This window comes from Siniperca chuatsi, linkage group LG10, assembly GCF_020085105.1.
Source record: "Siniperca chuatsi isolate FFG_IHB_CAS linkage group LG10, ASM2008510v1, whole genome shotgun sequence".
Classification (NCBI taxonomy): domain Eukaryota; kingdom Metazoa; phylum Chordata; class Actinopteri; order Centrarchiformes; family Sinipercidae; genus Siniperca; species Siniperca chuatsi.
In genome coordinates this window covers 4,490,009-4,622,815 of record NC_058051.1, presented here as the reverse complement: position 1 = coordinate 4,622,815, position 132,807 = coordinate 4,490,009, and the positions used below count along the sequence as shown (strand labels likewise).

Genomic DNA, 132,807 nt, shown 5'->3' with positions numbered 1-132,807 from the left:
GCCTCATTTTTTTCTCATTTATGTATGGAAAATGCTTGCAGCCAGAATGCACAAAGATAAAGGTCTTGCAGCTAGTCAATTAGCAAATCGAGCTTGATTTAATGTTCTCTCCACCATCTAATCATGCAAAACACTGAAGCGCTGTGGTGATTTATCACGTGCCAATCTTTCCCACTTCCAGCGAGGACCACACAGTGTGTGAAATGGACCGAGTCACTTTGTTGTTTCGTTTCTTCGCTTATCCAGGCATATGTCTGTGGCCATCCATAGATGCCAAATGAAAAAACCTCAGTCTGTTCACTTTGGAAAACGTATGCTAGTGGCTCAGACAAAAATTGTTCATCATTGTATACTCAATTTCACAGTCTCCTCAATCGCAGCTTTTCTCTTTCCCTGATTTGTCTTTTTTTTTTTTGCACTCATTAAAAAGCTGAATTCCATCTGAAAAGCCACCTTGCTAAAAATTTTGTTTGCAGCATCAAAGTTGCAACTCAAAGATTGACATGTGAAAGATTTGTGTGACTTCACTACAGCTATGTGAAAGCAGACAAGAGAGTTGAAAGTAGTGTATAAGGTTGTTACAGACAGACAGAGCAGGCAAATAGGTAGCTCCTCCTTCTACATTCTTCTTCAAGCTATGTCAAGACATAAACTGCCATTACTCTTCCAGGTGAATGGGAGTTGAAACTTCATTGAAAAAAATCTGTTACTTGTCATTGAACTGAGAGTATATGACATTTCCCTGAAAATAGTGAAGCGGCCCTGGCCAATGGCTCAGTTTGCTGACAGGGAGCCTTTGTCTATTTCTGTGTGTGTGCGTGGGCCTGTATTTAATAAGAGACAGAATAAGTGCATGTCCAGCTTGACGCCAAAGTCTTGCTGGGGGAGTGTCGAGTATCACAGCCCTGGATAGCAAGCGATCAATGGAGGTGGCTCATCCACACACTCTAACAGCCGCCCTGCTCACACTTGTTCATACTTTGATCTCCTCACTCACAGACCCAGTAAGCAAATAATGTCACAGAAATAATGTCAAGTAAATCATAATAAGCCTAAACAAAGACAGACACCTGAGAAAATTTTGTGAGGTAGAAGCATAAAATAACATTTTTTGATAAAAGTTAAGTGAGCAATTTTCATTGGAATGAATGTTAGAACACATCCAGTTCTCTTAATACATTCATGCTTTTGTTAGCCCATTCATGCCTGGTAAAATCCCACATCCTTCAAACTCTACGACCCAGTTTGAAAAGGATACTTTCTGCTAAAAACTCTCCAATAATCATCAACGTTTAATGATGAAGCCTATATCTTCTCCCTGTGCCCATTCTTCTGCTTCTCCATCTCTCTTTTCTTCACGTGTGTTTTACTGTATGTTTTCCAGACCCTGCTGTACCACACCTGTCCACTACAGATTCACCTGACTGCATAACTCCCTGCACAGCTGTTCCTCATTTGCTTGTTAGCTCCTCAGTAGCTCCAGAGGCAGCATCCCACCTTGTCTGATTGTGTATGTTGAGTAACTAATGTAGTGTTTCAGCTATTCCTGTTTATCACATCAGCCTTACTGCTCGCTAATCATCCTGCACCTTGTTTGCCCTATTGACTCGCCATTATGACCCATGTTAGACCAGTGAGTAAAGAGCCTTTTACATAACTTGACCTGCTCAGTCTGTTTTTGATCCAAACATTGTCCACCAGCACTAAATAATGTCCATTATTTAATGAAACAAAAGAAGTTAAGAAGATAATGCTGTCAGTATCTCTGTGCAGCTCAGGTGCAGCTAACTGGGTTCACAAATATGGAAGATGTAAAATTCCTTAACTAATCAAGCCAAACACAGAAATAAAGTGTAAAGTTTTAATTGAAAGGCTGTCTGTCATGGCTGACATGAGCTCATGTCTGAGATGATAAACTTTGCCATTGGTTCCGCCCCCAAGCTGTGATTGGACAGTTTTTCATTTTGGCATCAATGATGCATCTCCATTTCAAAAAAGAAAAAGCTCTCTGGCACCTCTTCATGAAAACGTATGACCGTGCTTTGCCTTTAGTATTGACAAGTTTATGCTGCTCTCTGGTGAACACTGAAATGCAAAACACCTGTTTACTTTTTTTCTGTGTCATGATTTAATTTTAATTTGGCATGGAAAATTCATGTCAACGAAAAACATTTAATTCAGTTATTAAAGACAAAAGACTAAATAATTGTCATTTGTCATATGTCACTTTATTTCTTTGTTTGCTTTGTTTTAATTAAGGTATTTTAAATCTTCCATACACAAAGAGTCACACTGATTAGTAATACTGTGGCTCCTGTGTAGAGAAGGCCAGAGCAGTTGTAGTTTTAGGTGTATTTGATTTGGTGGTGATTACCAAGAGGGAGCTGCCTCTTGATTTGTATTCTGACAGGACTGTCGAAACAAATTAAAATATATAAATGAATAGGAGCCAAAAGGCATTGCTTGGAGGGAGTATAGGAAGAAAAATATTCAACATGAACTAGTCTCCCTGACTAGACTGTCAGTAAGCTTCATTTAGTCTCTCTTACAGAACAGTGAGTGGGCAGTAGATGATGCAGGTAATGCCTCCTGTTGTTTGATGTAAAGGTGGAAGTCCTACCTTCATGTTTAAGCACTTGAAAGATGCTTTCATGTTAAATATCTGTATATACCAATTAGCTGTTTTATGCTTATTGGATGAAAAATTGGAGTGGACAGATCCCTTGAGTTAGTGCTGTTCCAGTTGAATTCCCTCAGTCATGGCTAAGAGCCAACCCTGATTCCCAGAGGGCTCAAGCTTTCCACTTTGCAGGACTCAACCCCCCATTAATACCAAAGAGATAAAGACCCACAGGACAATATGATTGCCTCTATAAAAACCTCAATCATCTACCTGATTTAATATGTATATTTTATATATATATATATATATATATATATATATATATATATATAGTATATTCAATTTCTTCCATTGTTTCTACTGAAACATGGCTTGTCTGTACACATTTCATGTGTTGAAAAAAACCCAGTGATCCTAGAAAGTTAGAATGTTCATCCCAGCTGCCACTGAAATGTTCATTCAAATGATGTTTCCATAGTAACACATCAGCTTTCTCAGTCTCACGCTCCACATTTTTTGGCGCATGAGATATAGTGATTATGTCAGATTTCCATGACATGCTGAATGGTTGCCATGGTAAATGACTGTATCAAGAGTGTAGATGTGGGTATATATTACCAGTCAGTCAGTTAAGGACTCTTTTATCTGAACATGTAAACTATGGCTGCAGCCCTGCTTATCCTCCCCCTTAAACACTGGAGGTGTGCAACTCAACACAAATCAATAGGTGGCCATTATTCAGTGTGACACCTCCTTCAAAATAATATAGTAAATCAAAATTGGAAACCTAGAAAGGTCATCTATTACACTTTCACCAACTTTTTTTCTAGATGTATTTGTTTTGATCAGCACTTTGGAGAAATCGATGGTGAGCATACATTTCTAAGTATTATACAAGCCAACCTCCATTAGAAAAAATAACACACAATAGAACCACAATAAACTTTTAAGCTCACCTGTTTCTACAAGTACAGTAGCTGTAGAATACATCCTTACACAGAATACATTTACCAACAAAAGCAATGCCTTTTGTGACAGGGCATTATTGTCTACCTGATTGTGGTTGTTGGCTGAATCTGAACTCCCACCCACAAAAGGAAGTTACCAACGTTACCAACCAAAAACAAGGAGCTACTATGCAAAAAGGAAATAACACATTCTTTCTCTTTCATATAAAAAGTTGAACTTGTAAGCAACAAAATGCACCCATCCTCAATTCAGTACTCTCAGGGGTTTTGCTGCTACAGCCTTACCAGCATATGGTGGCTAATGTTAGCTAACTTTAGGTAGATATCACAATGTAACTGACATTAATGAGTCATTTTGCTGAATTTTCTTATGACTGTTCTCCATTTGTGTGACTGTTACACTATGTTTGTAGCATTTATCCCATCATTGACAACTGTGGGCATAGTGGTCCACAACGCTAAATGAAATTCTACTGTTGTAAACATTCACTCTATAATGCAACTTTGACCATAGGAAACGTTTTTAGGAAAGTAACAGTAACTCTACCTGAATGGGATATTTTTGGCTTTCAACCCCAGATAAGTAAAATGTTTTTGTGACGAAAATCATTGCTTGCAGAAATGCAGAGACTCCCATGATAATAACTATTTTCCTCTCATTATTCCTCACATTATTTTTGGGCTTAAGGGAGACATGTTTGCCAGCCTATTCTGATTGACACTACTTTACCCACTAGTAGCATGAAGCAGAAACTAACAATTTTTTCCTAATTTTTCACTTGTTTTTTCTTGTAAACTACCCAATAGTTTTCAGCCTGCTGATAATTAATCTAATAACAGAATGTAAAACATGAAAGTCCCACTTCTCTAATCTGTGACTGAAATACGGAGCTGCTTCTGTCAACATTTTAGTGCAACTGCTTTAGATTTCATATCCAATTATATTTTGTTGTAATGTTCCATCACTACACTTTTAAATCTAATTTATTTAAAAACATATATAATAACATGGGCCGTATTGCGTTGAGAAAGAGTTAAATGTTCAGAAATACAGACTAACGTGTCCATAAGAAGATGTGCATTTCCTCTTTAAAGCATGAGCACTGTACAGAGATAATTTAAATGTCTAACTAAACCATATATTAATGGCTGGTTAAATGGGTCTTTGCATATGTAGATAGCTCCTGTGTAATCAAGCAAAGGCAAAACTGAAAAGCTGCCAAAACACTGGATTAAGTGATTTTTATAATGGAAGCATATGGACAGACCTGTACGGAAGCCCTGAGAGGCAAGTGAGAAGAAAATGTATTCTGGTGATCCATTTTCTGATCTAAATTGTTTTCTGTTTATTTAAGATTCGGCCATAATTTTATTTTAAAACATTCAAAATATGAACTAACCAGAATTTGAAGAAATAACAGTTCTGATGTTATGTCAATGACGTCAGTGTACTGTGTTGCAGAGATATCTACCGAAATTAGCATGCTAACCTGCTAGCCCTGGGCTCGTTCTGCCCCGTCCTGTGTTGTTTCACTTGTGCCTCAAGGGGCGATAACTAGTCCGATAGTATAGCTCAGGTTATTCCAGCTGGGAGATGTGTGCCGGCGGCGAGTTCGCTACATTACACAAGCTCTCTTAGCTTTTTTGGTCTAATAAATAAACAAAATAAACTCAAAGGAAATATTCTTACACCTATTTTCCTTATAATACCGAAAAATACAACCGTACACCTTCGGAATTCACGTTTCCCTCTTTCATTGAACTATTACATCGTAAAACACACTTCATTCAAACTCCGACAGAAACAAAATAAAACTCACTAAAACTGTCTTGGTTAGTCTGTTCCAACAGTCACCAACTCTGGTTTGGTTGAAATAAATCCTTAATCCACCGCTTGGATCTGAAAAACATTTGAGCTGCTGTAAATCACTTCAGTACTGTATTCACTGTCGTTAAACTGGCCTCCGTCGGTCTCAGAGGCTGTGTTCGGTCCCAGTCTAGCCATATTCACTGGGATGCTGCTGATCCTGGTTTCTTTGCCCGCTCACCCGGCTCTGGTTCTGGTGCTCATACAGCTAATAGAACCGCTAAATTAGCTGCACGGCTAACTGAGCTAACTAGCTAACGGCAGGTAGTGCATTATGACCTGATATGTGACATGCTGCCCCCTATTGATTTGGAGTATGAATTCGACTGGGGGAGAGCATTCTCAATTCTTACATATTGCCCCTTTTTTTGGATTTGGTTTTGGATAAGCAGATAACTGGATAATCTTTCCAAGTTCCTTATTTTTTTTCATCTGTGAAACAGGTGGCAAAAAATACATTTTGCCAGATGAAAAAAAAAAAGTTTTGCCAGGATCATTTTTGTAAGTTGGAAGTTGGAGTAAATATAAAAACCTGAACTACTGACATGATCATACAGTCGTCCTTTCTCTGCAGCCATTGTTGCTGTGTGGCACTCAGCTGTTAGTTATAGGCCGCTTTGAGATTTGTTTTCAGCAAGAAAACACTTCGACTAATCTTAGGTCAACACTACTCTAACACTAACGCTAGTTAACGTCAACTTTTACTGTAGCTGTCTGTCCAAAGTGGAGCACTGTGGGTTTCAATAGCATCCTTACTATGTACTGTACTGTACTCTTTGATTGGATTAAAATGTTAATATTTACCTAATGTCTTATAGTGTAAGGATGACTGCAATGTCATTTTACCTGAAAAAGGGTTACCTAAAGCTAACTATCCATATCCTAAGATTACCATAGATAACATTACATGAAACACCACTGAGTAACCTAAATCTATAGCTAATGTATAGTTATATGTTGCAAAATGAATTCATTACTTTATCACAGGATATGCTTTGCGATAAAAATGTGTTTTGAGAAGAGACTTAAAAGAAGACACTGACTCAGACAACCTAATTTCTTTGGGCAGGTTGTTTCAGAGCCTCGGGGCCCTGATGGCAAAAGCTCTGTCCCCCTTAGTTTTCATCCTGGAATCAGGAACAGACAGAAGACCCTTGCCTGAAGATCTCAAACTATGTGAAGGTTCATAAGGGATTAAAAGGTCTAAAATATAATCTGCAATATAATCTGCAGCCAGGCCATGAAGAGCCTTAAAAATAATCAACAGGATAAAAATTAAAATCAATCCTAAAACAAACAGGGAGCCAATGTAAAGAGGGTAAAACAGGTGTGATGTGGTCGTACTTCTTGGTCCTGGTTAAGAGCCTAGCAGCTGAGTTCTGTACAGTCTGCAGTCGTGTCAAAGTTTTTTGATTAAGACAAGTGTTGCAATAATCGAGGCGTGAGGAGATTGGTGCCGACATGTAATAAGATTTTCATGATAGTTGTCAGAAGTGCAGCCAGAAGTCCGGGGAGCTTTTCGAGGATGTCGGGGGTCGTAGCTCCGGGAAAGCAGCGTGTGACCGCATTAACGAAGCAGATATTCCTTACTATGGAATCTCCAACTATCAGTGTAGTTGGGGGGATGAGAGGAGGCAGAGTCGATGATCGTGGAGACTGCCGAGTTCCATCAGCTGTTGGCCAGCGGAAGGTCCCGATGTGAAGGTGGAGGAAGCAGGCGCTTTGCACCATGTCTGTCCTTACAGGCTACAGTCCAGTGCTCCGGTTGACGTGGAGTCAAACTCACCGGAGCCTTCTCACCACCCCCACCGACGAGTGACCGTGCATCTACTGGGGCAAGGAGTAGAAATGGCCATTGCTTTGGGCTTTGCACCCATGAGGAGCCACGGATCTTCAGGCTTAGCTGAAATGGCTTCATGCTCCGGGGCGCCAGTAATGATGGAGCCAAGCCATGGAAAAGTGGGATCATTGTCCAGTGCTGGAGTGGATCAGTCAGGGGAGTGAGAAGGGATGGTCGCATTCCAGTTGCCACAGCCACAGGAGCTGAGGACTGCAAGGTGTTTTGCCTGGGTCGAGGCAACAGTGGAGAACTCCAGGAGCTTGTCTTAAGGTGGCAAGATCCATACTCAGCCATCAGGCTTGCAGTTAGTCCATAAAGTGCTAAAGAGCTTAAAATCCTAGTAAAAGCGACCGCTTAGCCTAGCCGCCGGGCTAAAAACAAACCTAACTAAGCTAGCAGCAGTGGAGGCAGTCCGGTAAACCACGTTGAGTTGCAGTCAGCTTAAAATCACTTAAGATCCATACTTTTACCATGTTAAAACATATACAGTAGGTAAAACAATGGCCAGGAAAACAGTGTAGTGTAGAAAGTTTGGCTTAAAAACTCAATAAAATGTCAATTTATGATGGTTTAAGACGAAGCTTCTAGCGAAGCTTCTGGCAGGTACACAAAAACACCGACATATGCTATCACTTCACAAGAATTAACTCAATTACAATAAAATGTAATAAAAACGTCAGTGGAGTGACTGAAAGGGAAATTCACTTCCGGAACCGGAAGGAAAAAAAGTGGGCGGTCACTGTTGAGCTCTGTAACTGGAAGGACAGTCCCTGTGCCTTAAAGTTGCACTGATCAATATTTTTATATTAACAATGGGTTAAATGATTATGTGTAATGTGATAGAGGTCACTCATAGTGACAAACCCTCTGACAATCATCACCTGACTGAGATTCCCTCAGTTCTACAGAGCTTTTTAGCCTGTGTTTGAGTCATTGTTTTGATTTTAAGGGCCCAAAGCTCCACAGTCATAAACCTTGTTTCCAGCCGCAGCAGGCCACTGATAAACCCACTACCTGCCCGGCACCAAACACAGACAAACAACGTTAGCGACTAGTTGGTGAACATATGGAGCATTTAGCAGCAAAAAATGTTTCTTAGTAGTTAGCCAAAAAAGTGGATAAAAATTATGCACTTTAAAGCTGCCAGTGTTTCTGTCCATTTCTGCTAAAGAGCCTTTAAGACAGCAAAGCCCTATCCTCTCTGACCCATAGGTTAAAATAAGCACACTAAAATACATTTAGAAATTAAATATATAATAATATTGCAAAAAAATATTATTAGCAACCTGACATACAATTAACATAGATGAAAAGGCTTAATCTGGCACACGTACATCACATTGATGTTAATGTGTGCTGCCCCGGATAAAAAAATTAACAAAATAAAGTTATTGTTGGTATGAATAGATCTATAATAATAATAATAATAATAATAATAATAATAATAATAATGATAATAATAATTGAGAAGGTGAAAAATTAAATATATGTACGGCACAACCCACATGATAATACTAATACTGATACTAGTACAGGGATGCTCGAGTTTAACAATGCCACTCTAAATGGGCAGTTGCACAAAGCTTTCTGAGTTTCGTACTTAAGATTTCAATTCAGATTAAAGTGTCAGATAGCTGCAGCATGCATGTCCAACTGTTTCCTAAGGTAAGAAAAATGGGTTTTAAAAAAAAGGCAGGAAGGATAGTTTCATAACAACCTCTGCAGTGCAAATAACAGACTGGGTGAGAACCATGTAAAGTCAGTATATTCTCTTTCTGTAACCCCAGCAAGACCACAGCTATAAAACCCCCTCTGCAGCTTCCAATTCACCCTGCACACTTAAACTGTACCCACAACTGCTTTCAGAATGACTCATTCCAGTTTAGCAGATACACAGCAATACTCAAATCCCTCTTCCTTTTAATTTGCACTCTTGTGGTGGGGTGTTAATGGCTTACACAACAGATGTTTAGTATGCTGTGTTTAGGTCCATGTGAGCTGAAGCCACCTGCAGTCTTAGACATGCATGACAACCTGTGACTCTGTCTCTGAGGCAAAATAAGCCTGTTCACACTGTATCACACTTACGTTGCCTGAATGAACCAATAGAAAGAAGCATGTGCGAGTACATACACAAACATGCGTCACGAGAAGACAACATGCAAAACAGTGAGTGTGGGAGAGAGAGTGTGAATACGAAGGGAAAAGATGGAGGAAGTGACAGAGAGAAAGAGAGCGATGACAGCTTCCATCTGCTGGGGAGCTACTGATGGTTTCCTCAGACAGAGGTATCCACTTGGATCAGTATGAATTTGTACACACTAACACAGTAATGAGGGTATTTGACACAAGTGAGCTTTATGGCAACAATTAGTAGGGGAGGAAAGTTGCCTCATCATGTATGGAGCAGTCAAATTATATAAATAGCTGCAATTCATCTGATTGGGAAGAGAGCGACTGTGTTCATTACTACAGTATATGCTGATCAAGGCAATCCTGAAGAGTGTGCGCAAAAGCAAGACAGAGCTACAGAACCACACCTGAGGTAAAGGGAAGCTAATTTTTGCAGGTTCAAAATGAATGAATCTCTCTAGTACACATTGAGAATTTGTGTACAAAACAAGTCCAAATACAGCAAGCATAAACAATTCTGGCCTGTAATGTTTTTTTCCAGGCAAGGCTAGAGCAGCCGCAACGGCTAAAATAGGAGTGATATGTTCATTGGTTTGACACTTTGACCCAGAGGTGTACAAGAAAGGCCGCCACATTCTCTGTTTTTCTCACGCAAGAGTTGATCTTGTCATAGGTAATATTTTCACCTATCTCGCTGTGCGGTCACATCAGCATTGATTGTAATGTAATAGGATTGCCTACCGCTGACATCTTGTAGTACAGGTGTGCAAAAAGCCTCTAGGATGACAGTTTAATGCTGTATTCATGTCATATGGGAAAGATGGTAGATATAAGCCCCCCCCTCACTAGAAAGTACCTTTCGCTTCAGCATTCATCTGGTAAATATTACAAGAAAACACAGTTAACCTCAGCTTGTGGCGTTATCGCTACTCTGCAGCTCAGGGTGATGTGATGGATCCTAACGTCTAAGACTTCCTGAATTCTGACATCACTATACATCCACACACATATATACATATATATACATATATATATATGTATATACATATATATATATATATATATATATATATATATATATGTATGTGTAGAATTTGAAGATATCTGATTTTGGCTCCGCCCAGTGGTTGTATCAAAAAGACACTGTAACACCCGCCCGCCCCCATTGAGATAAATGTGCTGAAAGTAACGTATTATACTGCACCAATTTTCACAGGGATTGTCAATTTTTCTGGAAACAAAACCGAATGTCATCAGAAGAATTTAAAACATAATTGAATTACTTAAAAACATCAACTCATTGTTGCTTTAATTTACTTTCTTTCAGTAATTTTAGTTGATTCTTGTTCTGCACATTTCCAGTTATTTCTTAAAGTGGCAACCAATTTTAAATGCCTTTTTATGCTGGTTTGTTTTGTCACCTTGCTAATGCCAGCTGTATTATCTGCCAGTATCAATTATGATAATAATTACAATAATAATTTTGTTGTTTCCACTTACATTTTTAGGAGTGGGGGAGCACAGATCATGCCCAAATTGTCAGGAGCCTTGGATGACTAAAACAAAAAGTTACATCATATATTATTAGACATACTGGGTCTATCAGCTGGTCCTGATTGCCAGCTGATGTGACTATATGTATTTGACATAATGCTGTATGTTTTCCAAATTTATTTCCAGCAATTTCTATGCAGTTTTCACTCCACTCAGATGGCCATTCGTGCCTCAGTCCTACACTGCTATGCAGCTCTGTACTGTACTGGACAGTGCTGCCCCTTGTCATACTCAATCTGACACTCATGAGTGTGCACCCATATGACGTGAGACACTCCGGCACATGACATATTTGGCTTTAAAATGACGTCACGGCAACGTGGGGCTCAGCAGGCAGGTTGTTTCAGTCTGAGAGAAGAGGAGCAGCACTCCCCCTCTGTCCAACTCCTCTGAAAGAACTCTCAGCCTCCAGGATTCTCCTTCGTCGCTTCCCCTCTTCCTTTTTTCATTTGCACCTATTTTTTTTTTCCACTTTGTGTAACCCCTCCGCACCCCTCAACACCTGCAGAGATATGAGTGGATAATGAGGACCCCCTGCCAGCGGTGACTTGTTTCCTCCGTGCTTCAGAGAACCGAACATCCTCATCTTCCACCCCCAATTTTTTTGGACGTTCATCTGCCTTTCAACAATGTAGGAGAAGGTGCGCTGTCATTTCAGCGACGAAGATACGAGGACTACATGCCTTGTTTTTGCTCTCCGCAGTTTACATCTTTTTTCCCAGCCGGCGGGGATGAAAGATTTGCGTGAAGGCAAAGTTTGAGGGTACCTTTGTTGGTTTCCCGCTCACCTGTCCGCCTGCACGCGTGTACACCTCTCCGTTTAACTGATAACGAGGCACACTGTCGCCAGCAGAACAATTGAAGAGCAACTTAACAGAGACCTGACTATTGCTCTGGTATTGTAGTGGGATTTGGCAGCGCTATTGGAGGAATTTGATGTGCGCAACGTTGAAGGATATGGCTTAAATAATGGTTGCGTTACTGACAGCTGGAGTAAGGTCCGTCACTTGAGTGTTTTTTTATCAGCTATTGTCGACTTTGGTGGAAACCCATCTAAATGGGAGGATACCTGGAGGACTGAGTCGGATTCGGCAGTCGAGAAAAATGTGGATAAAACGGAGTGTTGCGCGCAGGTAAGACACGAACAATTGTATTTAATGTTACAGTAATTACATTGTGATTTGCAAATGCTTGGGGGAACCGAAAAATGTAGATGTTGTTTTATGTTGTTATTTGACGCCGCTGTTTGACAACATGTTGTCTCAGTTTTTTAATCTACGCCACTGCAAGTTATGAGTGTCTGCTGGAATTGATGATTGGATTATACCTATGTATCAGTAGGTCTGTAAAAAGACACGCAGGTTCTCTTGTACTAAAGTTCTTCAAATACACCGATTATTTTCCGTTGTTGCGTTGACACGGAGGAATGTTAAGGCGGAGGCTTTATATAGATGTGTTTTTGTGATGTTTAAAGGAGGAATATGATCGAAAATTTCACATCCTGTACGCTGGGGGTCGCCAACAGTACGGCGCAAGCAACACACATACACTCACAGACACGCGCGCGCTCAAAACACATGTGTACTGACGCACGCGCATACACTGCCTCAAGGTTAGTTCTGTCAGCTCCTCCCCACTTGTGAGAACAAACACATGCACGCCATCTTATAGAAACACGCAATTAATAAGGTAATTAGTCTCTGAAATTGTAGGTGAAATAAATGATAAATTATACATTTATAAATAAAATTGTGGGATTATGGTTCAGTTATCATTTTAGAGTTTGTGGCTTTGAAAGTCTAGCTTCCCCCCCCCAATAAATATGGAAATAGAGGGTGTACATACTGGGTAGTGCTTATCCAAGATAGAGGAGAGGATGGCATGCAGACTGTCTGAATGGAGAGTAAGCTTTACCTCATTCATCGCAACAACCTCCACTCACACTTTGCTCCTTGTCTCCTTTTGTTCTTCTGTTACAAAAAAAAAAGAATCTAGTCATAGAACAAAGTAATAAATGGAAAATGTGTTTGTTTTTATGATGAATAAAACTGTATCCCTAAACTGAAGCAGTGTGGAGACCAGTCTACTGACTTTGACTTAGGAAGTCCGCAGACAAAAGCTAAAATTGAGCTCATTCATTTGCCGTAAAATAGGTTTAAACACGCTGTGAAATGAGACCAAACCTGCCATTGGTGAGATTCTCTTGCCACCTGCTGGATCTCATTCCCACCGGTAGCTCTAATTCCTGCCCATTTGCAGCCATACATTTATTATGCATGACACACACTACATCTTAGGGCTGACCTCGCAGGGTAATGGCAATGCACGCCATAAGACAGATCAGTTGCATAAGATGATGAAATGAAATACATTTAGGTCTCGTATCTCTAGCTGGATCGGTCATAGGCACAGAGAAACCAATTTCCATCTTCAGGAATTTCCCTGTCACCTGCTGACATGATGTGGAATGTCAAAATGGGATGTGGGATAAACGGCAACTGCTGTTATAGACTAAAGTCACTTCTTATTTGTAGTAATTCACCATATTCCAGATTGTGTTTGCCATCACAGACTAAAAGCTTGTATTGTTTCTTATTGTCATTTATTATCAGACAGTGATGACAATGCTTCCTAAACATTTAGTGTGTGGGATAAAGCCTTGCTTCCCAGTACAGGTTGTTTTTAACATTATTAGTTTATTTGGAATAACCACAAGAAAAAACAGGCAGTGAGCATGTGCAGAGAAAGCTACTGTACCTGTTGGAACAGACAAAGAACAGACCACCTACAGAAACTTGATATGTGGGCGTAAATGCAACAGCACTGACTTTAGCAAACCTGGAGAAAAGGATGGACAGATAGATACCTAAATATATTAAAGCCAAGGATTTTGAAGATCACTGTAGTTAGTCTTCACTTAATCTGGGCAAAGTGTCACATTAAGACACCCTGTGGACTAGGGCTGGGTGATAATTCAGTATCTTCGTTTATAGACTTTCAGTGTAATGGTATGATTATGGCGATATGATCATATGTTATTTCACAAAATTGTGTCTTTCAAACTAACCACTCCAAGCAAGTTGTAATGAAAAAATAACTGAATGAGTTATTTAAGTTTTTGTTTTAAATATGTGAGGTTTTCTCTGATGCTAAACGGTGGAACACAGTTAATTAATAAGATCAGATCAGATTAGTGTATTTTACGAGTGATTTTTCATTCATTTGCCAAAATGTGATTTATATTGATATCGAAATATATTCCATAGTGTGATAACTATTTTACCTGTATTGCCCAGCTTTCAACTACATTGCCCTGTGCCACTGTAAAGTAAGGACAGGAGCCACTTCTGCTGTAATGGAGTTTCCAAAAATGTTTTTATAAAATTAAAATTTACCCCTCATAACTTTCCACAGCCCAAGTTGACATCTTCAGATGGTTTCTTTTGTCCGACCAACAGTCCAAACACCAAAGATATTCACTTTGCAATAATATAAAAAAGAGAAAAGGTGCAAAACCTCACATTTGTGAAGCTTGAATCAATGAATGTATTGGAGTTTTGCTTGATAAATCAGTCGTCAAAATTGTGGTTGAATAATTTTCTGTAGATTGACTGATTGATATATCAAGTTCTGGTTTCCGCACCAATTATAAAAAAGGTGAAAAATTCTCCCTATAGCAACTACCCAAGCACAACAACTATCACTCAAAAAATTGTGCAGTAGGAAGATAGAGCACACCAACATGTCCTGTTGACACAGCACATGCTGCATTGCCACTTAAATGTGACACTTTTCAGTCAAAGTAATGGGTTTCTAAAGTTATATACATGTATATGTATCTCAAAGAATTTAAATTTAGTTTCAATCCAAGATGCGAGTGCCTGTACAGAATTCTAACACGCTCGAACCAGTGTGTTATACCACTTGAGGGTTAACCAGCAGGGATCCATCTCGCCCAGGCTCGGCTTCTCCGGGCTCAATCTTTCATGGACGTCACACAGTTTTTTAGGCTCCCTATGGTGAACTCTTATACCACTGAGGCACTGGAGCTGCAAAACATTACTGGCAGAGATACCAGTTGCCTTTCAGGAGGGCTTCATTTGTCAGTTTCCACTTGCCTAAAACAGGATTGTTAAGTACAGGTGACTGTTCCTACACGTGTCTAGCTTTTTCTGGCCTGGATAAATTCTTGTAATAAATGGGGATAGGGTAACTGTGAAATGTCAAGTGATTGGAGTGTTCAAAAGGACTCTTAGAATATACAGTAAGAATAAGAGAGAAGGTGGCTTTAATGAATCTTGAGCTACACAATTTCCCTCATATTGATATCCCTGGTGATCATGTACTTGGTATTCTGTGTCTTATTCCTGTTTAAGAAAGAAAACTGTTTTGTATCTGAGTAATAGTCTAATTTTGATTAATATCACTGGCTTAATGAACCAGGGTTCCTAATATATTATACTCTACACAGAGGTGTTTTCTCTTAGGGTATTTATGACCAGTCGTCGTTGTCACAGCTAACGCTACCAAGAATTCCAGGGATAAACATGGCATTATTGTGTAAGGGGCCATCAGATATTCCTGTGATTTAGGTGCCATCTTAATAGCCTCTATGAGGGTTATTAACTGGGCCTCTCTGGAGCGTGATTAACCTAATTTGCAGTGAAATAGGCTGTGTTGCTTCTCTGAGATCCTATCCACTGGAGATTTGTGTGTGTGTGGGTGTGTGTGTGTGTGTGTGTGTGTGTGTGTGTGTGTGTGTGAGAGAGAGAGAGAGAGAGAGAGAGAGAGTGAGAGTGCGTGTCATAAATACCCTGTGCTCAGCAGTCTGTTAAATCCAGAAGGACCAGAACAGGTTGTCCCTGTGAAATAGCGTAAGAGACAAAACAGACATGGATGCTGGTTCATCTGACCATCCTGGAAACACAACCAAGAGAGAAAGACAAGAGAAGAAGAAGAGTTGAACTTACTGTTGCTAAGGACAGGGGTGAAGCGTAAATGACTCGTCATTGACCGGCATAGCAATTAGTAGAGACGAAACATAGGCAGAATTGGACCATAACTGCCTCTGTAAAGTAAATTTTCCCAACATAACACATAACTGCATAATGGATGCTTGAAATGAGAGGACTGGAGTTCAGCTCACATAACTAATAACAGTAAAATACTTGAATTTAGGCTCTGTTGGCCAGAGTTGTTTTTATAAATATTCAATAACAAGGATTCTAAGTATATTACTTTTCTTTTGGACTTGAAAACCCTTTGAAACATGATTTAGACTATCACCGGACATCTCAACTAAAAAACATACAAAACAAATTGTTGTACAGAGGTGGGCTAACACCTTCTTAAGGCAGGTTTTAGTGCAGGTTTAATTGGGTGACAGCTTACGGTGTTGGTTTAACCTTAATGATGATCATGATGAGAATTGGAAAATAAGGTTAAATTATGGCAGTGTATCTTGCTGTATTTTGCTCAGTTTACTTGAAACAGCATATTTCTGTGCACATATTTTCTATGAGCTATTTGGGCTAACAGTGACACTGCTTTCTTCCTAAACTAAAAACCACATTCAGATATCATGAATTTCTACTATAGTGTAGCCCTCAGCCTGATTGGATTTAATGACCACCTTGTCCAGTTTGGGCTACATGAGAAAGTGTGTGTTTCCATTGCACTGAAGCACAGCCATCCCACAGAGTGAAGGAACTAACAGCACGGAACTCATACTTGATTCATGTAGTGAGCTTTCGCTGGATCAATACTGCCTCTGCAAAGGATCAGATTTATCCGTCATGGCCCTTCCCACTAACTGGCCATCTCCAGGCGCGGGGGGCGTCTCTCAGCAGGCCACTTTCCGCTAAAATACTTCATAAATGAACAAAAGAAAGTCCCCATCCACCCTCTTCATTTTGTTCCCAGCTACTCAGTTGTAATTGATGTGGATTGAGGCTTATGCTGAAATAAAAACTTTGACAGTGAGGGGCTGAGTTGATTGGTGTATTGTCCGGTTCGTCTGATCCTTTTTTCCCCACCCTATTCCCATGCTCTTTACAGCCCTGCTTATCTTTCTGAGCATGTGGGTTATGTACACTGTAGTGAAGGACATTGTGCGGTGGGAGTAATTAATGGGATGATGCAACACCCTTGGCTGTTGCATCTTAGACCCTCTCAAAACCACACACAGATACACACAACACCACCACACCCCACTTCACCCTTTTTCTTTTTTATTTGTTTTCCTCCTATGAATTATGTTCCGACCTCGGCAATGCAACACTGTTTCTTGCATTACAACCATAGTAGCAGCTGCTGCAGCTCAGCCTTAAAGGCATGGATGGAGTCTGTTTGTGTGTGTGTGTGTGTGTGTGTGTGTGTGTGTTGCACACTACCAAAACATTTGGAGGATTTCATAGAATATTTGCCTCCCAGAGGCCTGCTGCACAGAAGCAATCCATAAATCTCTGTAACTCTTTGGAGAGCCAACTGTAGTATTTATCTCCCTAATACAGGAAATCTACGGAGGAGAGCTTAACTCCTAGAGCCTGTATTTTTCAAAGCTACACAACCACATGCAGCTGATATTCTAAAATACATAACAAACGCATGGAGATAATTCCAAACAGTGTATTCTGATTTATGATGAAAAGATGTTTAGAGGTAAATTTATTATAGAAGTCCAGTGGAACACAGGTACTGTACTGCAGCACACTTGCATTCTCCAAAGGAAAAGGTCAAAACAGAAGATTGTGAATCTACAAAGCTGATTGTCAGCATCCCCCACCAATGTTTCTGACCTCTGGAGAAGTAATTTAGTTTGTTTCCATGTACAAAGTATTCTGGATAATAGCTCATGTCCTAATAAAGGTTATACATGGGAAGATATGTTGCTTATGAAATAACGAATGTGACAATTTGCCTCTGTCCTGTGGATAGAAGTAAATCCTAAATCTTGAATTCTGATTTCTCAGAGTCAAAATAAGAGTTAAAATAGGTAATTCCAAATTGGATATTGTTTGTATGAGCCAGCTTAAAGTGACAATACCTGAGTTTCTTGTGTTTTGTTGTTGATCGGTGAGAGCAGGGAAGGTGAACACCTGGTCATTCTCAATGCTTATCACATTCAGTTGAAATCAGTGGCGTGTCACTTGTTTGGAGCAGAATCTAGGAGGGTTTATGCTGCGTTCCAGAGAACTCGGAACTCAAAAAATTCCGACAACCTACTAGTAAAGGTACAATGGAACGCCACTTAAAGTCAGAGTTCCTACTTGTGAACTCGGCGCAAATCCATCTACCCCGACTTCACGAAGAAACAGTCACATGACAATGGCAGCACCCATGGAGGCTCACATTAGGCTACATTTCAATCAAATAAATCCTACCCCCCCCGTAGGATGTATTTGTAGACTACAGTATTGTAGTATGTAGTACAGTATGTAGTACAGTATTGGCGAGTGAATTGAATACGAAGATACGTTTCCGAGTATAAAAGTGCCGTAAAATAATATGTAAAGTGGGACGGTGTAGTAACTAGCTATTAACAGATACTCAGGCAGATTCCCTCCTGAGGGCAGGGCTTATGTAACTCAGATTAGCTTAAATTTCCAGTTCCCGTCCAATTTTTTCACAATTGAGAATGACTTCCGGATGGGAGCCGAAACGTCTTGATTCTGAAAACAGCGTCCAGATGACTACAACTGAAACCTTTTCTACAATATGTAAAGTGGCGTGTTCATGCGTCATTGTTTCCTCCTCTGTTTCGTTTATCTATGCAAGGAGGCTGCACTGCTGAGAGTTCAATTGTGTGTACACTTGAAATTCCAACCTCCGACACTGTCTGGAATGCAGCATGTGCCACCATAATCAACAAATTAGAAACACAACGTAGTGGGAATAAGCGATTTGGTTCCTGTGTATCTTGGCAATAGAGCTTGCCACCACATAGCCATTCGCGTGTGTGTACATATGTGTGTGTGTGTGCTGGGTATTATTTGCCCTGTCGCTTAGTCTGAGAGCTTGAGCACACAGACCCCTTCAGTTCACAAAGGCATGATTGCGTATTCAACAGGATGCAAATAGAGACTTGGAGGTGTCAGAGCTCCTCCTTTTACTGGACGGAGGATGAACCTCCTCAGCCGTACTGCATGAAACGCAAATACTTCCACAACTGCAGTGCAAATACAACCAACAACTAGGGGCAAATTCTTGTTTGCTTGAGTATCCGGAGCATGCACGCGTGAGTGTCTATGATCAGAAAACATGTGGCACTTAAATATTTGTCCTAAAGTTATAAATCACCATAAGACATTATAATCACAGTTATGAAAATGTCATGAGCTCTATTTTTATTTCATTTTTCTGAGAATGACACTGTTGAAGTATTTGGTCTCAGCCTTGTACATGGGGCACCATAAGTTGATATGGCAGACTTGTTAGCGAACAGCAGTTACAGAGAAACATTATCATTCATTTGGAGTTATGTTTATGGCCACCTGGCAAATGTAAGTCCAATATTCAATATCTTTTAGCTCTGTTTTTGGTCTCTACAAACTTCTGAGGGAAATATCTGGATCTTTAGCCATTACAGTAAATGCTGCACTGTGTTCACCAGCTAGTCACTAACTATCTGTGAGCCTTTTGGTGAAGAGCAGGTAGTCTAAAGTGGGTTTTTAGAGCTTTCCTGATGAAAGCAGACAAATACTGAGCTGAAACTCACTATGAAGCTCTATAAAGCCGAGGGGAGCAGCAGATTCAGTTGATAATTCTCTGTAGGTGCATCACTACGAGCGACCCCTTTCATATTGTCACATTGTTTTCACATTGTCATGTGATACATTTCTCTTGCAATTATAGCTGCTTTAAGTAATTATGAGTGTGATGACGGGATTACGATTACCATAAAATGCATTTTGAACCCTTGTTTAAAGTGCTGCCAAAGTAACATCTGGATCTGAAAAATATGCTCACAAAACAGGTTCAGCCGTGAGGATCAAAAATCATTTCTAGTTTTCAGACATCAGGACCTTAACCCCCCCAGAATCTGCCAACCCCCTGATCTTCCCTCGGGAATAAAAAGGCTGTTGGAGCTTCATCCCTGAAAAGTGCTCTGCACAATGGGAGAAAAGAGAGTGGAAAAAAAGAGCCAAGCATAGGAATAAAATAGCAGAACTGGATTAAAATAACAATAGAGCATTTTCCTAATGGTTCATTTTGAGCTGCTGCCACAATATGATACTGTTTGTGAGAATTATGGTGGATAAGAAAGGTGCTGATGTCTTTCGAGAAGTCCTAATGCTTTGCATGTCGTACTGTGTGAGAATGTTATTTGATAGCAGAAGTATGCTGACTGCCATTCTTTCTCTCAAACATGTTACCTTATTAACACACATTAAGGCCTGCAGACAATTGTGATTAATTAAGCTTTGCTTTCCTTTAGTGAAGAATTTACCTTCAAGTCTGGAAAAATGTGAAGCACTACTTCAACAATGTGCTAAAGTTTGCCTTCAGTGTCATAACAGAATATATTGTGTCCAGCACTATGGGCCAGATGCCAGTTAAAATGAGTTTTAAATAGAATAATGGAACAAGCCATGTAGCCTCATAATTCATAAATATCCAATATGCTGCACCATTCATCAAGGTTGCAGAGAATTCCTTTCAGAATTCTGTATACCTTCTGACATTTTCAATTTGCTTTATCATTAACAGTTTATTGAGTTTATTGGACTGGAAAGGCAGCCCTGCCATATTTTTCATATGAATAACACATTTCTCCTAGAAGTTCAGCCTTTGTAATGGCCGTATAGTTTCCTAAATGACAGTTGGGTGTTTCTTTCAAACTGTACGCATGATTACACTCCCTTGTGTGGATTTTATTTCCTTGTGCAAGTGAAGATGATTCCAGTCAATTTAGACGCTATCTCTCAAGACGCACTTAGATTACGCTGTACTGTAGCTCCGATCTCCCTCTCAGGTTTCAGTGATCGATGTATTACAGTGTGGAAGGGTAATGAGGTGAGATCAGCACAACTTTATATGATACTGTAGCATCAGTAAATATTGTGATCCACTATTAATAACAGTTGTAACATAGACATTTAAGTGCTAGTGACCTTGATCCGTGCACTTTCTTTAGTGTGAAGCAATCATTAGTTATGTCCTCATAACTCATAACCCATAAGAGTTTATGAATAACAAAATAAGAGCATATTATCTCTCCACTGCAGATGTAATTCAAATGACAAAGTGCTGTTCATCTTATTGCATGCACTTGCTCCATTATTTTGTATGTAGTGTGTGGTGGGTTTGACCTACTAATAGTGTTAGATGAAAGGTCAAATGATCACCAAAGTCGACAGTATTTATCCTCTCAGAACCTTTAATGTTTGTACCAAATTTCATCAGAATCCATCCAATAGTTGTCCAGACATTTCCGTCTGGACCAAAGGCGTGGACAGAAAAGCGGTTTGAGTCTCTGAGTGATCTAAGAACATTATTAAAAAAGCAACACTAGCTTTGTAGATTATACTGTAGGTCTTGGCAGAGGATGACAGGTTATCAAACTTGCACATATCTGGTAAAAAAGTTATAGGAATACTGTTTTTATGCTATAAATAATCCATCAAGACCTCCAAATTGCATTCTTTAAATAATGCAGAGCTTTCTTGTCTACACTCATGGTTTTATTTGTTTGTTGTCCCCAGTGTGTGTAAAAGGAGGAGGAACACCTGAGAGACAGGGGTATTAAGGGGAGCAGAATGGTCTGGGAGTGTGTGTGTGTGTGTGTGTGTGTGTGTGTGTGTGTGTGTGTGTGTGTGTGTGTGTGTGTGAGTACAGTAAGTGTGTTTCTGGAGCTAGTTGAATTGAAGATCCCACATACTGCCTCACTCCCCTTGACAGTTTTGCACTGTGCAAGCACCGCGCAACATAAGAGCCTCGCTTTTGCTCTATACTCTAAATGTCCCAAAAGTCCCCAGACCCATTGTCTGCTTTACCCCACACTTACACACAAAAGATAAAGCAGCAGTACACAATTATAACATAAAATATATGGATAAATTTAGTCTCTGACAAGGAAGGAAAGAATTTATTGTCATATGCACTAAAAGGCCTCCAGTGTATTTCCCAACAATGAAAAACTTGGTGGTTCTCCAGTTAACATGTTCACAATATACACAATATACAGTCATACTATCACATATAAACAAGAACACATGAAAACAATAATATATATTATTTTAATTTTATATTGCAGTATTTTGCCTCTTTGGCACAGTTGTATGCTATAAGAGCACTCGCATTTATGATTAGATCATTGTAAAGTTGTGTTACTTATGCCTTTTCAGTTGTCTATGATGTACTGAAGTTCATAGCAGTCCTTGACATTCTGACTTAAAAAAGTTAAAGGACATGATAATCCATGTTAAACTTGTTTAACTGTTACAAGAAATGAATCCCCTGTTGCAGTTTTTTGGCTTTAGAAGTACGCCATCAATAATATAAGATTGTTGTCAACCTCAAGCCCTAAATATTTAAAGGCTGAAACTCTTTTTCATAGTTCCCCATCAATCTCAGTCAAAGGCAATACAGACTTATTGCACTTACAGTCAGTCACCACGTCCGAAGACGGGAAGGCAAGCTTCATGGTTACCTAGTAAACAATAATTAAACACTTACTAACAACATGGCAAAATGTTGAAATATTTAGCCGGAAGGAAAATTGTGTAAGATATTCCATCAGTTGTCAGCCTACAAAATCGCTCCATGTTGTTTATAGATCACCCATGACAGCAGTTGCCTCTGTTAGCGGTGCTATTATGGTGTGAAACGCTCATCTCACGCTAATCTGACTTTGCTGTTAGATTTCCATCTAGTGGCAGAAGATCATATAACCTCATACCGTGCCCACGCCGCAGATGGTATTTGAAGGTTGGGGTTAACATGTGAGTAAGGGCTAACGATTGCGGTACAACTCAGTCAGTACCCTTCTCCCTCCTGAACTACAGGTTGCAACCATACCTTTCTCTGTTGAGGTGGACACACAAGAATTGTAACCGTTGTAACAACCCTCAGTCCAACTCAGTCCTTGTGATTCCTGCTCAGTGAATTTGTCAGTCACTATTTGAAAGCTCTAAAGAAGTAAATGGTCTGGAAGAGAAACCTGTCTCAGAACGAACATCCATGTAACCTGTTCTCTTTTTCGCTCTTCACTGAGGGATTACAACCCTGCTTATTCTGTAGGGGAACCTTGATTTACAGAAACAGTACTTGGAAGTAATATGAACAAAGAAAATGTGCCATAAGATAAAACAAAATGTCCCATCCTGGTTTTACAAAACAGTTCTCTGAGTAGATGCTTTGCTTTATTTCTGTTCGTCTGTAAGCCAATGTATCACATAACCAAAAACATAGGCCAGATTGAGTATTTATAGTGTGTAGTACCTTTGCTCGTACTGCTTCTCTTTTACAAAGAGAGCAGTAGTTAAGTTCAATTGTTTCCCTACTTGAGGCTGTCTCAGCCTTACAGTACATCTCTGCTGACCTCGTCTTGAAAACAGTGATTATTCTGGGTCAGACTCTCTTAAAGCTACATGCTGGAATTAATGGAACTGGGAAGGGCAGAGAAGGACTGTTATCATGCCCTCATTTTCTCAATACGCTGCAGTTGAGGGAAAAAAACAAACTGTTTTCCCTCACTAATCCCAGAGGGGTCAGAGTCAAGATGTGAATTTTTTTTCTTTTTTCTATAAGAAAGCAAGGCAATTACCAGTATATTAAAGAGAGGGTGATGATATTATTCACTGTACGTCAGCATTGTGGTTCATGTTTTTTTAGAGGTCACTTTAGTCTTTCGGGAGATTAAGTGGCATTTTCAGTTCCCTACGGCTTCATGCACTTATGATTTTACTGTGATGCCAATATGGCATGAACCCTCCTCTGTTATTGAAAGCTTAGGTCTGTTATCATGGTGTGACAGTGCATGATGTCATTTATGTACTGTATATTTATCAGTCTCAGCTGACCAAGCAGTGATCTGTGGAGCACAAGATGGATGTGTTTCCTGGACAGTGGAGAGGTGTGCTTACTGTAGACATGGAGACTTCACGTAGACATGGATATTATTTTATGGGCTCAGCAATAATATCTTGTCAGGTTGTCAAACCTTTCTGAGCTGCTGATGCACCAAAACAATAGCACCATGAATGGTGAATTGGGCCAGAATACAATGTCACAGTGACATACACAAGTATTAATATAGGACTTGAAAATAATTCAGTGTCAACGTATATCACTTTTGGTGGAATCATAGGATCATAGGATAGGAACACAGGTCATTGCATTGAACATCCATTTGATTATATAGAGAGCCGGAGTAAAACGAGAATTTAAGGGTTGTGTTCCAAAAGTAAGACAATCTCATCGAAAATCACATTGACATTTGTAATAACTCAGATTTCACACCATTTCCCACAACCGCTAGACATTATTGGTTAACACCAACAATGTAAGAAGAGCAGTAATGTTTTGTCAGTAATGACACAGCTAAAAAAGTTTGAAAACTGACATTACAAGAGAGCATTCTTCATGGATATGAAAGAAGCCAAGTTGCAATGATGTAAGTGCACGTGCTGTTGTTCTGGTAAATGTTCATAGGACCTGTAGCTATTTTGTATGTTTTTTATGCTTTTGTGTATACTATCAAATTAATTGTTGTTAACTCTCTACAGTTCACAATGATTTCAATTTCTAACAGCAAGTGCAGCAGTGTATGTATATATATATATGTATGTATATGTATGTGTATGTATATATATATATATATGTATATGTATATATAATATATATCTGATATTATATATATACCTCTCTCTTACACTCGAGGAGCCATTGTTGTAATTTGATGAAGCAGTCAAATGCAGCTTGCTTTGCCAGTGGGGTCCAATCTGTACTCCTGTGTGCAATGCCCCCACAGTGAGTCATCTGAAAGAAAAAGTGTCCTTGTTCTATGGCCTGGATGTTATCAAAGAGTTTTTACCCCCCAGAGGGGTAAGACTGCCACACAGCTCCTTCCCTGTTCTCTCTTTTCTTTTTTCTCCATCTCTGTCACTCTCTTAGGGTAATGCAAATGCATACTCCATATCCCCCCATCACTATTTTAAGAGTCTTCTCCCCAGTGTGAACAAGCTGTGCTCAGGGCTGGCAGAATCAGGGAAGGTGGAATGAATGGAAACATTGTATGAGCTCTCACCAGCATCCCACTGTCTTTAGTGTATTCTCAATCCATAATCCTTTAAAGTTGTTCAATCTAGCAACATAGCTACTGGAGCTGCTTAATTGTATGCCTTGAAGTGTATGACTTTTAAAGGAAGACATGACCAACCCACACCCCTGGAGGCTTTTGAGGAAAGCCATGACAGTGTCATGTTCAGACAACTTGGATATAAATAACATCTAATACAATGATCCACCCAGGCCCTAAATGCCAGAACTAATGTTTCCAACTGAAAACATATCTGATTGCGCAGACACTTTCAAATAAAAGATGAACATCATATTCTTACAGATCTTCCCCCATAGTGTATATACAGTATATGGTGTTACTGTGAGAATCTGCTTGATAAATATAAAATCTTAATTCACTGACTGATACTAACCAGATGTTAATTTGTAACATTACATTTTGATAATCATCATAACAGGGTTAGGTTAACCTGTGTAAGATCATTACTAAGAAGTATGCTTTGTCCCATATGAAACATTGAACTATGTTACTGTTTTCTGATTTTCATCATGTTTTGCTCTATTAAAATAAATGCAATGCAAGTGTTCAGTGATAGAGCAGGAATCCTCTTTTAATTGGTATATTAAATGTAAAAAGGAAACCCACAGTTACCCACATCTAAACCTGAATAATAAGTGTAAACATAGCCAGTGTCTACACACTGGAGATGCTGACTAGGTAATCCTTGTTCTGAAACCAGCAGTAGAATCTGTTTTGCTCAGTTCAAGTGTTTGGTTAAGCCTAGAGGCTTCAGTATCTGAAAGTAGTTATGATACAACAGTTCAACACGAAAGCATGAATCAGAGGTGGAGAAGTTTCTTTATAGTTTTTTTCCCATGAAATGTTGTTGGAAAACCTCCCATTTCCTCAAAGAAAATTTTAACACGACCACTGGCAACTTACCAACATGTGTGTCCTAGTGATAAAGTACAGCTGGACTGACAGCTGCAACTACAAAATACTACAGTAATACAACATGCCAATACTAGAGTACAACTGCAGTATCACTATAGCACAGCCACAATTACTGAATTCCTGTCTCTATCACTGTCTGTACCAGTGGCAGGGATCTGCAGCAGTGAATAGAAATTCAACTGTATTTATGCTTCCCCAGGACATTCATTCCACCTTTGTGGGTATTTTCAATGGCTGGACTTCAGCAGAATTTTTATACAAGAGAGATAACCAGATAACATTCATACAAGTCCTCCACAACTGAGAAGTAAATGATGGTAAAAAGCATTTACTTTACCTTTTACACAGAGAGTAGTGATGGTTAAAAGCCATCTCTCAGTGGAGAGAATGTACACTGATCTCACTGAAATATTTCATTATATTTATATTTTGTATTTTGCATAATTCCTCCCCTGAATGAGGTAAAGCAAGATCCATAGCAACATACTGACAATGGGTTTCTGTCCTCAAATTACTCGACTTACAAACACCGGTAATGGATTTGTTAGGGCTTATTAATTGAGTAACTGGATAAGAAATACTTTTGCTTTATTTAAGAGCAATAGTAAATATGCAAAAGAGAAAATAAGACAGGTCTCTTAAAACAACTAACAAACAATTAATTGGTTTCATTTAAAAAAAAATCCACATTTATTTATATTGCTTAAATTGCATACAATAATATTATATGTCAAAACTAAACTTGTTTAGTGCAGTTAAGTGCCATATTGCATTCTGGGTTTTAAAGAAAACATGTCCTGCAATGCAAAAACAAACAGCTTTTGCTTTAAAAAAGGTATATATACTAAACTTTCAGAACTACAAGTTTCAGCTTAACTACAGCTCAGGCATAACGTAAGCCTTTACTGTCTTCTTTGTGGTATTTAGAGGAGCATCATAATAATAAATAACATGAATGAAGCTCAGGCTTTCACAAACTGACTGCAGCATTTTATTTTCTATGGTTATTTTCTTGAGCAAAACCTAGCTAACTTAGCGACATTATAATTAGCCACCATATTGATGTGCTAGTTAGGTAAAACTAGCCATTACACATAGCCATAATTAACGTAGCCTACATTCTTTACTAGCCTTCATATACCTTGTGTTGGGTCTGCTCTGTGGACTGGATTCATAGACTGGATGCTTTCTGCTGAGATGCTGATGCATAGACGTTGTGCTATTGTGGTAGGCTAGTTTGGCTTTTTCAATAGGCACACTGTACAGAGTTTTCATAGACACTTTCTGATGCTTTCTCTGGCCTGTCTCTTCTCTGCGCCCCTCGCTATTTTCTCTCTTCCTACGTTTTTTAATCCACGCTGTCAAATCACACCAAAGACACTCTGGACCGTCTCTGGTGTAATGATATGGATTAAACAAAGCTTAATACAGACTAGACTACACCCAGTCTGTGTATGTCCTCGTATCAGTTGAAAAATGAATAAGATTGTATTCATACAGCTAAAGAGTACCTCAGCTAGGACAGCGTTCAGTCTGTCTCTGCCAAAAATCAGTGTCTTTAAAAGCATAGAACTGGCTGTGATGAAAAAACAGGTCAGTAGTGCTGAGGCTTATGAGAGTTATTAGTCTTAGAGATTAGGCAGTATCATTTTGTAACAAATTAATTTCATTTTTATTGTATATACTTTATTACAGGAATTCCAGAAAGCTTCTTGGAGTCCACACAACACCAAACAAATGAAATGTCAAAAAGTCAAGTCAGTGAAAACAAGTTTGTTGGAGATGCAGTCCTCCTGTATATGCTCACAAAGTCTCATTTTAACCTCTTGCTGTGTCTGTTTGGACCCACCAGAGAAAACCACCCACTGCAGCTTGAAACTTCATGAACTGTAGCTGGTGAACCTTCTCCCCAGTGGATCTTTTTTTTTCCAAGTGCCATTTTTAGAAGTGTGTGGGAGAGACATGGATACCATAGTTCAGCGTGTAAATGCTCTATCAATTGCTAGTGCTACCCTGAATAAAAACAATGGTTATTTTTTGTACTCTGAAATTGTAAACACAGGAAAAACCCCACTGAGAGGTTGAAAAAAAAGCAAACCACTGATTCAGTCTGAATCCTGCCTGATGAAAAGCTTGGTGTGATGGCACACACTATCTGCCAGAGGTGGAGTCACCTTCAACAAGGCACCTTTCAATGGCTGTGTTGGCTAGAAAATTATGTGTACTCAGTGTCAGGGCTTTCAAGACCACGCTGATAAAATTTCTATTGATTGCAGCTTGGGACGCAGGGCGAGGGGAATGAAGAAGGCATGCCCTTTTCACCTCCCTCAGGTGGGAAGCCCATCTGCTGAGGCCTCACTTCTGCAAACTCCCAGGAAGTTATAATTAAGACCTACTTTGCACAAGTGATCACAGTGTGATGATGACATGAGAAGTGGGCCAGATATACAGTGCAGAAGACAATAATTAGGTGCAATATCTGATAAGCTGCAGAGATAATAGTTTTGTTTTACTGGGTCTAACATGGCGCAAAGGATGAGTTCAAAGAGTCAGGTAATCCTTCATTAGTCCCTGGTACTCTCATGACAATAACTTATATACACTGTAAGGAAGGAATTTGGCTCTAAATTTAGACTTTTTTAATAGTCCCTATGTGTAGTGCTATTTTAATGTATTCATAACTGTCTTGCCACTTTTTGTTAAGCTTGACTTCTTATGATTACTAAAACATCGAGGCTCTGTGAAGCATTTTAAAAAGCTTCAGAAGAGCCTTTAAAGTTGGTCTTATTCACAGAGACTATATTCTGCCCTTTGTTTCTTTGCTTATCTGTGCCCCACTGGCACATGGTTTGCAGAATTGCTGCGCATAATAGCCTACACAGCACTCAACTACTTTGATCTTTTCTGGGGGAAGAGCAGAATCATCAGGCACTGGGCAATGCTTGCCTTTTTCAAGATGCTTGACATGTGATGAGTTTCCTCTTTTTAAAGATAAAATGGTGACTGTAACTGGCTAACAAATGGTCACATACTGTAGATTATACTGTACATTTAGATAATGCTGATTTGATCTGTATTTACTACTACAAATCAATATTGTACTCCAGTTCCTCTGTTCACTAACATATGTTAGTGAACCAAAATACATTAAAAATATTAATAACAAAAGCTGGAAAATGTGTGTGATAAAATAATCCCCTGAGCTCCCCTGTAGTAGTGTTTCTGGAGCAGGCTCTATGAACACCAGCCCATAACGGGTCACAGCATTGACCAGGAAGGAGTCAGTGGCTGGCTGGATTAGCCACATTTTCATCATATCACTGCTGACTTCTTACATACACATGATATGAGTCATATAGTGGAGTTGATACGCAGTGATATACAGAAAACAGTGTTGACTGCAAACTATGAGTAAGATGATGAACAAGGCTTGGGTCATCACGGGATTTTCATAGCAGCTAGGTTGTAACTCTTAAACAGGCCTGATTTCATACCCTGAACCAAGTCATGCTTTCCTTAGCATTGTCAGTGTTTGTGATGCAGAGTATCTGTGTTGGGAGTGCAGAGGAGTTTGATCACACCATGACACATCTAACATTCACATAAACTCGCTTTGCGCAGACCCAGCCATCCTCCAACTGCACAGTATAGACAGCCTTTTGCTGTCACTGAGGTACACTCAAATCAGTTTCAACATCTCCACATGAAACCCTTGAGCTGATGCTACATATGAAGCCAAGGGAGGGACATGTAATTACTTAATAAAGAGTGCCTTAGTCTTAGTTGTGCCGGTGAGAACAAGACTTCTCATGGCTGAATTCACAGATCATGAATGAGTGAAAAACAATAGGCTGGAAACCCCAGCAATCATAAAACACTGCAAACCACAGTAGAGCACTTCACATGTCAACAATGGGACATGTGGGATGTAGACACCATCATCTTATGCAAAGCAACCTGTATCAGGCATAACCATCTCTATGAATGGCCTTTTTTCTTAACCGCTCTCACCCTTTGCTCAAGCATTTGATTCAGGATTATGCTATGAATCTTTTTCACAGACTTCAAAGGCTACTCTTCATTCATTTTGGTCTTTTGATGGCATTATGTTGGTTATGTGAGGTTTCCAGTTTCAAGGGCAGGTAAATGGTATTAAGTACTGTGTGCAATGGATTACTCAGTCTAATGTTTTCCCTGTTTGCACAGCAGTGCAGTGTGGGTTTTGAAGAGGAAAGTGACAGGAAATCATAAATATCATAATATGTCTACTTTGGTTCCAGCATTAGCACTGTGTGCTGTAACTCTGCTGGCAAAGTCTTCAGTTCTACTTTGTAAACTTTTTTTTTTTCTTCATGTGCAAGTCTGCACTTTTTGAACAGCCTTTTTGGCCATAGGCATGTTGTAAACATAGTTGCAGAATGTTATTTATTTAAACGCAATTTAGCTGTATAAATCAGAGCTTGAGTCATATGCCAATGGTATTTTAATAAAATGGGAAACCCTAGTTATGTACTGCAGACTGTGATTCTCAAGCATGAAGATCATGTGTCTAATTTGGGCTTCCTGTCAAGGCCTAATCCTAACCCCCGTGACAGTGGCATTTGTAGGAAGCTGCAGAATAAGTTGGAAGTAGATTTACTGAATATAGTACAGCTTAAAATGGCACAGAGGAGAGAGAGAAGTCAAGCTTGGTGAACCCTCCTCCAGCGCTGTTTCATATTTGGACTGAGAAGCATAATCCAAGTATATTGCTCTGCAATATCACATCTTACATATACTGTTACATCACTGACTTTCTGTTAAAATTCTACATTGCTTGAGTTTGATGAAGGACAGCAGGGGTTGGGATCACACACAAACACACACACACACACCCAAGTGTTCCTCTCAGCTCTGGCTATCTGGTATAATTGAACATATGGCAAGCATAATGGTTGCTGGATCAATAGGTACAAGAAACAATGAGGGATAACAGCAAACTTGACATATACAAAAAATATTGTGTTTGTGTCTGTGTGTATTTTGATGGAAGAGGCTTCAGGAGTCTGTGTATGTGCGATGCACAGAAATTTTGTTTTGCCTGGTGTGTTTGTGAGCAGAAGCCCAGGCTGCCTCTTTCATCTGCTGTCTGTCAAGTCCTGGTTGAAATCATCATTCCAGCAAGTCTTTAGCTGACCTTCAAACCCGAGTCCTCCAGGCCAACAGACATGCTAATTAATGGTTCTCTCCATAACTTCACAAAGTAATTTCATTCCCTGTATGTCTGTCTCTAGAATGGACTTGGCATACTGAGATCCAGGATTTGAAAGTAGCCTGTTGGGTCATTGAATAGTGCCCAAATAATGCATGTAAAGTAGCTTACGGTCAACTTTAACTTTCCCCAGTCCGCCAATAAATATGTGCATAGGAATGTGCCTTCCTCCACCAATGCACCAGTTTTTCAATTTTTCAGCTAAATGTGTTTTTTTCCCATGAAAATCCATCTGCCAGTATGCCCCACAGCGACTGCATGTACAATCACAATGCTTTGAGATGATAAAAATGTGGGGCGGGGGCAGTACAAGCTCAGAATCAGGAGACGTCACAATCTCCACTATACTCTCCTGGCACACTGTTAAGACTTAACTACATAGTGAAGTTAGTAATGAAAGTATGATGGAGCATGTGCTCATGAAATAGGACACCAGACACACATTCCCACCAGAAAGCAATCTGGTATGTTCACGCTGTGAATACTGCACTTTATCTGCCATCTGAGCAGTATACTTCCAACTCATATTTTCATTACGTGGGATTTCAACAAATATCAGAGTTGTTCTTAGATTATGAAACTACAGGTCTTATTTCCAGTCCATTTTATCTGTATCGTGCTGTTCTTGCTGGAACTATATGAATTTTATGTGTTTTTATAATTATACTCCATGTCAACTTAGGCCATGTACATACCACGCCCAAGACAGTATTTTACTATGTAGACTGGCCAATACAAGTGAAAATATGTGTTACTATGTTAATTCATTGTAATTAATACTGGCTTATTTTATATTAATTTTAAGAAACAATAGCAATAATTTAATAATCACTAATCAGTGATTTACAGGTATGTATAACAATTTTGAACAAAAGAAAAAGGATCACTGATAACGATTAAATAGGAGATAATAGAAAGGGTTTAGCTTCTGATTAATATTGATCAGACAATTTAATCAAAATAGGCTAACAGATGAAAACTGTAGTCTACTATGTGCTTCAGGCTCTAAATCAGTTAATCAATTACTTCATACTTCAATTACACAATTAATAAAGTCATTACATAATACAGTGTTTATTCTTCACATTGATAATTAAATGTGTTGTTATGTTAGAGTTCCACAACAGGCGCTCTGAATTGCTACCTACAGACTGAAGCATGTTGGCGAACAGTGTGTGACGTTCTTCTTCTCCTACAAAGAAATGAAGAGTGATGGAGTAAATCTGCCGGACTACACTTAACAGGTGGACAGTGAAGGGTCCTTTACCTCTCTCTGGGTTGAACTCTGTTTTGTTTTTGGTTTAATGTCAGTTAATTAACATCTAAATGTGTCAATGCTACAACAGTAGGCACATAGTGTGAGATAGACAATGAATGGGAAAATACATTCATAAATTAAATGACATTCATAAATGAATGAAAGTAAATGCTACTAGACTTATATTTATGTGTATGAATTCACATATATACATCACTTTAAGATGCAATGTTGAAATGGAATTATTAACTGAAACATTTAAATGACAATTACACCATCTGGTTTTTTAAGAGATTTATTAATTGTGTAATTTGGATGTCATGTTAATTAATCACCTCAAACTGTTTTTATACTCATTAATTAACAAGTAATTAAACACAAAGCAAGTCTTTAACAATTAGGGGGCACATTACAGCCACCATCAAAAAATTTTGAATATAAAAAAATCAGAGCTTCAGAATAGTTTAACAGAAAAATAGGTAATAAGGTTATTCACCATATATAGTACATAAAAAAACCTGCATGATATTTAGCTTAAAGACCAAACCAGCTGTCGTTTTATTAGCAAACTAGCGGATCAAGTGGCTTTATCAGAAGTCAGGCACTACTGAACATGCTCTGTGCTGGTGGCCAGCAGTTTTTTTTTTAGACATGTTCTTCATCTTTGAATGGTAGGCTACTTGAGAAAGTTGGTCCTAACTGTGCTACTAAAGATGATGTTGGTGCAGCTGTAAAAACTACCACAATTAACAATTTATATATAGAAAATCCCAATAATACCCAGCTTAATTTGATTGAATGTCAGTGATCTGTGGTCTTCATTCAACTGTCTGCTCCTCATTAGTAAAGAAGCTCCACCTCTGGAGTCACCTTTGGCAATTCTGTATTATTATGTATTTTCTCTCTGGTTAGATAACTGGTATAACTTTTGTTGCCATCCGCCCTCAGGCTGCTCTTCCACTTCTTCTACTCTGAACTCTTCTTCACTGCTGTGGCCATGTTTGAGCCCAGCGGGGTTAAGGAAGGTGCTTAACAAACATGGTCATTAAACATTTTACAGCTTTTTTTCTTACTGCTCCAGATCATATTATTCATGATGAGTAATAATGCTTTCCTTATCAGATACTGCATTAATTTGGCCTGGAGAGTTAAAATTGAGTCACCTCAAGTGTGTTGAATGGGGAAGTGCCGGGATCTCAGACTGAGGTCAGGGCCAAAACACTCACAAGACAAATTATTACCCATATTTTTAACTGTCAATAATACACTGACCTTGTCACTGCTCTTTAATGACCACATCAGTCACCATTTATGGCTCAATTAAAATGCCATTCTAAATTTATCAGTTAGGGGTTTGCTGTTTCCTCACAACTCAAATGGAAGGTGGGGTGAATAAAAAAACATGGTTTGGTATCACTCCTCATAGCCTGTGTAAGTGTCTACAAAAACGCTTACTAATTATCACTTGAATTGTGAAAATCTAAAGTCCTATTGTTCTCATACTAGCATGCTGAATTACCCTCAAATTTAAATTTAATGTCAGTGATGCATGAGAGCACAATTCAACATGTTTTAACCTGTCTAATATATCAAATTATATTTTGTAACTACTCACTACACCATCAAAGTCAGTGCTGTGACAATAATATAAAAATATAAAAATGGTATTATATGCAGGAAAAAAGCCACATCAAGTATTGGGGCTGTCACTTTTTCAAAAATTCAAGTTTGAATGACTGAGAACTAACGGAATTTTTTTAAATTAATTCAAACGCAACCCACAAATCTAAACTAAACTAAGTTGTAGAACTAGAATCAGCCACTTTACTTGAGAACCAAGCTAACATTACTGTCAGGCAGTGGCATTTTAGAAACTCTGCAAACAGCCTTACCTTCATCCTAGCTTATATATCAAATCCAAAATCAAATATTTTTTCCATTTCGTACTAGCAAAGAGAAGAGCAAACACGAATAGCCTAGACATATTGAATTTCTGATTAAAACTGGCATCCTTATGAAGTAGAATTGAGTTATTATTATAGTATTCTATATATTTTTATAGCATAGCAGTTATAATCCATATCACTTTGTGTGAACTTTTACTGGGCTTAGTACAATCTCTGCTGTCTTTGTCCGATTTGCTGAACATTTACGTTTGAGTAGTCAGAAAGACTAGAAAGGCGCTATATAAGTACAGTCCATTTACCATTTACATACACACAGGGCAGGGGTTTCTGGCACAACGTCACCTACTTCCAAGGTGCATGGAGAAGGGAAAGACATTTCAATGAAAAGCAACATCAAATTTCATGAGTGAGGGGGGCATGAATGAGGACTAGGGCTGGAAAAATCCAAAATGGGAGTTTTTTGAGTGACTTTGTAAAACATAGTGCAGACACATATGGGGAGAGAGAAACAGAAAAAGACAGTTGGGGCAAGCCGGTGTGTGTGTGCAGAGACCAGCGGTATAGGTATGTGTGGGGAAAAGAGAACAGAAGGGAAAAGCAAGGTGAGCAGATTAAAGTAGTTTGTGAGTAAACACTAAAATAAGGTGGTGAATTAAGTAGAATTAAAATGGTAAAATAAGAAATAACCTACTAGAAATAGGGTAATATATTAATTTATTCTTTCAGATACACAAATACAAATATATTTTTGTTGCAGAATAATGCCCTGCAGTACATACTTTGTTTGTTTTTAAGAGAAAATGATTGAATAAAATATTGAAATATTAATGAGACAAGTTTTTGATATTTATGTTGGGTAAATTAATTGTTATCAAGTAATAAAAAACTAATCTTGAGCAAAATCAATAAATTAGTCATTAGATTAATTCACTAATCAAATACATAATCATTAGATTAATCGATTAAAAAAAGTATCGTTAGGTGCAGCCCTAATGAGGACTTCTTATTTAATTAGTTTTTATAGTGGTTCTTAAAGGAGCAGTGTGTAGGATTTAGTGGCATCTAGTAGTGAAATTGCAGTTTGTAACCATTTAATACTGCCCGCCTCATCTGCCCCTTCCAAGCGTGTAGGAGAAACTACGATGCCCGGGAAACTCGCGAAAGACCCTATCTAGAGCCAGTGTTTGGTTTGTCCATTCTGGGCTGCTGTAGAAACATGGCAGTACAACATGGCAGCCTCCGTGGAAGGGGACGCAGTCCTTCTGTAAATATAAATGGCTTATTCTAAGGTAAAGAAAACAAGATTCTTATTTTCAGGTGATTATACACTAATGGAATATTATATTCCATTTCTGCCAATAGATCCTCCTAAATGTTACACACGGATCCTTTAAATAATTCGCATTAATGTGGTTTTGTAATGGTTTTCTTATGATGGATTTTTTATGATTCTTGTTGCTCTTCTTACTCTTTCTTTATAAAGCACTTACTAAAAAGTTTTTAAAGTATGCCACATCAAATAGGCACATTTTGGGTTAAAGCCTCTTCTGTACAAATTTAATACCATCCCTTATGGATCAAATATGGTGTCACCCATGTCCCTTTTTGGACACTCAAGGCAAGTAGAATTTTATTTGTCCCCAGAGGGGAAATTGGTTGTGCAGCAGTAAAAACAGTAATAACAAACAATATCAAAAACATACATGACAATTAAAATAAATACGACATACATAAATACTCTACGTTTAAGTACTACTAAAAACAAAATTTACCAAGTGTGGTTGGGTGGTCGAGCTGATATTTCCTTTTCCTATTGGAGTTTAGCATTGAAATGGCTGACGGTATGAAGGAGTGTTTATATCTGTTGGTTTTCGCTAGTGGGAACCCGAAAGTAAGGGCTGAAAGTCTAGGTGCAGGTGTTGGGTATTGTCAGACAAGATGTATTATGCTTTCTTCAACAACTGTTATATAAATCAGACAGACTTTTCTATTGAGTACCTGTGATACTGCTACAGACCTTGATCATCTTTGTTAATGTTTTTTCTGTTTAAGATTGAGAGAAGCATACCAACAGATAAAAGAAAAAGTAAAAATCGACTCAATAAAAGATCTGTAAAACAAAGTCATCAGGGACCTGCCAACACCCAACTTAGCCAGCTTCCTCAGACAAAAAAGGTGCTGCTGGCTTTTATTACACAGCATAATAGTGTTGCAATTAAAGCTCAGCTTATTATCAATTATAGTGCCCAAGTACTTGTACGACTCAATGATTTCTACATCCTGACCATTAATTTTAGTGATGACAAGGTTGGAGGGATGACGTTTAAAGTCAATACACATATCCTTGGTCTTTGTCACATTTAATTGCAGAAAGGCATCTTGACACCATTTAGAAAAATAATCTATGACAGGACCATGGGACATTTCATCCTCCTTCAGCAGGCTCACTATAACCGTATCATCTGCAAACTTCACAATGTGATGGTTTTCAATTTCACTGCAGCAGTCATTAGTGTACAGGATGTATAGGAGAGGAGAGCCAGTTGATGTTGGAGTTAGTCTAGAGAAATGTTCATTCACTCTCACTCTGTGAGATCTGTTGGTGAGGAAGTCCAAGATCCAGCCAACAATGTTAGCGTTCAACCCTAAACGCTCCGCAAGCTGCACCAACAGGTGGGGGCCACAAGCTACACCAGCAGGTGGGGGTGTATGGTGTTAAAAGCTGATCAACAACAAGCCTGGCATGGTTCTTACTACCCTCTATGTGCTAAATTATGTGCGTCCTGAACCCCCCTGTTGGTTAGATATGCAAACTGTAACGGACGAGGTGATGCTCCATCCTGTCCAGAAATTCCTTTTTAATCAATTTTTCAAATGACTTCTCATGAAGTCAAGGCCCTGTAGTCAGGCCTGTAGTCATTCAGAGTCTTAGGATGGCTATTTTTTGCAATGGGAACAACTGTTGATTGTTTCCATATTTCAGGGAACCTTTGCTGACAGAATGATATATTAAAAATATAATTAAAAATGGGGCCTATTTGATCAGGACAGCGGGACAGCAAACGACTACCAATTTTAGCAGGGCCAGGGCTTGTTCTAGCTTTTGTCGTATGGCGAGGTGCTATAGGCAGGTGTATGTGGACCCAAAAGCAGATGACAAGGAAGCGGAAGGAGCTGGATGACTACCGTGTTTATTGTTGGGTGGAATGTAGGCAAGAACAGGCAGAGGTGAGCAGACAGGTAATGAGCAGACAAAATCCAAAATCCAAAAATCCAAAATCCAAACAAGACAGGAGAACAAAGAATCCAAGATAACACAATCACAGGGCTTAGCAAGGAACAACACCATGTGTACAACAATGATCCGACACTGAACAAAGAAAAGACCCAGACTAAATACCCAAGGGGAGGTGAGACAACGAGACACAGGTGCAAACAATCAAGGGAGGACCAACAATCAAAACTGGAGGGAAAACACAGACAGGAAGTAAAAACACAAGACACACAAGGGAAGGAGACTACTACAAAATAAAACAGGAAGTGTCAACACCAAAACTACCACAGCTTTACAATGTTGCGTATAGAAAAGGAAGAGGTTTTGTTTTAAAACAGCAGTTTCATTGCTAAAATCATGCACATCAAATCTTGAATAAAACATACTAAACTCCTGAGCCAGAGCCAGATCTGATGAAAAGCCTTCTGAAGCCATTTTTTTCTTTGCTTTGTTATTTAACCCAACCATGGTCCTGACACTGTCCCAGGCTGTGCCTAAACTGTTATTGCTCAGTTCAACCTTTTGTTTGTAGCCCAGTTAATTCCCTCTTAATTTCACAATTAATTTCCTTTTGTAAAACATTTAGCTCAAATAAGTTACCTTGCTTGAATGCACGTTTTTTCTTGTTTAATAACAGTTTAAGGTTTTTGCTCACCCAGGATTTACTCTTCAGATAGATCTTAATTACCTTTTCAGGGATAACAATGTCCAGATGATGTATGATACCCATGAGCTGACCACTTATGTGTGTTCATTTATGTCCTGAGATGATTCGATGAACTCCTTCCAAGCTGTGCAGTCCAGACAGCCTTGCAGCTTCAGCAACGCCTCCTCCGACCAGAGTTTCACCTTTCTGGTGAACACTTTTCCCCTCTGTAGACATGTGCTGGAAAAAGTTGCACACAATTGTGGTCAGCCGTACCCAGCTGGGGAGTGGGATGGATTTGTAGGCTCCTTTGATTGAGCCATAACACTGGTCCAGTATCTTGTAATTTCTGGTGGGGCAAGACACATATTTGTAAAAGCTCCTAATTAGTTTAGTTAGTTTAGTAGAATTAGTTTAGAAGCATCTGTAGTTTCTGTAGTTTTGCATAGTCTGTAGGATCAGTTCTGAGGCGATGCTCTCGTTTTCCTTCAGGTGACTATAGACCACAGTCACAAAAAAGGGCAGGGAAATATGAGACAGGGGTTGCCGTTTCGCTCATTCCTGTACTCCCCCTCTCCTACTCCACTTCCTTATTCTTGGGTGAAGCGTGCTGGTGAAGTCAATTTTACTGTGGTCGCCGTCAAATTCATTAAGGTTGAGGAAAGTTAGGTTCGGAGGTAGTTTTGTGCTTGTAGTGTTGTTAAGTTTAAGCAGAAAGTCTCTGGTGTACTGGATCTTGTTAGATTGAAATGCAACGTGCCAAGCTTCAGCCAGGGGAGATGTCGACCACAGCACCACCAGTATAAACACAGCAGTCCACTCCATGTTGCTGAACAATAATATGATGCAGGTCAACAAGCGTTGATAGACGATGGCAGAAAAGAGACAAATTTAAAACATGATAAATAACTTAACAAACATTATGTAAACTGAACAAACAAACAGACTCCACGCCACTGCTGCCAGTCGCTGCGGGCGCATACGCCCCCTCCCCTTGCCTTTCTGCCAGTCTGGGACAACGATGGGTTTGAAGCCACTTGACTATATACCCAACCCACCTTTGTAGGTTCCCCATTGACTGATATGTGTGTGGATGCATATGATTGTTTTTTTTTCCTGCTGCATACCTACCCTATTTAAATATTGTGTGTGATGCGTTTCATGATGACCCTGATGAAGGCCACAAGTCCAAACGCGTTGGTCTAACAATAAAGTTGTTCTATGTACAAGTGTTGCTGGAGTTTTGACTTCATTTGATAAACACAATAATGTAGATTTGCATGTGAGAAGAATCACATATGACCAGAGCAATCGTAACATACCCACATTCCCAAAAGATATCCACTTTGTCTTGTCAAATGTCACTACAGTATAGCTAGACGATAAAGACATGCATAAATACATACAAAAATAACTTGGTGATTATATGATCGACAGACAGTTTTGTGTTGCCTCTGACATTCGATGAACCCTTTCACACTTTTCCATCTATCATCACCTCTGAGATGTGTCCAAAATGAGTCCTCTGTGTGGGCTTAAATTGGCCAAGGACAGCTGAGATGAAAGATAGCCCATAATGAGGTTTCTCCCTTAGGAATCAATGTGTAGCTTTGTCCCAGGGGCCACTGAAGGTTGTCTGTAAAATCTGTCTACTGCAGGGTCCTAGGCTGAACAGCCAGCCTATCTATCACCTTGCTATCTTGTTGATGCATAAGTGAGGTTTATACAGTAACAAAGGACAATTTGGGACATGCTTTCTAATGCAATAGCCGTAAAGGTGAAGATTTCTGTGATATACTTGTCATTCTGTGTCTTCTGCTGGTATTGCATGTTACCTCCCTGATCATTGCACAGCATAATCAAATTGCCCTTTGGGAATCAGATGACTTTGTGTCTACGGGAAGATAATGCAGAATATGATATCAGCTAAACCAGGCCTGACCTTGTGTGTTGGTGTAATCATCCCTGGATTGATATGAATCTGTAACATCAAGGATAAGTCCTTACTGCTTTTGACAGCTAAGAGCAAAGAGTGCAAATCCATAATCTTTCATATGTTTTACAACATTTACTTTGTGTCTGACCTTTACACTGTAATTCAAATGGCGCTCTGAGAAGCTAATTATTATCGAAGCTTAATTGAGTAGGAGTTTAAGAAGTTGTGGAGTAGAACTTTGCCAAGAGTGCAAATGGAGAGTGAATACTGATGTGAATCTTTACAATAGGAAAAGTGGGAGACGGAGGGAACCTGATTTGTATGGTTTCAACATGTAGTGAACTGTCTCTGGATCTAAAACGTTTTCCCTCATTTACTTTCTCCATTCTCTGCAGTCCGTCTACTTTGAGGCCAGGCAGCTATGTGGGGCACCGGGTGTGGATCCTGCTGGCCATGACCCACCTCACCCTGGACTTCTCTGTGTGCAGCCCCCTCAGTCAGGGTCTGGGGATCAAGCTCACGTCTAAATTGGTGCCTCGCTCACGACCTCGCTGGCAGCCACTCTGGGACACACCCAACAAGCTTCACTGGAGAACAGTGAGCCCATTGGCCCGTCGGCTCCTCAACCCTATCCCTCCACCCCAAGACAATAGGGCAGGGATAGGGCCAAAAGTCAAGGGTCAAAAGCATCGGAAGCCAGCACATAAAGGACAAGCTGAGTGTAAGGAGTGCCGGTTGAGATACTTTCAAATGGAGACAGGTGATCCTTTGGCTGTAATAGCGGAGGCTCCAGCAGCTTTATCCAGCGGGAGTAGAGTAGACACAGTGAGGTTGTTACTTAGAGCCAGGAGGCAGCTTAAATGGGACAGCAATGACAAGTCTCAGGAGGGCCGGACTACCACGGTGGCCGGATTTATCGACTGGGGACCCACAGGGACAGATATCATAGATGACGATGGCAAACAGGAGCCCAACATAACGCTGTCCACCAGGGTCTCAACTACCACAGTGGCCACAACCATTAGCACTACAACAACCAGGCTCTCCCAAAGGACGTTCACTGTGGTGACCACACCAGAGCCCAAGAGGCTAAGCACCACCAAGGCCACTATCAGCTTCGGGGAGACTGTCAAACCACCAAAGCCATATGGGGACACACCAGGTAAGACATATAAAACAGCTAATCATCTAGTGTGAATTTCACGGTTAATATGAGTTAGTAAGCTAAAGAAATCATTGTTTTAGTTGCCTTTGTTGCATTTTTTGTTTCAGTTACACTTACTGACTTACCCCATGTCTTACGTGATGATGTTCCCTCATATCCAGCAGTTTCCAATCCTGTGCCTTAGGTTTTGTTCTGCGGGTTGTCATTTAAAAAAAACAATTGCTTAGTTTACTTTTAACCAGAGACAATTAACAAATTCATGAAAATCAGTACTGAAAACAAATAAGAAACCTGCATGGCACAGAAATGAACACCATGGATTTAGAGTGATAAATAGGCTTTTGCTCTGCAAAGTTCATATGCCTTCAGTTTGTCATGTGATGAGGTATCAAAGGCTATGTTGACACTTGAACAATCTGTATAAATATATCTAAAATTCAGAAATGGGCCTTTAATCTACGTATGCCAATGGCCCATATGGATCCACAGAGCAATGTACACACACTATGACAAACAAAACGACTGAATAACAAATGTTGCCATTTTATACCCAAAAAACCATCAATTGAATGTGTGCCATTGTGGAGGTTGGACAGACAGAAGTAGTCCTAATATTCAGAATTCTAGATGTAAGAGGAAACTTGAATGCTAAACAAAATAATATCAGTTTAAAGGGCTCACTGGTCACACAGGGGCAAAATTGTCACTCACCACCACCCCCAAGATAACCCAGGGTTTGATTGCCAGTAGTGGTACCTCCAGTTTGTTTGTGCATTCCAACAAACACAGTTAGCATGTGTTCACATGTGGGACACTGGGGTGGGATCACATTCTTACGATTGCACTATAAACTTCTACTGGATGGTTGGGGCACCTTCATGTGGGTGGGATCCAGGGGGGATAGCGTGAAACATCACTTGTATTACACATTTCTGATGATGCACCTTGCTGGCAGGTGAAAAGAAGCATCTGGTAACATTATGTCATGCAGGTAGCATGCATACCCTCGGGACCTGAGGGACTCCCTCCGCAGGTCAACAGGGACAAGGGCCACAATGCATAAGGAATTGGGCATTTCAAATTGGCGAGGAAATGGGGGTAAATTGTTAAGAATAAATAAAATAAATAACGTTTTCTCCTACCTGTTTTCTCTAATGATATTGCAAGACAAACTCTATTCACCTTTTCACTGTAGCGCACGACTAATGATCCAGGGTAAGGATCTACTTTTCATTAACATGATATTGCAGCTTGGGAAAATAGCACGTGCTTCCAAGTGAATGCCCTTGACCATAGTGTGGCTCTCATGCCTGAAATACTGTACATGGGCATATGTGATTTTTATGGACAGTCCCTCTGTGCTGTGGACACACAAACCTCCCAGCCAGGCACATTAGATTTACCATTTCATTAAGTCCATGAAGAACATGGCTTTTTAAATGGACCATACAGGTAGTCATAAAACATAAGTCATGTTTAACAACTTATGACCAAGCACTATGCTAATTGAAGCTTTCCCTTTTGGTGTATTAATATAAATGTCATAAAATTAGGCAACAGTAAGGCTGATCAAAAGGCCTTGGCCACCTTCTACTCAATTACAATGAAAAATGTCTTAGGACACAGAGGAATGTGAAAATGTATGTACAGCAGAAGTCCTGCTGATAGAAGATAGCCTTAACTCTTACAAAGTAACAAAATATCTATTTTAGCTCAATTATGAAGTTAAGACAAATTCAGAAGACAATTAATTTGTGCTGTTTTTGGACTTAAGTGTTTTTAATAATTTCACTCCAAACCTTTGAGTTATGCTGTTTGGGTGAATATTTTCATTACAGTATATTTACATTTTCACGCATGCATGTAATTCATTGTTTGGTGGTCCTACATGCATTTTAACTTGGAACTGTAATAATTTCCTTTCATTTACCGTTATACCGTAATTCTAATATTCAGATGATGAATATAAATAGCACTAGGTCCTGAATAGGACCACAAGCAAACCTGGATCTGATACATCATATAACTGTAGCCTCTTAGTACTGTTCATATTAAAAAAGAGAAACACTCAGTTCTTTTGTCGGAATAAAAATGACTATATAAGTAGATTTTAATGTAAGTGGTATAAATATATATTGTACTATGGTGACTGAAGTGAATAGCGAAATTATAGTGAATGTGAAATGAAATGGCAGTATTTAATTGTCTTGTCAGCATTGTTGTGATCTCTTCATTTTCTCTTGATTGGGAGGTGAGTGTGAGACCACATGTGATTCAAAATGATGGTTTGATATTGTATCCTGGAGGAAATCAGTCACCACTGTTAACTGAAAGCTGATGAGGAAAAAAAGGTCTGATTTTTCTGACTGGGTGCACATTGTATTGTATCAATAAGCAGACTGCGTCTCATCAGAGCAGATGAATAGAGTCACTTTTCAAAGAGAAAAAGGTCTGGGTGCTTAACTGCTGTAGAAAACTTTCCTTTTGCCTTCACAACACATTAACCCGTGTCTGCCTCATATCGGCCCCAAGGCAAGATATAATTACCACACCGACAGCACAGCATTGGATTGCTGATGAACTTAAACTGTAAAACTAGGAGAAGTGTTTCACTTTGTTTCTGTCTCTTACTCTTATCTCTTCTGATTTGTCTTTGAGGATGTGTATGGATACGTTACATCCAATCTTAGTCTAATTAATGTAAACTTGGGTATGAAAAACTCATGTAAACAAAATAAACTGATTATCTTAATCAGAGTAAATTGATAATCAGATTTCACATAACAGTTTAACTCACCTAGATTTCTGCTTTTGTCTTGTGTTTTATTACAGCATGTTTTCAGCTCAATTCAAAAAGTACTTTGTCCCTCAAGGGGAAATTTAAGGGAAGTGGCAAACAACTGAGGAAAGAGGACACATACACAGTCTACACAACTCTTACATATTACACAATACAGAGATACATTTATGTTCACTACAAATGCAGATCCGAATGTTTTTATACTGTACAAGGAAAGCGCGTTCTTACATTTTTCTGTCTTACACTGATTAAAGGATAATTCTGGTTTATTACAACTTGGATCTTATTTTTGCAATTTTGGCCATCACTTCTATCGGTTAAGAAAACATTGTATTCACCAAAGTAATTTCTGGTAACCCCGCTACATTGTGATTTGAGCAATATTATGTTAATCTGTCTCGAATGCTTCTTGGATACATTTACATTATTTTGATGTCAGGTAGCTATCCGATACGTCCAAGACGCATGAAGTTGCTAATTTTAAAGTGTAAGTGAAATGTTATTTTGAACCTCAGTATCCTGAGGATATCATAGTAGCATGTTAGTTGCATATTCAAATTTAGATGTAAACATCATTTTAACAAACACACATTTTGATTTTAGTGGGCAAATGAGTTGACATAGTCATCTAAATTATACAGAAGATTCATAACATAAAATAGCTGCCTCTGTCATCAGTCAGTAAGGCAACTGTATTACAGCATGGCATATGTTAGTGCTTAAAACAAAGGGCTGCTTTCACAGTGCTAAAAGATTGGTTCATGCTTGAACAGATGTACACAGAGGAGTGTCAACTTCCATTTAAGGCTAATTTTGAGAGTAGAATTTAGGCTGGTGCACATGCACACAGTGTCATGATAATTGAGATGTATTACACTGAAAAATGCATAACTGGTTCAAAGACTGTATGCATTATATATGTTTGCTTTCCTGCATGCACAAACTTTTAGTCCTGAATCTACAGTATGTTGAGATATAAATTGTGTGCATTTGGCACCCAGCTGTTGGATGGCTACTGTGTGTGGCTTTCTTTCCTTTGTTGTGTCTTGTCGTCCTCCAGGCTTACACTCGCTGTGCCAAGTTAACCGTGACAACTATCTCAGGTGAATGATATAAGATCTACTTATTTTCATGGCAATGATGACACATTCCAATTTTAGTGTTCAAATAGAAGCGGGGCAGGATCCAAAACATGCAACTCCATGAACCCCAGTTAATCTGTGCCCAATGTGAGGGGAAAAATGCAGCGTAAGACACCTTCAGTTGCAATGTTATGTAGCTTTACACAACACATCATGTTAACCATCTAACAGCCAAATCAAACTCTTCAAATACTGTTATAATTCCTCACTATTTGATTATTCCCAGTAATCAGAGTATCAGTGTGCATGTAAGCTGCTCTGTGTCTCGCTCTCTTTTTCACTATGTCTTTCTCATCCAGCGTCTCAAACAGAAGCACCTCAGCTCAGAGTAAACCCCTGGGAGAAACGAACCCAACCACCCTGACATCACAGCTAATTGTAATCTGAAATCACTGATGTAGAAATGACAGGTGGCTCATAACATGTCTATTATGTGTAGAACTGTGACCAACAATTACTATTTTTCATTTCATTTGATTGGTTACATTATTGTTTCTATAATGCAGAAAAAATACTTTAAAATGTGATCTGAAAAATCTAAAAGAGACTGCAAAATGACCATACCCAGTATAATTTGGGGGATTTTGTACTTGATAAATTACTAAACCAATTATCAACTAATCAAATATTTGTTTCATCCACCCTTCCACTCATTTTCTGTATCTACTTATTCTGATCAGAAAAGTGAGGATGGAACCTATCCTATATGTGGGGTCTGTTTTTATTACCAACTACATGAACTGGATATGACCTATTTGTGTTTCCTTATACAACTAAATTAGAATGTACGTTTTGAGGAAAAAATACTTCTCATAATTTTACATAAATGCTTAAGCCACTGCAGCTCAGAAAATGTATATATCATTGCTAGTCAGGCTCTCAGTACAGTAACTGTGAGATTAATAGGGCTATTACTAGTTAACTCGAGTAACGTTCACTTCACCTGTCTTTCCTCTTCTCCGCTCCTCAGAGCCCTGCTGGGGCTGCCAATCCGCCCCCAAAAAGCAGTAAACCTAGGGGAAACACTTCGTTGCTGTCATCCTCTTGCGCTCTAAGATGCCGTTTAATGTTAATGTTGGATTACTATTTCTTATTTCATGGGCTATTCTGGATTTTGGGGACAATGCATATATATATTAAAAAAAACCCCTGAAGCTTTTGAATACTGATTTGGATGTTGATTATCATGGTGGAAGCTTCAAAGCATTTGGGTCAGCACTAGAGATTACAGTATATGCATTCACACCTGCAATAGACGGACTGCATGGACTAATTCACTGTGACTCATGAATACTGAAGGCAACCAGCACAGTCAATCAGCCACGTAAGTCATGTGTGTATCATTACCGTAATCATCTCACACTGTGTGTGTGGGGGTGTGTGCACATCACTGTCAAACATGGATGCAAGTGGTTATTTGTGGAAGGAGGTAGAGAGAAGGAGAGGAAATGATTCCAAAATGCCCTTCTCAGATGGAAGTACATAGTGAACAGTAGTCTGAATCTTCCAGTTTCTAGCTTGACTGTGGTCCAATGTAATCAGTAATACATCAAGTGATGATGCATCTTTGACAGACTGTTGCACCTGTTTCACTATGAAGATAAAAAAGAAACTCAGAACGGCAAGCTTTAGAGCCCACTGGGAAAGTTGTTAAAGTTTCCTGCCTCCCTATCGTAACTTCCTGTACCTTTAGATTTTTGGAAGCTTGTCTCATCTTTCCTCTGCCCTCTCTTCTCCTGCTGCCCTCGCCTGTAAAATTTCCTCTCCTTGCCTCCTGTCTTCTTTCTCCTCATCTGTCTCCTGTCATCTTCCATCCCTATGTCCCCTCTCTGTCTATCAAGAATGAATTACCGTATTTTCTCAAATAATGGCCGGCGCCGTGGTCACCACAAAAAAATAAAAGCCGCCCCCAAATACAGGCCCTGTGAAAAAAACAAGGCTGGATAAACTTGTGGTGCCTGTCACAATGTACATGCCAACTAAGTATAATGTACATTTACATCTCAATAATTTAATAAATTCAGCAATATAATCATGCTATTTTCAACACTTTGTTGTTCTGGATTACTCATCTAAAGTGTTATTGTCTTATTTCTGTCACTGTGGGTGTATGTGTGTTAATGTCCCATACTGTAATTTGTAGTAACGTACAAGTGCCACAAGATGGCAATAGCTACTGTATGGGAACCGTGCAAGTCACAGAATTTTCCACAAGACTTTTCTGCCAACGTTTCACAATAAAGCATTGTTAAGAAATGAAGGAATTCTGTCCACTGAAATACTTCAGGGCATTTAATTTGAAATGGATTCAGGAAGTATTGAATTTGTATTACTAGTATAATGCCATAACAAAACTGTAACAGGGCAAATGAGAGCAGATCAGAAAAGAAGGAAGCTACATACTAAAATATGGTAGAAAAGTAATGAGGGACTACACCGTCATACTAAAATATGAGCAAATATACATGTCAAACAGAGTGGATTAGAAATAAAGGACTGTCTCTAATATAAGCCTGTTGCAAATAAAGGCCTGGTACCCTCTGCATTGGAGGAAAATAAAGGCCACGGCCACATTTTGAGAATTTATGGTAATATAGTTATTTTTCAGTGATAAACTATGTTTTTTTAACAAGAAAGGTTAGCACACCCCCAGCCTAACTGCACCTATGCAATCATGTTAATTTAGGCTATATGCATTTTATTTTCTAGATATTATGCACATATTCTAGCTAACTTAGCTAACTAAATGCTTGGCCTGTTTATCTACCTTGTCTGCTTTTCTTGGAAAATATCTGAGTAAGCTCATTTTCTTAGAAATTGTGCCGTTAACTTGTAAGATGAACTGACTGGATTTTGTAATGCGTGTGTGGGGATGGGCAGGGACAGGAATCAGGCTTCGCAGGTATAGTGTAACAAACGTGTTGCACAGCAACAACAACCACTTATGTATTGAGCAAGTGGATCAGATGATTGATCGTGGAGTGTTTTGTTTTCTTTTGCTGTGGCGTTACCAGCGGAAACACTGGGTATGTGTGTTACAGTTTTGTTGGTACCTGTAGTCAGGCATTTTCATCAATATTGCTGCGATTTAATGCTTTTTATGCCCTTAGATTAGGTCCTTTATTTGCTTTTCCAGTGCAGGTCAAATTAATTAATCCTCATCGTAATTTAAAAGAAAAATCTGCCATGTGACTTGACTGTCAAGTCTTACTGACAGTCAAGACATTCCCTTATTTTGGGAATAAGGGAATATTAATACAAATCTGCAAAATCTGCTATCATTGATATCATCAGTGTGCAGAAATGAGCAATGGACTTTATATCCACATGCCTAGACCAGTTATGTGCTTGTTTCATTAGTTTTTCTTGGGGGACATTTTTCCAACCAGTTTGGTTTGGTTAGATACCAGCTATGTAATGACAAAAAGTACATGACAGCTCGCCACAGCTTGTCTTTTGTTGCACTTTTTGACTGCAGGCTATGTGTCTTTACTCCCACTCACTGTTGGCATCGATAGTTCAGGACAACAAAAGGGACAGCTCTTTGTGTTTCTGAAAATCCAACATGTTCACACCCTTTCCTAGGATAAAGCAGTTTATGTTTGTTATAAATTAAAAGTCCTTTAGCAAATACATATCGAGTCAGATCAGTCTCAATATTAATGAATCCACAATTGTATTTCGGGATTTATATATAAATGACACTCTCCACAAAAATATTTTTCAATGCACACAAAAATAGTTATTGTTGTATATAAATCCACATATAAAAAATATGGTTCACAAATTTATTTGTACAAGCACAAATATTTCTTGAAGAAAGAAATAGAAACCCACAAATATATGTATTTATAAGTATTTACAATTTTCATTAAAAACATATTTGGATGTTGAAATGGAAGGAGCCATCTGATTGGCTACAGATAATTCCCATGGCAGGGGAGTCTGAAAACACACACACACAAATGCAGTGTCACAAATGACAAGCAGTTTGTAAATGCAAGTTCAAAATGTTATATATAAATGTAACAACATCCAAATATGTTTTTGATGAAAATTGCAAATACTTTTAAATACATATATTTGTGGATATCTACTACATTTATTTCAAACAAGGAATATTTGTGTGTATCAGAAATATATTTGTGAACCTTATTTTTTAATTTGTTTTACATTTATATACAACAATAACTATTTTTGTGTGCATTGAAAAATATTTTTGTGGATAGTCATTTACAGTATATATAAATCCCAAAATACATTTTTGAATCCTTCTGTATGGATTCATTAATATTGAGACTGATCTGACTCCATAAATACCTTTTTTCTTTCTCCAAATACCACTTTTACATGCACAGCTTTTCCAATTATCAGTGTCAGCTGTCAGCACATGGGTATCAGTTGAAGTTTAATGTCTTGCAGCCTAACTGTAGGTAACTGTAATCCTGTAATCAGGCACTGTCCCATGTTACAATAACATAGCAGGCCACTGGTCATAGTGGTAAGTAGCCATAGGCAATTCAGCCTTGGTGGTTAATAACTTAAATACAATGTGCAATTTCCTGTGTTGAGAAAATGCGCCACCAGTGTGCATAATCAACATCAGAATTGATCTTGCGTATATCTCAGTTAGTTTGGATAGGAGTTTGACTGGATGCTGCAGCTCTTAGTAGATGTCCCCTGTTGATCCTCTCACAGTGCTCTGGCCAACATACAGGAGGTGGGAGGAGAAGGAGGAGGTGAGGGGGGTATAGCTGTGGTGCCTCCAGATGCTCACTGATTGTTCCTGGTGATTGTGCTGCTAGTAACTGCGACCCCCCTCTACTCTACACAGATGGAGCCGTCAGCTCCATTATGGATATGAGATGATTAAAACTGCACTCAGTAATGCCACTACTGATAACTTGGGTCTTGTTTGATAGCATGAGAGTCGCAAGGTTAAATGTTACAGGTTTGCATGGAGTAAGCAAAAGGTATCATGTGTTCCCAAATACAGTAGTGACATCCAGTGTAGGAGCCAGTAGGTATTTCAAATAAATAGATCCATCTGGCAACAATTCACATCACCTTATCAAGTTTGTGAAGGGAGTGGAGTGTTAAATGATTGGAGTAAATAAGTACGTCTGTAGAGCAAAGTGAGCACATGTAAAATGTATGTTAAGTGTCTCAGGAATCTATTTTTAAAGAAGCGAGCTCAGTGAACATTGTAATGCAGCATTTTGACCTGTGGTAGACCTGTAGAGGCGTACAATACAGCCCCCTCAACAGTGAGAGACACGCATAGAGACAGAGAGAAACCACTTTTCCCAACGGTTACCATGGCAATCCAATAAATTTGCCATTACTTTCTGTATTGACTCTCAATAAAGTGGGTAAAAATGAATCTCCTTTTCTCAAGCGTTAAATCTGGACTTAAATGCTGATGCCTGGTGACAGGCGTGCAGAGTCAAACCTCCTTTCCCTGATTTACAGAAAACTCAGCCAAGAGGAGATGAAGGGGCCAGACTGAGCAGATGCTGTTTCACTTTCTGTTTCTCTACTGCTCAGCTTTTTCTTCATGGCTTGACACATCTGCCTAAAGGAAGAGAAGTGCAGATGTTGACTTAGACACTGTTTTGGTTACAGGAGATTGTTCTGTCTATCACAATGAATAGGGCATCATTTTAATATGACCTCCTTTTCAACCTCCTCTTAGTTTATTTATTTTAGCTTTTGAGAAATGTTCAGTTTTCTTGAAAAATAGCATAGTGTTGCTTGACAGGAAAGATAAAGTATACAGAAGAATTAAACTCAAATCCAGAACTGTGTCGGTGCACGGTATGTTTCCCAGCCCATTCACCTGCTAAACAATTCAGCGAAGCTTTGTTTGTTAAAAAATACCTCCTGTCACCAACATGACAGTACACAGCTTTCAGGATGGTTGATTGAAGCTGTCATAGCAATGCCATTTTACACCCACATGAAAATTGCAGTCATTTCCATTTGTCTGTTGTTAACAGGATGTGCTACTGTGTGTTCCCCGCTGTACCTAATACAGGCAGGCACACAAGCCAAGTGTATCCTCCTGTAAGGGTTGCCATCATTGAAGCAATATACTTCAGTGACCCCCTTTTTTTTGGCCATTCTAGCATTTGCCATCCAGCCTGACTGAATAATGCAGCAATGCCTTTGCCATTGAGAGAAAAGGTATGTAGTGTAATTGTTTCTGATCTTCAACTTTCCCCTCCTCTCTCTCTGTCTCACTCTTCTCTCTCCCTCCTCTTCAATAAGTGTTTTAGATTGCTTGGTGACTCAGTGGAAATCAGCTTAGATTGACACTTTGACACCGACGTTAATTGGCCATTCCTAGCTATCAGCAGGCCGCCTTTGACGGAAGTATTCCCCCAACCTATCCTGCTCAGGTGCCTGGTTGTAGGAGAGGCGATCTTCGTCATGCAGTGTGTATTGAATATGCCTGTACAAATGTGCTTTGTGGTGTGTGGGAGTGAGGTGGCTCAACCTCTGCAAGCCACAACTCTGTTTTACAAATGAGGGGCCTTTCCCACATTTTCAGGAGCTTTTAAGCCAACACTGCATGGGTGTAGGCACCATTAGCCCTAAATGGCTCGTTGCAATGGATGCCTGATACGGCTTACCGCTATATGCAGATGGTCCAGTGTACTAACACACACGCAAGCGCGCACACACACACACACACAGAGACATACAACTAAAGATTGACAACTCATACATGCATATATATTTATTAAATAGTCATTCTCTTTTCCACATCATTTGTCCAGCATTGCCTTGTTATGGCATTGTTACTCAGAGGACAAACTGCCTGCAGTTTAGATCTTGCCACATAATTCACCATGTAAATTGCAGATAGACAATTCAGGAATTCAACAAGGTCTAAAACTGCCATATAAATGAGTGAATTGTCTTTGGTTACTAAATAGTATGGCTGGCTGTAACAATATGTACTCATTTGTTATTTTAACATGGAACATACGTCCACAGGTACATTAATTTGATAATCAATATGTGAATTATTTTATTGCAGGATCATGACAACTTAAACATGAGTGATATTGTTTTTATTAAGTATAGGAACATTACAGGAGTACTGTAATGTTCCTCTATTTGTTGTATATTTGAGCAATTGGATTTTTCCACAGGAGACATGTTGACTTGTCAGTATAGGAAAAGCACAGGTATGAATAATAATATGAATGAATGGCTGAATTCCATTTTCAGCCATCCAGTTTTAGGGTCCCGGTATTGCGCATGCTGGCTCACTGTCACAGCTTACTGGTACACTTGAATATAGCGGAGCCATTGTTAAAGTTATTAGTAACACCTGTGCTTTTCCTACTCTGACAAGTCAAACATTATAGTCACTGTTGTCCTTCATTCAAAATGATAAAATGTTCTTCATCACTAATTATTTAATGAAAAGGAAAATCACATGTTGTGGCTATATGGTAAGTATTCTGTGTGGAAATAAGAGTTCAAGCTATTGCTGACCTTTCAGGTTAGTAACCCCAACTAGTAACAGTTACTGTCTAGACTCAGGTCTGCGTTCCTCACAATGGAATGGGATATCGGGATTATCTTGTTTCAGTAAAGCAGCTACAAATACTTTTTTGTTGTTTTCAGTTTAATTTTGATGCTTCCATATTATGAACATTAGCAAATATCACCTTTGTTTAATTTCTTCTCTTTTTTTTTCTGTTTCCATACAAAATCTCATTTATTTCTTGCTTGGAGCATTGATGGGGGCTCAAATTCTGATGCCACAGAAGTCACAAGCTAGCTGTCCCCTCCTCTCTGTATCCTTTTCTTTTCTCTGTCCCTTTCTCTCTCTATCTATCTCCCCCTCAGCCCCTCTTTGTTTGGCAATGATTTGACCAAACAAAACCTGACCGGGTATCTCTAAAGCAAGGTGACTGCCAAAGGTGATTTTTCAACCTGACTGCCAGGACAGAATGAGTTTTAGATAGCCAGGCCAAATTTCCCTCCCACTAACTGGCAGTTGTGGATGAAAATAGAACTGGCCTCTGCACTCAGATTTGTCACCCATGTCATTATCTGCTCTATTATCCATGCACCCTTAAATGTACTGTCCTGAAAATGAGGTTGTAATGAACTTAATGTTGGTGTTTGTGTTGCTGGACCTCACTTTCTGGGGTTCATTTGTTTCAGTAAAGAGCTGTACCAGGACAGTATGCATATTTTTGGCTCCAAATAGCAGCCTGAAGTAACTCTTAATGAGCTATTTGGACTGAAATACCCTGAAAACATGTAACGTAGCATCAGTAAACTAGACACAGCATGCTCATGTTTACAAACTGAGCCAATCGGATTCCTCTGGTATAAAATCACAGACTGTCGGGGCTGCTTAACATGCGTGTGTTGTGTTCACTGACATCACATTCACGGTTGCATGCACTTTATGACAGTTTGTGTTTTACTCAGAAGTTTCATTGTTGTCCCTTGCATGGGCAGAGGAGTGTCCATGAGAGGTAGGGACAGAACACAGCCTAATGCAGTGCCATAATATGATTTAATCACTTGTGATTTTACAGGACAAATTTGCCAAGTTAAGCTTTTGATTTGAAATCTCCTGACTGGGAAGTGCCCCCTTTCACTCTGACATCAATGTAAAATGAAACAATTCACAGTAGAGACCTCAGCTATTGATCAAGGTCAGGGGCAAGCTCTATTATGCCTGAACTTGGATAGATGTTAATTTATAACTGAACACTTTCAACTTAACAGCCTTGACGTCAGCCGGAGACAGGAAGAGAGGCAGACGAGGGGGGATAGAGAGGGGATATGAGGGAAATGCAAATGACTTGCCAGATAAGTTAATGTGCCTTTGCCGTGGCAAGGGAATCTGATTGTGCTGGGAAGCTAAGGCTTCCCTGAGCCAACCGCAGATATCATTAATTCAAGGTTGACCTGGCCTGCCTCTTGCACGGCCCTGCGCACAGAAGTTTATTATCCAAGAGGAGGCTGTCCAGGCAGCAGGCAGTCAGAGGAGAGGCCATGTGCTTTTTTTCCCAAAACGACCGAGCAGCACTTCCTTTTAAACCTTCCTGAAGACAAATTGGCTTGATCAGCAGCTAGGCAGCCGGCTGATGGAGGGGTGAGATGTATGAGGCCCACGTGGGCATTTTCATCATGACGGCTTGTCTTTTTAGTTTTTTTTTCCTCCTGCAGCACGTCACCTGCTGCAGTGTGTCATTGTGTCCTAGTTGCTCTCATGCTCTATCACTCACCCACACATACACAACACACTAACCAAACAGTTCAACTGAATAGGCTCACACTAATCCTCATTTTAGATATGTACCACACAGTTTTGTTTGTGGATTACTGTCCTCTGGCAAAAGTGAGAGAGTTTAAATAAGAACAATGCTGTTGTACTTAAGCTGGTGAAGATGCAGTGCATAAGCAAAAGGCTGCATAGCTCTTCATTTAAAGAATAGTCAGAATTTTATGGCTTTGCACTGTCCAGACAGCTTAGCAAAACACGGCTATAAACCAGATACCTGGAAGATGTTACAAAAGTGTGTGGAATTATGATGACATGGTTTTCATTGCTCTGGTTTGACTTGATTTTACAGGTTGTTGTTGTATAATCCTTCTTGAATCAAACATCATCAGTGAATTCACCAATCCTCACAAGAGATTATTCTCTATTGACCATTCAGTGTTTGTAAAATATAGAGGATCCAGTCTGTACAAGTTGCTGTCATTTTGATTGAACTGTAATTGGGTTTTAATTATGTCTAATAATGATTTTCTATAATGGGGCAGAGAATTTCAAGCAGATCTTAAATATCCCAATGCATCATGAAAAGTAACAGTTGGTTTGAATGCGCTTGAAGAGAAGAAAGCTAGTGACCTGTGGAGAGGTCTCAGCTGGAGTTACTATTTCTTATTGTCACATATTATCTGGGGTTCAGATACTTAGTACAGAGCATCGCATTATCACAGAAATACTGAAATCAATTAGCCTTCCTAGGAAGTAGCTGGGTGTCTATAGTTCCTTAAAGCCACGCTATTCAATATTTTTATATTAACAATGGATCAATGAATGATGTGAAAACTACTTGTAGTGACGAACTCAGAGAATTATCACCACTTTTGCAGTTCCCCTTAGCTGTACGGAGCATTTTAGCCTCTTTTAGCTCATTGTTTTGGTTTACTGGCCCACAAACTTCATTATCAACTTAAATTTCAGATGTAGCAGGCAGCTTTTTTCAGAGAAAAAGCACTAATGAAGCTACTGCACGCTACCAGCACCAAACAGCAGACAGACAAAGTTAGTGACTAGCGGGTGAACATAGCATGTAGCCGCTAAAGAGACATATATTTTTTTCTCAGGATGATAATGTTTCTCTGTTGCTGGATGTGCAAATAGGCAAGTGTTTTGTAACACATTCGCCATGACATTTCGCCATTTTTAAGATGATAATACTTGTCAGATGCTGTGTTTTCTAAATTATTGCAGCCTCAAGTAGCCAAGGAATATTTCTTTTCTTGTAAGGTCTTAAGAACTGTCAAAACACTGAAGGCGACACATTGTAAAACTGATGATATCAACCCAAAATCATAAAACATTTATAATTATATTAAATAGCATATTATATATTATTTTAACAGCATTTATTTCCTTATCTACAATTTTGCACTTCAAGTTGGTCACACTAAGTTTGATTAACATAAAAATATTTAATTTGATATTTTTCTGATTGTGTTATTGCCCATGTCTAGTTTCAGCACTTTCATTAGCTGTACATTCATAAAAAGAATGCTTTTGGCAAATATTTGATTCTATATTTTGGTATTTGAACTGTTTTAAATTCAAGGTATGATAAATCTTTACAGTGTCCTAAATGTGTCTCTTCGAAGAATAGCATGAACACCTAATTAATTGCTGTATCAAACCAGCTTTAATGCTTGTGTCTGTGTGTATCCTAATTACTCTACCCTGCATTAAAGGTGGGGTATGCGATTCTGGAGAAATCCAACACCATGACAAATACCATGATATAGAGCGAACAATGACACAGCAAGTAATGTAATTAAGTTAGCTAGGTTGTGGGTTAGCAAACTGTTGCAACAGTTGCTGCTGCGAAGCTAACAGCCAGAGAGGACGAGACGGTTTCCCAGAGCCAGCACAGCAGCTCCAGACAGCGATACACACAACTCCCCTGCTACTGTAGCTAACATCACAACAACAGCATGTCTTGGCAAACTAGAAAGTAAGCTGAATGTCTGTTGGCAAGTCATTTAACGTAACCTGACACACAAATCATGGCTGGAATGGTTGGAATTGTGTCGTGTGGCTCGGTCCGAGCCACTTTGTTTATTTCCCATTTACAGAGCCAGGGCTGCGTACAAACGCAACACACACAGAACGGACAGCTAGCAGACCGTGAGCAGATATTCGCTGAATTTGACAAAAAGACGTGTATTGGATTAGAATCACATACCCCTCCTTTAACATGCCTCCCATTTCAGAGCATTCAGACTACCTATCAGGATCACCTTTTGATCAAATATTTTATTTGATGTACCATATCAAGTAATTTGCTCTCACTTAGTGTTTAAATAAAAGCCTTAGGGCAAAATCTACAGAGATACTTTCAGGTGAGAAAAGGTTATAAAAGCATACCAGCTTTCAGTGTGTGGGGCTGCTGTTGGAAGATTCATTTGTTTGAAATATAAAACTGGGAAGGCAACAGGGAATGTCTTACTTTAGGAATAAGGAGTTAGTATACATAGGCATAATATAGTCAACCAATAACTAAACATATGAATTTGGGTTTATTTTCTTATTTTAATGATGTAATAATAATAATAACTTGTATAAATTCTTAGACAAAACCTGTACTTGGTTATCCATTACAGTTGGCTGTACTGTAATGGAATAATTCATATTACTCTTAAATTATGAATAGCAGTGGATAACAGTGTCATCAATACTTACTGAAGAGCAAAATTATTCCGGGTTGTCATCCTCTACTTTTTAAGTGAGCTGCCCTCGATACTTTGTAGAGCACAGTGGGTTTGCACATTACAGAAAACAAAAGAGAAGTGAAGTGCATGGCTCTCTGCTGTGAACAACAGGAAACCATTCCCTCCTCAAATGATTGTAATTCTCTGCTCTTGTGTTTATTTCTGTCTTTTTGCAGGTTTAGCAGTTCACCAGATAATCACAATCACTGTGTCTCTCATTATGGTTATCGCAGCCTTGATCACAACACTCGTCCTTAAAAACTGGTAGGAAAGATTCCTTTACTTTTTTATTCATAAAGACATTAACTGAAGAATGTCACACTCTGTCAGAAATCCTTGTAGATGACTAAAGGTTCAAGGTATGATTTTATGTTTGTTTCTTGTCTTTGGTGCGTGTTTTTGTAGCTGTGCGCAGTCGGGGAATGGCCGCCACAATAGTCATCAGCGCAAGATCCACCAGCAGGAAGAAAGCTGCCAAAACCTGACAGACTTCACCCCAGCCCGGGTGCCCAGCAAGGTGGACATATTCACTGCCTACAATGACAGCCTGCAGTGCTCACATGAGTGCGTTCGGACTGCTGTGCCCATCTACACTGATGAGATGATCCAGCAGACACCTGTCTATAAGACTGCTTACAACGGAAACAGGTACGCTGGGCCAGGGCTGTTTGTAGCACAAAAGGTGGACGCCCACCGGAACATTTTTTCAGTCAGCCAGAACTGGAAATCCACAGTCCCTTTGTGCTTTTCCAAAGTGAAGTCTCTGTCCACTACAGTTATTATAGTTATGTCTAATGGCCTAAATATTATGAAACCCCATGCTGAAGTGCAAAGCTAGATCAATTTAAATTGGGTTAAGAAACCAATGTGTATTTCCTCATAATAATGGTTTTATGAGGGTATAAATGTTCTAATAACTTGCACATTAAATTATAAAGCATATAAAAAGATGACAAATGCAAATGGATGAGAAAGCGTACACTGAAATAACAATCATGGTAATTCTACTTTTTGCTTGGATTCCTTACACTCTTCTCCTTGCGTGTGCTGTTACTCTGAACCACAAACAGCCACCGTCAGAGCAAATCCACACATAAATTGGTCGCCTTTATTGCTGTTGTCCATTGCCTCATTCCTCGTCCATCTGCCTGACACCTGGCTGAGTGGTGTGTCTCAGCAGGCTCAAGCTGCACACAACAATCTACATCTACCAGTGATTTTTGTTGTTGTGTAATGAGTCAAATTATAGATGTAGGGAAATGGAATGTGAAGTCTTTACAGTGCCATTTTCTGACTAACTGATTTTTCTGACAGCATTTCAAATGGTAGACGAGTGTATGTATATATATACTTTGAAAACTGAACTTCAATACCCAGAAGTTATGTCATGTGATATCAGTAAACTGCACACAACACATCCATGTTTACCAGCTAATCTGTGCTGCTTTATATCAAAAGAGAGGCAAAAGATGTAACATTGGTGAGTCATTGGTGTATTTGCATTACACTGTTTAAATCATTCCTCTCTGTGGGTAAAGATGCGTCTCTCTTTGTGATATAAACCGACAAGGCAGGTGCGTTTTACATAGAAATCTGGTATATTGTGCTATTATACCTTAAATTATCATGAATATGTAGTGTGACAATAAGCTTGGTAGAGTTTTGACAGTGTTTACTGTCTGAGTGGATAACAGAAACAGTCATCTAAGCTGCAGGGCCAGCAAAGATGGTCACACTTACTCTGTGTATCTAAACCCTGTAACAGATTCATTATGCTGGCAGTGAGGGTAGGATAATTCATCTGGTGTAAATAGTCCAAAGTGTCTGGATTTATTTATTTTAAGTCATGGATAGATGGCCACATTTTGACTTGTTTACAACAAAATTGCTGATTAATCCAGGATTTTTACCTCCACCAAGAAATGGAAGTCTCACTATGGGATTATCACTGTCTCTCTGTTTATGTTTATCTGTGACCAATGATACAATGTTGACAGTGGCACTAAAGGCTAGCTAGGGAGATTATTACAGTAGGCCTTGGAGGATGTATGAAGTCTATTGAAAAAAATGTTTGTGTACTGAAACATATTAACATACCTGCATATTAACGAAACCTATTAATGTACTTGCTCAACAATAATGTCACTTCAGAATCAATTCAGATTAAACATGTATTTATGTATATGTAACCAATCAAACTGCATCATATCCATCAACAGGAGTTTACTTAATGTTCTTACCTCTTGCACTTTATCCTACAGGCCCTCCCCCACTGAACGACAACTGATTCCTGTGGCCTTTGTGTCAGAGAAATGGTTTGAGATCTCTTGTTGACGAGCTGAAGGCCTTGTTCACTTCCTGTGGGTGGAAAAGACTTCCTGAATTCATGCTCTGGTGGGTACTGTGGCAATTTGTCCCCTTGCAAATCATCGTCTGAGCCTTAGCCACCACGATCCCTGTGGTGATGCTGCCCCACTTTGGGAATAGAAGGGAACTTGGCATATGTTTGTTATTTGTGACAGGATTATGCTCCTTTCCATCTTCTGTGCAGTGATGAAAAATTTCCAGTTTTTCCAGAGGTTTTTAGTAGAGATAACAGACAAATTATGTATATATCAGTATTAATAAGCTTAATGATTTCACTCTTCAGATCTAAACATTTTCATTTATATTTATGCTGTCACTCTTATCCTTGCACCAATAGCATATTGTTTTGAACATTTTTAGGAGTAAAGAGGCACTTTCACTTGACTTATTGACAATATTGACATATTTTTATGCATGGTTAATATATGCCAGAATGGCCAGCATTTGAAATTTAAAGCGTGAAAGTTAAACACATGCTCTGGCCCCACAGTGTTGCTGGAAGCCCGGGGGGAGGTGTAACGTCTGCTATTGACCCAGATTTTAAAAGGAATAGATTGCCTGCAGGTAGCGTAGTGAGAGGACAGTGCCTCGCCGTTGTCCGGACACACATTAGTCTCAGTCAGCTCAGCTCTACACAGCATGCTCCCAATGCTGTAGTCTTGAAAGACATAAGAACCTATATTATTATACTGCAAACCTAATGTATGTCCTAGGCTTAAGGGTATGTTATAGCAGGCCTCAACAGTACAGATTTTAAATACAGCATTTCCTTTTCATCTGGTTTGAGAAAGGCACTGGGTTGCATGTATTTCATGCAAGCGCTGGATACCAATTCCCCCTAAGTGGAAAGAAGGCTGGTTTTTAAAATCCTCTAAAATCTGTGTTACAGTGATTATTTTCTTTTGCGCTGGGCCCATAATGAGATGTAATTATGATTTTGTTCTCCGCATCTCCACAGGATCCAGTTGGAAACAAGAAACACACAAAACAGCTTCTTTTGTAAAATAGTGTGATCACCTCATCTTTGGACACTGATGAAGATATTTATTTTTCTAGAGATGACAAGCAGAGCAGCCACAACGCTGCCACTCCATATTTCAAGGAACGTACAGTCATTTAGATATAGATTATATATAGGTATATTTACAGGATGTGTGGGACAAGACTCTGGACGTCACGGATGTCTTAAGGGAAACACTTGACATTTGAAAAAGGAACCCACGGAGCTGCTGTGGGTGGAAGATGAACTGTATTTTTGAACAATGTGCCAATAATGCCACTATGTGCCACAACCTGGATAGAAGGAAGTTTCAACAAGAACTGATGGACTACACAAAGAGCGCTATATTAACCCTGTATCGACTCCAACTACATTGTTTGTTTGTTTGTTTTTTAAGAAATGTGAAAGATAAAAAAATGCTACAAATGTATTTGAATATGTTTTGAAATAGTTTTAAGAAATGTGTTGCAAAAGAGTCTAAAAGATATTTATATGAAGCACTATTCTATTAGTTGGGGAAGAGAGAAGACAGAAAAAAGAAACGATATATGCTTTATTGAACAGTTGATTTTAAAACATCGTTTCTATAGGTCCCATTTTAAAAACAGAATAGTTAAGTCTATTTTTTTACACAGACAAGTCTGCCACAGCCCTAACACTGGAGGTCCAAAGCACTTGGGATTCAGTACTGTTAATTAAATACTCCCACCTGAGCTGAGGTTATAACAATAAAGAAAATCATCTGAATACACCTGGTGCAAGCCAGTCCAAGGCCTGCTCCAATTACTTATTATGTAAGAATTTTACCTGATTTGGCGTAATGAAAAAACAAACAAAAGGTTTCTGTGATGCAGGATCACTGTTGCAACAAATTCCATTGCAGCAAAATTCATGTATAGATTGAGTAAGGACAGCCACAACAGACTGCATGGAGTTGGACAGGACATTCATACTGCCTCAGGTCTGTCCAGCTCTCTTGCACACTTTATGTTGGTCTCAGCAGCTGTTTGGGATAAATTCTAATGATTGGGTATGATTTAGATCCGAGCCTCAGTGCTTAAAGAGTGGAATAGATTCAATTTGAGCTTCAAATTCAAATAATTCATGTGATAATTTGCATAAATAGGAAAGAGATTGAATAATGAATCCCTCCACAGATAGTAAATGAACATCCCCACCCAACTCCCAGATTGGTTCACTTTTCATCAATTATTTTTTTAACCTAAAAGTCTGAATTATAGTCAGCAGAACATCAACCAATTTGTTGAAGACGGAACATAAAATTATCCTCAGTTTTTTAACTAAGAATGAAGAAGAAGCTGTGAAAGAGGTGCTGCAAAGTAGTGCAGTCCTGGGCCTCAGGATCAAAATGATCTGCATCATGTGTTTTAAATGCAAAATGTAAGCAGGGAGGAATTCCCTCATCGAATGTGTGGTGAAAGTTTAGTTTGCTCTCTCCAGAGCCAGATCCACTCAATACTTGAGGACAATATTATAGCATATCAGAATTTCAGCTATCACAGCCAGGAAGTTGGGGGTTGTGCACAAATAGAATGCTTGTTTGTGTGGCGAAGGAGGCAGTGCTAAAATATGATACAGATCTATGAGAAAGAAGTTTTTTTGTTTTTTTTTCAAAGACCTAAAACACTCTGTCAGTGTATTGTTGAAGTGAGGGGATTATGACAAACCAATTAGCCGCTGCCAAATTGGTTTAAACTATCTCTTAAGTCAAGGTGAGGGAACTCCATGGTCAGGAAGAACAGTAAAGCTCTCCCGAGAGCTTTCTGGCACCATGAATTTTATTATCAACCTCAAGCTCTGAAAGACAGATTATCTTTGTGATATAAAGCTTTTTAAGGAAGCCTCCTATGAATCTACCTTTTATTGTGCTGTGGGTTTGTACAAAGCACAAATACAATTCTGTAATTGTAAACGTTTTCGGCTGCAGACAGCAATATGTACAGATTTAAAAGGTGGATTTTATTGTGTGTCGGCAGTGGATCTCCAGTAATACACTTAGGTGGTTTTAAGGCTTGTCCTCACTTCCTTAAAGGATTATTAAAAAAAAAAAAAAAAAGGTTGTCCCAGTGAGATCAGTATCTGTAAATGTGAGCCATTCAGGAGGTGCCAAGGCGGCCTGGGATAAACACTGTGGTGCAAAACTCCTGCTTTTGCCCATTCACAACATGAAAACCACTCTCATGAATGACCCATACCAATTCAGCCTCACATGTGTGTCAGGCTGCGGAGTTGCTTCTTTGACATAACATATATTTTTTTGAATGAAGAGTGTTATCTTAATAGAGGGTTATGAAAACTTACTGTATATTATACACGTGTAAATGTATTTTCTATATATTTGCTTCTATTTGTGTACAGGTGTGTTCTATTTTTCAGGACCTCTCCCGTTTTTGGGAAGGTTTCAGCTAGGTCGGGGATAGTGTCTTTGTTTACATGTGTAATTATGGTTTTTCTTTTAAAACACAAAACTAACCTTGTGCCAAGCTTCCTACCTGCACTTTCAAGCAGTACTTGTATTATATCTTTAGCTAACCAGTATAATACTTCAGTAGACGCTGCAATAGTTCAGAGACTGGAGAGTGATTTCCAGGTGGAATGTTTGAAAGTAACTGAGTGGTTCAAAGAGGTGTTGTGATCATATCTTGGGTTCTGCTGTTTTCATGATTGGCTGGGAAACCAATGACTCTGTTCTGAAACATCAGTTCTACATGAATTCTAATATAGAGTGTTTCATCACATGAATAATAAAAAAAACAGTGTAAATTCAACAGTAGCTGCTAAGAAACCAACTAAACTTGATCTAGACTGAGTTGCATTCATTTGTCATATTTCTCATTTTGTATTTGTATATACATATTGCTACAACTGCCCCAGAACATGTACGATTTGCAACATACTTTATTGTAATGACTACGAAAACTAATATTAGCATTTATGAACATGTGAAATAATCAGGGAAAGACGTCTAAAGAAAGAATTGTGAATGGAAGACGGTGTGTTACCTACTCTTTGTCTGGATTTTCCTTTTGATGCAACTGCTAAATTGACCTGGTTAAAAAATGCCAAGATCAAAGTTACACACAATGATGAGGTAAGTCATTCTAAGGCTGTCCTGAATACCATTTTTGGGGCTGCGAAGCATCAATGAGAGTTACCCGCGAATATTTGAAGTTTCGACCGGGAGTAGGGAATTTTACACTGCACACTCTACTCTACTTTAACAAATTACACATTCTTTTTACTTTTTCTTACTCACCGTTGGTTTAAGTCACTGCATCTCCCAACAGAACACCACGGTTGAATTTCAGTGTTATGTAATGTAACGAGTTGTCGTCAACTCGAGCACTTCTGCTCCGCATTTGGGTCAGCCCTAAGTCATTCGCTTTTTTTATTTATCAAAGTTTTTAAAGTTTTTTATTTCAACTTAGGCCTTATCTCTAGGAGTGGCAATGTCAGTGTGTCGGTCTGTTGGTCAGTCAGTCCACCACTTTGGTGCAGACTGAAATACAGTATATCTATTTGATAGATTGCCATGAAATTTGCTAGAGACATCCATGAATAAATCCTAATGACTGGCAATCCCTTAACTAGCATACTAACACACTAAACTAAGATGGTGAACATGGTAAACATTACCTGCTAAACACAATCTTGTTAGCATTGTCATTGCGAGCATGTTAGCATGCTGGCATTAGCAATTAGCTCAAAACACTGCTGTGCCTAAGTACAGCCTCATGGAGTTGCTAGTGTGGCAGTTTAGTCTTGTTGTCACTTTGGCCAACATTCCTAAAGGTTATGATGACGTTGTACTCACCAAGTACATTGCAGAGATCTGGGAACATGGCGACATCGCTAAAATTAAGTCCAACAAGGTAAAACCCATTTCCTGTACCCTGTCAAACCTTTTTTTAGCAATGTTGCTCTGTTCCAGGATGGCCAAAAGTATGAAAATGAAACCCAAGTTGTACCAAACCCGAATTATCTTAAGCTTACATACTGAAGATTGTAAGAGATATGTGCTGAAGTGGTTCACTAGTTGTGACCACGCTAGTTTTTTGAATTGTTGCAAACTGTTTAATCAAAAAAGATACTTGTTGTTGCCAAGTTTCTGTACTAAGACTGTACCTGATAATTGTAAAATGCCAATGTGACCCTCCTGAAAATTGTTGAAATTTTATACCAAGCTAATACTGATTGTGTGGGACTGATTTCTCATTCTTTAAAACCTACAAAATCTGATTATTGAACTAAGGGAAACTTTGACATTTTGAATTTCTTTCTGTTTCATGCTGTACAGCAAAGGGTTTCTAGGGTTTTACTTCAGTTAGCCTTGAAAAGCTTGTTTGCATTGTTAACATCCCTAATTGAAATCACAAGGAGCTGCCAGCTAAAAGCAGTTCACTTTGCATTCCTGAAGAACATTTAGACAAGGAAAATGTAACTTGCAGATATGATATATATTTCAAACAGGCACGAATATCTGGAGACATCAGCATACATCACCTTTCCTCCTTTTACCTCTGTCTAAAATCAAACTGATATGTAAGGAAATGCCTTACTGCTTTCTTGCCTTTTCAGTTTATATTTCAGGATAGCTGATGAGTGTGGTGTATTATAGCTAAGAGGGAGAAGAATGATTCCACTCCGCTGGTCAGATTTGATTCAGGAAACATTATCTGAGAGCATCGCAGGCAACGGCAGTGGCAACGGAGGGCGTCGGCGCTTGTAGAAAAGTCTTAAACAGACACCAAAGACTTGACATGCCTTTTTCACAACTAATGAATATTTTGCGGCTCCCGTTTCTGTCTCTTCAGCAACCCACAAAACCTATGCTCCCTTCAGCACAAACAAGCTATCAATCAGCAAGGGTTTTCTTGTCAAGATGAAGGATGTGCTGCACACTCATTTGCAGGGACTGTGATTCCTGTTTGCATGTCAGACATACAGAGTGGAACTTATTGACGTAGGTGTTGTTTGAATTAGATGCTGGCTGAACATCTCCAAGGCCAAGGTTTGTTTTTTCCATATCATCAGAAGCATTGACGAGAGGAGGGGAATCAATATATCGACTTTAATCATGGCCTTTGGGTGTCTGATTAGTGTAGAAACATGTTTCACAGCTGGCATTGTGGTGATGTGGTGTTTTTAATTTTTAAAAAGGTCGAGAGCAGGTTGCTCAAACAGCAAGGTGAGACTCAGTAGGAAGAAGAAAATATTTGATTTGACAATGAACTCAGAGGAAAGGACAAAGTTTATATTTATAGACTGATAACTGACACTGAATCCATTTTTTCGCCATCAGATAACTGTAGCTCCTCACTCCGCTTCTCCTCGTTTCACAAAATCACATACTGTGCGCTTACTGTATCTAAACTGGAGGGCTCCGACTCTCCTCTCGGGTCATGTTTTTACTTTTCTATGTACAAGAGCTAAGGCACTCTCACTGTCAGTGCTTATCAATACAGTCAAAGACTTGAAAAAAGAAAAACAACAACAACTTTTTTTTTTGCAACATTTCAATTCTCCCATAATCCCTCTTCTAGATGGAGACTAGCTGCGTGACCCAAATCTACTGTTGCGGCATTTAATTTGCATAGAGGGCCTCCAACGTTGTACAATGGCTTCAGAACAAAGTGTAGGCTTGGAATGAGTGACACGGAAAGGACAGTTAGGATAACAGGAAAATATAGATCCGTGGTTGCTTGTTCCTTGAGGTTTGATCAAAATTAGAGTGGATAAAGGTGTAAAAAAAGAAACATAAATATCATACATACATTTTCAATTTCTAGGGGTTAGGATGTCGTGTAGGATTTTTTTTGTCTTTTTTGGGGGGGGGAGGGAAGGGCTATGTGCACACACAGTAGTTTGTTCATTGAAGCTGACTTACAATCACAATCCATACCTACCATGAAAGAACCTGACTCGAGTTGTGTTGTCGCCATAAAAATGAAGAGTTTGTACTTTGTGACTCTTAAACTTTTTATATTTGTGTTTAATATATCAATGAGTACCTCTGTTAACTTTTGTATAAGACCTATGACTATAGTATACAAACACACACATATACACACACAACACACCTCCGCAAAAGGGACTCCAGTCTGTCTCTGTGACGGCTAAATGTTGTATAACTTTTATTTTGTGTCTTATGAACCACATCTCTTCCTTTTGTAGTTATTGGTAAACGTTTCGATTTCCAGGTGACTTTGATTTGGTTACTCTTGTACTACTAAGCTCTGTATTTGCAAGCACTGTAAATGCGATTCTCATTCGATTCGTCCTCTGTACATTTAGTACTCTGATGTTGCTATTAATAAAATTTAAAACAACATGGGCTTCTGCTGTGGGGAGTTTCTTGGAATGAGTCTGGGAGAGGGCAGGGATCAGGGCAAACAGCACAAAATAAAAGATTTGAACATGAATTCAAGCTTGGTCTGTATGCGTTTGTCAAATCAAATGACATGCTAATTTTAAAGTTGCTATGCTTAGTTAGCATTTTAATCAATAATAATTATCTTGTTAAATTTGATACATTAGCATTATTACTGCCAACAAATGAGACCACCACTAAGGGGAGCATCATCATCCATGGGAATTTACACTGTGTGACACTGGATCAGGGTTCTTCCAACACCAAGAGAGTGGAAAGCCAATGAAAGACGACTTATTTATCATTTTTAAGACAAACAAGACACCATGGGCAAAATAAATAAAACTTCAAATCATTATTAACAATTTAACTATAATGTTATCTCGAGTGAACTGTTTATGTCGTCTTTCCTGGAGTCTCATTCTTCGCTCTCTCCTTCAAAAGAGGTGTCTCAAGAGAGAACAAAGCATGAATGCTAGATAAATAGTAAATAGACCTAATATTACAGTTATGACAATCATTTATCAGAGTTATCAGATACTAAAATTGATAAAACTGTTATCTCTAAATATATATAGGACTTGCAATCTTATTATTCTCTAAAAAACTTTTGCTAATTACAGTAAATCAAGGTCGTGAGAAAGCGCTAACTTAAAATAAAGTTGTGATCTCCAGTTTAATGACAAAAATAATTATTCAGAAAAATGCAATGAGGCACAGCTACAGCAAGAACAGCAGGTAAAAGTTAAACCAGGAAGTTCGTTTGTATGTTGCCGCCCTGTTCCTAGATCTCAATTTTGTTGAATATTATGTTGTCATAACCAACAGAAATGTTGGCCAAAACTAGGAAAATAAGACCAAAGCTGTAATAAACTGAAGTTATCCCTTATTCACCTGACTCCAACTCCCACAGTTAGCTTTTTATGGATCCTGGTTTAAACATGAGACTTGTTCTGTTTTTGGTCTGTGATTCTGTCCTTCTGTGTGTAAAAACAATGCCTATAGATGATATTCTTCTATTTAGCTTCCTGGTTCTGGAGAGGGACGGAGGACTGTTGTTGACAGCAGAGCTGTGGTTGCTCGTTTCCTCCATCTTGGTGTACTTTGTGAGATTCTGTGAAAATCGTTTGTTTAGTCCAGTGAGTTTAGTCAACTGTTTTGCCTCTGTTAACTTGTGGTTAGCGCTAGCTTTACCACTAACAATACCTAGCACATTTTGTAATTAGATTAAGCACTTGATAGCATGAAGCCGTACGGGTGAATTGCCATTTTTGTTGACATTGGTTTTGTCCTTTATTGATTAGCTCAGGGAGTTAGGTTTAGTAAATCTCTTTTTGTTTGTCTTTAACATCTCCGTCCCTCTGAATGCACGTAAGGCAGAGATCAAGAGTTTGTCGGAGCAGCTGGTGGAGAGGGGTGTAGTCACAAAAGCAAAGCCTCTGGTGGTAAGCGCCACGGCCTCACAAGCCTTCAGCAGCCAGGTGAAGGTAGGGGCAGGGGCTCCTGCCATCACCCAGGCCTCAGGCACAGACCCGGTAGCACTGTTGTAGGTTGGGGTGGATGCGGAGGATCTAAAGCTGGCCCTCCGCCTAAGAGAGGTGGAGCTCAAAACAAAAACCCTCGAGGTTGCGCTTATGCACCTCCGCATAAGAGCTATGGAGCTGGACAGACCTTTGTATCAGGTGACGTCCACTAATGTGAGTATGCGTCTCCCCACCACTAATTCTGACCAGTTTGATGTAAGATGGCATATTGCTTCAGTTCCACCCTTTAGCGAGAGTTAGGTTGATGCTTTTGAATGCATCGGTGACCTTAAAAATGTGTGGAGTCTGTTGTTACAGTGTAAATTGGTGGGAAAGGCACAAGAAGTGTGTGCAAGCTTGACCATTGATGAAAGTTGGATTATGATGATCATGATGAGCTCAAGTGTCAAGTGTGTAGTAATAAATTGCTCACTTCTTTTTTTTTTGCATGTGCTGCTCGTGTCTTGTTTTTATGTTGTGCTCTGACACCCCTAGACCGGGGCCTGACAGTCTGGTACTGGCAGTGTCCTCTAAGTAATGGTTATGATGGTCGTGGTTCATTTTGATGTTTCAATTGATACAGCAGGTTTAAAAAACTATAACAATTGTCTGCATACTGTATTTACAATATTATGTATGTGTATGTAAGCAGATGCGTGTACGAGTGTGTCTTATAGAAGACCCACTGTAAGACTATACCCCAGGATAATAATCATCACGTTTTTATTAAATAAATATCATCAAGGGTAGAAGATGCTGTGCTTCTCTGCCTGAGGTCTCTGTTGCTAAAATGGTATAAGTGTAATATCACTATATCTATATTCTTGACAATTTGACAGTATTTGTGATTGGCTATTGTAAATGTAAGATTATCTGTTCATGGGTCTAAATGTGATCTGGAAGTCTATTTTGGGTCATTGACAATGAAACATCTGTTGATGTTTAAAAAGAAATTAGTGCAAAACATCTGATAATATAATATCACGCTATGTTACACTCAGTATTATTATGGTCATTATGATCTAGCTATTGGCTCCAGTGCATTACTACTTTGTTAACTGACAAAAATAATTGACACCATGGTGCGTCTGGATAAAAAGCTCTGAAATGAGCAGTGACATTTGTAGGGAGAACCATACATGCTGCAATAGCTATTTTTCTACCTGATTAAGGTGTGAAATGTCTTCTCAGCTGGCTTTTCTTCCTATCTAGAGCGGCCAGCCATTAATAATAGTTATTAAAGCTTTGTGAGCATTGCCAATGTTTGTTTAGTATTCGCTTCACAATGGTGGTGCAGGAGAATTCTGTTCAACATTCGTCGAAAGTTACAACCTGATCCCACCCAAAAAAAAATCCAGTTACATCACTAGCACCTAGTGGCAATCATTATATTTCTTTCATGTTGATTTTTATTACATTTTAGCCACTATAGCTGCGTGGCTCTAGGGATGGTAATGTTGGTCTGTCAGTTCACCATTTGATCCAGACTGAAATATCTCAAGAACTACTGGATGGATTGCCATTAATGTTTTGTACAGACATCAGAATCAGAATCAGAAATACTTTATTGAACCCAGAGGGGGAAGTCTTTCGTTACAGCGACTCACTATCACATCACTGCACACAGGAATAGAAGTACAAATCACACAGGAATAGAAGTACTAAACAAATCAAAATATAATACACTATAATACAGGTAAGATAAATTAAGTACAAAGTGGATATAAGTATAAAATTAAAATAAGTGTAAAGTACAAAGTGGATTTACCGGTTGATGATAAGTATGTACGGTATAATAATACAATGTAATAATATAAGTAACATGTACTGTCAAGTTAAGTGTAGCTTATTAAGATGATGACATAGCCTACATTGGCCCCAGGTGATGAATCCTACTGACTTGTGATTCCTTGACTGTTCCTCCATCATGAGTCTGACATTTGTAATTCAGAGTGCAATATCTTGACAATTATTGGATGGATTTATATGAAATGTGTTACAGATATTCAAGGTCCCTAGAGGATACAATGAAATAACTTTGTTGATCACCTTACATCTGGCACCAAAGTTTGAATTTGTCCGAAACTTTTTTGTGCAACTAAATAACTGCGAAACTAGTGACTTCCGGATCAATCTGAGCTGAACTTTGTATTTAATGCTATTTAGGAAATGTTAGCATGTTTAGCTCATTTATTTTAAAGCACTGCTCAAAGAGCGCTGTTTTGCCTAAATATGAAAATTTCGATTTGTCAATGCCCTAATGTATTCTCATGTCCTAAAGTGTGTTATACCTCAGTCTCCTGTTTTATACTACTGTATGTCCTAATACAGCTTTGCGCAATTGCTAAAGAGTCATGTTAGTTAGTAAGTGTTTGAGGATTACATTTATGCTATAACCAGCATCAAATTTGGTTTTGATTGATCAGTGTAGTAATTGTTACAACTTGAATCTTACTTTCATAACTTTGGGGATCATTCCTATCGCTAATAATATCCTTGTATTCACCAAAGTAATTGCTGAGATCTGGGAACACGGCAACATTGCAAAAAAGAAGTTGGACAGGACAAGAAACTCCAGGAGATAGACAATCTGACAGGTTGCCAACAAGCCAAACCTTAGAAATTAAGATCCAATAAATTGTAATAATCCTTTAATACAGTGTTGTATAACTCACCTTACATACTATATGTTATGGACTAGCTTTGCTAGGGAAATAGTATAAATAAAGGGTTCCATCAAATAGATTATTTTGACTCATGCTGGTGATGTAACCAGTGGTCAAAACCAACAAGAACTCTTTAATTCTTGTACTTTCAGCTAGAGTTTCATGTGAAACTATCATGTAAAAGAGACGGAGTGGTTTTCCAGTAGACTGCCGTAGTGCTTTCAAGGATTAATATTTCATTTCAAGTCAACAATAATTCTTGTTCTGTATGAATGATGCAGTTTCACTACTTTACTTGTTTTAACCTGGAATTATAACATCACACGTTTTGCTGTAATTTTACTATATTAGTAATATTCCTGTCATATTGAAATTGAATTTGAAATGCAGCTGTGGGATTCCACAGGTTTTAGCAAAACGCTATCAGTGGTGTATGACACAGGGACAAACAAACAACTAAGCGGAGACAGTTCCTAACTCCTTACACACACACACACACACACACACACACACACACACACACACACACACACACACTCAGCAGATTCCATCAATGAGACAATAAATGTTAATTTCCCCTAGCAGCCAGTTAGTGTCTTTCCATTTAACAACCTTCTGATCAGAGGCATCGCTCTCATTCAGTCGTATCTTCTCTCTCTGTCTCTGGGTTGTCGTATTCTTTCTGTCTCATCCTTGCTTTCACTTTCATGCTGTCTGGCTGTTTTTGGGATCACCTGGAGATGCAGTTCTCTTCTCCTGTTTGACGAATCGGCATGGGCAGAATGAGTCCTCCTCTGTGCTCCCGAAAGCTAGGCTTTGTCCTTGGGGAGGCCTGGCAAGCCGCATTAGCATGAGGCCAGTTGGATTGGTCCACACTGACTGTGACAGGCCTGGAGAACCCCTCGCTCGTCATACATTAAATAGAATTATGCAGCCCTGCCAACACAGACGGGCCCGATCAATGGTGGACGGCACATGCCAACAGCTGCCAGGGAGATACTTTAGTGCGGTGAGATTAATCCCTGCTGCAAACCTGCACCCATCAAAGACACTGCCACCACCACGCCCAGACAGCACAGTCAAAGTTGATTAGCTCCTTGGATGTCTGGTGTGGAGTGGAGGGACCAGGCCACTTCTGAGCGGCAGCTGAGACAGGTGAGGGCAGGACTGAGAAGACTGTCAAACTATCCTACTGAAAGTTATGTTTCTTTTATGAAATTGTACAGCTATGATAAAGGTGATGGTCTCTATCCACATCTAGGAATTGTTTGTGTTAGTGCTTCTCCAAATTAAGATCACATTTTCCAATACTTCTGCTGCTTCCTGAATAAGAGAGGATGTTTTTCCCTCTTCCATTTGTGCTGGGAAAGGAGCATTACTTTTCCTGCTTTGTGCCATAAAGCAGTCTTCTTTGTAAGGGAGTAACGGCAACTATGGCTACCAGTTGGTTTGGACTGTACAAGAAAATGTCTTGACCGACTCAAACACATAGCCTCCTAACACTTCTTCCTCTGATCGCAGCTGATCAGGATTCCCTCCAGAGAATGCTAGATCAATCCTGGAAATTCAACACTTGATAAAGAAATTCAAAATGTCTTAATAAATCGTAGTCACAGGTGATGTTAGACTGCCACTGTCTTGGTTGTGCATAATGTAATGTAATAACGTTACGTAATAGCTGCAGTGCTAGAGAACCACAGGATTAAACTGACAATCCTGCAAGCCTCATCCCATATCCTGTTGTGATTGTCCTTCTCTAACAGAGCATCATGCAGGGTCCCCAAGTGTCTCTGCCTGGTAAGTTTTCAGAATCCTTACAATCCAATTCCAAGAAATGGGTCAGCAGCAGGGAAAGCAGGTAGCGTGAGCTCTGAAGTCAAAAGACCAACACTTTCTGTCTTGCAGGAGGGAATTACTTCTTGCTTGTCTGGTTTGCAGTTGGCCACTACAACTTAAGACGCTTGACCGCATCCCAGCACAGAGCAAATAAGGGTGAGGTGCGGTCCATCCACCTCAGCTGGCAAATCCACAGGACCAAGATCCTTTAGACAGCTCCTCTTTCTTCCTTTTGCAACATCCTCTTCAGAGAAGTCATTCAAAAAGGCAAGTGATATCTCGTCAACAGACAGTACTAACTGTGGTGGCTGGGGCTTAGGAGGTAAACTCGTAACAGCTCGCGCAGGTCTCCAGGTTAGAATTTGCAGCTTTAGCATGCAACATATCCAGACACACTGGACAGCTGCTTAATGTATCTGCCTTGGAGGGGAAGGATCTGCAAGGACTAGGGCATGGGTGATATTTAGCTTTACCCTTTGTAGGGAGCGCACTCAAATCTATTAAAACAAACAAAAAAAAATCACTATAAAAGGAAGATTGAACATTGGTTATAACCTTCAGGTTGCCTGCCAAATTTGACCTAGTTTCACACACACATTGTCAAGCTGCAGTAGTAAAGTAATAGTTTGAAGCCACCAGTAATGTGGGACCTTTCTGTGTGGAGTTTTCCCTGTGTCTGCATGGGTTTCATCTGGTTGCCCTGATTTCCTCCGTAATTGGGGAATTTGCCCGTACATGTGATTGTAAGTGTGAATGGTTGTCTGTCTGTATATGTATATAATTTTTGTATTTAACGTCTGTTTCTGTGAGTAGTTTCACAACCCTGTGTTGTAAAATAATAAATAAATCTACCTTATACCTTGTACCTTGTGTCAGCCCTATGATAGTCTAGCGACCTGTGTAGTGTGTACCCTGAGCTGGGATATCCTTTAGACACATGATTTTAATTTTATACTTCACTATCAATAAAGCTAATAAAAAACTGCTACTGCTACCAGCTACTCTGCTAAGGTGAGCTTCTAAGGCAAGAGCTGAACAGTGTTGCATCAGCATCAAGGCTGCACCTCTGCCCCTTCCTCCCGTTTACAGATTTCACACCAGAACAGATGCAGAAGTGGGGCTGAAGGTCAGTGGGTATGGAATGTGGCACATTGATTAACACCTTACCAACAAATCTGCCTTAGTAAAACTCATAGGCTCCCTTTCAAAATATATATGGTTTTACCATACAGTGTAAAATGACAAGGAAACAGAGTTTAAACCATAGGTTCTTGGGCATATAATAATCAACCCTGTCTCCTATAAAATACATTAATATACTAATAATTTCCTTTGCCAAATTCAATTGGAAATATATTATTGCTGCCAGGATTATCACTGGCAACGTTTTTTCCTCAAAAACATTTTGTTGTTTAATTTTGAGGATTTGTTGGCTAAATATGTGCTTAAATACAGGCACTTGATGACATGAAGAACACAGAAAAAGGCTTGGACTGGCAGCTACTCTGGATTTCTCTGAATGTTATTTCCAATGCAGGAAGCGTGTTGGGGTGGATGGTTGGATGTACAATACACAGGACTTTGACACCAGAGACACCACCCTGTCTTGTACGTGTTGTTAGATTTAGGCAACTAAAACACTTTGGGAAGGACTCTTGGTTTTGGGTTAATATTAGTCCATCACTAAAGGTTGCAATCCCCCAGACCGGCAGGATAAATCTGGATGGGGAAAGTGAAAAAGAAGAGACCTTGATCTAGGCCCTTAACCCCAACTGCTCTAATAGAGCTGCTCAGTGACCAGTAGATCAGACTTTGGTTCTACTGGACAGTTTCCGGGTGTGAATGTATAACTGTAACTGTGAATGTGATCAGAGCGTTGCTCTCAGTGAAACACCCCCCCCCCAAAAAAGATAAGGGTAAAAAAAAAAAAATAATAATAATTAAAAAAATATATGTATAATACATATATAATACAACTCATACAATATAAGTCAGTCAAGTCAGTGTTTTCAATTTTAACTGATATGATAAAAGTGAATGTTGTTCACTGTACTCAATATTAATGTTTGGTAAAAAAAAACCATAATCTGAGCAGCATTAGGTTTCAAATAAAATGTATTTTCTAATGCAAATTATTTGTAAATTAACATAATTATTAGGAGACATGGATGTAAAGAAAATCTGTGAATCTCTTAATCTCTAAATCTCTTAATCCTCCAACTGAGACCAAAAAGATATTTTATAGCCCTGATAATAAGCTAAAAAAGGACAAGGAGCACCAGAATATTACACAGCGCTTATGGTCAAATGCCATGCTGTAAAAACACACTCATCCTTAGTGCCTCAAGTAATGCATTGTTAAGTCTGCAAATGGCAAAACATTTTCGGATGACAGACTAACTTAATATCTGTCGCTTAGAGGAGCTGTGAGATGCCAAAGGGTGAGAGAGACCAGAGAAAGCGAGAGAGAGTGAGAGTGCGAGAGAGCGAGAGAGCGAGAGAGCGAGAGAGAGAGAGCCTTACACAGATTTGGGAGTTAGGGCTTTTACCGTTCCTTCAACAAACTTGAAACCAGAGGCAGCCCCAGGAATGCATAAAAATTACAATTTAATTCCTCTTGCAACTGGAAGAAACACTCCAAAACAGGTTGAAACCTGGAGCCTGGAGTTGCCAGGGGTGATTTGTGGTGATGTCATCCAGCTAAAATAGCTCCTCATTAGCACCTCTGAAGCAGGTCATATGATTAATCGTCACCAAAGATTTACAATCCAATTAGAGAGTGTCTGGGTGTGGAACAAATGACTCACCTTTGAGGGAAACACATCAATGAAAAGGCCCAAATGGGCTGTTTTGGGCAATTTTTGTGCCTCTGGCTGATTGCTGCTGAATGGATGGGTGATATCTCTCGGACAGGGGACGTTTGTCAGATCCAGAGTGCTGGGTGGCTTGGCATCGAAACATGGCAAGTCAGTAGATTCACAGTATATTCTTGACATCAAACACTTTGTTGAAGTGATTTTTCATTATATTCTGTCAGAGACCAACAACAAAAAACTGGGTCTCAGTTAGAGCATGTTTGTGGGTGTGCGTGCACACATGTGCCCGCGAAAGCCTTTCTCTGGGAATGACTAATTTAGCAGCAAGCGCTTCTCCGGTCTCCAGCCCTGCCTGAAGTTTTAATCCGCACATTTGCATGGCTAAACATAGATCAGCCTCCACACATCCACACTGGATATCAACTCGAGGAATATAAATGCTTGTTTTGTCTGCATGTTGAAAATGTTGATTAAACATGCATGAGCTCGCTCCTTCTTTGTCTCTGCAGCAGCCTCTGAAACACTACCTGTACATGATACAGCGAGACACTATATGCACAAGTTCGCAACTTTTTTTTTTATCCTCGTTGGGGCCAGGCCACTCTGTGTTCCAAAGAGTGATTCAATTCCTTGCAAATGGGCTTTTCCAAGAGCTTCTTTGCTGAGTTTAAGGAGAGAACTCACGGATGCGGAACGGACGCAATAACCGCCGTCTCGCTGGCTGATAGAATAGCTTTATCACACACTACTTGCACTGTTGAGCTGCGGTATTCTATCTTACTGGTATTTTCACACACACACAGAAATGTACAAACACACTCAAAACTGGTAAAAAATAGATGGTGATATACATGACAATGAAAAAATTTGTTTTGTAGTAACCATCATATATACAGTCAAAATATATTGATTTCCATTTATTTTAAATAATATAAATATTAATATAGCAGTGTGTGTGTGTGTGTGTGTGTGTGTGTGTGTGTGTGTGTGTGTGCGCTGTGTGGCTGGTAACAGAAGCTGACACTGGACACGTCTCAGCAGCTGCCCAGTCCTCCTGTTTGGCATAGTATGCCAAACTCTTATGTGAAGGTGGCTCAGCTTTTGGCTGAGAATGTGTCTGCCGCTGCCAGAGAAATAACCGGAGTCACTTGTTGGTACAACTAAATAGATGTATTGATCAATAAATGTATGAATCAATGCATTCTTGAGAGGAAAATACCCAGTGGTTGAACATACAGTGTGGTTTGACAAAATAGAAGGGACTCCAATATACTGTAACCCCAAACAATAGCCATGCATAAAATCCTACTTTTGTCAAGCTTGAGTTTACACATGCAATAGTATCAGAGTCATAATCAGGGTTTTAGAGTATCCTTATCATATGTTATGTGCATATCAACATCGTATCCTGGTTTAGTTTCAGAAGCATGAATATTTTAGCGTCAATGTGCGCCAATAGAAAATTAAACAAAAAAATATGATGATAAATGATGTAATGTCATCATTTTTTTTTTTTTTTAAAGATTTTTTGTATTGTGCTTGCTCATGGTGGGGATTTGTTGGGTCTCTGTAAATAATATCATAAAGAATGCGGTCTAGACCTGCTTGGTCCTGACCTAGGAAAAGTGCAATGAGATAACTTCTGTTATGAATTGACGCTATATAAATAAAATTGAACTGAATTTAATTGAATAATGACGATTAACAAGGTAAAGGAAGAGGAAAGTCTGGCTTCAGTAATGCAGATCATAAATTGTATTGTCACACATGTCTTCCATTACTGGTAATCATATGGAGAAGCTAAATCCAGCACAGTGGTAAATGCAGTTCAGACAGACAGATGGAAACCAAACAAGGTTCATCCTCAACTGTTAAGGTAACTCAGTCTCTACAAAAATGAATGGCTCAGAAGTTGAGGAATCAAGACACACCTGCACACTAATGTTCTGGGATATGAATAACCACTGTGTCAAAAAGATGTTTGTTCAACTGATTTTGAGGCCTTGGTTTGTGGTAGTGTTGGATTGCATTACATTGTGACCTTTTCTTTTGTCCACCCCCTCTATGAGTTAAATCTTTTATTTTCTATACAGAGGAAGAGCTGCAGCTTGACTCAGAATCGCACTGACTACCTGATCGTCCCTAACACACCCCCTACTGCTCCTGTTGTCCCACCAAAGTCAGGTTCAGTCACGTTCATGGTGAGTCACCAAAATATCAAACGCACAGGCAAGGAAAAAAGTGAGATTTTCTCAGGGTGCACTTGACAACAATGTCACTTTTTTTTGCCAGTTCACAGACGCAAAGCCCCAGTATTCATCATACATACCACAAAAATAGAGCCCAAGCAACATACTGTTATTACACAAAATCAGTCATATGTCATAGTGGTGAAACGATCAGTCTTTAATCATCAAGACTGAAAGTCTGAAACCCCAGCTAGTGAGTCCTATAAGCTTTGAAGCAAGGTTCAATAAAATAAAAAGGGACAAATCTGATGGAACAAACAACATACTGACAATGTAATACATCTCAAAAAATGACACTAATGAATAATTAAAAAAATTCAAAGGTCACACAAAGCTCCATGGGCTGAAGAGCCTTATTGTGATTGGGTAATACAACATAACTACAGAAATAACTTTAATGTTTAATGTTAATTAAAGGTAAGCTTAAAATCATACATACAGTATTTGCATATTAATATTAGATCTTTAGTAGCCTTTCCCAATTGAGGACTAGTATTCCTCCTCTGGCTATCAAGATTTGTAAATTGAAAAATGTTTTGGAAGAAAATAAATTGAGTGAGAAGTGTGGAAAGTGAGTTCCACTTTCTTCTGAACTGGAATGATTTAAGAAAGACAATCTTCAATAAATTGTCTTGACAAAAGTATATTTTCTGGTGTATAGATGATTGAAAATTGGAATGCTAATGGATTTAAGTTAGGAAACTTATTCAAAAGTTATATATATATATATCTATATAACTATATATAGTATATATTTACATTGAAGGTCTGAAAAGCTGACTATGTAATTTATGTGAAATGAATTTCCTTGTTGGCATTCTTTATTAATTTTGAAGTTCTGTAGTATCATTTTGAAATATCTGCACTTCATGTTGAACTGGTTTATAACTCTATTACTGCTGTGCAATATCCTCCGTCTCATTATAAATAAGCTACACTTAACTTGGCAGTTCATGCACTATTACTTTATACCGTATTATTATCATCCACCGGTAAACCCACTTTTACTTCACACTTATTTTATACTTATACCCACTTGGTACTTATATACTTATATTTTCTGACCTGTATTATAGTGTATATATATATATATATATATATATATATATATATATATATATATATATCTGCTTAGTACTTCTATTCCTGTGTGCACTGACGTGATAGTGAGCTGCTGTAGCAAAAGAGTTTCCCCTCGGGGATCAATAAAGTATTTCTGATTCTGATTAGGTACTATAACATTTAGCTAAATAGCTCATTTGCTATTACATTATAACGTTAACAATGTGCAGCCCTTCTATTCCTATCCTATTCCTGGCCAGCTCACAAAAGATTAATCATTAAACGCCGGTTGACGTGGAGTGGAAATTGGCACGCATGGCTGTTTCCACCACAGCAGATTTTCCCGTTGCGGTCTCAACGGAGCTGCAGTCTTCAGCGAATTGACTGCAGTTCACTGCAGTTTTTGCTCTAACCGTAACATTAATTTTGCCACAGCCCATAAGTAACAGCTCAAATCAAGTAGAATGTATTTTATTTTATAGAAAATACATCTTCTCATTTGATATAGCCTAAGAAGAAGTAGAAGGGAAAGTGTTCGTAGCATGTACAGTTAACATCCCTGTGCATGTATGTATCAACCACAACAACAACAAATGTGAGTTTGATCATTTAATGGGGTGTATGCATGTAGAAATGACCATCTACAGCATGTCCACTGAGCTTGTCTGTGAATTCCGCTCTCTCTGTGATCGCTGCAAGTCCGTTCTAATTACTAAATAATTTTCAACGTTCTGAGTGATAGAATTTGTTATAATGCTCAGTGGAAAAAAAACCATACAAACAGCCAACATAAGTAGAGAGGGCATCTTTCTGATTACAGCTTGTGCGAAACTGAATAACAAAATAAATAAAATAATAACAAGGTTGAATAAAAATGTTATTGGGTCAATTGATGCTTCACATTGACTCTAATTTTTTTTCTTCCAGACTGTGTATTGTCGAGGTCAGAAAAACCTCTCTCCGAGTTGGTTGATGAGAAGGGATCCACACGAGACCTACAATTGTCTTTTAACTAGTATTTATATCCTCACAATTATTACAAACATTACAAACAATCTAACAATACAGACAAATACAGACAAATACATATAAATACAGATATATATCTGGAGACACAGCACAGAGACCTCTCCAGGCGATCTCCCCGCTATGTCTGAAGCAGCAATACAAAAGGGGTTGGTTATATGTCCTGAGCTCCTCTTGGTACACAATGCTATGTAAGTTCACACTTCCCATTCCTCTTGATCTTCACCGGCCGCTGCATTCCATTCTCAGGTGTGATCAGAGCTGCTGGTCAGTAAGGAAATGCGAGTCACCCCCATGCATTGATCAAGCAACCCATCTCAACAGGGTGCCGGCTCCGGCCTGCCAACACATGTGCATACATTTCTTCCCACTCTTTGTCAACCCAAATCACCTCTGTATGTCACCATGGGATTATCATATCCACTGTACCTTCCCCCACTTTCTCGTATCTAACTGTTAATTAGATTGCAGTCTATGGTGCAGAACAGCTGCTGACCTGAGATGTTACATTAGTTAGACTTGTACAGAGGCAAACATCTTACATACAGGGTGTACGTAGCACAAGCTATCAATCCTAATAACACAGCCCAAGTTTTCATATTTGACAGTATCCAGCAGCACCCAAAGAGACTGTGGGGCAACCAACAATAAAAGAGATTACATTTGAGCCCACTCACAGCCCATCCTCACCAACTTTTCCTCCCTATCTGTTTTAAGAGTAGCGTGACTCCTTTAAGGAACGGGGCAGAGTGATTTGAGTGTGTGGGTGAGTGAGAGAGAGAGCGTGACGATGACTGCACTCAGAGCAGACAGGTGTTGGCGATCGGAGCAGAGGGAAGTTTAGCAGTGAAGTTGTCTAGTGGCAGTAAATGTACAGTGTAGGTTACAGTTTGCCCATGAATAAACGCTGCAGCTCCCCAATACCCAAGACGTTCCCGTGTCTTGCCTCTCAGCTGCGGGGTAAAAGTGAAGGTGGTTAGCCCCGAGGTTAGCATCAACTTCAGCCCTGGAGGAAAACAAAATCTTCCCTGTGCTTCCTGACCACGGTCTGAAAGCTGCATCAGGAGATCAACACTATGCTTAAGTTACCTCATTAAACAGATCATATGATTATAAAAATATTTTAAATACTAGTCATAGTGATAAACTACTTTTATTAGCTGTTTACACGCAAAGCTTAAATTGCACTTTCAGCAACAAGATTTTACTTTCCAAAGGGGGGGATTATTTATTCCTGGGGGAAGGGGAGGAGTTATTTTGTCAGTTGCAGTGTTTACTTAAATATATGAACATATCATGAACAAAAAACAGATGTTAATGTTGTTATTACTGTCTGTGTGTATCTGTGTGACATGACAGGTGAGAGCAGAAGTGAAGATATACATGTCTCTTCCATCCATTGAAGCCAATGAGGACCCATTGCTGTGGTGGAGTGGTCATGCAGGAGAAATGCCTCAACTTTTCCAGGGTTGCACACCGGCTTCTGTGCATACCTGCAACTAGTGTTCCTTCTGAGAGAGTGTTTAGTGCCAGTGAGCACATTCTTGCACCTCAACGAGCACAACTAAAGCCAGAGAAAGTGAACATGCTGACATTTTTGCACCTCAGTCTATCTTGAAAAGGATTTGGCACGTCTCACTCTGTAGGCCACAAGGTTAGCAGCAGTACTGTTTGATGACAGTACTGTTTACTAATGTTCACAAATGATCCCATCCCATCTGTGATGCAATAAAAATATTTGTTTCTTAACAAAATGTAAGGTAAAGTGTATGTTTTAGTGCCATTCAAGAGTTTTAAGAATATTTTGATGATTATCGGGATAATATTGTGAATCGTTATTACGTTGGCCAGGATAATGAAATTTTCATATCGTACCATGCCTAGTAACGTGTAAGTATACTGTACAGCCCCAGCAGAGTTTTATGCCGTTTGTCTTTTCCCTCCGTTGTCTGCTTGCCACGCATGGTGACTACCCCGCAGAGACAGAGAGAGACTGTATCTGGTCTGCTCACATGTGTGAGCTACTGCAGCTACTCCTGGATAAATTATTTCACCCCCTTTCTCTGCCACCGCAACATTACTGTGGCAGTAGCGCGGTAATCACGTCAATTGAAACGAGAAACGTGTAGATTAAAAATCACCAGTTCACCAAAGGTATTACAATTCATCCATGACAATTTTACATTTCCTTCTGAACCAAAAATGTCAACCTACTGGTGGCAATAGATGAAAAGTCAGGGGGTCAACAGAGTGGATGTATTCTCTGGAGACCGTAAATATCTGTACCAAATTTCATGGCAATCCATCAAATAGTTGCCAAGATATTTGTATTTGATATTGTAATGCCATGTTGCTAGCATAGTTGAACGCTTTCAAATCATCTTCATCATCATCATTTCATGGCCATTAGTTGTTTAGTTAATAGGAGGAGCTATTTCACACTCCCCTGGTCCAAAACAAAAAGTCCCATTCATTTTTCCCAAAGACAATGTTACATGACTGACAGTTGGAGCAACATGATACTCTCCTGTTTTTTTTTTTTTTGTTTAGATTATTTTTTGGAGCTTTTTGTCTTTATTTGATAGGAGCAGCTGAAGATAGACAGGGAATATGGGCGAGAGAGAGAGAGAGAATGACATGCAGCAAAGGGCCACGGGCTGGTTTGGAACCCGGTGAGGTAAGGGCTCAGCCTTGTCAATGGCACACGCTCTACCAGATGAGCTACAGGGGCGCCCCTGCTCTCCTGATTTAATCATCAGTTGAAAAGATTGCATTAGAAAATATCTGGTTCTTTGATTAAAAAGTCGAAGGTACAAGCCTGAGTACATAAAAACTTTGGAGGAGAAGTTACTTAAGACTTTCAAGGCCCATTTCAGCAAGAAACATCCAATCGCCAAGCTTAGAAATCTGGTGGCCAGAACCTAAAGATTATGCTGTTGAGAAAACTGATTAACACGGATCTGCAGCCTAAATAAACTCACTTTTAATTTCAATTTCCACGTTTTGTTAGACAACTACAATGACAAAGGTTTTGAATTTGCTACTGTTCCAATTAGGGCCTCTGACTGGCTTCTTCTCTATGGCAACGGCACATGAGGCTCATGGGTACTGTAGTATTTGGAGCTGTCTGCAATGCCAAAATGATGGGAAAAACAAGATTTCTCAGAAACAAAGCTGAAATAATTGAAACTGGTGGTCATAACATAAACATATAGGGTCTTTACATTATCCAGGAGACTACTGTGTTTCTATAGAGACAGAGCGCAATTAAGTCCCACCCACACCCGGAGGGGAAAACAATTTATCGCTCTCCATTGACTTTGTATTGCGTGATGGTACGTGCGTGATGGAAAGGAAAACTGTGAGATTCTGACACTCAGTATGCTTTATGTCGGCAAACTGAGTGTCAGAATCTCATAGTCTACATACATAAAGCTGAGGCTATGTGCCTTGATTATTATTAAATAAGTCACAGTTGCTAATTTGGCCAGACAAACTGCAGAGGTTGAAGCTAACTAAGTTATGCAAGGCTTGGTTTTGATCTTTGTTAAGGTTAAATGATGATCTTACCTGGTAATTCGATCAAATAGTTGTAAATATCAAAGTATTTCACTTTTTGCCATTCAGTGGGATCATTTCTCCAAGAAAAGCAAGGTCAGGAGAAGGGACACTGAGATAGACAGACAATATTGAGTTTGTCAATATACCTTTTCTTTTCTTTCTTTCTGGTAGACATGGGGTGCTAAAATAATCCTTCGACATGTTGAAATCTAATGTTTTTAGGTAGCTACAGGCATTTTGTTAGCATTTCAGCCCTTGGTTGCATATTGTGGCGGCAATTGTTTTCCCCTCCGGTAGGTGTAGTTTTCAGAGTTTGACGTGTTGCATTGAGGATATCGTCGAAAGAACATTTTCAAATGGTAATACATAATGGGGAAAAACACTTTCGGAACTAGTGGCGTCACCCACTTCACAACTATAGAGATTTCTTGTGATGACTTCATTATCCTCAAGCCCCTTCATTAGTGAAACAGCACAAAGAGCACAGAAATTAAACATGTCAAGTTCATCATGGTAAGAGATTTATAAATGCCAGTTAAACAATGTAATTGACTGTTTTCAGCTGTTGTTGCCCAAGGCAACGTCCAATATTGCTGCCAGAGGGTGTGGTACAGAAAGTCACCTGCATAAACAGTAGCAGTCTGCATTTTTTTCATAATACATAAAGATGACACTGCAACATACAGTTGATTTTTTCTTTCTTTAGCACATTGAAGGCAGATGAGTTTGAATATGGATTCATAATAAATCTGTGCTGTATGTAATTTGCAGAAAATGCCTTTGTCAATCTAACATTCCCGTGCACCTGTTCACACAAACTGGCATGTTCTTAGCAGCTAGCAGCAACTTATGGGCCACAGGGAAGTCACCTCCTGTGGGTATTGATTTTTCTTCCTGTGAATGTTAAATGTTTATTAAAGGAGTTCAACAGCAGCAGGAGAGGCTGGATGCCCTGAGGCGAAATCCTCTTCTCTTACTGAGTATGCTCCCCCGATCTCTCCCCCACCACCACACCACTTCATTCTCTTCCTTTGAGCGAACACAGATTGACTTTAGGGCAGCCCAGATCCGCCTTTTCCTATCTATCTCCGGGGCACGGCCCGCTTTCCTCATCGCCCTGATGTCCCTCTCCTCTCGTCCACACAGAACTTTGATTACCTTCTCTCAGCCCCAGTGGCTCTGAATGGCCGGCAGGTCAGGAGTACAACTAACAATACAGGGAGTGGGGAAGATTAGGGCCGACTGAGAGAGCTCCTGCTAGATTTACTGTTGGCCTTCTGCGACTTGTTTTCTTTCAGCTGATGGAAGATGACTTTGGCTGAGTTCTCTTTCAACCAGGCGTGAGAAGATGAAAGTGACAGAAGTGACAGTGAGAGTGAAACTCATTTTTGGATTTGACTTAAGAGTTTATATAGTACCTACTTTATACATGTTTCTATTTTAATTTTCTCTGTCATTATTTAAGCAGACAGATTAGGGCAGCCGATTTGCCATGCATCTAATTGTGTTACCTGTTTTCTTTACATTAATTCACAAATTGAAAATGGATCTTTAAGCATGCATCATGGCAGATGCATGGATATACTGTAAATCTGACATTTTAAATTTCTTTACAGAACTGTAAATGCACTCTCCAAAGGATCAACTTTTAAAATCAACAAAATCTAATCATTAACTAACAAACTCTACAGGTCATTTATTTTTTTAAAAGTACATGGTTGACCCCAGTTTCAACTTGAGGGGGTTAAATGAGATCAAAGCTGGTTGTGATGTTAATATTTTAGAGAGAGTGGGGAAGAGAAATTGCACTTTGCTATGAGCCAAAAGCTTTCCTGTCGGTTTTGTTCATTGTAACGTTTGCTCCTGATGAGAAACACAGCCACTGGGGGTGACAGAATTAAGCAAACTGAACTTTGATGCAACAAATCCTTAGCATTGCATGTGTGTAGGAATTTTATGACTATAGAAGGCATTCTGCATCAGTAGATGAGTGGAGCAAAGAGGAAGTTATGTAAAGATGCAAATATTACCTGATTAGCTTTCCATCCACATAAACTGGCATAGTGACAAAGTGTCTTCAGGAAATCTGATTAAATTAAACATTAGAGGGGTTTTTATGATCAACAAAACTGATTAATACAGCTCTACATGGATGCAGTAAATAGACAAAACAAGATAGACAATTTTCTCTGTCAGTCTACTGCATGAACTATTTCACCATGTATCATGTTCCATCATTAAATTAATTTGCTCCCTCTGACATATTCCCATCCAGATGCTAATTGCCTGCAGGCAACAGATGAGGTGGCACACTGTGATTATAATCACAGATAAGTTGGAGATTTTCATATTTTGCAGACAGCGTCCCGCCGGCTTGACCTTTCAGCTGTTTTCATGGGACTGCCCTGTTTATGATCAATACAGCAGCTGCCCTGCTGAGGTTTGGGCCTTGTGCTCAGAATCCTTTTTGGCTTTCCTAGCCTCCTAGTTCTGCTGTAGTTACAGCATCACCATCACTGACTGATGACTGAGCCTTACAATCAGGTTTGATGTGGGTTAGAAGGCTCTGTGTTTTTGGAATGAATCTGTCAGAGCATTACTTCTAATGCTTTTCCATTTGTTATGTTACATGAGAGCAATTGTTTCCCCTTAACAAGCACATAAATACTGTAATGGTAATGCTCTGTACTGTTAATGACTGTGATCAGCCGATCATTACAGAAGACTTTATTGTGGCACATTTGTAAAAAGACTCCACTCACACAGTGTTTTCACTGCCCGATTCAACATGGCTGCTTGATCGCCACAACACAGGTGCCTGCTTGTTCTCCTGTCTAGTTCTACCACGTGATGTTGCTGTATCAAAATTTCATGATTCCAAAAATGTCACAATAAACTGTATTACAATGAAATTCATCCTATTCCTGAAATACTATTAACACTGAAATATAGTGAAATTACTTCACACCATGTTTTGCGTTGGATTTTATTAAACCTAACCAACACCAATAGTGGATGTTACGGACAGAACAGACCGGAGACGCCGTGAAGAAACAGAGATCTTTATTACAAACAACGGAAATGTGATGATGATAATGCTACCGCCCTTTGGCTGGGAGACGAGGAGCTCTGGGGTGGAGTAGTTACACACTGGAGAGTGGAGACACACGGGACCGGGATCTGGAGGGACACTCACGGGAGACTGGAGATGGTCGGAACCGGGTTCGGGGCTCTGGAGTTGAGTAGGCGTATGGCTGAGACGTAGATGAGTCCGTGGCGTAATGGAGGCAGGAGAAAGAGTTCTGTCCTTCATTCAAACGAGACCGGACACTGACTGTGGTGAGGGATTGTGTTTTATAGGGGAGTGGAGTGAATGATTAGGTGCAGGTGTGTGATAGGTGACAGGTGATGGGAATTAGTACTCGGGTGAGGGAGTGCGGTGTGTGAGGTTAATGACAGGTGAGTGTGACTACTGGCTGTTGAGAACATGACAGGCTGTGACAGTGGACCACCTATTACCACTTTTTTTTGTGAATTTACACTTCAATTCATATTTTCATGCATGTTTTTTTGGGGGGGGGGCACTTTACTGTAAGTCCCACTATTTAGCATTTCTAAGCAGTATAAAAACATTTGATGAATGGTTTATAACACACTATGATGTAATTTTCGTATTTTTTTATGCATAATAAGATTTACAGACTTGAAATGATTCTTGAGTGCTGGGCCTGATTTCTCCTGACAGCCAGGTTTATTGTGTCCATGTAAGTGTAAAAAAAGTCTTAAAATTTGATTTTCATCCACCACTTCTTACCAAATGGCATTTCATACACCGACCCGATAGGAAGCAACAAGTGAGAGTTTTACGTTTGTAGGTACAAGGACATAATTTGTGGATTTCCAGGGTTGTCATAGAATATAAGAAGCTGTAATGACTTACTGTTCTCATTAAAATAGCCTATAAATATGCAGTGAGTCCAATTTAGAAAAGAACATGAGTAACACTGAGACATGACACAAATTCACTTTGCAGAATGTCTTATGGAGGAACTTTTTAAAAAATGAGAAGGAATAAGGAACCAATCGGGGAGCTGTATTTGACTAAATGGTTGATTCTTATAATGATGACGTTGATGATGGGAGCATCATTAACACATACATAACAGTACCATCCCTGTACCAGAAGTACTGAAAGCTCCAGTGTAAGTATGTTGGAAAGTTTTGAGCTTTCAAAGTCATTTCAGCAGGTTTTATCAGTGGCAGCTGGTGAGAGCATTAATTGCCAATCAGGTGATCCTAGCAGTTTGCAGGGGTTAAGACCATCTCATCTACTTAATGTCATCCACTGTCTCTCCCTCCTCGCACTGATCGAATGTTGTTTAATTACCAGCCAACTGTAGAGACTCAATGAACTATTAAATAACTTAATGATTTGGCACTTTCCCCCCAATAGCTTGGATCCAGTGAAGCGGCTCCCTGCACATATTATACAAATGACTTCCGGCGGAGGCATATCAGCCTTGTGCTCCTGTACTCACACCAAACACATTGTAATTTAGTTGCTATGAACCAAAGAGGTCATGTAAGCACCTCAGAGATTGTAAACACTACAGAGAAAATTGTTACCCTAGATTTGGTCTTTAAAGGGCTTTAAAATTATATAGAAGTCATTTATTGAGCCTTGTAAATTCACCTGCATTGCACTGCCATCCCCCCCAGAGGTGCTGTATCACCAAATTGAACAAGAACGTTGCAAGCTTCATGGATTGGTGATGAGATGACTGCTGTCGAGCCCGCCGTGACCCGCTGTGTCAACACTTACAGCTGTTTCATACCGCTGATACCTGCTTTTTCTAACTCAAAGTTGTGGATTATTAAAGGCAGCTAAAAGGCAGCTGTAGTTGGTGCCACTGGAGAGATGTCAAACCGATCCACACAATGGCCAAAGGCAGCTTTCATCTTACTAAAGATTCTTTTTAGTGCTAATCAGCCTAGAAACTGGAGAGCTCACACTGTATACAGTACACCAGCTACCCTGTCTGCCTGCATCACCACAGTCTCTCAACAGTCACTCAATGCAAATGCATGAACATCTTACCATAAATCATTCAAACATCTCTCTGATCTTACCCTGGACTAAAGGGAATGCAGAATGTACACACTTTCTAGTTTTCCATGTTTCAGCCCATTAACTACAAATTTTGCATAATAATATTCCTGCTGACCACAAACATACCATTTTGTCACTTTACAAAACTATGAAGCTTATATGAAGTTTTTGTTTGTTTGTTTTTAGTAAAATTATTGTATTATCATTGTGTGCTAATGCCATGTTTAATCCAAAACATGTCCGATTTAACACTACCCTTTTCACAAAGGTCATATTTGCTTCATCACTTGCTTCCTGAGTTGGATTTTCCTGAGTATTGCACAGGCATTGTCCCTGAATGCACTAATAAGTACAGTTTTCAAAACAGTCCCTTCTGAGTGCTGATCATATATGATTGTGCTCCTTATTGGCTGGTATGGCACTTTGGATATTTTAAACTAAAGAATCAACAGTATCTTATTGTACACACAATAAAATCTCTCATAAATTAGGCATTAAAGGCATTGAAACAAGATTAAAATAAAAAAAATTAAAGCATTTATGAATTGTTCAAACACAAATTACCTGCAACTGATGAAACAAATCGACTGATGAGTCAAATCGTGTTTGAATGAAAATTCCCATCCAAGTAGTTTTATTTATCTCTTGCTCTTATCCAGAATTTGTCGTTATTGTAAAGGAAAAGTTGGGAATTACCCCTACTTGCTTTCTTGCAGAGAGTTAGATAAGCTAGCTTAGCATAAGGACTGTAAACAGGGTAACCTGGCTCTGTCCGAAGGTAACAAAATCTGCCTATAGTACCAGCACTTCTAAAGCTCACCTCTACTCACTCACTTGTCTCTGAATAGAAACCTCCCGGAGTCGCTGTTGGTTGCCTGGCAACTGGTCTTGACCAATAAATAGTCGTTTTTACACTTCAGTTTTGTACAGATTAAACAAACAAGATATAGAGTGTTAATTACTAAGCTAAGTTTTGCTGTTGGTGGTAGACTCATATTCAGACTACAGGTGGTATCGATTCTCTCATCTACTCTCAGCAAGAAAGCAAATAAGCATATTTCCCAAACATATCGAAACTTAGATTGTGATAATTCTGTTGAAAGACTGCAATGCTTTTTACACAACCATGTCTTTATCTATAAACATAATTTTGTCAGCATTTCTCTATTGATGCCTCTGAAGAAAGGAATCATATCTGAAATTAGTTCATATACTTTATTGCAGTTCACCTTGAAAAGTCTTGGTCATGATCCAGCTAACTATGAATATTCTGCATTTTAGCAGGTTTGGGGTTAAGGTGTTGTTGCTCTGACAACAGCTTCAGATACATTTTAAGCCAGCTTTGCAGAACTAAATTATTCTGGCTTGTGTCAAATCAAGCTAACACAGTTATTTATGTTATAGACTGTTAGCAACCCTGCTTATAGACTCAACAGAGCTTGTCTCTCTTTCTTAATCAGTAATTTCTTACAGTATACAGTATCCCACTGATTTTGTCAAACTGTCATGTAATTTTGCTTTCTTTGGCTTTTTCATACAACCCTGTAATGAGCAGAAACCAAGGACAGAACATCATTTTTAAACAGCTGTCGTCACTTGCATTCGTGTCGAAAGGAAATAGGTGCCAGTCGTTTGGAAGCTATCCAAATATGTTTGTCCTGTCTGTCTTAAAGTCCACAAAGACAGAGAAGGTGAGTCATCCATCCTCAGCCTTTTTCCTTGATGCTGTGGCACAGTCTGGCCATCCATCCCATCTCTCCGCACCACAAAAAAGCTATCCATTCATCCTCACTATGCTTTAGCATGACCATCCATCCATCTTTGGCAGGTTGCAACTAAACATAAGCATCGATGCACCATACATCTTTGTTGGGTTTAGAATGCAGCATGTATAGTTTCCAAGTTTGTTCAGAATGATATCATCTCACTTATTTAATCTCTTTAAATTTCAAGACCCAAATATGATCGAGAAAGATAATAAAGTCGCTCTTTAAATTCCTGGAAACCTGTAGAAAATCCAAGTGTGGAAAGTAAAGTATCTCTCCCAACTATCAATCAACTTTTAGAGCTCTTTAGTGGCAGCGATAGATAACTGTCTGAAGTTTGGAAAATATGAAGGAACTCGTGCCCCAGGCAGTGTTTCCTAGTGCTCCACCCTTGCACTGCTGTTGGAGATTTCAATGTCAGGATCTAAGGTTTGATTTATCATCTCCAGTATTTCGAGAATATCTGTGGCCTAATAGTACACATCTACGGTGTCTAATTTATTGGAAGTTGAATGCTCTGTTGTAGCATCACTTTTTCTTTATACTGATATGATGAAATTGTAATTAATGTAAATGTAATTAATCCACAATTGTGGACAGTACAGTCTAGGACTGCACCTACTCTATACATCTCCAGTTGTATATGAATGTTTGTGTTGGTCTATAAAGTCAGTATTTACATAATGCTTGTATGTACAGCGTACAGCAGCCATCCTCCTGTATCTAACCCAAGCTGCAGCTGTGTTGTCTCACCCTCAGCTCTGTAATAACATATTTTCCAGCTGCAAAGCAACAAAGAGTAGAGCAGATGTAGTTATTATACACTCACAGAATATTAGGTGTTTTGTGTAAGAGATACTATCAAGAAACCTTGTTGATATTGCTAATTACTCCATAGTAGCAATAATATGTTACACAAGTTAGCAGACCTCTGATATTACTCTTCCACACTACTTTATTTTCAGCTTTCTGCCAAAATAAAGGCCTATTTGGGTATTGGAGATGACAATTACGTCTGTCATGTCATACCAAAGCTCTATTTCCTGTTCTAAAATGTAGCCTTAATGTGTCAATATATTATATTGGACTTTCTCATGCGGTAGTAATCAAAAAAAGCTCAAAAACACTGGGGAAAAAATCTTGTTGAGACTGACAACGGGTCACCAGAATTTGGAAACCACCATATACAGTAGGTTTTAGAAGAAGTTAAAGCACCTCCACAACATTTCCATAACTGAGACATTGATAAGTGAAAGTCAGCACTTATCATAATGTCGAAGTTATGATTGGTATTGCTGAAAGTTTGGTTGTTGGTCAACAACAGAGTTGAATGAAAAGCCTCTGCTTTTTCTCTGAGATGAAATATTTGAACTAGGTCACTCATAGTGTGCAGAGCGGGCACAAAATGACCATGCAGCTTGATTAAGAACACTTGAAATCACCCCAGAGGGAAGGAGATCAGGTTCATTGAAATGAAAAGAACCATCAGGTGCATTTATTGAGGATGTATCCTATGGTTTTGTTTACTAGCCTACAGAGCAATAGGCAAAGAGCCAATAACATGCAGTTTTGTACATCAACAAAGTTTACAAATTGCTTGAAGGAAGAAAATCCACTTTGTCTTTGTCCTAGTTTACTCAAATGTGTCTCCTTTGAACAGTTTGTCATCTTCACTTTGAGTGCTTCTTTTGCAGCCACCGTTGCCAATTTGCTAGACAAGACCAGACAAGACCTTATGCCTCTGAATGACACAAGCAGGTAGAAGTAATCTGAAACTTGCATTAGGTACCTTGACACATAAAGGTTTGAGCTTACCAAAGCAGCATTTTCCCCCTGACATCATTCCCAAAAAATGTCCTGGTAGTTCCTGCATACCCTCCCTCATCCTCCTCTTCGCCTGACTCCCAGCTTTTTGCTATTGTAATGCAGGGAGTGAGAGTAGAAAGTATTGAAAGCCTTGTTTTTAGCAGCTGCTGTATGTGTCTCTGTTGAGTTTTTCCTAATTACCTCCCAAAGGAGCCCGACTGCTGTCAAACAGAAAGAAATGAGGGTGAGAGGGAGCGAGACAGAACAGGGGAGACGATGTAGGGGATAGGATGGGAAGAAAGACAGAATGACGACAGGAAAAGGAAGACAGCAATACACAGTGAAAACAGCGAGTGAAGATAAATAAAGCAGAAGCAAAAAGAAGAAGCTTGCATGCGGTCTTCCATTTAGCCTCGGTCTGCCGTGTTGACTGTCACTTCAGCTCTGGAAAACAGGTAGAATGCCTCCATCTCAAGTGCGGGTTTTTTAAAAATGCATGGAGTCACTGGCTCCCACTGTCCCAAAAACACTCTATCTAATAGAGTTATAACATATGTGTCCAGCAATTGTTTCATCACATGTACAGCAGTTCATGACAGTGATGATCTGGTCTGATGTGTATACATATATATATGTATATATGCCTTTTTAGATGTGGATCACCCGCTCAGGGATTCTTTGAGCAATTTTTCTGCTGTTACTCTGCCTGAACTAACAGACATCATGTCTCTTATGAGAGTGTCCTCCAGCCCTCTGGACAAAATCCGATCTAGGTTCTTATTGGAAGTTATGGCTGGTATTGCGCCCCATTTGCTAACTATTTTGAACAGCTCGCTGTCTACTGGTTATGTCCCAGATTACTTTAAAACTGCTTGTGTCCAACCAGTCCTAAAAAAACCTGGGCTTGATCCTACCCTCCTGGATAACTATCGCCCAATCTCCAAACTGCCTTTCATTTCAAAGGTTCTCGAAAAACGTGAATCTAAGCAGCTTCTTGCTGCTGTGGAAAACAATAGTACCTTTGAAAAGTTCCAATCTGGCTTCTGTCAGCACCACAGCACTGAGACAGCCCTTCTCAAAGTCACCAATGACCTTTTAATGAATGCAGACGCAGGCATGTGCTCAATTCTTGTGCTGCTGGACTTAAGTGCTGCCTTTGACACTATTCATCATAGCATTCTTTTAGATAGACTGAGGCACTGGGTGGGCATATCTGGCACTGCACTAGACTTGTTCTCATGTTATTTGTCCAATAGGAAATTCTGTGTCGCCATTAATAACTTTACGTCATCCTTTACCCATATCAACTATGGTGTGTCTCAAGGTTCATTTCTGGGACCAATACTGTACTCCTTATAGATGCTCCCCTTGGGTGATGTCATCCACAGACATGGTATTTCTTTTCATTGTTATGCGGATGACACACTCTTGTACCTCCCTGTCAAGCCCACTGACGATACATTTCAACATCAACTCAAATAAAACTGAAATCCTTGTTATTGGGCCCCAACATATCATTAAACAAATACTGCCATCTACTGGTAATCTGTCACAACCTATCAAGCCTGCTGCAAGAAATCTTGGTGTCCTTTTTGATAGCAATTTATGTTTTGAGCAACATATCACGAAGATTGTCCAATCATGTTTTTATCACCTCAGAAATATTGCAAAAAATATGATCTATTTTAAATTTTAGTGATGCAGAAACTGTTGTACATGATTTTATCTCCTCACACCTCAATTATTGTAACACTTGTCTTAATCAAAAAACTTTGACACGACTGCAGACTGTACAGAACTCAGCTGCTAGGCTCTTAACCAGGACCAAGAAGTACAACCACATCACACCTGTTTTAGCCTCTTTACATTGGCTCCCTGTTTGTTTTAGGATTGATTTTAAGATACTGTTGATTATTTTTAAGGCTCTTCATGGCCTGGCTCCAGATTATATTTTAGACCTTTTAATCCCTCATGAATCTTCAGGCAGGGGTCTTCTGTCGGTTCCTGAGTCCAGGATGAAAACTAAGGGGGACAGAGCTTTTGCCATCAGGGCCCCGAGACTCTGGAACAATTTGCCCGAAGAAATTAGGTTGTCTGAGTCAGTGTCTTCTTTTAAGTCTCTTCTCGAAACACATTTTTATCGGAAAGCATATCCTGATTTACCTGAGCTGTCTGTTTATTTTATTGTTTTTTTTAATGTGTTTTATCATTCAGCGTGGTATTTTATTTGTCTCTCTGTGATGCACTTTGTACTTTGTTTTGATAAATGCTCTATAAATAAAGTTGTATCATATATATATATATATACTATAATATGACTACTATGTTGGTCATATTAAAGCAGACATATCCACAAGCTAAATGCTAAAAAGCTGTAGAAAGGATAATTGAGACCCGTATCTGCATCGACAGTGCTGCTTTCATATCCTGTTCACTGTACACTCACTTAAAGTCAGACTACGTAAATTTTGCTCAACAGCTGCTGCTGTGGCCACAAGCACCAAATACAGTTTAATGGCAGATTAAATTTCCCTTCATTTCCCAAGATTCTCCTGAGTCAGTTGCTTTAAAGACATCATCATTATGATTTATTCAGACAGAAAGCAAAGCCAAAAATGCGCAATTTTGACTGCTGGGCCATGCAGTCTGTGTGTATTCACCCCAAACAACCAATGTCAGATCGTACCGATGTTAGCTGTAAGCTTGCTAGCAATGGACGCACCGATAGCATGTGTGGGAGCAGTGTTGTAAACTTAGTGATTTTTTCATTTAGAAACCTTTAGCGACTTTTTTTCCCAAAGAAATGCCAAGGCGACATATCTAGCAACTTTTTGGGCAGACCTTAACTCTTCTCCCTTGAAGAGAATTGACAATATTTCTCTGTGAATGTGCTCTCATGTAGCTTTGAATGTGTTCTGTCAGTGAGGGAGAGCAGCAGCAGGTTCATTCGACCAATCAGCCGCCAGACTGAAAGTTGAATGAGCTGTGAATGTGAAAACGCCCAAACAGGAATCCCCATTGTTTGTTTGGGCTGGGAACTCCTTCTCCTCTTGTCTTTGTCTTTGTCTTTTTATTTTTTCCTCAAAATACACAGTTGACAAGAGTAAGAGTTTATTCCAGTGTCTGGGTCCTCTCTTTTCATGTCACTTCCACAGTCTATACAATAGCGTTTATAATCAGATTTGAATTTCAAAGTAGATTTAGATGCATATTGATGAGATGACAACTTGAAAAATAAATTACAGCTAATGACAAAGGTAATTAGAGTCAGCTAAGTTTAGTTTGAAAAATTAATGAATGAATTTACAAATTAGCACGTGATGTAATCTAGCATGATCTAGCGAGTTTTCGAGCTTGCCTTATCTATTCTCCATTGAAAACAGTTGGCAACACTGTCTGGGAGTGTATCTGCGATTTTGTGTTCAGCTCAGCCTCTGACTGATCTTAGAACTCATCAGGGACCCCAGTTATTTCTGTTATTTTCTTCCAGCCTCTCTCCTTTTTCTTCTCATCTCTGTACGTTTATGATGCATGAAGCCCCGGGATACATACGAATTTCTTTCTCAAAGTAGAAACATTTTACAACAGCATGTCTTCGTATCAATTCTTGATGATTTAACTTGACCATTTTTATTTTTTCTCAAAATACAAGATTTACAAGAGTGAGTTTATTCCAGTGTGTGGGGTCACGTCTTCACGTTAATTCACGATGAGATCAGATTAGAGATTACAAAAAATTGGAACAATGTCATCAGAAGACGTCAGGTCTTTTGCTCTCCTGGTGAGTTAAGTTGCGTTAATTTCTTGTTTTATATTTGTGATAAAACCTAGAAATTTTTAATTTATCTGTGACAAAAACGTGCCAAAAAATGAATCAATGAATATACAATTTAGCACTTGATGTAATCTAGCATGATCTAGCGAGGTGACACGCAGCATGTGACATGCACATAGTGATCATTTTAAACAGACATGTTACACATGTTACTTTTAGCTTGACCTTGTGACAATCTGTCAGAATCAGAAATCCGAAATACTTTATTACTTTACCAAAGTAACTGAAAGGGAAATTACAGGGACAGTTTAGTATTAACAAGTATCTCGAACCTTCCAAGATTAGTGACAAATTCTCAACAGCAGGATAAACAGGAGGCACATGATGAAATCAGAATCTACATTTTAAAGCACAAATAATCAGTTTTTTGTTCACATTCTGGTTTTTCAGTTCGAGCTTTTGACGTTGACATGAACCTAATGGGAAGTCTTTCTTTTAAAATAAATATACAAAAGAACAGAGTATTCTAACAGCATGGTTCTTATAAAGGAGGATGATCTAATGCCCATGTGGATTGTTTCTGTGGTGGTGGGCATGGGTAGGTGTCAGCTGCAGAGAGGGAGACGTGGTGGTGTGGCTCAGGTAGCACAGCTGGGGTGTATTAAGTAATTATGCTCTCCCCTTATATGCAGTAGCATGCTGGCCCTCGTGGCTGCTACACACACACGGATAGAGACAGGCACTATCAGTGGAACCCAAAACCAGGTTACTGGAGTAACCGGGTCAAGAATGTAGTTCTCTGTGAATGGAATTGAGGCCACTAAAGAAAAGACTCCACACTGTAGACAAAGAGTAATTTTATGGTAATGCAGATACATTTTACATTCTATTTCATTCGATTATCATTGGACCAGCTCCAGGTTTTCGATTTCATTTTCATGACCGGAAGCTAAAAACAACACATTAAAAGTCATTTATTAAAATTACATTCATACTGTTGCCCATCATAAGCAGCTCTTCCTTTTTTAAAACAATACAGGATTTGGTCCTGGATTTTGGTACACACTGCAGACTCACACAGGATTAAAATCACAAAGCCTCTCCAGTTATCACAAATCAGCATATCCCAGGTAACATCAGTCAAGTGTAAATAGGGCCTCAGAGGGCTATATTAAAACACATTCCCACTGTGATATACTTAACATGGGGAGGGAATAAGGGAATAATGTTTAAAGTATATTTGAGGAGGGATTTCTATGCTCAAAAGTGAGAGACCAGGGCCAAAATGCTTCAGTTATCACTTGCTGGAACCACGGTTCTAGCTCAGATCTGTAATCTCTCTTACAAAGTAATATATTGACAATATACTGGAAATGTAAAATAAAGCTATTTAAAGTTAAAGCACTGCTGTTATGAGCTGTCCATGGTGCTGAAAAGGCATAGTAAGTTAATTCAAGTGTCTGCCAGCCTACATATAAAAAATAAACACGTCACAATAGGAGCATAGTATCTGGTTAATTATCACACCACAGTACAGAGCACATGCTGAAAATATAGCCTACAGTCTTTCACAGCAGACATTTTGACTTGTCATAGTACAGGTGTTACTAAAAACATTAACAATGTCTCTGTTCTATAAGTATCCGAGTAAGCCATGACAGTGAGCCAGCATGCACAATACCAGGACTGAAGCTGCTAAATGGAATCCAGCCATCATTCATTTTATTATTTACACCTGTGCTTTTCCTACTGTGACATGTCAAAATGCCCATAGGTGTTCATACCTAGTTACTCTATCTGGTAGGCTAAACACTTGACCCAAAAAACACCAGCAGAGATGTCACTGAAATGCTTTACCGGATCCAGGTATGATACTGTAAGTTATTATTCAAAAGTATTATTCTTTTTTGAACACTTCGGCAAACAAAAACATGAGCAACCAAGAGGAATAATGGAACACATGTTGTACTACCTGTTGTAGTTTTGACCTTAAAGCCCTGGCACTCACTGCATATTCATACATTTTGGGCAGACCTCTACATGGACCCTTGCAGACATGAGCTGAAGATAAAATTTACATCAAGTGGACCCTCAAGGCTATATGAATGTGGGGAGCATAATTTGTGTATATATAATAATATTATAATTTCTAAAATATCTTTACATTAATATGCATAGGCAAACGTTTTTGTGTCTGCTGAACTCTGTATATTAATTTGGTGTACTGTATATTCAGGTGATATATATTAATATTTAGTGTGCTGTTTGATGATGTTAAAGCAGATGAGAAGAGTTGATTTGATTGGCAGTTACAGAAATCCTGTCTCAATTTGCTGACATTGATCCTGCTCCAGCCTCATTTTCAAGTTTTCACCAAGATACACCAGAGCCTGTATTTATCAAGCATCTCAATCATTCTTTGGAATTGCGCTGAAAGGGGAACCTTGGACTAAAAAGAGTAGGACTTGAGTGATTAATAAAGCTTCCTCACTTACTTTCAGCAAGGAGAAAAATTTGTTCTAGGAGAGAGTGTCATGTCCATGTTTTAACAACCTTCTCTACCACAAAGTAGACATTATGATAATGGATTGTAGTTTTCTGACAGTTGTGTCTCGGAGTTTGCCTAGGAACCAGACGAATCGGCCGAGCTCATGTTTCATTTGCTCTGGCAGAGAGGTCTGGCAATTTAGGCAGTGCTGATCAAATATGAATCAAGATTCTGTTATTGCTTATTTCCCACCTCAAATATTTTCAGAAAAACATTTTAGTGTACTGTTTAGCTTTAATTTGAGAAAGTTTGTGACCAGGCTGCCATTCTCCCCAATTTTTATCTGTTGGCTTTATGTGAACTGGAAAATAATCAAAGCAACTAAGTTATCTGGGTTTTAAATGAAAAATGACGATGCCAGAATTAATAAATTGTTTAAATATCATACTGATATTTACCAAGCAGCCATTTGCATAGTGGGCTGAAAGTAAACACTGGCAAACCACTCACTTGGCTTAATCAATAAATGTATTTACAATTTAGAGTAGTGATTTGACATACCTGCATGACATATTCTAGTCAACCCTATTCACATCATTTTACAATGCCTATATTAGCCACATCTTGCGTGTACACTCAGCGATGATATTGTTACACTACACCTACAGTATGTGCCCTCACAGGTGGGGAAATCATTTATCTCTGTAATGTAACCCAGTGTTGAGAAATACACTGTAACAACAGGAGCATGCATATCTAAAATATAGCAACCTCATGTATTGTATGAATGCAGCTGGGTTTTCCATAACTTATAAATGAATACATCTGCGCATTACCAGAGGAGCTGTATGAGCAATCGAAGTTGGATTTATTACTGCCAAAATTGCCAAAACTGCTGTAATGGTTGCAAAGCTACATTTCCTTTGTCACTGAAAGGTTGCGAGCTCTGCAGTTTCAGCAGAAAGAGCATGTGCTTTCTTCTGTATCCCGTACAAAGTCAGTCAAAAATGTATCAATATTTGGTTAGGACACCTGTGGAGTTCAGCAGATAAATATCAGCAGATACATTAGTCATTTCTTTAGTTAAGAAAGTTGATCAAACACCTTTACTAGGCCTAAAAGCAGGAAAATGCATCACGCTGAGAATTTTTGTCCAGTTAAGACTTATTTCCTGTTCCAAGACACTTAATAAATACAGGCCCAGGATTTTCTTGCACCTCTGGTCACCTAAACTTCAAAAAATGGTTGGTCACACCCACCTGTGTGCTACCTAGTGCCTTCACCCAGTTTCAGGAAAATAGAGGCATTAGATTGGGGCCGCATAGGTGACTTTTGAAGAAATGCACACATTAGTTTGTACACAGTTTACTTGTATAAAGACATATTAGTACAAATTCGACCACTGTCTCATGGCCATAAATATGTCCTTATCTTTCTCGCAGACATGAAACAAAACACACTGTAAAATATGGAAACACCTTACAGCCTAGGATTTAGATTTACGGAAACATTAACTAGCTGCGATTGGGGCTTCCTGCTGGGAAAATCAGTTTTTGTATGGAAGAATCCAAGGTGGATTTCTCCTTTGTGAATTTACTCATGGAAATGAAATGGGATCAAGCAGAGGTATTTATTTATTAATATATCAAGCGAGGGGCACTACCTTAGTGGCATATTATTTTCTCTTCTCCCAGTGCCCCCCTCCCCTCGACAGGCGGCATTAGTAAATGTGTGCTGACAGCAGAGGTTACCTTGAGCAGGCCGCTGGACCTGGGGGCTGTATGTCTTCATTTACCCCAGTATCTGCAGATGCCAGGGAAAAGGGAAAGTTATTTTCTGTGTCTGGCCCGCGGGGAAAACTGAGGCTAACGATCTTGGCCATGTTGATTGTTACCTTGCTCCTAGAATAGCACTTTACTTTTAGGAGAAAGCGCCAGGGAATGCAAGCAGGAAGGATGAGAAGAGATGGGTGGGGCGTGTCTACATGTGTGTGAGTATACAGTAGCAGAGGTGAGGGGTGGGGGTGGAGATGTTTAGGTCACTGGCTGGAAACACACACACACACAGGGGGAGAGCTTTGAACCCAGGTATCCAAAGAAGTCAGGTGTGTGGTGTGATTATCTTGAACCTTTGTGTCCACCTATTAATCATATGGATTATTTAGGTCAACCTTGATCTAGACATCGTCCCTGAAGTTACTATACAGTACCCCATAATATGAGTCCAAAGGTTAGTTTGGCATGAGGCTGCTAAGTGTAAGCAAGTCTGATGATACCACACACACAAGGAATAGTCTTTCTAAAACCAAAATCACAAGCGCTAAAGTGTTAGCAGTTAAACTGTGTGTTTATCTGCTTGCTCTAATGTAAGCTGCAATAATTAACGTAAAAACAAAGCTAACTGGCTTACTACTTACTGTAACTGAGCATTCCTTCCAAAGCCAAGGAGCACAGTATTAACTAGATTTAACGACGTTAATTTGTGGGGTTACAAAGTTACGTTAAAAAAAACCCTGTTCACAACTAGCATATCCACTGTGTTCCCCCAAAGCCAGGCCAGGGTGCTATCAGAGATTAGGGTGACGTTAGCAACTCTGTTCTGCTCTTTACCCTCCGGCAACACCAGCCAACATTACGAGGTAGCCTTACATTCGCCAGACATATTAGTTAGTCCTCATCCTAATAGACTTTTCTCTTGTAAGATTAAAAATATGTAAGCAGCCAAACAGGGTTAAGAGTCTCATCTTTCATTTTTCCTTATCATATGCATAATACAACTAACTAGCTCTACACTGCAATTCAAGATAAATGCTGTTCTTTTATGATCATGTGGTGAGGATGCTGACTTTTAGTCCTCTGGCATTCAGGTTTTGTATGTAGCCATCAAGTGCATATTTAAAACCATTTTACAAGATTACGGTTTAAAAACAAGTTAGCTTGTAACATTATAAGTCAGCCAGTCTACCATCAACTACCATAAAGCAGGGGGAACACAGCCAGGCTGACGAATTTTGGCCTTCAAACCATTAGCAATAAAATTAGAGGCTTTAGTCTTAACGTAAATACTGTACAGAAGATAGATAGATAGATATCATTAAGACCACTGAAAGCGTTAAGGTGTAAGCACCTGATCAAATCCTTGACATTGTCCCTTGTTTGATGTTAACACATCGTTCTTATCTGCTTTGAACAGAGCTGTGCCCTCTAGCTCTTTCTTTTTCATTATAATGGAATAGATAAAGAGCGTATGTGGACGGTAAGGAGAAGGAGTCCCAAAATGGAGGGTTATTACAGTTAAGTACAGGCTGACACCCTCTTGGCTAATCCTCTGGGTGGCCATTACAGAGGAAACTAATAGGCACATCAGTAATCAGCTCGTCCCAAAAAGCACCTCTAAATAGCACTATAACAATCACTGTAAGAGGACCTCTCCCAATATTTAGTAAGAAGTACAGACTTTAAAATTGGTTCCTGTAAAGTTAAACTCAACTAAACACCTTGAAAATAATAAGTGATGGTGGTTAAAGTTTTGTTCAGACTTTTCATTCCTTATGACTTTTCACATGCTTGCTATGAGTTTATTTCTTACTGACCGCAAGACAGGGAATGGATTCCCCCAAACATTCTATTTTTAGAGTAACAATGGATAAGATGACTGTGTCTAAAGTGAAAGGGGTCGCTCGTAGTGACGAACCCACATAGAATTATCACTGAACTCCGCAGTTCTCCTCAACTCCACGGAGCTTTTCAGCTTTCAGGGTTACGCTCCACTACTTGACTGTGTTTAGCAAAAAAGAGCTCTGATAAACCCACTTGCTAAGCACTAAACAGCTGACAGACAAATATAGCGACGAATGAAATATTATTGTGGCCTCATGATTTGAAATTCAAAATGGGTCCAATCTTATATATCTTAGTATGTTCATAATAACCAGTGATCTATTGAGCCAACATAAACAATAAACAATGTAAGTATTATTTTATTGCTATTATACTGTATTATATTGGTATTGTATTGGTAAGTGGTTATAGTCTGCTACCAACTATGTGGCAACAGTTTGGGGAAGGTCCTTTCCTGTTTCAACATGTTTTTCCCAGTTTAGTGTAGAACAACTTTACTGGCCTGCTCAGAGGCCTGACCTCAACCCCATCCAACACCTTTGGAGAAATTGGAACTGCAAGTCAGGCATTATCCCCAACATCAGTGCCCGACCTCTCTAATGCGCTGAATCCCTGCAGTCAGCTTCCAAAATCTTGTGGAAAGTCTTCCCAAAGGAGTAGAGGCTGTTAGAGCAGCATATTTATGCCATTGGTTTTGGAATGACATGTTAAACAATCAGAAATGGATGTAATGTTTAGGTGTTCACATACCTTTGGCCATGTTATCTATATTAGAAAGTCAAACAAAAGCAAAATTGCAAAAATAGTCTTTGTCTGATAAAGCACTAGGTCACTTGCCAAAGATGCTAGGTGGTCATGAAAATGTAAGAGCAGAGCGCTGAACTAATTGTAGTGACATCTGAAGAATGTCTAGAAAAATGTCAAGGGGGTAAACACAAGGTATTTTAAATAAATGTCCAAAGATGCACAAATACACACAAAGTTGGAAAGCATACATCATTCAAAATGTGATGACTGAATAACAAGTTGAAAGAATACATCAAAGCCAAAGTCAAGATTTTAATTTTCTGAGCATTATATATTAAACATATATTTTATGTGATATCTCCTTTATGAGATTTTAACATAAGTTTCTTTTTGTGTACTTTCACTCAACTTTAACTTACACTGACCTACATTCCCCAGAATGCCTATTGGCAAACCAATGAGTGTGCCTGAATGAATAATTTGTTGGTGGAGGATGCAACAGTGCTGCTGGAGTTTTTCCAGTTGAAAAAGCAAGAGTCACCCTTCCAATCAATACGCAACTTGTCAGGATGCATTATTGCATTCTGGTCTATTTTGGCAACTGTTGGTGGGGAAACAGGTACATCTTTGCATCTTTCATAATGTGTGAGCATTAAACATCAGTGTGACCATTTTAGCCAAGTTTACGCCATAGCTCTAAGGATAGCAATGTCGGTCGGTCAGTCCACCAGATCCAGATTGAAATATCTCAACAATTACTGGATGGATTGACATGCTTAAACTGGTGCCAATAGAAGGTCAAGTTTTCACTTATCCTGTGAAATATCTACTTGCTGGATTGGCACAATATTTTTTTTACAGACATTCATGGTTCACACATGATGTATCCTAAGCTCTACCCGCAGGTTTACATTTGTGGTTTTGAGTGAAATGTCTTGACAACTATTGGCTGGATTGCCATGAAATTTGGCACAAACAGTTATATTCCCCACAGGATGAATTGTAGTAACTTTGGTGACCCCTTAACGTTTCACCTAGTGCCATTATCAAGTTGCTGTTTGTTTCCATCTGTCCTATAATTTGGTTTATGACCAAATACCTGCAAAAGTAATGACATTCAGCATCACCTTTTATTTGTCTTTAGAGCTAATTAGCAAATGTTAGCATGCTAGCATGTTGAACTAAGATGGTAAACATGGTAAACATGGTAAAGTACTGCCTACCGCCTTTTTAGCCCTTTGTAGTAGTTTCCAAACCCTTGCTGAGATAACCCCCATGACATCATCAGGAGTTATTTCCTCAGACTTGACAAAACATTATACAACATATACATGCATTTTCACATGCTGTTTAGTACCAGTGATGAAGAGTAAACTGCCTTATGTGTAAAATTGGTGGAGTTCAACTACAGTAGCTACTAGGAATATTGAGATGTGTCATTATTGTCTTTGTTTGTCCATTTATTAACAGGAATAAAAAGCTATAGCTGTGGGTTTTTTTACATTGCAAAAATATTTTGTTTTGGATTCTTTCTTTTATCATTTTACAGTCGGCTGAGCATGAGCAAGATTTGTGAATGTCTAGAAGCGCCCCACAGCAACAAGTTTCCCTGCAAGTATTTTTATCTTCACACAAATTCCTTTCCATCCTTTCCACTTTTTTTAGTTGTGAATAGCTTTATCTGTTCTAAAGCTTTGAGAAAGAACAGCTGGAGCAGCAGAGGTGAAATAGCCATTCGTTTAAGTTGTGCACCACATATGAATAACTCTTGGCTCTGTGCATATGGTTCCTGGCTTCTGGAGGACGATGAGTGTTTCAAGTCATGGTTCCCTTATATATATTTCCTGCTCAAATTACTGTTCACATCCCTCTCTGGCCTTACTGACCGACTGAAAAACCCAAAGGACAGTCCCTTCTGCTGGCGATGCCAGCCACACGCTAAGCCCCCATCTATCTCCCTTGGTCTTTTTTTAGAGATTTTGTCCTCTTTCCCTCTCCATGCCTCCCTCTCTGGTTCTCCAGGCAGTGGCAGGTGCACTTGGGGGGCTATAGAGGGTCTTTGCCAGGAGCTTGAATGAAGCCTTTATAGACTGGCTTTCAATGCCCCTCCTGTTTCCCCCTGCTATCATAGTAAAACCACTATCATCACTGTTATGATCTACAGCCCTCCGATCGTGGCTCCCCCCCCCCAGACAAGGGGCTTACAAAGACGTCCTGGGGGCTTGTGATGCTCCATTTCAATCAGGCTCATGGACACCCCCCCATACACACACACACACACACACACATGTATACACACGTGCACAGACTCAGCACAGAGACAGAAACTGCATGTAACTTCAAGGCAGCCAGGCTACAGTGACAGAGAACAAGATAGACACAGGAGTCTGACACCCCAGCTTTCAGTGGAATTACTGCAGAATTAAGCTGGTGAACTGAGAGGAGAGGAAAAATGAGTCAGCACAGCCTGTCATTGTCACTAGTCTAGCCTAACACCAGGGCCACTGAAAACCCAGAGATGCCAGTTAGCTCTTTCTGCCACATTTTATCTAAACAAACACGATCACCGATTGCTATGCAACAATGATCCAACCTATTTTCAGCTCATGGAAGCTTTTACATTACAACAGCCCTGCAATGACTCTAACCTTCATGAAGGTTATAACGTTCAGTTTTTGCTGAAACTATTTTAGAGACTAATCTGGTGTATACACCACAAACCTTGCTGCTAATTTGAAAAGGCGATGCATGCTCTTTAAAAATCTGCCACATTTTATCTAAACAAACATGCTATACAGCTATCACTGATTGCTATGCAACAATGATTCAACCTATTTTCAGCTTGGAAGCTTTTACATTTGCTGTGCTAAACATTCAGTGTCTTTACTGGCAAAGAATCAACTGATGCAAAGGATGTAATGCATTCAACATGTGTGGATAGCTAATTGGATAGTTAGCATGAGCAGCTATAGTCACCATGGCTGACCAAGAAATGCATGTTGGTTACTGGCCAGTGTCCAGTGGATGTGTTTTGTTCAGACATCTACAATATGTATTGGAGTCAACATAGTAACTTTTGATTCTATGTTTGCTTTGCCTACTGGGTGTAGACAAAAAATACTTGCTCACCAAACAGAATGTTGGATGACTGACTGAATATTGGATGATCTGTGCTTGTTTTTAGCCTTGATAGTGGCATGGCTGTAGGGATGGCAATGTCAGTCAGTAGGTCGACCCACCAATTTGGTCCAAACTGAAATATCTCAACCACTATTGGATGGATTGCCATGAAATGTGGCACAGACATGCATGGATCCTAGAGGATGAATCCTTGTGACTTTGGTAATCCCCTGATTACTATTATTACTATACTACTATACTATTGAATGGATTGCCTTGAAATTTGGTACACATATTCATGTCCCCCTCAGGATGGAACTATTCATCTGGTGTCACCATTAGGTGAAGCATGGCTATAGACTCTTAGTCTTGTATGAACATTCATTCAGAAAGCCAAGAGCCAGAAATATCATATGTCGATACACAACCACAGCTGTGAACCAAATTTTGGGTGAAATTTGTCAAAAACTGTAGTCTTAACTAGCTATAGTATATGTCTATTAGTTTATGCAATCCGCCCTTCTCCTGCTAGCTAGTTATGTTCAACAACTTCCTGAAAAAATTGAAAGAAATGTTAGGCCTTATCGCATCCAACACTGTCCAAAATCTTTGCATTCTACAAAACGCTCAATTGCATCATAAAGTGCACTTGGTTGCCAGTTCAATCAATACACCTAGCTAAAACAAATGGAGTCTAATACAACAGCCCTGCAATGATTCTAACCTTCATGAAGGTTATAACGTTCAGTTTTTGTTGAAACTATTTTAGAGACTAATCTGGTGTAATCTGTTTTATTTATGATTTGTATATGGCCACTACAGAACACCATTAAATTGCTGTCCATTATGCAAGACAGAAACTGAAGCCAGGTGGTTTATTTACAAGGACATGTGCCTTTCAAAGAGTTGCTGAAAATACCAAATTCAGATGGCGGTAAATTAACTCAAACAACACAGTCAGCAGCATTTCAGTGTAAAACTCATGCTGCTTGGGGACTGGCTAAAAATCTACCCACACTTCCATGTTAAATGTTGTTGGTGGCCAATTTTCTGACTCAATATTTGAATAAAAATGGAGTAAATAATGATTTCCTTTATTTACTGACAGTCAAAACTACACATAGTTTTATTCTTCAACAAGTAAAAATATCACATCTTATTGAATCACAGCTCAATTGTATGGAATATGCTTTGAATTGAAGTGTATTGTAACAAAAATGTTCCTGTATCATTTTTGTATAGGATTGTGGACCATGTGTCTAGATACATATCAAATAATCTGAGAGGTAGTGATACTTCTTTACACCAGTATAAACTTGAGGTGTGTGAGTGTTTCACAAGATGTCTTTATATTTGTCGCTTTTCTGCTACAATGTGCATTTCCATGATGGTGTATTTACAGGCCTTAATGGTCAGAGCAGGACAAAGCTCTCATCATCTGTTGACGCTGTGACAGCACAGAGAAGGAGAGGGTTAATCCTGTATGCTTCCAGTCAAGTCCTCATTCACTTTGAAACGAGCATTCCCCTTCATCCTTCATTGTATATTCATGAAGGTCCTTTAACCATATGCAAGGACCATTTCCCATTCCATCCTCATTGCCAATGCTGTCTTAAAGGAAAAAGCCCTTAGAAGGGCAATTTGTTAATTATTAATTGACCCATGCACTTCGTAGTGATGATCAAGCTAAGCTTTTAGGATCCCCTCCAACCACCCCCTCACATCCACAGCCTGCTTTAGATTCAAGACCTTGATGGAGAAACAATGCAAGCAAAAGCCAAATTGCAGAGTTGCTCTTTGCACCAACAGGGGGTGGGAAAATATATTGAGTTGAACTTTCTGGGAACAAATGACCCCCACCCACCCACAGTTATTCACAATGATCTTTCATCAAACAACGCAGCAACATTGCCCTCTATCAAATTGGTTACCCATCAGCCATCACTCCAATCCAGGGGTTTTTAGCGTTGGCATTGGCACTCAATCTTCGGTGCCTCTGTGGATTTCCCAAATGTACTGATCCTGCCAAAGACTCCATTGCCTTATTAAGTGCAGTCAAAGAGGCAGTGCTGTCACGAGGTGGTATGCAGCAGCCTAAGGGAGGAGAATGAGGAGCTAGTGACAAGTGAATTCATTACACCACTTTTGTTGATGGTGTTGTAAAATAGAGTGTGAGATCCTGCACAAAGGTCATCTGCTCGCATGTTTTTGTTGTTGGGGAAGGATCTGAATGACTGAGTAAGCTAGTGGCGATGCCTTGACCCTTCACTTACATCCGGCAGTCTTATTGATTTTTCACACAGATTCTTGTTGTGTTTGAACTAGGTGGTACAGGTTATGTGACAAGCACCTTGATGGTTGTTTTGTGTCTTGAATTGCAAGATTCATTTTGCAAAATCATTTTTAAGAGGGGAATTTAGAAAAAAAAAACAGGAGGAAAAAAATCTGAGTAAAACATAGGATAACTGCTCACTCATTTTGCTTACATGTTGCTTTATCTTTTTTTTATGACAAGCTACAACAGGATCAGTGGCTGCAGTGGTGTGGCGACACTTTGTCAGCCTTGAAACAAGCATATCTTTTGCTGATTGGGCAAAAACTGAGACCATTTTTTCACTATTTAAGAGTAGCACACTTCTGGGCCACAAGGTGGTAGGACACAATAAAAATCTACCGCACTATGTGTATGTAACCATACTTTAATAGAGAGCCAAAGCAAAAGCAGAAGTTCCGGGTTCTGTTCAAGAAGTAAAAAAAAACTAATTTAAAACCATACTGACATTTGGGCAACGCAAATTACTACTTAATCCAGGCCCAGAATAGCCTTGCTTAACAGTGAAGACATATTTTAGGCATGCACTGGGAAAGTCAGAGGGGTGCCCACATATGTCATGTGCATACAAATATTTAGTATGAAACACTGGCAGATGTAGTATGACATTTTGTAAACTTTAATCTGAAACTTACATGGAAATAGTTACAGCAGTTGTAAAGTGTATTTACTCTGTAAGGCTATAGGCTCTATATATGTACCACTGCAGAGCCCAATATGTACTGAGCTCGAAAATAATCTGTACAAAAGAATTGTTAATTCCTTGGAGTTGCCCTCGCTGAACATGACATCCATCAGAGTACCCACGTTTTTTTTTCTCTTTTTATTTTACTTTGATTAGTAAATTGTAAAACTGGTTCTCATTCCAGCTGATGGTAGTGTAGCATCCTAGAATAGCATCACACTGGTTGGTCGTCACTAAATACATCTGTGCTATCCTACAACATAACAACTGTATCCTGCAGTATTGGAGAATTGCACTGAAATTTCACAAGATTGCACATGAAGCAGCCTGCTTACTGAAGATTCAGCTACATCATTGGAATGCTCAGAGAAATTCAATTTAACAACATATTTCATTTTTCTTGATATATTAGCAAAGAAACAATATGTTAAGTAAACAGAGAAAAAATATTCATACTGCACCTCCATGGGCTAATTGAGGGTTAAATAGAATGCCTCTGCAATGCACAATGCAGAGTCATTTTAATGCACAAACTGTTAAGGCTTTGTAGAAAGTATAGTATGTGGTATGTTGCCATATTCAATCTGCAATGGATTATACAATCTGCAATGGATTTAACTGCTCTTGCTCTGGCCCAAAACTCTCATTATAAAAGAAACAAATGTTGACATTTTGAACACACAGCAAAAAATATATGATCAAGGGACTTATTACCCATGTTAAGATACTTAATTGATCCCAGAGTGATGAAAATGATTGGTTGTACTTCTGTGCTTTAACTTCTTGTGCATAATATGCAAGCAGAGCAAAATACAGTAATTGCCAGGCAGCTACAATGCAATAAATGCTTAATTGGTCTGTGTTCGCACTGTTACATAGAACAGCACATATGACATTCTGCACAATGGTGCCGTTTTGTCAGAAGCCCAAAGCACGGTAAGGTGAGAAAAGAAACTAGGCTGCAATTATGGTGTGAACTCTTTATGTGGACTCTCGGCATAATTAATCAACCGTTACAGTATTGGGGTCATGAAGAAGTTACAGTCGTCACAAAAGTACTTAGATGTAAAGCCACTAAGTGACTGCAGCCACAACCTTTCCCCTTATGTACCTTTAAAATCTATAATTATACAGTCCTGTAAAGAAACTCATTTGTGAAATAGATTGGCTCCACACTGCAGGCTTACTTGTATGTCCCCTTTCAGATGATATGTCATTTATTTGTACAGTTTCAGGTAATGAATGCAATGTTAGTGGATTTTAGTTTCACACGGAGCTCTGCAGGACACTCCATCTTTGTCTACAAATAAAAGGAAGGGGGGGAGTTGTTGTAATTGTAAACATCCATGCTTACAAGCTCCCTGCCAGTGAGTATCGAATGGTAAATGCTCAAAGCGGGCGATGCGTAATGAAAGCTGACATATTTGTTGATTGGATGAATGTACAGAAAGTCTTTGTCATAGTTTACGATAAGAATTATGATTCATGCTTTTGGTGAGTGGGCTGGAGAGTGGACCACACAAGCAGCCTTATGTATCACAAATAAATAGGAACTCAATGAAATGCAAGACACTACATTAGTGTGTCAAAACTGATATCGAAAGCTGTCCTTCCAGACTAAATAGTGGATAAAATCTGTGCTGTGTTAGTCTGAAAATTTACCACACATCTGCATAATAACATTAAATTAAGGGAAAAAGTTTTCCCTCTTCTTTCTCTTCTTTTTTGCCAATGCCAAAATTGTGCTTGACTAAAACCACCACAAAACTAAAAAAATAAAAATAAAAACAAAAACAAAAAACATCATCAAACAACATCACCTGCCCCTGGCAGTGCAGGGTCTGGCATAACGATGTTAATTAACAGAGCTGGGCAGTAATGTATGTAATGTTTCAGTAAAGTGATTACTTTTTTCAGTAATGAGTTGTGTAAGGGGTTACAATTAGAAATGAAGTAATGCTCTGTTATTTCGAAATGTTTAGAGACAGTGTTGGGAGTAACTGTAATTCCACTACTTTTGGCGATAACTTGACATGTACTTTTTCAAATTAAATAATGCAATTATAATTACAATTACTGAAATTTAAATGGGCTCATTCCTCGTTACTTTTGTCTTACATGAAAATAGTGGACAACTGCAGAGGACAGCAGACAACAACACAGCCTATTCCCCGTTTTTTCCGATTTATGATCTAACGTCACCCAACCACTTTATTCAGACAAAACCAGGCATTGCGGCAACTAGCCGCAGGATTGTGCTGCGATGTGTGGGGGTGAGGGCGGGTTTATTTATGCTTTAGAACTTAACCGCTGTGAAACAATCAGAAAACAGCGTTTTATTTCTCTGATTCACCGGCTTTCTCACTACCAGCGCTCCCTCTCCTTATTCACTATAGGTCACTTGACCACTACTCACTCTCTCTCTCAAACAAACAAATGAACACAAACCAAAGGAAGCTTCTTTGACGTTCAAGCTGGGTACAGTAAATAAAGCAAGCCAGGGCACAACTGGTAGAGTATCATAGTGTAGTCCATGAATTCCGCCTGGATAGCGTCTGGTTTCTGCGATATATTAGAGCAGTTTGAGAGGTCAGATCACTGGATTGGCCACGGGTTGCGTTTCTCCAGAAGTTGATTCAGTTTCAACTGTGCAAATTAATAAGAGAAATAAAGCAGACATTTAAAAGTAACACAAAAGTTACTTTCCCTCATAACTAATTACTTTTATGTGCAGTAATTGGTAAAGTAATTCAATTACTTTTGAGAGAAGTAACTAGTAACTGTAACTAATTACTATATTTCAGTAACTTGCACAACACTGCTTAGGGAGAGTTGATATCAGTTTGTCTCTGGATGAAGCTAACCTCCGCCAAAAGAGGAAAAATTTAACTCCCTGGTAACTCCAAAGTTTTTTTATTTACACGTTGTGTTTCTTTAGCTAGCTGGCCACTGGTAAATCAGTAATCTGAGTTTTGCTCAGAGTTTGGAGGTTGTTTGAACCCTGCAGCTTCAGTTCACAGACTTATGAAGTGCTGTGTGCAGTCACCAGGGCTGAGTTAGCTGTTGAACTACCTCCAAACTGTTGGCTTGTTAGAGCGCCATGTCTTGCTTTCTATTTCTATGCATGTTATATACAGACAATGCAGCATGTTTATGTGATGCCTTTGGAGTTGTTTAAAGGCACCGTTGACAGAGCTGGGCCGAGTAACGGAAAGTAACACACTGTCTACACAGGCTGTACAGAAATCACTGTAGTTATGCACAATGCTCGAAGTTTTGCATTTTACTCTTTGGTGTACCGTGACTTTTTCTTGCGCACCGGCACTTCTCACAAGCTGCTGGTACTCTTTTCTGCCGTCTCTGGGATTCATAATGGCCCTAAATAAATTGCATTACCCAGGGGGCACTACGTGGCGCTCATCTATTCCCGTTCTTGCGGGAGTTTAAGTAACGTGATATTAACCTACAATGATGTTGGCCTGGCTCCAAAAGGGCACAAAGAGGACACAAAGAAAGTCAGACGATGACACAACAGAGCTAAGGAAGTCTACCCAACCAGTACTAAATGCAGACCTGGCGCAGCAATCTAATACAGACCGGGAGCTGAAGAGTTAGCATCAGCAAACACACCTGCAGCTAACGTTACCGCCACTGCTACCGCAGCAGAATATGACGTTAATCACAATCAGCTTCATTGGCCAGGTATATGTGCACACATTCAAGGAAGCTTGAGTCCGGTTTTTCGTTGCTCTCAATGTACATACACAGAAATAGACATAAAAACAGCTAAAAACAAGGACAACAAGCTCAACAAGGTAAACAAACATTACGCTACTATGTGCATATAGCTATTTATATTTTGAAAAAGTACAAAAAATAACAACAACAGTAACATTTGTAACAGTAAGACAGTGCAATGGTGCAGAGCAAATGGTGCTGAAATATATATGATTAATATAACAGGTTGCTTTATATACATGGGAGAGGTGGATATGACAATATATACAGTATGGGTAGTGTGTGTAGATTTAAAAAGTGAGAATACTCTCATAAACAATGACATAAATGTACAGGTACAGTGGATGTTTTGTCACAGGGTTATTGCACAGATTGTTCTCGAAACTGGTGTTAAGTGTTCATCAGAGTGAGGGCATGTGCGTAGAAACTGTTCTTGTGTCTGGTTGTTTTGGCATACAGTGCTCTGTAGTGCCGAGCAGAGGGGAGAAGTTGGAACAGGTTGTGTCCACGGTGTGATGGGTCTGCAGTGATGTTTCCTGCTTGTTTCCTGACTCTGGACGAGTATAAGTCCTAAATGGAGGGCAGGTCGGCACCGATGACTTTCTCTGCAGACCTGACTGTCCGCTGGAGTCTGTTCTTGTCCTGTTTGGTGCAGAGAACAGATTGGACTATTGCAGAGTAGAACTGGATCAGGAAGTATCATTAACAATATAATGTCAGTCAAGATGAATGGTCAAAGGATTAAATGCTGTATTTTTGCTCCCAGAACAACTGTCTCATTGTCAAAGACAAAAAGCTTGGGTGCAAGGTATGTAGCAAAGTTACGTCACTTGCCGCTCAGAAAGAGCAGGGACTGAGGCTGTCAACTGAGTGGAGTGGGTGTTTAATTTCTGCCTTTGGTACTGACAAGGCTAGACAACAATATTCATTGCATAAGAAAATCAAGGAACACAGAGATTCCAGATCCCATTTAAAAGCAGCAGAGATTGCAAAGATGGCATCAAGCGATGAAAGTTCTTCTGTTTGGAGGCAGCTATTGCAGACGCAGAGCCAAACACGATATTTTTTGAGCTGCTCAAGTTGGATGGGACCATAGCAAATGATATCACAGAGACATTGCTGGCATGTCTTCACAAATATGGCTTCGATGACTTTTTGGGTGAGTGTTTTGTGGCCTTTGCATGTGATGGAGCATCAGTAATGCTTGGAAGAAGAGCAGGGGTTGCTACACAGCTTTGTGCTAGATTCCCTGACCTGTTTGTATGGCACTGTTCAAATTCAATTCACTTTTATTTATATAGCGCCAATTCATAACAGAAGTTATCTCATTGCACTTTTCCTATAGAGCAGGTCTACTCTTTATAATATTAATTACAAAGACCCAAAAAATCCCACCATGAGCAAGCATTTGCCGACAGTGGCAAGGAAAAACTTCCTTTAAAAGGCAGAAACCTTGGACAGAACCAGACTCAATGGTGGGCAGCCATCCGCCATTGCCGTGTTAGGTTTTGAGAGAGAGAGAGAGGTTTTGGGGGGTGGGGGAGAGTTGTTCCTTGTTCCCTGTATGAGTTATTGATTAAGTCCAGATATCATCCTGAGGGTGGATTAGTTAGGGTCATAAATTGGCCCATTGCCACTTAACTTTTACTGCCATCCTCTCTATGTCCTGAGGTCAATTTTATGACCCAGAAGAATGTGAAGACAGAATGTTTATGGGAGAGTTCCTCTCTGAGTCCTCACAGAGCGTACATCATGACACAGAGGCCATGAGGAAAATGTAAATTATTTTATTAACAAAATATACAAAATGTTAATCAGAATCCACCCTATGATGCACCCTACATAAGTATCGGTTTGGACTCGGTATCTGCAGATACCCAATAATAAAAGACTCGTATTGGAATCGGGGGTCGTTACACAATCTGTGTAGACAGCTGTATTGATCAAAATAGGAGTGTAACTGTTCCTCCTGTGTAGACAAAGATTGTTAGCATTGCTTTATTTTTTAAAGCTGAATCAATTGATTTTTTTGGCCACATGAGGGCTGCGCAGAACAAGCTAAAAACACTACAACTGACATATAATCACGTTACAAAGTTGTCATGGTGAACAGGTTAGCAAACAATTGCCTAATTACACATCCAACACCTAACATATTTAAGTCCAATATTCACTCTCCATTTAGCTGTTTTGGTCTCCACCATCTGGCTCTTTAGCTGCTATATATGCTCCACTATGTTCACCAGTTAGCCACTAGTTTTATCTGTCTGCTGTTGGTACTGTGCAGTTAGCATACACCCATTACTGCTGAAAACAGCTCCCTGCTGCTGCTGGAAACGAAGTCAGTGATAATAGAGATTGCCTGCTGGGAAACCAAAACAAAGTACGTAAAAAGGCTAAAAGGCCTTGTAGAGATGAGGGGGACTGTAGAGTTGGTTGATAATTTTATGTGGGTTTGTAACTACAAGCAACACATTGTAGTTATTTGATCCATTGTAAAAATAAAAATACTACATAGAGCAGCTTAAAGTGCACCAAATCTGCCAAGACCAAAAAACCTAAGAGCACATTTTGCATTCAATTGCTATTTTGCTGTCCACACTGCATGAATATCTTGCAAACTGTCAAATCTTGACTTCCAGACTAATTCCAACTTAACATTTTTTGTGCTTGCTCAATATTTTTGTGATTTAAAAAAATCCATGTAACAGCACCTCTAGAACCGGTACAATTTAGGAGTCTTTCTCAAGCTTGCTTCAGCACGTTTGCACCTTCCATCACTCCAGCTCTCTGCTGCTCCTCTTGAAGTTTCTATCTCTATTATCCCCTCTGTGTCATATTTCAGTTAAGCAAGATACTAAATTAGCCTGAATGACACTGAGGTAGAGCACTTAATGGCCTTGAAATAAGCACTGAGATATATGCAATTAATGTTAATGTTGAGAGCAGGCTTCCTCCGATTAGCGCATGTTTACTAAATGTCTAAATGTTTACAGACTAAATGTCTGACAAACTTAGCAGTAAGTCTCTAATGAGTGTCTCAAATCTTCTTTTGCATCATTTCACAAAGGTTCTGACGTCTGAAGTCTTCTCGCAACATGCACAGTTTTACCTTGTGGATGTTATTAAGGTCCTGAAGCTGTCTTTGTGTTTTACAGCTTCCACCCTGTGCCAGAAACACAGAGATGAAAAATTTTGCTGTGTTTTTTGCAGGGAGAAGCAAGGAATATTGACTTTGTTTTGTGGAATTCAGTTTTATTTTTTTTCTAGTTACTTTTACAAATTATTTCCCCTATTTTCTCCCAATTTTCAATGGGAGAAAAGGTTCTCATCTTCCACACTAAATCAGAATCAGAAATACTTTATTGATCCCCGAGGGGAAACTCTTTTGTTGCAGCAGCTCAATATCACGTCAGTGCAAACAGGGATAGAAGTTCTAAGCAAATCAGAATATAATACACTATAATACAGGTCAGATAAATTAAGTACTAAGTGGATATAAGTATAAAATTAAAACAAGTGTAAAGTACAAAGTGAATTTACCGGTTGATGATAAGTATGTACGGTATAATAATACAGTGTAATAGTATAAGTATTAAGTAATAGTGCATAAACTGTCAAATTCAGTGTAGCAGATTAAGATGATTATGAGACGGTGGATATTGCACAGCAGTACTAGAAGTATGAATAAATATCAATAAATAGGAAATTTTAAACTACTTTGATGTTACTTTTTACCATTTTATAGTGCCTCTGTATTACTTCTTTACGTGTCTAACACGGCATTTGCGAATGTGCAATTTTCCAGAACACGTGTCAAATAATGTGCTAACTTCTGTTTTAACTGCCTTGCCTTCAGTCTCTTGCTGCACTGTATCTTTTAAACTAGCATTGCATTCTTTGTTCATGGGCCCTCTGTTGTATTTTACCCAACAGAACACAGACACTGAGGCCAGCAGTTCCATGGAGCAATGTGTGATGTGGCGTGTGTCATGCAGAGGGATGGTGCAGAGCCCGAGCCTGACCCAGAGGACACCAGTGTCCTGACGGGAATAAATGGAGATCTTCAGTTGAATGGGGAGCTTTGTGCTCGCTTTCTTTCGACTCTTGACTCTTCGGACTGACTCATAAGACCTCAAATGCACATATGACGTCCTGCAGAAGATTTTCCTCGATCTGGATGGACAGAGGATGTCGTCAAAGGGACAACTGCTGAAAACAAGCTGCTGGTGTGAGTGAATTTGAAAAAGACTGAAAACCATGCATATATCCTGAAGTATTTTGTTTGTATCCCAGACAGGTTGTGTTTTTCCACTGCACACTGCACAAAGTTTAAAGCTTTGAAACAGCATGGAAAAATTGTAAAGATATCCACTATTTGATATTTTAGTGTAAGATTTCTATCCTACGCATTTGTGTGGATGTCAGCAGTACATAGTGTTTTCACAATGGACATTTTCACCTGGAGAAGTCACAATACCACACACAAAGAATGTTTTTGCTACAACAGTTAAAGAGAATAATTCACCACTGAATTGTTTTTAGGACAATTGTTTGACATGTCAACAAATGTGCAAGCAGTGCTGCAGTAATGCTTGACTATTCTGGATTTTTTGCAATGCATGTGTGTATATTTTATTTGCTTTTGATTGTTTATTCTTCAATCTTGAAAGCATTGAAAAAGCTTTGTTCTTGTGATTGTGCACACATCCTGCAGAATTATGCTGGCTTAGTTTTCACCATGAAGAAGATCTCCTAAAATCCCAAAATGTCCATACACTTATATCTGCACCTCTCTAAAACAGTAGCAACAAAAACTGAACATTAGAACCTTTATTAGAATCTTTATTGCAGGACTGACAATAAACTGGGCAACTAGTTTATGTTTCATGCATTGAAAAGAAGTTTGGAAGAACAAGGTTGGGGACTATTATGAGCAGCAACATTTTTGTCTGGGCTATGACGAAATGTATTACATTTTTTGTCAACAAATAAAAACGATATTGTGAAAGATGGATGAATGGACAAATAAACTAATTACTCTTTTAATGCAATCAACAAACAGCATTCATCTGCAGAATCACACACTGTAGATCCCTATTAGTAAAACAATAAAACAGTATCTTCCGCCGCCCAAAATATCTCTTGTTCAGAAGTTGACAGTTGGAACAAACTATGAAAACATGCAGGCCAGCATGCCATTTATAAAAAAGTAAGCGTGGATGTAACATTAACGTTACTTTCAGTCAGCCATCCTTCATGTTGCAGCTTTCAGTTTCTCCTCTCAAGCATAATCGAGACAATGAACAGTATTTTAGTGTACAAGTGAGTGAATACAGCTTCTGAATTATTCGCTGCTCTGCAGAGCTGAGAGCAAAGGTAATGCTCGGCGAGCAGGAACAACAGAGAGTTAACGGCTCTGTTCAAACCAGAGTTTGGGAATGACAACTGAATTTAACTGGACGTGAAGACATAAAAAATGAAAATACATGACAAAAATTAGGCTAAAATTTCACTGATGAATTTTGACTAAAATGTCTATAGTTTTTGTGACTAAAATAAAAAAAAATTTGACAAACTATATATATATATATATATATATATATATATATATATATATATATATATATTTTTTTTTTTTTTTTTTTTTTTTTTTTTTTTTCATCCAAAGACTAAAACTAAATCACCATTCTTATGTGATGCTTTCTTGAGTGATGCTTTTGAAGACTTAAGGACATATCATTTGTCTGTATCATGCTTCCATCATTTTATATACTGATAGCTATCAGTTTTGACTCCCATCCAGAAGTCATGACTTCCGAAAGTCATGACTTCCGGATGGGCCGAAACGTCTTGATTCTGAAAACAGTGTCCAGATGACTACGACTGAAACCTTTTCTACGATAGAACACTCCTGGACGAATGAGGGACTACACCGTCTTAAACAGATAGCTGAAACAGCATGCTGGGGCAAGAGGTGATGTAGAAAGGGAACAAGTGTTAAAAAGAGAAAGGAATTTGCTGGTACTCACCTAACAGCTGTTAAAGTGCAGTAAAAAGCCTAGGTCAATTTTCAAAAAAATATTTCATTCATAATTTTTGCTCATTTCATATGTCACAAGTTAACAATCTGTGATGATATTATGAGTTTGAGTCTTTTTGAGTTAGATGAAGTAATGAGATTTAAATGACAGTAAGTAAGATACCTTACATATACCCCACATATACCTATGTTGTGAAGCGTTAATCAGCAAGGTAAAAAAAATGACATTATCATGTCATTGTAGCTGTAAAAAAAGGAAATTAGCTAAAGAGCTGCCCTTTGCCTTGCAGCTACATCTGTTTCCAGTGCAGAGACTTGCTCGACAGGTCTGCTGAGAATGATGGATGACATGGCCTCATTGGAAATGATTCTTGTACCTGAATGATGGAAATATCTGAGGAGGGGCTAAAGAAGAAAGCCTGGCCTTCTCTCTCTGATTGCTACGGGAAGGACCAAAGACAGACATGTGAATCTTATATAAGAAAAAGTGTAAACATTGTACCTTTTTTACCAGGTGAAAAGCGATACAGAATTGTTTGTTTCCATCTCAATGGTTTAGAAATGCCAGATTATTTTATTATTTCTGGCCAATTTCCTGGTCTCCAGGTAGCACTTTATTGTTTTATCCCATCCTAAACTACTCTCAGAGCACTTTTGATTCACTTTTTCTTCTGATGTCAAGTGGGCCTGACCTCAGAAAATCTCAACATCAGTGAATTAGCTCTTGCTAATGGGATATATTGCACTCACATAACATGTTTTACATGACTCAGCTTTTATGCAAACTTTCTGCTTACTAAAAGAGTTAGTGTGCATCGGTGGGCATGTTTACTGTACCATCCTCCAAACAGAAGATAAAGCTGCTAAAATAAAACAAAAAAGCTGGATGCAAGCAGTGAAATATTCCTGGATTGTTTTCACACTGGCTGAGCTCAGGCTGTGGAACTTGTTAAGCAGTGATTATTGTAGAATCCTATTTACTCTTCATTAGATGCATAAACTTTGTGATTACGTGACATGGTGTATGAGTGCATGCAAATTGCTTTTTGGCCCGGGTGTTATAAACAGTGTTGCTACAGTACATCTATGCTACACAAGGGTGGCCGCTTGACAGGAAGTAAATTCCAGTGGCTTAAGGGTGATGAGAAGCCCTGAATATGAAGGAGGCTTCATCTGTCTCTTTGGACGTGTTTGCTGAGCTGGTGGTTTCTACCTTAATAACTCAACCCCCATGTACAGAGAACTGGACCTCCCTGACAGCGATCCACTACATCCACGCCACTGAAAGCCAAAGAGTGAGCTGAGACAGAGGGGTGGGGGGGGCAGAGATGAGAGAAATCATTCAGTGGTAAAAACCTTAGAATCACTTAAGTGAATTGGCTACTTGTCCAATGAATTGGCTTTTCAAAGCTGGGTCGGATTGTCGAGCAGACAGCAGTGGCGAAGAAACTATGGTAACATTGACGAAGCAAGTGTAGGCGCACTAAATTACACAAAGTTGTCTGTAGGTCAAGAAGAATGACCTGTACCCATTGAAACAGCAGAAGACAATATTCATAATATCCAACATGAAAGTACCATAAGCATAACAACATTAGAAGCCTTAAGCCCTGATAGCTGCACCAAGAGGCTGCAGTGTTTATTAATTCATGTGAGCTTTGTCCTCGTGTTGCTACAGGAAATGTTATGGTTTATGGTTTGTAGTTTTGTATTTCTTGTTTTATTTTTTATTGTGCCTCACGTGTTTTATGTAGTTCTACTTCCTGTCTTTGTTTGCTTTTCCCACCAGTTTTGATTGTTTTCCCTGCCCTGAATGGTTTCACCTGTGTGTCGTTTTCTCCCCTCACCTGAGTGTATTTAAGTCTGTGTGCTTCCTTTGTTCTGTGCCAGTTTGTCTTTGCCACATGTGTCAAGCATTCCAGCCTTTCCTAGTGTTTTGTTGTCTTGGTGTTTGGATCTTTGCTTTGTTTCTTGGACCTTGCCTGTTTTGGATTTTGCCTGTTCCCCGTAGTATTTGTTTGCCTGATTTGGACTGCTTCCCTGGTTTGGACCACTGCTTGCCTGTCAGTGTAAGCCTTTTTGTTCTTAATAAATGATTGAAACTGCACCAGCTCTGCTGTGTGTGTGTCTGCATTCGGGTCCAATCCCTTGTTTTTCCCTGCCACCCTGCTTGACAAAACGTGACAAGGAAAGGCCATTAAAATACAAAGGATTTATCCCTGGGAGCATGAATGTACATAGTAAATTGTATTAATCTGCCTTGTATTATGAGATATCTTGTGTATAAAACTGACATTTTGTCCTGAGGATGGTGCAAGAGGAAAAGTCATGAAGTGTCTAAAATGGAAATAGTTCATCTTCTGGGGAGCATGAATGTCCTCAGTAAATTACATGGTAATCTGCTTAGTAGATACTTATGTTTTATAAACAAAAAAAAAATCTTGGCTTAAAGATGGCACAAAGGAAAGGTCAGGGGTCCAAAAAATAATAAAAATGTACCTTCTGCTAACCATGAATATTTACAGAAAATATGATGGAAATATTTTTGAAACACCTTGTCATAGACCACAGTGTTGATCAAGGTAAAGTTAAAGATTTAAGTTAAAAGATTTAAGTTAGACCTAAACAGGTTTATCCAGAATATAGATGTTTAAGGCTAACAACAATATTGATACTTGAGATTTAAAAAATCTATTCTTATTTATTTTTTACATAAACTCATAACAAACATATTTCTTATAAGAATGAGGACAAACAAATGACGATACTGTTTCCAAATTACATCAAACATGTCTTTGGCATTTCCTTACTACAGTTTTATTATTTATTAGCTAATATATTTGATACTGAAATTTCTGCAAGGTAGGAATTTTCTTTAGTGAGCTCACATAAAACAAAACAGAGACCTCAGGACAACACATAACCACAGTGACATAAAATGATCATAGTCAAACAACAGAACCTTTATGCATCGAAAGGGTAGATAAATAAATAAATAAAACAAGATACTGGTGATAGACATCTGTTTTGACCAAATGTTGGTGATAGAAGGACTAGGGACATTCATGATCTATAAACTACTAGCAGTCTGGACAGTTGTCAAGATCTCAGGCATAGCAATGCAATTAAGCATAAACTAAAGCAAATGCACATTTATTAGAATAAGTGAAATTTGTTCATGCACAGTCCAGACTATTTCACAAAAGCAACAAATCTCTCTATAAATCTCACCTGTCACGTCCATTGTAACAAAAACTTTGATCGCACCACAAACATGCATCACTCAGTCTACTGCTGAGCAGATAGAAATCTGTAGTGTTGACATCTTCACTCACTAGCATTTCAGCTGCATTTCTCGGTGCTGAAAAAAATGATGACAGAAGAGTCAAAACAAATTGATGTGCTCCAAATCTGCATATTGATTGGGAACTTCATCAGGCATCCCTAATGAGTTCACAAAAAATACTTTGAAGATGAGATTGGTGATTATGATGAAGTTGCCATTCAGAATCATACGTGGCTCTCTAAATCAAGAACCACACACATTTAAACATAATCAATTACAATGTTTCTCCTTCAGATCTACAAGAGGGGCTCTCTGCAGATGTTTACTAGGTGGATGTTTTGAAGCTGATTTTAAATGACAACCTCATGTCATGTTTAATATGTTCTAACTAAAGTACATCAATACATGTTTGTTTTTACAATTGTTGCTGAATGACTTGTCAGAAACAACATTGGAAATCATATTCATGTGACAAAATCACTTGGATTAATTCTTCAAGTGAAATTATTAAAAATGTATTTTTTTCATAACATTCTAAGCAAATATACCATTAACAGTAACAACAAGACTAGGAGTCTACAGCCAAGCTAACAGCTCTGTGAGGCTGAGCTTCTAACATGTTCATGATGACAATACTGTTAAGCAAGTATGTTTACCATGGTTACCATCTTAGTTTGACGTGTTAGCATGTTGAAGTTTGCTAATTGCTGATGGGAATTAGTTTTATAGGTATTTGGTCATTAATCAAAGTATTGGACAAATTAAAATTTTGATGCGATGATGGCGCTACAACAAAATACAGGGGATCACCAAAGGGATTACAACTGATGCTATGGGGAATATGAATGTCTGTACCAAATTTCATGGAAAGCAATCCAATAGTTGTCGAGACATTTAACTCTGAACCAAAAATGTCAATCTCATGGTGGCGCTAGAGGAAAAATCAGAGGCTCACCAAAGTCAGTAGGATTCATCCTCTCAGGACCACATATGTCTGTATAAAATGGTAATCCATGATACATTTATTGAGATAATTACATACATAGATAGGAACAAAGTGGTGGACCGGACCAACCTACATTGCCATCCCTGGAGCCACGCCGTTAGCATGGCTAAAAACAGTGACAAAGCGTCGTCATTGCATCATAAAACCAACAGACAAAAAACAAAACACACTGACTACCCATATCAACAAATCCCACAGCTCTGGCGGATTCCGCTGGAGAGATTCACATTTTATTGAGAATTGTAAGGATTTCTGCCATACAATGTTTTTAGTGTGTCCTCATTCCCTTGTGTGTTGTAATCCCATACCTAAGAAAGGCTTTTTCTCCCTGGGCATATGTGTCCCCTGGTGTACCTGAGTCAACCATGGCTGCAGCAAACCAATTAAGTGCTGCTCTGGAGTCCCATCCCCACCTGACTGTCAGCCAGCATTTTCACTTAGCACACCTTCCCCAACAAAGCACTGCCACTGTATAAACTGTGGTTACACTAGACACTCAGGCCTGTTATAGTACACTGAGGGGACCATCACTATCATGGCTTCCTGGTAATGAACTGTGTAATCTAACCTTGCTACATAAATGAATGAACACTGCACGTTTCAATAAACAGCTTCATTCTGCTTTCTGAAATTGCCTTTGACCATAATGACATCCTTTAATGACAACACACACCACTGAACAGACTGTTCATCTTGAGTCAAAAAAGCAACTGACAAAGCAGTGTTGCTATTAAATGTATTAGTATGTATTTTACTCAATTTATTTAGTTATTTAATTTAATTTATTTATTCAATGGGTATTTGAAATGCAGCAGATACATAAGCATAGTATGTTGGCAAAAAAAACCCAAGTCATAACATTTGTAGCAGCTACTTCGCAGCTTGTTCAGTAATGGGTTTGTACTATAAAGATATACAATACAATAAATGAATAAAATTGGGGAGGGACATTCATGGCTGCATAACTGACTAGTATTTAAAATGTTAGCAAGCCTAATCAGTTTTGAGTTGTAGGGAACGTGAGGAAAGGCTGCCTGGGAGGTTCTGCGATCAAGCACTTTTGAATTCCCCAAAGAATTATCCATAGTAATTGAGCCAAAAACCAAAGAGGTTTGATTATGTTTCTGAGAGCCTTGGCGGCCTGAGCTTGTAAGACGTAATAAATAAGTTTAATGTTTGCAAATTTAATGACATAGTAAGTTAAATTGTTCAACTTCTTTAAAACTTTCAAATGTAACTGGCTTCCAGTCCAGACTTTTTATTGCTTGGTTGTGGATTAAGGGGTTTGATATGCTTGAGACCATGAAATTCTGCAATAACTTGATTGTGAAAAGATCACTGAATGCATACAAATATTCACAGCAAGGAATTGTAAACAGTTTTAAATAAATGCAACTGTGTATACATTTGCTTTAGCTGTTCTGGTCACCATTTCTACTGCATATTTTCAAACTTAAAATGAATATGTTACATTAAGATATTGGACCTCAGAGACTTGTTATCATGTAGAAATAGTGGAAAAGACAGTTTCCAAAAAAGGTCAGCAGGAGCATATAGAAGCTCAAGGGAAGCTGTTAATTAAATAAATAAAGCAAATAAATGTGCTCAGTTTGTGCGCAGAATTCAAGAGCGAGGCAGAAAGAATAGAAATAAAGTTGGCAGCTACTCAGTTGCAGTGTGTTTTGATGCTGTTCCTCTTCCTCTCTTTGCAACTTATATTGATTTTTAGGTTGAGTTTATGGACTTTCCAAAGAAGGCCTTCACCTGGACAAATGTAGGCACAGTTTTCTCATCAGGGAGTGTTTTCAAATCGGTTTACTACAGGTACTAAATAGGTGTGTTGAAACTAAAGTCAGGGATTACATCCGACAAGGAGTATGTTCCACGAAAGTAATTGGTAGCGGAGGTATCTATTACAATCATGGAACATGCAACTCAGATGGTATTATCCTGCTTATATAACAACCATTTAGACTGGGTGGATAGATAAACTGTTGTTCATCAAGACACAGCTCCAACACGTAATCGTCACTTTTGCCACCTCCCAATCCCGGCTGTACTGAACCTAGTGTATCCTGAGTGATGAGGTCAGAACCTAGATGCTCTATATACCCCTGACCTATACATACTCTGTACATAAGATGCATTGGGAGACAGCGCAGGTGAATTTTTATTGGTTTCTGGTCAGTGTCTGAAGCTCTCACATCTTTATCGCTTTTTCTGTAATGTTTGATGACTTGAAATCTGAACAAGATGAGCTGAACCTGGTGTGAGTTAAGATGAAGGTAAACAGGTATTGGGTTAATTCCTGCCCTAAACCTTATGCTTTAAGACTATACTCTATCCCTGGTTTTGAAGTCTAGGTGGAGGTATAAAATTCCCTCAGGATTTGTTTCAGGTCCTGTAGAATTGCAGGTCAGTGTTTTAACCATTTTGCAAAATAAAATCCATTAACAATTTCATCAACCTTTTTGGTATTTGTCTAATGGTCATCCTCCTCTACTTACTAAGGTCTTCCAATTAAATCTTTTGCTGTTCTTCCTTTGATGTTTTCCATTTCTTGGTCATTAGCAGTGGTCCATTCTTGGTTTGGTTATTCAAGATGTTTTTATGTTTATCTGGGTGTAAAAATAGCCAGCTACATTAAAGCTCTTTAGCTTAGCTATTTAGCTGAACTGTAATACCGGCACATTAATTCAGATTGGCAAACAAACTTGCTTGGAAATCTGCTTTTTTGCTAAGAGTTAGATGAGAAGACCAATTCCACTCTTATCTGTATGGTAAATATAAATCTACTCCCAGCAGCCGGCAACTTAGCTTAGCACAAACACTGGAAGCAGGGGGAAACACCTAACTGGTTCTGTCCAAAGTTAAAAAAAAATCCGCCTACCAGCAACTCTAAAGCTCACTAATTAACCCGTTATGTCACGTTTGTTTAATCCGTACAAAAACCTAGGTTTCATAATGACAAACTGATATGGGGGTGTTATATCCCATACAATTTCTTGTTTTTTGTGCGGATTAAACAAACAACATATAAAGCATTAACTGGTGAGCTTTAGAAGTGCTGGTAGGTGGAGTTTGGTGGAGTTTGTTACCTTTGGACAGAGCCAGGCTAGCTGGTTCCCCCTATTTCCAGACTTTTTGCTAATCTAAGTTAGCAGGCTGCTGGCGGTAGCCTCATGCTTACTATACAGAGAATGGTATCAATCTTTTCATCTCACTCTCTGCAGGAAAGCAAATAGGTGTATTTCCAAAAATGTTGAACTTCTACTTTAAACAAGATAATGTGCTCACACCTCTTCCCTCTACACCGAGGGATGGGAGGACAACCTGAAGAAGTGGCCTTGGATAGGAGTAACAAGCTAGCATTAACATAGTTTAGCATCAGCTAAGTCATGTGATGTAGGACTTTGAGGCTCCGACTTGGCTGCTTTGAGATAGACATGGTTCTGTTCCACCTGCTTTAACCTATGGAAGTACCGTTAAGCTCCAGAGCTTTTCAGATTGTTCATGCCCTTTCCGTCAGTAGCAACAGAATCAATAAAGTAACAAAATATGCTACTGTACATCATCAGGCCACGTCTTCAGGTCATCCTCCCATCCCTCAGTTGTGGAAGGCTGAGGTATGATCATATTATCCTGTTTAAGGTGTTACAGAGAAAAGGGAAGACACTGGCCACATACCACTATCTCTCACGGACACCTGTTCAGTGAAAAGAATAACTGGAAGTTGCACCCATAATTGATGCAAGGTATCATAGGGCTAGGAATAACATCGATATTGTACTTTACAAACAAATAACGGATACCTGCCAGGCAATGAGAGTAGAGAATTCCACATCACCATAAAATAACCATCACATTACCTCTAAGATAGAGATTTCTATTGGGTATCTGTTTTAATTACCTAGCTTAAGTGTTTATGTGTAACCTCATTGCTTGTGCTGCTGACTTTAGGAGAAACCTGAAGGAACATTTTTCTGCAAGAAAGCAGAAGTGATGCACTTAAAGGTTACCAGCTAAAACAACTGTCCATGGCCAGCAACCGGGATGGGCACAAAGTCACGAGAATGGAGGGTTTTTTATACAGAGATAATCTGTTCACCATGGCAACAACAGTGCTGTGTAGCCCAAGGCCAGCTTACTGATTTGGCTTCACAGTGGCAGTATAGTGGGCACACAGTCATTGCTTGGGCAGAAATAACTGTCACTACAGCATCACTACTCAATAGCTCTCTCAGCCCACACTCATTTCCTGCTATTCACATTTGTAAAATGTTGTACCAGCATTTGGCAACTGTCAATGGCCTTTAAATTCCATAATATCTGCCACCTCAAAATAAATGAAGACATATCAGAATAATTCACTGTCATGACATATTGTAATCCATGTACCAGATTAGGATCTATTTTTAATGGGTGTCATTTTTAAATCCAATTTAATTTTAACCCTTTTATATTGTATGATCCCTGCTTTTGTGGTTTTTAGTTACCATTGTTTAACCCTCTGGGAACGTTGGGTCATGAATCATAGCATGCCCAGTCTTGTCAAAATGAAGCTGGAAAATCTCAGGACTCACTCAGTTAAAAACTGCAACTCAGATGACTTTCTCTCCATCTCAAGGGCTCCTTAATGGGTCACTAAAGGTCAAGTGCAGCAAGTCACCTGAACCTAAACGTTGACATTTACCAGTTGTGCAGAGCTCAGGGAACATTGGGAGATCTGAGGGCAAGCATGGAAGAAATAATACAACAAGAACTATAACCTCCCATGGGGAATCCAAAACCTTTCATTTAATATTTAGTGTCTTCATGTTTACCTGGCCTGAGGAGACCTACCACTGTATAATAATGTGGGATTTTCTGCTCAAGAAATCAAGACGTCTTGAATTATTGTATTAAAAATTAATCTACTGCTTCTAGAATCTGAACCTTGTCATGCCACATTTCTTAACCGAACAAATATATTATTATTTAAGGTATATACATACATAGATGAACCCTGAGTGGGAGTACAACAAACATCTCTATGAAGCAAGCAGGAAATAATACGCACCCCTCACAACAACATCAGTTAACACTGGATAAAAGGTAAAAACTGAAAAATAAAGCTCACTGAATCTTTCTCCCACTACGTTTACATGTGCCCAAAGATGTCTACTGTGTAAATCTACAGTGTACCTATGATGTAAATATGTTGCATAAATCATTGCAATTGTGATAGAACAGCTGTTTGTTAACATGTCTGAGATGTACTAAGGAGCTTGACCAAGCAAGTGCTTTGTAAACCAAGAAGAGTTTTGAACTTAATTCTGAAGGCAACAGGTAACCAAGGAAGGTTACAGAGGACTGGAGTGATGTGGGCTGATCTTTTTATCCTGGTCAGTACTTGTGCAGCTGAGTTCTGGATAAGTTGCAGTCTCTGGATTGTTTTGTTTGGAAGACCCATAGGTTAAGAGACAAAAGATCTTTATCATTTATAATGTTGCTATCTATACTGCAAGTAAAAATTTCAACCAATCTGAAGAATAATGTTTCCAATAATAAATGAATATTTTCTTGGATTTATATGCATCTGTCACGGTTTTTCCAATCATTAAGATTTTAGCAGTTAAGGAAACCCCTGTGGAAATCAGCAGCCTTTATGAATTCTACACAATTACATTACAACAACAATATAATTTTCTGTTTCTTTCTTCAAATAAATGACTTGGTACTTGGCATGTGTTCTGTCTCAGAACATTGTCTATTTTTATTTGTAACAAATTACATCAAATGGAATTTTTAAATTGGAACAGATTGTGACCTTAATGTACATGTCTGTATTCTGCATTATTTGTGGGTAAACAAATTTTAATCCAACTTTTATGCATCTAAGCAGCTGCATACTGTAATGGTTATATGTTCTGAATGGTACCTATTTGTCCTCTGGTGATCACTGGATATAGTTTAAACTTTAACCACCTTTTTAGTTACTGTTACATCACTTCTTATAATGAGGTTGAATTAACACAGTCCACAAAATCCCAGCGGCTCAGTGGTTAACGGGGCTGCCGGGCTGTGCCAAAAGCTGCAATAGGGAGCATTGAAGAAAAGGGATCTTTTACAGCTCCCATTGTTATTAATAGAAACTTATTAATTACTCACTGAGGTATCAAATATAGCACAGACAACAGGCCTTGACTCAGCTGGAGAGCGCCAGCCATGCAGCGCTGCTGAACGTGGAGCTGGCCCTGGAACAGCTGCTCAGGCCTCAAACACCTGAGTCCACAATGGGCCGAGCAGACAGCTCATCCTCCCCCATCAGCTGTGGATTAGCACTGGATTTGCCTTCTCCTTGGCTGTGCACGATTCAATGGCACCACCAATCTGCAAGCTTCAGAAGATCCATAATGGACATTCACTTGCTGTTTCTCTACACCTCATCCTTTTAGAATCTTAATGGTGGATTTAGCTGACTTTCCACTGGTGTGCTTCATCAGCTACAAAATGGAAAAGGGGAAGTTGCTCTCCTTTTCTTGTAATCGATTTTGTCTGTATTAAATTAAACTCACCCAAATATACTGTGTCTTAGACACTCCAGATATGTATTTGCAACCTTGAGGTGTATACATTTAGAGTTTTTGTTGGGTCACCTGCTGCATTGTGAATTTATAACCTCCTCCCCACTCCTTTTGTGATCAAAAGATTGTGCGGTCATGTGACTTGTATGGTCTCCGTGATGTCTTCCTCAAAGTATCAGTATCAGGTTGTTGTGCCAAAACCAGAGGTGATCCCCCCATAGAACCTCAGCAAAGCTCTACTCGCTTCACCCCACAAAGCAAAAACCAGGTACCACTGTCAGACTCATAGTGAAGCCAGAACTTCTAGTTTTTCCCAGAAGAAAGAAAACCTCATTCAGAATCAATCATCAAAAAAATTGATTTATTCTTTAAAAAAAAAACTTTATATTTCTGTTTTTAGCAGTGATGAAGCACCATTTTCTTCTAAGACAAGTGCAGGTTAAACGTTACCAGCTTCACAGATAAGTGGCCAGCTATGTAACCATGATGCTGGCAAATGGATACAAGTCAGGGAGGGCTAAACGGCAAGACAGCAGAGATAGACAACTAAAAAGTTGGAAAGATAAAGTCAGAAAAGAGCGCTAATTAATTAAATGTTAAATAATTGTGGTTTAGCATTGTTAAAAAAATCATATTCTAAAACAAGTCTTGTAGTAGATACTCATTTAATGTAAACCCCAAGAACACATTTAATTTTTTCGGAAAGACAAGTGAAAGAAACCTTCAATGAGAGATTGCATTGAGGTACAGAAGCTAGCGGTAAAGCAGCTGGCCCGTCGGTGATGTCAGGACTCTCTAGAAAATAAATGCTTCAAAACAATAGAATTCTGCAAGACATTCAAAATGAGTGAATGGTTGCATCGAAAGGACATATGGCATTTTTTTAATATCAATATAAACAATTTGTACAATAACAATTGGTACTACAAAATCAGACCCCACTTGAAACAATTCTTAGTTTACCTCATACCAATACTTCTGCAGAACAGATCAAACAGATCACATTAACAGATCAACAAAATCATTGAGGGATGCAGATAGAGACGATGACCAGATGATAAATGAAAACTGAAAATACACAATGCATTATAGCAATGTTAAAGATAGCTAACTGATAAACAGCAAAACTCAGCTTATTTCTTGTGTTTCAAATAGGCTGAGTTAGCAGGAAAAGAGTAGTTTTATTTGAACTGAGAGGGTAAAGAAGAAACTATTAGCATATCCTTAATTCTGATTGGTGTATGGAAATGGCAAATGAAATCGCACTCGCAAATAATATATAATACTTTTCAATGATGCGCAACAGCAGAAATGCTGAGGAAAGCCTTTGCTAGCTGTTTCTGTCTTTCTGCTGCTATGCATCATAAAAAAGTATTAAATACTATTTGCGAGTGCTGACGATTTCATTTGCTATTTTGTGATTTTTGGGACGGCACCCATCATACTTTAAAGACACTGAAGTTGAGCATGCCAGTTATTTTGTTTGGTGTATGGAAATACCTTGTCCATCACTTTCTTCCAACCTAATTTAAACCAGTGAAAAATGCACAGACAAAATACAGAAATCTCGCAAGTGAAATAACATTATCATTTGAACTTTGGCTGTCAATTGTGTGTTCATACAAAGGTGACAAGTGTTTAAAAAATACATTATACAAAAGAATTACAAAACAACAATGTAGTCGGTTTATTACAGAAGCAAGCCTGAACAGGAATGCCACAAAGTACGCCCACTCCCTCCAGAAGCTCTCTTGTGTGACCTATAGATGTGGCCATCAAAATGCTGTCAGCAGTGATGGTCACCAAAATGTGGCAGATGTTATAAATACACAGCTTGCGTCTCAGGTACAGCAAAATGCTTTTATTCTGTGACAGAACTGTATGTACATGTTCCCTTTATCGCAGGGCTAATGTGCCAGACTGCATCAGAGCTACTCCACCATCCGCATGTACTGAATATGCATCAGGCAGAGGACGGCATGTATTGTGTGGATGCAGCATCTGTGTCTTCTTTGTTTCCGATGAGTGGACCATTTTCTGATGCCCAGTGACAAGCACCGCGGTTCACATCACAGGCAGGTTTCCAGCCATGTTGGGTACAATAGGAAACACACTTGTTATGCTGTTGACAAAGACATCGCTCACTATAACATGAACAAGGAGAACAGCAAGGCAGTGTGTCATACTTGATCTCTGAATTGGACATTGTTGGTGTTTGGTGTGTATACCAATGTCATTTCTCCCATATGGTTACCTCTGTCAGTAGTTTAAAAAGATAAACAATTATGAATTTCACGAGAAGACTTCTTAACAGTAAGGTGAAGATGAGGTGTGCAGTGAATCTACTGAAGAAACAATTCAGCATTCATTACTTTGTCTCCACATCAAATGATTATCTTCAAAATATGATACACTCTAGCAGTATAGAGAGCAAATCTGCAGTGCAATTGTTTGATGTTCTTTACAAAAGACACTTTGAGAAATGCGATAATAACAAATTGCACCGACCACTCCGCAAAGACCGTGTCCCACTCATTGAAATTGCCTGTGCACCGCAGGCTTTTCAGTTGACTCAGACTCCATTTCTGTAACCTTTTGTGGAATGCGATGAAGGATCAATGAAATTGCAATGGCTGTAGTGCTCTCA

The 132,807-nt window shown here is 39.1% G+C and overlaps 1 protein-coding gene and 1 long non-coding RNA gene across 2 annotated transcripts; both read left to right on the top strand.

Moving 5' to 3' along the window:
- Window positions 1-11,207: 11,207 nt before the first annotated feature.
- ajap1 (adherens junctions associated protein 1) lies at window positions 11,208-67,294 on the top strand. The gene is made up of 6 exons (XM_044212047.1): window positions 11,208-12,118; window positions 40,849-41,615; window positions 57,752-57,839; window positions 57,981-58,223; window positions 59,837-59,969; window positions 60,901-67,294. Exons 1-5 carry the CDS (start codon window positions 12,090-12,092, stop codon window positions 59,907-59,909), a joined length of 1,200 nt encoding a protein of 399 aa, XP_044067982.1. The 5' UTR covers window positions 11,208-12,089; the 3' UTR covers window positions 59,910-59,969; window positions 60,901-67,294.
- A 49,936-nt stretch (window positions 67,295-117,230) lies between these two features.
- Window positions 117,231-121,414, top strand: LOC122883001. The gene is made up of 2 exons (XR_006379518.1): window positions 117,231-117,490; window positions 119,593-121,414. It is a non-coding gene; the product is annotated as an uncharacterized LOC122883001 (long non-coding RNA).
- Window positions 121,415-132,807: the final 11,393 nt, after the last annotated feature.

Bases quoted from the DNA above. Each gene is read 5' to 3' on its own strand.
- ajap1 (XM_044212047.1), top strand. From the start codon at position 12,090: ATGTGGATAAAACGGAGTGTTGCGCGCAG. The intron at 12,119-40,848 runs GTAAGACACGAA...CATTCTCTGCAG, and splicing joins AAACGGAGTGTTGCGCGCAG to TCCGTCTACTTTGAGGCCAG. The intron at 41,616-57,751 runs GTAAGACATATA...GTCTTTTTGCAG, and splicing joins GCCATATGGGGACACACCAG to GTTTAGCAGTTCACCAGATA.